Source organism: Pongo pygmaeus, chromosome 4 (genome assembly GCF_028885625.2).
Source record: "Pongo pygmaeus isolate AG05252 chromosome 4, NHGRI_mPonPyg2-v2.0_pri, whole genome shotgun sequence".
Taxonomy (NCBI): domain Eukaryota; kingdom Metazoa; phylum Chordata; class Mammalia; order Primates; family Hominidae; genus Pongo; species Pongo pygmaeus.
In genome coordinates, this window is record NC_072377.2 from 182,698,787 (window position 1) to 182,841,964 (window position 143,178).

At 46.6% G+C, this 143,178-nt stretch overlaps 2 protein-coding genes, 1 long non-coding RNA gene and 2 pseudogenes across 10 annotated transcripts; 3 read left to right on the forward strand and 2 right to left on the reverse strand.

Moving 5' to 3' along the window:
• Positions 1-896: 896 nt before the first annotated feature.
• Positions 897-2,184, forward strand: LOC129036448 (sin3 histone deacetylase corepressor complex component SDS3-like; annotated as a pseudogene).
• Positions 2,185-24,480: 22,296 nt separating this feature from the next.
• Positions 24,481-28,481, reverse strand: PROP1 (PROP paired-like homeobox 1). Of its 2 annotated transcripts, none has more exons than XM_054487603.1 (3): positions 28,059-28,481; positions 26,344-26,576; positions 24,481-25,287 (listed from the first exon to the last, which is right to left on the reverse strand). In XM_054487603.1, exons 1-3 carry the CDS (start codon positions 28,165-28,167, stop codon positions 24,949-24,951), a joined length of 681 nt encoding a protein of 226 aa, XP_054343578.1. In that variant the 5' UTR covers positions 28,168-28,481; the 3' UTR covers positions 24,481-24,948. The 2 variants fall into 2 exon arrangements, with proteins under 2 accessions (XP_054343578.1, XP_054343579.1); XM_054487604.1 differs by lacking the exon at positions 28,059-28,481 and adding an exon at positions 27,592-27,754 and having other exon boundaries at positions 24,586-25,287.
• A 9,569-nt stretch (positions 28,482-38,050) lies between these two features.
• FAM153A (family with sequence similarity 153 member A) lies at positions 38,051-86,322 on the forward strand. Its single transcript, XM_054487158.1, has 15 exons — positions 38,051-38,334; positions 38,479-39,273; positions 41,097-41,152; positions 48,458-48,488; positions 52,121-52,314; positions 70,181-70,239; positions 71,109-71,133; positions 73,914-73,984; positions 74,440-74,464; positions 77,563-77,633; positions 80,105-80,199; positions 80,631-80,661; positions 81,527-81,630; positions 82,062-82,091; positions 86,283-86,322. Exons 1-11 carry the CDS (start codon positions 38,051-38,053, stop codon positions 80,126-80,128), a joined length of 1,635 nt encoding a protein of 544 aa, XP_054343133.1. The 3' UTR covers positions 80,129-80,199; positions 80,631-80,661; positions 81,527-81,630; positions 82,062-82,091; positions 86,283-86,322.
• On the reverse strand, positions 58,958-59,163 carry LOC129036456 (zinc finger protein 679-like; annotated as a pseudogene).
• A 4,108-nt stretch (positions 86,323-90,430) lies between the features above and the next one.
• Positions 90,431-103,342, forward strand: LOC129036458 (uncharacterized). Of its 7 annotated transcripts, none has more exons than XR_008502561.1 (7): positions 90,431-90,577; positions 92,744-92,898; positions 93,014-93,169; positions 94,051-94,183; positions 94,880-94,949; positions 101,597-101,721; positions 102,599-103,342. It is a non-coding gene; the product is annotated as an uncharacterized LOC129036458 (long non-coding RNA). The 7 variants fall into 7 exon arrangements; XR_008502558.2 differs by lacking the exons at positions 101,597-101,721; positions 102,599-103,342 and adding exons at positions 96,453-96,689; positions 97,615-99,950; XR_008502559.1 differs by having other exon boundaries at positions 101,597-103,342.
• Positions 103,343-143,178: the final 39,836 nt, after the last annotated feature.

Consider the following 143,178-nt stretch of genomic DNA (forward strand, 5'->3'; position numbering starts at 1 on the left):
TAAAACACTTCTGCACAGCAAAGGAAACAATCAAAAACAGGCAACCCACAAACTGGGAAAAATATTTGCAAGTCACTAACTGATCAAGTGCTAATATCCAAAATCAATGAAGAACCCTTACAACTTAAGCAGACAAATAACCCTGTTAAAAAGCTAACAAGAGACCTGAACAGACATTTCTCCAAAGACGACAAAAACAATCAGCAGGAAGTGGGGAGATGAAGGCCAAAACACGCAAAGTAGCAGATGTCGGATGAACAAGGCCAGAGACCTAATGTATAACATGAGGACACTGTCTTGGGATTTTTGTTGAATAAGTAGATTTTCACTGCCCCGACACACAAAAAAGCACCTATGTGAGATGGTAGGTATGTGAACTTGCTGACTATAGTAACCGTTTGACTATTGACGTGTACCTTTAACATCATGCTGTCAACCTCAAATATACACAGTAACATTTAGTTTTAAAAAAGAAAAGTTTGGCCAGGTGCGGTGGCTCGTGCCTGTAATCCCAGCACGTTGGGAGGCTGAGGTGGGTGAATCAACCTGAGGTCAGGCGTTCGAGACCAGCCTGGCCAACATGGTGAAACCCCATCTCTACGGAAAATACAAAAATTAGCCGGGTGTGGTGGTGGATGCCTGTAATCGCAGTTATTCAGAAGGCTGAGGCAGGAGAATTGCTTGACCCCGGGAGGCAGAGGTTGCAGTGAGCTGAGATTGCGCCACTGCACTGTAGCCTGGGCAGCAGGAGTGAAACTCCACCTTGGAAAAAAAAAAGTTGGTGGGGGGCGGAGCTCGGCGGAGACGGGGAAGGAGTCCCCGTGGCTGCCGCTCCTCGAGTTGGGGCCTCCCTCGGACACTGCCAGGCAGACGGCGAGTACTGAGCGTGGGTGGCCGCGGTGTCCGTGGGCCACGCTCAGCTGCGGTCAGAGGCGACATGAGTGCCGCGGGGCTGCTGGCCCCGGCCCCGGCCCGGGCTGGAGCGGACCGAGTACTACCCCGAGGAGGACGAAGAGCTGGAGAGCGCCAAGGACGACGAGCGCAGCTGTCGGGCCGCGAGTTGGACGAAGACACTGAGGATGCTACTGAAACTGACCTGGCAAAGCATGATGAAGAAGACTATGTAGAAGTGAAGGAACAGATGTATCAGGACAAACTGGCTTCTCTCAAGAGGCAGTTGCAACAACTACAAGAAGGTACATTACAGGAATATCAGAAGAGAATGAAAAAACTAGATCAGCAGTACAAAGAGAGGACACGGAATGCTGAACTCTCCCTCCAGCTGGAAACTGAACAAGTGGAAGGAAATTACATAAAGAAGGCAGCAGTGAAAGAATTTGAAGACAAGAAGGTTGAGCTGAAAGAGAACCCGATTGCTGAGCTAGAAGAAGAGAAGAAAATGATTGAAAACGAAAAGCTGACAATGGAACTGAATGGAGATTCTATGCAGGTGAGACCTATCCTGACCAGCAAGTTGAGGAGGTGACCAAATGATCCCGTCCCCATCCCAGATGAGAGGAGAAAACCTGCTCCAGCCCAGCGAAACTGTGTGTTAACAGATGAACAGATCATGGAGGATCTGAGAACATTAAATAAGCTTAAGTCACCAAAGAGACCAGCATCTCCATCCTCTCCTGAGCACTTGCCTGGACACCCACCAAATCTCCAGCCCAGAGGTTTGAAGCTCAGATAGAAGATGGCAAACTGTACTATGACAAAAGATGGTACCACAAGAGCCAGGCCATCTATCTGGAGTCAAAGGACAACCAGAAACTGAGCTGCGTGATCAGTTCTGTAGGAGCTAGTGAGATCTGGGTGAGAAAGACAAGTGACAGCACCAAGGGGCCAGCTTCAGCGCGGGCTCTTCGTCATCCGCCGGCGCTCAGCTTCTTGACTTTCTACAGTGCTCTTCTCTTGACCCTTTTTCTGGAGTGGGTTTTATTTTTGTTTTGTTTTGTTTTCTTCTTAACAGAAAAATGTTAACTTACTGGGAGTAGCTACTCAGCCTTAGAAATGGAGAGCACTGTCGTGGATTCTTTAAGGCACTTTTGTGGCCATCCACTTCCAACTTTGTCAGTCTTTTCTGCCTCAACTTCTTCCAGACATCAGTCACCATGAGACTGTTTTACTTTCAGGAGTATTGGGGAGTTTGATTTACTTTCCTTTTATTTCTTTATTTTTTGCTTATACTTGTTTTTGAAAACCTCCTCTGAGTTTGAAGGGACAGCTATTTTTATTAATTATCTTTAAGTCTCTCTGTCATGGAGAAGAGCAGGAAGGGATACACTGTCCAGTGCATTTTCATTAGTGGATCACGTAGCTACTTTCCCTGTCAAGTCCAATTCACTATTTCCCCAGAAGCTTGGGGCAGAGGTCCTAGCAGAAGGCGATGAATTCTCCTGGCTCTCAGCCTTCTCGGAGAAATAAATGCTTTGTGTAACATCTGGCGCACACCATCCATTCCACTGGCTGAGCGATGGAAAAGCTTGCCTGGGAGACTCTGTGCACTGAAGTAAATGGGGTTGGGGGAGGGGACACTTCATATTTATAATGTACTGAAGGTACCATATTTTAAATATTTAATGCAGGTGATTTATTCAAACATTTGTTCTAGCTGAAGCTGGAATAAGCAGTGGTCATTTCAGAAGTTTTCATTTGTAATTCCTTCCTCTCCCTTGTTCCCAAGTAGGTAGTAGTAAGTATGTGCCACGGGCTGATTATCTGGGTAATCTCTTACGGGTGGGAGGTGAGATTGATAGTGCAGTAATCAGTGATCTATAGACCCTCATGCACGATTCCAGTTTCACTCTTGTGGCTGACGCCATCATTGCACATCAGCCATTCCAAACCTGCAGAGAACTTTGTTGTCAGGCCCTGAGCACTCAGAGCTTCATTTGGCCCAGGTTGAAGACAAGGAAAGCTCTGCCGTGGCTGCCTCTGGACTGACACCCTCCCTAATGAGTCCTGATGAAACAGCCTTTCCTACATCCTTCCCTCATTCCCATGATTGGAGAAATGATTCATTGGGTGATGAGTGTTGGGGTTTTCTATACTCATGTTGCCATCTTGAGATGTTTAAAAAATTTGGGGTTAGAGCAACTGTTAGCATCTCTATGGGCAATCAGTAGAACTTACACATTCTAGGAAATCTTTCTTTGTAAGTAATTCTTTTGGTCTCAAGTGATTCCCTTCATGTTGTCTCTTGACATACAAACCCCAAAGCAAGTTGAGGGGTTGTGATGACAATTAAATCACCTTCTCTGAAGTTCTGGCTCTACAGAGACCAGAACTTACTGACTTGTACAGACTTGTACAAGTAAAGACTTATACAGATAGGTTTTTGTTTTAACTTATAATCTGTTTTTTCCTCTTTTTTTTTTTTTTTTTTCTGGTGTTGGAGTCTTATTTAGAAAACAGGATAAATGACACTGTTATAAAAAAAAAAATTATCTCCAATCGAGAGAAAACCACTATTACCATGTTTTGTGTTCCTTTCCAAAATATTTTATGAATAAACAATTGTTCAGTCAAATTTATTTTTATTTTATTTTTTATATATATATTTTTATTATACTTTAAATTCTAGGGTACATGTGCACAACGCACAGGTTTGTTACATATGTATACATGTGTCATGTTGGTGTGCTGCACCCATTAACTCGTCATTTACATTAGGCATATCTCCTGAGGCGATCCCTCCCCCCTCCTCCCACCCCACAACAGGCCCCGGTGTGTGATGTTCCCCTTCCTGTGTCCAAGCGTTCTCATTGTTCAATTCCCACCTATGAGTGAGAACATGCAGTGTTTGGTTTTTCGTCCTTGCGATAGTTTGCTGAGAATGATGGTTTCCAGCTTCATCCATGTCCCTATAAAGGACATGAACTCATCATTTTTTATGGCTGCATAGTATTCCATGGTGTATATGTGCCACATTTTCTTAATCCAGTCTATCATTGTTGGACATTTGGGTTGGTTCCAAGTCTTTGCTATTGTGAGTAGTGCCTCAATGTGAGACCTTATACCGAAGCATGCATCACATTACCTATAAAAGTGTCTGATCTCCTCTTTTCCTATTTAAATGCCCTTTATTCATTTCTCTTGTCTGGTTGCTGTGGCCAGGATTTCTGATGTTGAAAAGGAGTGGTGAGAGAGGTGATCCTTATTTGTGCTGGTTTTCAAGGGGAATGCTTCCACCTTTTGTCCATTCAGTACGATGTTGGCTGTGGGTTTGTGACAGATGGCTCTTATTTATTTATTTATTTATTTTATTATTTATTTATTTTTTGAGATGGAGTTTCACTCTTCTTGCCCAAGCTTAGAGTGCAATGGCACGATCTTGGCTTACTGCAACCTCCACCTAATGGGTGCAAGTGATTCTCCTGGCTCAGCCTACCTAGTAGCTGTGATTACAGGCACACGCCACCACTCCTGGCTAATATTTTTTTGTATTTTTAGTAGAAATGGGGTTTTACCATGTTCGCCAGGCTGGTCTCAAACTCCTGACCTCAGGTGATCTGTCCGCTTTGGCCTCCCAAAGTGCTGGGATTACAGGCATGAGCCACCGTGCCCAGCCCATGGCTCTTGTTATTTTGAGGTGTGTTCCTGCAATACCTGGTTTATTGAGTTTTTAATATGAAGGGATGTTGAATTTTATCAAAAGCCTTTTCTGTATCTATTGATATGATTGTGTGGTTTTCGTCTTTAGTTCTGTTTATGCGATGAATCACATTTATTGATTTGCATATTTGAACCAGCCTTGCATCCTGAGGATGAAGCCTACTTGATCATGGTGGACAAGCTTTTTGATATGCTGCTGGATTTGGTGTGCTAGTATTTTGTTGAGGATTTTTGCATCGATGTTAATCAAGTATATTGGCCTGAAGTTTTCTTTTTTGTTGTGTCTCTGCAAGGTTTTGGTATTAGGATGCAGACAACATGATTCTATGTCTGGAAAGCCCCATATTCTCAGCCCCAAAGCTTCTTAAGCTGATAAACAACTTCAGCAAAGTTTCAGGATACAAAATCAACATACAAAAAAAATCACTAGCATTCTTATACACCAGCAACAGCCAAACCAGGAACCAAATCAAAACTCAATTCCATTCACAATCACCACACACACACACACACGTAGAAATACAGCTAACCAGGAAGGTGAAAGATCTCTACAAGGAGAATTATACAACACTGCTCAAAGAAATTAGAGATGAGACAAACAAATGGGAAAACATTTCATACTCATAGATAGAAAAATTGCCCAAAGCAATTTATAGATTCAATGCTATTCCTATCAAACCACTAATGATATTCTTCACAGAAATATAAAAAACTATTTCAAAGTTTATATAGAACCAAAAAAGGATCCCAAATGGCCAAGACAATTCTAAGCAAAAAGAACAAAGTTGGAAACATCACACTACCCAACTTCAAACTACACTACAGGGCGATAGTAACCAAAACAGCATGGTACTGGTATAAAAAAAAGACACATAGGCCAATGAAACAGAATAGAGAATCTAGAAATAAGGCCACATACCTATGATCATCTGATCTTCAACAAAGCTGACAAAAACAAGCAATGGAGAAAGGACTTCCTATTCAATAAATGGTGCTGAGATAACTGGCTAGCCATATGCAGAAGATTGAAACTGGATCTCTTCCTTACACCATATACAAAATCAACTCAGGATGGATTAAAGAATTAAATGAAAACCCAAAACTATAAAAGCTCTGGAAGACAACCTGGGTAATACCATTTTGAACATAGGAACTGGCAAAGATATCGTGATGAAGACGCCAAAAACAATTGCAACAAAAGCAAAAATTGACAAATGGGATCTAATTAAACCAAAAAGCTTCTGCATGGCAAATGAAACTATCAACAAGAGTAAACAGACTACAGAATAGGAGAAAATATTTGCAAACTATACACATGACAAAGGTCTACTATCAGGCATCTATAAGAAACTTAAGGCTGGGCGTGGTGGCTCACACTTGTAATCCCAGTTCTTTGGGAGGCCAAGGCAGGTGGATCACGAGGTCAGGTGATGGAGACCATCCTGGCTAACATGGTGAAACCCCATCTCTACTGAAAAAAAAAAATACAAAAAAATTAGCTGGGTGTGGTGGCGGGCGCCTGTAGTCCCAACTACTCGGGGGGCTGAGGCGGGAGAATGGCATGAACCCGGGAGGCGGAGCTTGCAGTGAGCTGAGGTCGCACCACTGCACTCCAGCCTGGGCGACTGAGCAAGACTCCATCTCAAAAAAAAAAAAAAAAAAAGAAAAAAACTTAACAAATTTCCAAGAAAAAAACCAAGCAACTTTATTTTGTTTGATTTTTTTTTTTTTTTTTGAGACGGAGTCTTGCTCTGTTGCCCAGGCTAGAGTGCTATGGCACACAGTCTTGGCTCACTGCAACCTCTCCTTCCTGGGGTCAAGGAATTCTCCTGTCTCAGTCTCCTGAGTAGCTGGGATTACAGGCACCCACCTGTAATCCACCACCACGCCAGGCCATTAATTTTTTGTATTTTTTTTAGTAGAAACGAGGTTTTGCCATGTTGGCCAGGCTGGTCTCGAACTTCTGACCTCAGGTGATCTGGCCTCAGGCTCCCAAAGTGCTGGGATTACAGGCCTGAGCCACCGCACCATAAAGCAACAATATTCCAAAGTGAGCAAAGGGCATGAGCAAACACTTTTCAAAAGAAGACAAACATGAGGCCAACCAGCATATGAAAAAAAGCTGGGCCAGGCACGGTGGCTCACACCTGTAATCCCAGCACTTTGGGAGGCCAAGGCAGGTGGATCACCTGAGGTCGGCAGTTCAAGACCAGCCTGGCGAACATGGTGAAACCCCACCCCAACCCGTCTCTACTAAAAATACAAAAATTAGCTGAGTGTGGTGATGCATGTCTGTAATCCCAGCTACTCGGGAGGGTGAGGCAGGAGAATCGCTTGAACCAGAAGGCGGGGATTGCAGTGAGCCAAGATGGCACCACTGCGCTCCAGCCTGGGTGAAACAGAGTGAGACTCTGTCTTAAAAAAAAAAAAAAAAAAAAGAAGAAGAAAAGAAAAGCTCAATATTACTGATCGTTAAAGAAATGCAAATCAAAACCACAATGAGATACCGTATCATATCAGTCAGAATGGCTATTATTGAAAGATAAAAAAATAACAGATGGTGGTGAGGTTTTGGAGAAAAAGGAATGCTTATACACCGTTGGCAGGAGTGTAAATTAGTTCAACCATTGTGGAAGTCAGTGTAGTGATTTCTCAAAGATATAAATACAGAAATACCATTCCACCCAGCAATCCCATTACTGGGTATATACCCAAAGGAATATAAATTGTTGTTATAAAGACACAGGCACACATGTTTATTGCAGCACTATTCACAATAGCAAAGAAAAAAAAAAGACTCCAGGAGGCGTCCCTGGGAGCCTTTCTCCAGCCTCATAGCCCACCTTGCGCCCAAGTGATAGCGTGTAGCTTTCCTTTTGTGACGGGAGCCCACAGGATTCACTCTCTTTTCCTACTTCCTCCGGGGTGAAGCCTCGTGTGTTGGGACAATGTGGGATCAGGGACTGTCTGGGTGACCCTGGCGAGCCTCTCCTCACGGAGTTCTAGCTGCCATCAGGGCAAGGGGAGCACACCCAGGGTGGCCGCCCCCAGGGGTGTTTGGATACAGGCCAGGAGCAGGCTGCTCTGTGATGGTGGGGGGGTGATGAGACTCCCCTGAGAGGCTCCCTTGGGCGCTGGAAAGATGGGACATGGGGAACCGCCTCCTGCCTGGACCAGTTGATGCCCAGAGCCACTCCCCTGGGTCCTCATCGCTCCTTCCAGGCAGTGGGGACGTGGGTTTCCAGAGGAATCCAGGCCTTTAGGAAGAGTGGGAATCTGACTTTGATCTTGCAGCTCCGCATTTTTCCTGCACATTTGCTGATTAGTTTATGCCTGTCAGGGACCTCAGGGCCAGTGCTAAGTCCCAGGGTCTTAGGGTAGGAAAGATGATTCCCCAGATTTCCTACAGGCATTTGAGCATAATGGAAGGATCAGTGGAGCCTTCAGTGAAACTTGGCAGATTGAGCACTTCATTTATTTTCACTCTCCCAGGATCCTTCCCAAATTATCATAAATAAACAGAGAATTCTGAAACCTACAAAGAAAAATACAGCAGAAGAACAATGAATCAGTTTCAAAGCCTAGGCAGAGAGGCCGTGGGATGACTGACAGCAACCCCCTGTGGGACTGGAGAGCAGACGGTTTGGTGGAAACAGCGCCCAGTTCCACAGAGGGAACTTGAGGAGAAGCAAAGTGACTGAGCCAGCAGAGCCAGGCCCCAGACCCCCACCCCAGCCTGTGGGAGCTGCAGGTATGAGCTGGGAACACACTGTTCTGTCCCGTCTATTTTTCTCATCATATAAGCTCTGGTTCTAGAAACAACTCACCTGCAGCCAGCTGTCTGGACCAGCACGTGGTAATGGGGCTGGACTATTTACAGGCCCATTGTGACTATTTACAGCCCTACTTACAGGCTGTACCATGGCCACCTCCCAGCACGGTGCTCGGCTATGACGTCAAAATAAGGTAGAGCCGGCCGGGTGAGGGGGACAGGGGAACGGGAGCTGTACACACAAGTGCTGGAGGCTCAGGAGCTCAGTACTGTCCAGGGCCAGGGCTGTAAACATGGCTGGGGTGGCCCCTGTGTCATGGGGAGGAAGCCCACAGAGAAAATGTCATTCTCATCACATCACATCACACCAAGGGTACCTGCTATTAACATGGCTTATCGCTTTTTTAAAAATTTTAGATTCAGTGGGTGCATGTGCAGGTTTGTTACATGGATAAACTGTGTGGTGCTGAGGTTTGGGCTTCTAGTGAACCTGTCACTCAAATAGTGAACACAATACCCAACAGGCAGTTTTTCAGCCCTTCTCCTGCTCCTGCTGTCCACACTTTTTGAGTCCTCAGTCCCTTTTTTTTTTTTTTTTTGAGATGGAGTCTCTGTCACCCAGGCTGGAGTGTAGTGGCATGATCTCTGTGCCCTGCAACCTCCGTCTCCCGGGTTCAAGTGAGTCTCCTGCCTCAGCCTCCTGAGTAGCTGAGACTATAGGCACACGCCACCACACTCAGCTAATTTTTGTATTTTTGTTTTATTTATTTATTTTTTGAGACGGAGTCTCACTCTGTCTCCCAGGCTGGAGTGCAGTTGCGCGAACTCGGCTCACTGCAAACTCTGCCTCCTGGGTTCATGCCATTCTCCTGCCTCAGCCTCCCAAGTAGCTGGGACTACAGGCGCCTGCCACCACGCCCGGCTAATTTTTTGTATTTTTTAGTAGACACGGGGTTTCACCGTGTTAGCCAGGATGGTCTCGATCTTCTGACCTCGTGATCTGCCCGCCTCCGCCTCCCAAAGTGCTGGGATTCCAGGCGTGAGCCACCACATCTGGCTCCTAGTGACTGCTTCCATCTTTATGTCCCTGTGAACCCAAGATTTAGCTCCTACTTACAAGTGAGAACATGTGGTATTTTATTTTCTGTTACTGTGTTAATTCACTTAGGATAATGACCTCCAGCTCCATCCATGTTGCTGCAAAGGACACAATTTTGTTCTTTTTTATGGCTATATAGTATTCCATGGTGTATATATGCCATATTTTCTTTTTTTTCCTTCTTTTTTTTTTTCCCTGAGACGGAGTCTCGCTCTGTTGCCCAGGCTGGAGTGCAGTGGTGCGATCTCTGCTCACTGCAAGCTCCACCTCCTGGGTTCATGCCATTCTCCTGCCTCAGCCTCCCAAGTAGCTGGGACTACAGGTGCCTACCACCATGCCCGGCTAATTTTTTTTTTGTATTTTTTTTAGTAGAGATGGGATTTCACCATGTTAGCCAGGATGGTCTCGATCTCCTGACCTCATGATCCGCCTGCCTCCGCCTCCCAAAGTGCTGGGATTACAGGCGTGAGCCACCATGCCCGGCCCCATATTTTCTTTATCCAATCCACCCTTGATGGGCACCTGGGTTCATTCATGTCTTTGCTACTGGGGATAGCGCTGGGCTTACCACTGTGGATGCTGACCTTGACCACCTGGCTGGGGTGGTGCTCATCAGGTGTCCCTGCTCTGCAGTGACTCCTCCCCACTTCCACACTGTACTCTTTGGAAGGAAGTCACTGACCACAGCTCCCACCTCAGAAGTGGGGAGTTACACGCTCCCTCTGTAAGGGTGGGGTAGGTACATAACTTGTTTGGAATATTCCTGCACAGAATATTTGTCCTTCTCCTTCATTAATTTCTTTATTCAGTCATTTATTTATATTCATATCAATATTGGCTCATGGATATTGATCATATACTCTGGGCCACAATCCGATACTACTTGATGTATTGTGTTGCTCAAATTGTTCCAGTTTTGGCCACTGGAAGCTCTTTCAGTTGACCCCCACATCTCTTTGACCGAGCCCTATCATAGGGGGTTGGTTGGGTTGTTTGTTTACTTGTTTTACCATTTTCTGACTTTCTGATGCTCCAGGCACATCCTGAGTATTTCCTGGCCCAGTGCTAGAAGCAACCATTCTCCAAGGATCTCTGGTTCCTTTCCCTGGAGAATGGTATTAGAAACCAAGATTTAGGTGCTGGTGTGCTCATTGCTACTGGGGCATTGTTGCTTCTAGGCCTTCTCAGTGGACAGAGCACAAAAATCTATGCGTGGATGCTCACCCATGTGTATATACACGTGAGGGTTAATTTTGCCATCTTGGCTAGGCTATGGTGCCAGGTTGTTTGGCCAAACATTAGTCTAGCTGTTGCTGTGATTGTACTTTTTGTATGTGATTAACATTTTAATCAGGATACTTTGAGTAAGGAGATTACTCTTCATAACATGTTGGGGAGGGAGGGCCTCATGCAATCAAAGAGCAAAAATTGAAGTTTCCTGAAGAAGCAGCAGTTTGCCTCAAGACTGCACCATAGGAACCCTGATGGTTTCCAGCCTACAAACTTCAGACTCAAGACTACAACTCGGCCTGGTGTGGTGGTTCACGCCTGTAATCCCAGCACTTTGGGAGGCTGAGGCGAGCAGATTATGAGGTCAGGAGATCAAGACTATCCTGGCTAACACAGTGAAACCCCATCTCTACTAAAAATATAAAAAAATTAGCCGGGCATGGTGGCAGGTGCCTGTAGTCCCAGCTACTAGGGAGGCTGAGGGGAGGCTGAGGCAGGAGAATGGTGTGAACCCGGGAGGCAGAGCTTGCAGTGAGCCGAGATCATGCCACTGCACTCCATCCTGGGTGACAGCATGACAATCTGTCTCAAAAAAAAAAAAAAAAAAAAAAAAAAGACTACAGCTCTCCTCTGAATTTCCAGCTTGCAGGCCTACTCTATATAATTCAGGTCTGCCAGCCCCCACAATCACATGATGTGATACACACACACACACACACACACACACAAAATCTATATGTCTGTGTCCATCTCCAAAGAAGATATACACAGTAAGCACACGAAAAGACGCTGAATATCATTAGTCATCACGGCAATGCGAATCCAAGTCATAATGAGATACCACTTCCCATTCACTAGGATGGCTGGAACCACACATTGGGGTAACAACAACGGGTCACAAGGATATGGTGAAATCCAAGCCCTCTCGCTGCTGGCGGGAATGGACGTTGGTGCAACTGCTTTGGAAAACAGCGTGGCAGTCCTTCAGACAGCCAGCAGAACTGCCATGCCGCCCAACAGTTCAACCTAACAGAAGTGAAATGCTTTCACACAGAAGTTGGTACATGGTCGTTCGTTAGCATCACCATTCACAGTCATCAAAAAGTGGAAAGTACCGAAACGTCCATCAACTGAGGGTGTTTATTTGGGAGGTGTTTTCAGGAGGCAGGAGGTGAGACAGGAGGCAAGGAAAGCGCAGGGCCTGGTGAGCACTCAGCAGCCGCTGGTAAGCGTGCCCGGCCCGGCCCTCCACCCCCGTGCTCCATGCCGCCATCAGCGGAGTGCCCGTGGAGATGTGAGATGAGACCTTGAGCAGCCCAGCACAGAGTCCGCACTCTGGAAAGGGCAGTCGCTGTGGTCGTCATCGAGTGCCTGTGAGGATTAAACAGGATAAGACAACTCCAAAGCCCCGGCCAGCTCTAAAGCATTTAGAGAGCGCACAGGGAGCCTGGGTTCTCTTTCCTTCCACTTCCCTCGCTGCTCTGGCTGCCCTTCCCTCCTGTCCACCTCGCCGGCTGCCCTGAGCCATTGTGAGTCTCGTGGCAGGTGTGTGTGTGTGTGTGTGTGTGTGTGTGTGTGAGAGAGAGAGACAGAGACACAGAGCACGTGGGAGCTCATTTCTCCCTGGCTCCAGATGGCGGACAAGGAAAAGCGAGATCACACAGGATCCAGGTTCTCTGAGCCCTAATGCCCATTGTCCCACCCTCAGCCTTGGCCTGTCCCCAGCTTACTGCTGCCCCAAACTACAGGCTTCCAAGCACTTACTGGAACCATTTTTTCTCACATAGCCCTCCAACTCTCAGTCAGGCCTTAGCCAGGCTCTGTCTGCCCCCATACAGTCAGTTTCCCCAGCCAGCGGGGAGTTTCTGGTTTGCCAAGACTCAGAGGCTGGTGGAAGCCAGACTGGGAAGGGGGTGGCTCTCCTGGCTGAGGAGGGGAGAGAGATGGGGCAGGCTCTCTTAGAGGAGGAGGCCAGATCCTCTGACGAGTACAGAGCCAGCCGTGCCAGGACTGGGCAGAGCGTGTTCACAGCACAGGTGGCTGCAAGTGCAGAGCCCTGAGGGTGAAAGGCAGGGCTGCGGTGGGGCTTAGAGAGGAGAACAAGGGGTTGAGATAAGTGGGGCAGGGTGGCTAGCGGCCCAATCGGACCGGGCCTCATGGACTCTGGTGGCCACTTCAGATTCTATTTTGGCTGCAGGTTTTAATCCCAACAGCAGTGCGACCTGGTCACACTTGAGAAACACGGGCAGCTGCCGTGGCAAGCACAAGTTGAAGCAGATGGATGTTAGTGGGCTTTGCTGTGCTGGGAGTGGGCATGATGATGGCATGGGCTGGGCATGGTGGGAAGGCTGGAGAGAAGCGGGAAGACTGGGTGGGTGAAGTGACCTCACCTGCCCACAGCTCGCTGAGGTCATAGCGGGTGCGTGAGGAGGAATGGAGTATAGGAACTCCTGGGTCTTGGCCTGTGCAGCGGGTAGCGGGGGTGTCGTGGTGACGGCCGTGGATAACGAGGGAGGGGCTCGGTGGATGCCTTGCTAGGTGGGGCCAGGCTCTGGCCCTCTTGTGCATCGCTTTTTGTACATCACGGTGTGGGCAGTGCTGTCCTGGGGCAATGTGGATCCATTATTCACTGGAGCACAGCACTACTGTTATCTTCTTGTTTATTTGCTTAGTTATTGTTTATCCCCCAAATAGAATGAATGGCTTGCTGAAGTATCCCTTGTGCCTAGAACAACACTGGCACAGGGCAGGGGCTCGATGGATATTTGCTGAATGGACGGATAAAAGGATGGATGGTGGACACATGGATGGTGGATGGATGGCCGAATGGATGGATGGCTGAATGGATGGATGGATGGATGGTGGATAGATGGCTCTGACAGGGGAATGGGAAGTTTGATATGTTGCTTCAGAGCCCAGAGAGGTTAGGGGGGTGGGGGTAGGAGCAGCGGCCCTGCCATCTTTCCCTCCCTGAACCACCTGACCCTCACAGCCCGTCTCAAATGAGCAAAGGGTTCAGGCATCCATGGAGACGCACAGCCACTGCCACACCAGGGCTCAGCAGTCTAGTCTGCCCACCACACCATCTCTCCTGCCTGCAACACCACTCTCCCTCCCACCCCCAGGGCATGGGACCTCCCCTAGGATCTGACCCCTCACCTCCAACGTGGTCCCCAGAGGGCAGGAAGGAGTGCATAGGACATTTTGCATAGCCTCCAAGGAAGCAGCAGCCAGGAGGCGCCACAGACCTGAGATTTTGCAGAAGCAGGACAGCTGCCAGCACCCAGGGCCCCGCCCTGGCGACGCAGAGGTTCTGGAGCCAAGAGGGTTCCCCTATGGGTTCACTGCTGCTGCCTGCCACCCGGATCTGGGACGGCAAGGCTGCTGGGGACACTTAGCTTAGCTGGGACAATGTCTCAGGAAGCAGGAAACCGTTGGATCTGCATAGTGGTGGCTGTGGAAAGTCAGAACACAAGGGAAGTCCCCTGCCCATCAGTGTGTAGAAGGAGGTCCTGTGTCCAGTCACGGCTTTCAGGACCAAGGGCAGGGGCCCCAGGCCAGGGCTGCTCTGACCCTTCCATTCCTTTCCCTCCAACCCCCTCTAATGTACAAAACGCAGCGCCTGCAGTGTACTCAGAACAGGAACTCCGCAGAGTGGAGCCAAGTCTCCGACATGGGAGAGAGGGAGAGGATCCCCTCTAGAAGCCTGGCCTGGGCTCACATGATCCTCTCCTGGTATGTCCCAGTGTCCAGTAGGAACTTCTTGGGTCCAAGACAAATCTCCAGCTTCTGGCTCCCTGCTGGGCACTAGGTAGGTGCCTGATAAATATTTGCAGGATTCTGTAAGAATCAGAATTCCAGTTGTGCTATCTGAGGAGTCTGACAGAAAAGCAGAAGAGGTTATACCAGTGGAGGGAAGGTGGTCTTGGGGTCTGAACAGTTCATCCACTGCTGCTCAGGTAGGTGGTTTCACCCAGGGTCAGTTTTGTCTTCTGGAGATAGGCAAGGTGACCTGACTTCCCTCACCCTGGGGCGCCTATCCCTTCTCTGCAACTGGAGAGCCGGTGTGGTCAGGAGCTGGCTGTCAGCACCCCGCCCCCCTTCGCCTTGCCAGCACTTAGGCCTCAGGCCCTGGTTCTTGGCGTGCCTTGTGTCCTCCTTTCCCTGGGGCGACATGGGCCCATCACACTGTAGAAAATGCTGGATTCTCCCGGAGGTAACCTGTCTACTAGACAAAATACAGTGACTACGTATGTCCCATTCAGAGGAACAAGGATGCCAGGGCTCAGGTGACTCAGGGTCCTGCAACCAAATTTGATTGGTCCCTAAGCCCCAAAGCCTTCGGCGATCTAGCTTCCTAGCCATATACAGATACTGATGACCCCCCCCCCCCAAACACACAGTCATTCTCTCCCCAACCTCCCCGACACCCACATACCTGGGCAATGGCCACTCTGTGCAGCGGACTCCTACCCCTCCTCCACCTTGGGCTGCTTGTAGGGTGCCATTACAGCAGTAAGGCGCTCCCTGGGCATCCAGATGCTGGTTGTGAGGGAGTGAATTGAGGGGCAGGCTGGAGGGAGGGGTGATGTTGGTGGGGGGGAACTTGGAAGACTTCCAGGCTAATTTTGCCCAAATTCAAAAGAGGAGTCTTAGAGAGCCTCTTTAGTTCAGCTTCTTCTTCCAGCTAATAGGAGAGGGTGTGCGTGCTCCAATTTCGGGGGAGAGGTTCAGATAATTTCAAGAAAACCTGGAAAAAAGGAGCCATTGTAATGCTCACCCAGCACAGTCTTAGAGCAGGCAGAGCCCCTGCTGTGAGGCCAGCCTTGGAGAGCAGTGGGCCTCCTGCAGTAGCGCCTCTCTGGGGAGCTGGGCGAGTAGTTCCGGGAGCAGAGTGGGTGGTTCTCAGGGTCCAGGGCCTGTGCCACCTGGAGTCGCAGCCCCTTCTCTCACTTCTAGCCCAGGGTCCCAGTACTGGGATTCCCTGACCGAATGGCACCCATCCTGCTCTTCCCGGAGTCCATCTTGCCAAGGGCAGGCCAAGCCTTAGGCCCCAGGGAGCCAAGTGGGGGCACCATTTGTGGAGGTGGGCGGTGTAGACCGCTCCAGGACTTGCAAGGGGCGTCCACTCTCCAGCTGGGAGAGGAGCCCTCTCCTGGTACCAGAGGGAGCCGAGCTGGGTAGAGACGCGGGACAGGCAGTGGGCCGGGCTTTTCACTTGTCCTCTCCGATCTTGGGAGCCAGGCGCCCGTTTCTAGAAGAAAACCAAAGCTGGACTGGGAAGGACTCTTGTGGAGACCCGGACCGTCAGGCGTGGCGCGTTGGGGAAGCAGCTCCCCAGGGACCCAGGAGCCGGGTTGGCTCCAACCCGAGAGAGCTGGTCCCACGAAGGAGCAGGTCCCTTTGCATCCCGCGGGGCTGCCAGGTGCAATTTTCGCTGGGCCGACGGCGCGGAGATGGGCCAGAGTCCGGCCATCCAGAAGTGCCTGGAGCACACAGCAAGGCCCTGCCCTCGGCTCCGTGAAGGTGAGGGGGTAAAGTCGGCCCGGAGTCCCCTGGGGTGCAGGAGGGGCCCCGCGGGTTCCAGCGGACCCTCGACGGAACGTTCCAGGCAGGCGAGATCTCGCACAGAATCTGCCCTTTTAAAGACTCGGCTTTGTCCTCGTTAAACTTGCGTCTGGCAACGCGACCGCTGCGGCTCCCGAGCAAGATTAGAGGGTTTCCGCTGGGGGGCGCGCCCGGGGACCGCGCCTCCCCGCCTGGTCTCGGCGCCCCGGCCCAGGGGTCTTCAGTGGTGAGGGGCGCCCAGATCGCTGCATCCCCTGGAGCTCTGCGCCCGGCCGAGCCACTCAGAGCTCCCGCCCCGCACACCCACTTCGAGCTCCAAGTCCTTCCTTTTCTATACTCCAAGTTGGATCCTGCTGGGAAGGAAGGGCCCTTCCTGAGAGAACAGGGATTGCGATTTCCCAGCACAAAGTCGAATTCATGACTTCACCTTCAACGGGGCTGCATTCTCCCCTTGGCAGGAATGGGATGGAGCGAGAGTGAAGCCGCTGGAAGGACACTCGTTTTATTTTTTTAATCGTAAACGGGGCAACTTCCAACTCTGCCAGTTTTAAGCTTTAAGAGTATCTCCTCGCCGGAACGCGGTGGCTCACGCCTGTAGTCCCAGCACTTTGGGAGGCCGAGGTGGGCGGATCACGAGGTCAGGAGATGGAGACCATCCTGGCTAACACGATGAAACCCGGTCTCTACTAAAAATACAAAAATTAGCCGGGCGTGGTGGCGGGCGCCTGTAGTCCCAGCTACTCGGGAGGCTGAGGCGGGAGAATGGTGTGGACCCGGGAGGCGGAGCTTGCAGTGAGCCGAGATCGCACCACTGCACTCCAGCCTGGGGGACAGAGCGAGACTCCGTCTCAAAACAAAAAAAAAAGAGCATCTCCCCTACCGAGAAGGGAAGACAGGGGAGTCCATCGGGTGCGCACTCCGCTGTTGCCCAGGCTGAGTTGCTGGGGCGCCAGTCTGCGGTGTTCAGCCCCAAAGCCTGCAGCCTGTTCAGTCCAGGGCACCGCAGGCGCCAGAACTCTGGCGGGCGGGCGGGCGGGCGGCGAGAAGGGCTGTCTAGGGCGCACGCCTTCCGCAGGGGGGTCAGAGGGTCGGGGCCGCAGGAAAGAGGTGAGCGAGGACTAGCGAATGTAGAAGGGAAGGGCGCAGAGAACTTGACTTCCCACCTTATGTGCTTTCCAGGCCAGCTCAGGGGCGAGTGTGGGCAGGGCGAGGGAGACCCTAGGTCTGCGCCACCGCCGGCGTGAGCCTGAAAAGCTGCTGGGAGAACCAGCTCCGAAACAGAGTTCTCGGAAGAGACTGTGACACCTATGGAAATTTAATGAATTGATAAAGGGATCGATTCGATTCAATGTGAGAATGTTAGTTTATTTAATAAATAGTGCTGTTATAGTTGTAGATCTAGAAGAAACTCAGTCCTCTGGTTTTTGGTATACACAAAATTGGTTCTGGATTTATTACAGGTTTTTTGTTTTGCTTTACTTTTAGTCAAATCGTTAAAGAAATATTAGGGAGCATTTTTCTAGGCTTTATTATTAACTATTATTATTCGATGAGACGACATCCTAAACTACATTTTTTGGCAAGCTAATCAGGCAGTATCTCTTACCATTTTAAATGCACATAACGTTTAACACAGCAGTCCTAACTTGGGACAGCTATCCCACAAAAACAAAAGCACCTGGGTAACAGGAAACTGTAGGGGAAACTGTTTTGATGGAAACTGGCATAAGGGCCGTCCTTTCCAGTTTTGATTCTATTGGGTCTCTGAGGCCTTCCAGGCCTTTGGGCTGTTTTACAGCATTGTAGCTGATTGCAATGCAAAAATAGCCCGGCCCCTAGACAGGTACATGAATTCTGTTCCCTGGAGATTCAGTTGACTAGCCTCCCCAACTGTGGAAGAGGCCAGTTTTGTGTCCATTTACACGTTCACTTTGCTATTCATCTATAAATGTGTCCGTTCTTTGGATTGTCCTTGGTTTAAGCATCTTCATTATTGCCTCAATAATGAATTAAGATATTTAGTACACAATTATTTTGCATCTCTGAGTCATGATTGTACCTTTAATTAAAAAAAAATCCTTTAGCAATACAACTGCAGAGGCACAAAACAAACACCAATGAACTGCCAGTTAGCTATGAAAACAATAAAATCTGTATGATCCACTCGCAAGATGTCCATAGGTTGTTAGTTTTAAAAGGACATTATAATATATATGGCAGGATCCCATTTTTATTTTTATATTTTAAGATGGAGTCTTGCTCTGTCATCAGGCTGGAGTTCAGCGGCGAGATCTCGGCTCACTGCAACCTCCACCTCCTGGGTTCAAGTGATTCTCCTGCCTCAGCCTCCCGAGTAGCTGGGACTACAGGTGTGCACCACCACGCCCAGTATTTTTAGTAGACACGGGGTTTCACCGTGTTGGCCAGGAGGGTCTCGATCTCCTGACCTCATGATCTGCCTGCCTCTGCCTCCCAAAGTGCTGGGATTACAGGCGTGAGCCACCCGCGCCTGGCAGGATCCCATTTTCAATTTTAAAAAGGAAAAAGCCATTAGCCTGGACTAGTATAACAAACACAAAGCCACCCAGATAGCACTGAGTACCCCTTGGTTCAGCTCCTGTGTTACACTGTGCTTTCCACTTCTAAGACGTGCTGTCATTTGTGTGCATGTCTTCCGAGTTTACTTCCTATGTATGCACTGGTGGAGGCTAAAGGAATTCCATCTCAGATGAGAGGCTAGTCATTCTATTTTGGATGCTAAGCCACCAAGTGGAATTCTGATTAACCCCGTTCTGGGAATGTCTCCAAGATTGTTCCTTGTGTAAGAGTAGGTAAGGAGGTATTCACCGTAAATCTGCACTTAGGACAAAGTTGTACCCATTCCTTCTGAAGCGTGGGTGCCCCTCCCCTCTAGTATAGAATCCCTGGGTCCTGAGGGTGTAGACACCATCTTCTCTGGCCACAGCCAGGGACATGGATGTGGCTTCTGCTCTCAGGCCCTGTTCAATGTTTTTTATTGTTTTGTTTTGTTTTGTTTTTTGAGATGGAGTCTCGCTCTGTCACCCAGGCTGGAGTACAGTGGTATGATCTCGGCTCACTGCAAACTCTGCCTCCCAGATTCAAGCGATTCTTCTGCCTCAGCCTCCTGAGTAGCTGGGATTACAGGTGTGCGCCAGCATGCCTGGCTAATTTTTGTATTTTTGGTAGAGATGGGGTTTCACTATGTTGCTCAGGCTGGTCTCAAACTCCTGACCTTGTAATCTGACCACCTCAGCCTCCCAAAGTGTTGGGATGACAGGTGTGAGCCACAGTGCCTGGCCTCAATGTTTCTTTTTAAGAAACTGAATTTGTCAGCCTTTGGCCTCTCAGCTTCCTTGGACTTTGGAGTGGGTTTGCACAGGCCTGCCCACTACAAAACAGCGCTCTAACATATACAATGCAAAAGGAAACATATAATCATTTTTAAACCTTTACATAATGTTTATTTTGCACATTTAAACACTTTATAAAAAGGGTATGATATATTGAAGTTGTTTTTTAAATAAAAATTCTGATCAGGCACAGTGGCTCATGCCTGTAATTGCAGCACTTTGGGAGGCTAAGGCAGGTAGATCATTTGAGGACAGGAGTTCGAGACTAGCCTGGCCAACATGGTGAAACCCATCTCTACTAAAAAAAATAAAATAAAAAAATACAAAAATTAGCCGGGTATGGTAGCATGTATATGTAGTCCCAGCTACTCTGGAGGCTGAGATAAGAGAATTGCTTGAACCTGGGAGTCGGAGGTTGCAGTGAGCCGAGATCTCACCATTGCACTCCAACCTGGGCAACAGACCAAGACTCGGTCTCAAAAAAATAAAATAAATTAGAATAAAATAAAATAAAATTGTTTTTTTAAATTCCTGAAGGACATAAGAGAAGTCTGGAAGAAATGACAAGACACACCTTGTGTTTGGATAAGAAAATTAAATATTTTAAAGGTATCGATAATTTTTACATTTCAATCATTAAAAGACTGTGGTGCTGGAACTGGAATAGAAAAACTGATTCATGAAAAAGAATAAGGAGTCCACAGCTGTCCCATATATATATATATATATACACAGATGTATATACATACAGATGTGTATATATATATATCTGTATATATATACATCTGTGTATATATATACATCTGTATATATACATCTGTATATATATATACATCTGTATATATACATCTGTATATATATATACATCTGTATATATACATCTGTATATATATATACATCTATATATACATCTGTATATATATACATCTGTATATATACATCTGTATATATATACACATCTGTATATATACACATCTGTATATATATACACATCTGTATATATAATCTGTATATATATACACATCTGTATATATATAATCTGCATATATAATCTGTATATATACATCTGTATATATATACACCTGTATATATACACATCTGTATATATATACACCTGTATATATATACACATCTGTATATATATACACCTGTATATATATACACACCTGTATATATATACACATCTGTATATATACACATCTGTATATATATACACATCTGTATATATATACACATCTGTATATATATACACATCTGTATATATACACATCTGTGTATATATACACACATCTGTGTATATATACATCTGTGTATATATACATCTGTATATCTATATACATCTGTATATCTATATATACATCTGTATATCTATATATATACATCTGTATATCTATATATACATCTGTATATCTATACACATCTGTATATCTATACACATCTGTATATATATACACATCTGTATATATATACATCTGTATATATATACATCTGTGTATATATATATCTGTATATATATATATACATCTGTATATAGATATGAGAACTCAGTATATGAAAAATTATGATTTTACAAATCAATAGGGTGAAGTTTGACGATTAAGTAAATAACAATGGAATAACTAATTAGCTGATTGAGGGAAATTGCATGACTATTTTGCTGCACATAGCAAAATAAATTTCAGGTGATTCAAGGTGTAACATTTTGATCCAAATAATAAAGAAAACATAGATCAAACCACTAAAAACAGATTTCTCACCTGGGGCTCTTCATCTGAACCACACAACACAGAAAATGAACTGAGTGACTAATTTCTAAAACATCTACCAGTTCTACAAAGCTGATGTCATTCTAGATGTTTAAGACAGAAGTTAATGACTTACACACAACAGGTGTAGGCAATTAGTGTTAATTCAGGAAAACTTCACTGAGAAAGGCTAAAAGGCAAATAACCAACTGTAAAAAATAGTTGCAACATGTGGCCAGGCGTGGTGGCTCATGCCTGTAGTCCCAGCACTTTGGGAGGCCGAGGCCAGTGGATTGCTTGAGCTCACAAGTTCCAGACCAGCCTGGCCCACGTAGTAAAACCCCATCTCTACTAAAAACACAAAAATTAGTCAGGCATGGCAGCATGCATCTGTAGCCCCAGCTACTTGGGAGACTGAGGCAGGAGAATCGCTTGAACCCGGAAGGCAGAGGTTGCAGTGAACCGAGATGGTGCCACTGGACTGCAGCCTGGATGACAAAGCGAGACTATGTCTCAAAAAAAAAAAAAAAATAGTTGCAACATGTATGAATAGGAATTCATATCCCTAATCCACAAAGCTCTCAGACGCTAATAAAAGATGACTTTTATTACAATATACAAATACACAACACAGAGGCAATGCAGAAAAGAAACATGTAAATTGCCAATAAACGTGAAACTGTTTTAACTCTCACTAGCAATTAATGAGCATTTTAAAATAAGCAAACAAGAAGACATCACTCTCAGTTAACAAATTGTCAAAAATGGTACAGGTTAACAAGGAGGTGCTGAAACCAATACTCAGGTTCTTTTGGTGGAATTCAGTGTAATTTTTCTAGAAGGCAGTCTGGCTCAAGGAGATAATTAGGTAGGAGTGCAAGTGTGTAAAACAGGAGTTGTGACTTCGGACTTTTTAATAATATATAAAAAAGCTACTCACAACTTGAGTATCCATCACTAAAGGCTTGTTTAAAGATTATTCCATGGGACAGGTGCGGCGGCTCATGCCTGTAATCCTATCACTTTGGGAGGCCGAGACAGGTGGATCACCTGAGATCAGGAGTACGAGACCAGCCTGGACAACATGGTGAAACCCCAGCTCTCCTAAAAATACAAAAATTAGGTGAGGCTGGGTGCGGTGGGTCACGCCTGTAATCCCAGCACTTTGGGAGGCCGAGGCAGGCGGATCACCTGAGGTCAGGAGTTCAAGACTGGCCTGATCAATATGGTAAAACCCCATCTCTACTGAAAATACAAAAATTAGCCGGCCTTGGTGGTGGATGCCTGTAGTCCCAGCTACTCGGGAGGCTGAGACAGGAGAATCACTTTGAACCCAGGAGGCAGAGGTTGCTGTGAGCCGAGATCACACCACTGCACTCCAGCCTGGGCAACAGAGGAAGACTCCATCTCAAAAAAAAAAAAAAAAAAAAAAAATTATGTGGGCGTGATGGTACATGCCTGTAATCCCAGCTACTCAGTTGGCTGGGGTAGGAGAATCGCTTGAACCCAGGAAGTGGAGGTTGCAGTGAGCTGAGATCACACCATTGCACTCCAGCCTGGGCGACAAGAGGGAGACTCAGTCTCAAGAAAAAAAAAAAAAATTCTTCTGTGAAGTGCTGTGAGCATGAGAATGCCAGCTGACAGCCACCACTGCTGCCATCACCATCCACCTCCCTCCAGGGGCTTCATTCTTCACTCCTTTGAGCTGCCTCCCCATCCCTTGTCCCCTACCCCTTGCCCTGCTTCTGCAGGAGGTAACCCTGCTGAGGGTCGGGGAGCAGGGCTGCAGGCACAGGGAAACTTCCTTCCCACTAAATAGGTAGCAGGGATGGGACAGGGAAGAGGAGTTGGAAGAGAGGAGAGGGATGAAAGAGGGAGGGGAAAAAAACCCAAGAATAAAAATCATATCTAGAGGCACATGAAAAAATAAAAATTAAAAATTAAAAAAATCAGGCCTGGCATGGTGGCTCACACCTGTAATCCCAGCAATTTGGGAGGCTGAGGCGAGTGGATCATTCGAGGTCAGGAGTTCAAGACCAGCCTGGCCAACATGGTGAAACCCCGTCTCTACTAAAAATACAAAAAATTAGCCGGGCATGGTGGCACACCCTGTAATCCCAGCTACTCGGGAGGCTTAGGCAGGAGAATTGTTTGAACGTGGGAGGCGGAGGTTGCAGTGAGCCGAGATCATTCCATTGCATTCCAGCTTGGGCAACAAGAGCAAAACTCCATCTCAAAAAAGAAAAAAATTTTAATTTAAAAAATAGTTTTCTATGAACCCGCCAATAAGAGAGGTAAGCATACATATAAATAAGTGAATTATGAGTAAAATAAGTGCATAATAAGCAATATCGTATAAAAATTGTACCACGAACTAGGCTCCATGCTGTTTCTTTTGAGAGGGTTCAGACCAAGGCGTTTCCCAGACAAGGCAGGTCCCTTCCTGGGAATGACCACTTATCAGCCTCAGATGCTTTGGTCTTAGAAAAGTTTGCCCTAAATCAAATGGTTTCTTCTCTATCAGAAACCACACATGTTAAAATGTGCCGCTGATTTAAAAGTTGAAGGCAGATGTTGAAGACTTCTACAGGCAAAACTAATCAAATCTGATTGATGTATTTTTTATAAGACATTGGAGAGCATTCCTTGATGTTCAGATTTGCACAGCTTTGTTGGAAGTGGATGGATTAAAGGGAACCTATGCAGACAATAAGTCAGAAAATACAGGGTCAGAAAAAGCCAAGTGTCTGCTGGAATGGAAAGGAGGGGACACTCTGAAGAGATATTTCGGCTGGGCGCAGTGGCTCACACCTGTAATCCCAGCACTTTGGGAGGCCAAGGCGGGCAGATCATGAGGTCAGGAGATCGAGACCATCCTGGCTAACATTGTGACACCCCGTCTCTACTAAAAATACAAAAACAAAATTAGCCGGGCATGGTGGCGGGCGCCTGTAGTCCCAGGCTGAGGCGGGAGAATTGCGTGAACCCAGGAGGCGGAGCTTGCAGTGAGCAGAGATCATGCCACTGGACTTCCAGCCTGGGCAACAGAGCAAGACTCTGTCTCAAAAAAAAAAAAACAAAACATATTTCTAGGACAGAATAAACAAAAGTCCGAGACTGAGATAGCAGGGTGGGCAATGGGGAAGGGATGTATAGGTAGACTCTTAAGTCAGAAGCCTTACTGAAATCAGCCAGAAACAGCTGGGATCTTCTTCAGTCATGATCTCAATTAATGAAGGTCCTCACCTCCCAGCCCTTCAATCATCTCCACTCACCAGCAACTGTCTCCATCAATATCACCCTTCAGCAGGCAGCGCCACAGAGACATCTTTCCCCGTCTCTTCCAGTAGCTCACCTCCCCAGACTTCCTCCACTAATCACCACAGTGAGAATTCACCATGGTCTCCCATTTTTAAATTTCTAGTCGCTGAGCTGACCCTCACCATACATCTGCTTCACCCATAGATGGAAAGGAAGCCACCCCATTTTCTTGTTTTTTTCACGAGGGCCACAGGCTGGGATCACCTTGGTGGTATTTGTTTGACCTCAGTTCCAGGACTTGGATGGCTCGAGGCTGAGGGGGAGCATGGGAGGGGGTGGGGAGCAGGGCAGATGGCCAGCAGGGGCTGGGTGCAAGGTAGGGTACCAGTCTTCAGACTGGTGTGGCAAAGCAAAGGCACCTCCTGTGGAGGGCTGGGAGGGGAGGGCGTGGCTGTAGGGGTGAGGGAAGCAGGTCACTGGTGGTGGTGGTGGTGCGTAGGAATAGGGGCAAGCAGCGGACTCTGGCAAGAAGCTGGAAAAGGTGGCAGGAGACAGATGGGCCAGAGGCTGAAGCAGTGAGCGCTCTTGCTTCCGTTGCTTAGCTCTGCGGTTCTGGAACCAGACCTGAGAAGGGGGAGGAAACACATCAGAGCCCACACTTGACATAGGTGGTGACACTCTACTCCAATGACAAGAGGTGCAGGGACAGGGAGCAGGCTTCTCCAGCATGGCCAGAGGGACTGAAGCCCTTCCACAAGGCTTGGCTGAGCCTGGTCTGCTGACAAAGGAACCCACAGACTTATCCCCAACCTGCGTCCACATATGCCCTTTTCTACCACTCGGGGCAAGTAAGAAATGTCAGTTTCCAACAAGGAGATAAATATGGTGACAATGACATTTCCCTTCCCCAGAGAATGGGAAATTTCCCCTAGGGTTAAGTTTAACGATTAAGACTGTAGATAAATGTAATTGCTATAGACAAGCTTGAATTTAGAGTAGGGTTTACACATAAGGCTAACCAACTCTGGGGTTAGGATTGAGGGAGCATCTGGCTCGTTGAGTTTCAAGGCTATGGTTAGGGACAAGGTTCCGTATGTACATGAACAGTTAGGATTGAACTTCTGTTGGAATTGGCATCACTATTTTTTTTTTGAGACAAAGTTTTGCTCTTGTTGCCCAGGCTGGAGTGCAGTGGCATGATCTTGGCTCACTGCAACCTCTGCCTCCCAGGTTCAAGTGATTCTCCTGCCTCAGCCTCCCGAGTAGCTGGGATTAATTATAGGCACCTGCCACTATGCCCGGCTAATTTTTTGTATTTTGAGCACAGATGGGGTTTCACCATGTTAACCAGGCTGGTCTCGAACTCTTAACCTCAGGTGGTCCATCCAGCTTGGCCTCCCAAAGTGCTGGGATTACAGGCGTGAGCTATTGCACCCAGCCGGAATTGGCATCACTATTAAATATTGAGGGTAGGTGTTGAAATTCAAGTTAGATTAGCTTATAGCTAGGGTTAAACTCAAGTGATATGATATTCTTAATGCAGATGCTCTGATGCTGGTGGTGAGATGAGGCCTGTGTCTGGTGACCATTTAGGTTAGGGTTATAATGCCTAACATTCTATGATAGCACCAAAGAAATCTGCATTTCTTCCCTGAGAGAGGAGGGATCCTGGAGCATCACCTGGATTCGGGCCTCGCTGAGGCCGGTGTCCCGGGCAAGACTCTCTCGGGCCCAGATGTCCGGGTACTGGTTCCTCCCAAAGGCTGACTCCAGCTGTTCCAACTGCACTGGGCTGAAGGTGGTGCGGTGGCGGCGCCGGGAGTGTGGGCGGTCCCTCTGTCCTCCTTGCAGGGAGAACCTTGATCTCCCCGCTCCTGCACCAGGGAGCCTCCTGCAGGGTGCAGCACTCGAGTCTGAGAAGGGAGAGAAGGGAGAGGCGGCTTCTGAGGAGGACGCGCCTCAGTGCTGGACCATATGTGCCTGTCCCGGGATTCCGCTCAGTGCTTCCTGTGCTGCTCCAATCTTTTTTTGAGACAGAGTCTTGCTCTGTCTCCCAGACTGGAGTGCAGTGGTGTGACCACAGCTCACTGCAGCCTCGAACCCCTGGGCTCCAGTGATCCTACTGCCTTAGCCTTCTGAGTAGCTGGGACTACAGGTGCACACCAACATACCCAGCTAATTTAAAAAAAAAAAATTAGAGATGGGGTCTTGCTATGTTGCCCAGGCTGGTCTCAAACTCCTGGCCTCAAGCAATCCTCCCATGTCAGCCTCTGAAAGTGCTGGGATTATAGGCCTGAGCCACCGCACCCAGCCCTGCCCCACCAGCAATCTTTTAGCTGCCATAGCCTGGTTTCTGCACCCTGCTCAGCGTCGGCCCCTGGTTGCCTCTGAGTCTCTGACACCAGGCTGTGCTGTTTATACAGGGCACACCCTCAGACTCATTCCTGGCCCTGGCACTCATGCACTGTCTACCTGGCAACTCTACTGTCTGCCCACTTCCTATTGCACCACCAGACACATACCCCTCCATGTACATTCACCCTCCTGGACACACACCACCACCTGGGGCTCACCCTGTGGGTCTGCTGTGTGCACCTGCACCCTAACAATCGTCTCAGCTGTCTACGGAAGACCCCAGTTCTTGTCCCCTGCTGGCGAGGCTCATGTTCAACCTGTGCCTTCTTCAGACTGCTGCCATCTCCTGCACACCTCACCTGGGAAGATGGGAACCCCCCTCTTCCGCTCAGACACACCCTCCCCTACTTACTTTTCATCTTCTCTCTACTCCTGCCCTGGCCCAGCCACCAGCCTGCAGGAACTTGAGCTCGTGGGAAAGGCCTGCCTTCCTCCCCACAGGCTCCCTAAGACCCCACACTAATTAGTCTGAGAGCTGCTGGGGAGGAGAGAACGGGGAGGGAAAGGACACACCTGGAAGGCGCACACCAAGAAAAGATGTCTGGAGCTGAGGCACCATCCCCGTGGGGCCCAAGGGCATGGACCCTCCTAGAGCTCACTGTCCACCATGGGGGACACACACACGGAGCCCGCTCTCCCTCCCTGGACCCAAAGCCCTGGCCCCTCCAGCTCCCTTCATCAGAGAAGGCAGTGCCTTGGGCTAACCAACTCTGAGGTCAGGAGTGAGGGGACAGAGGTAACTGTCTCACATCCCCACTGTGAAGTGAGCTGTTCAGCCGCCCCCTCCTGCCAAGGGCTCAGTTCCCCAGTCTGTAAAGCCAAGGGGTGCTCCACTCCCTTACTTTCAAAGGTTCCCACAGTTTTAACATGCTAGGATTCGGTTTTTAATTTCTCCTCCTAACCTTCTTCATGGAGCCTATGCTTGCAGCCTCACACTCGCTGCCTCCTCAGGGACCCACGCGCATGGGACGGTCACTCACCCACCATGGTGGTCAGGGTCCCAGCGGCTGGGTGTCTCTCCAGCAAGAGGCTGCTGCCGACTCGCCCCTTCTTTGGCTTCTCAGCCTGGCGCCTCCTTTCTGCTTCCATGGCTTGCCACGGGGACCAAAGTGTCCCTGAATCTCTGACTTGAGATTTCTCTGCTTCCGCAGCTCCTCTCCACACCTGTTCTCTCCCCTTCTCCCTCTGCGTATGCCGCCCTCTGGGTCTCTGTCTCCGAATGTGTGTGTGTAGGTGCAGGCAGCTGTCTCTGACTTTTTCACTGTCTTTACTTTTTTTCTAATTGTTTCCTAATTCCCTCTTCCTTGGCTTGAGTGTCAGCTCAATCTCCTGCCTCGGCCTCACCTGTCGCTCTGTTTCTGACTCTACTTTTCTCTGCCTGGCCCTTCTCTCCACCGGGATGCTGCTCCCTTCTGTCAGCTGCCTACTTTCCCATCCCACCCCTGAGTCTTGGAGGAGTGACCTCCTCCTCACCCCTGTGGGCCCATCCAATCACCACACGGTCACCAGAGCCCCCTTGCTCAGGGAGGATCACAAGCCGGATGAGGGAAGGTGTTCTGTTGGAGGGTCCAGGGACTGGGGCCAAGGGCTCATATTCCCAGAGGACCGAATTCTTTTGTCCTGTTAAATCCCCTCCTGGGAGCAGGCAGGGGGAGGAGGAGAAAATGCATTCCTCCCGAGACCCCCTCCTCACAACCCCACTGTGGGAGAGGAACAAAGAGCAGGGGAAAGGGACCCAGGAGTGGAGCCTGCCTGGCATCTCAGCATGGGGGTGACACTCAAGGATCTGTTTCCAGGAAACTAAAAAAGGAGAAGTCACAAGTGCATGCTGGCCCCTCTCAGATACCCTGATAGTTCAGAATACACCAGCCAGTGCTCAGGCCAACCTGAACCCACTCCGGAGAATGGGCCTCCAGGACACCTTAGCTCTCAAGTACTCTCTGATTTCCTCCCTCAAACACCAGCTCCTCATTCACCCAGAACCCCCAGGACACCATGAGCTTCCAAGGTCACCCAGACCCTCCAAAAACCCTGACCTGAACATCTGCATTCCAGGTGCATCCTGACCCCCAAACCCACCCCAGACTTCAGGACTCGGAAAGAGACTGAGATTCCCGTGACATACTACATTCTGATTCTTCAAGGAAATCCTGACACCAGGAATCTGTGAGCAGTCAGGACAGCCTGGTCCCACAGTACTCTGCCCCTTGAGGTTACTTAGACCTGGGAAGTACATTCTGACATGCCCAGGACACTCTGACAGTTTAAGGATGATGTGACAGCCCAGGACCTTAGGATCCCCCAGGCCACGCTGACACCCAGAGCACTTCACCTCTACTTCTCAGGATACACTGGCCCAGTGAGGACACATGGACCCCCCAGAACACACTGTACCCACAGGACAGTCTGATTCCCAAGGTCATGCCGTCATACAGGTCCTTTAAAAACACGCTGATGATTCAAGACAGGAAATCGTAATCCTTTAGGATCTCGATGCTCACCATGTGGTCCATGGATCAGCAGCAGCAGCAGCACCAGCAATGGGAGCATGTTGGAAATGCAGATCCCTGGGCCCCACCTCCATTCTACTGAGTCACAATCTGCCCCATATCAAGAGCTCCAGGAGAACCGAGTGCATGTGGGTCTTAGTCAGCTGGGGCTGCCATAACAAAATAGCATAGACTGTGTGCCTTAAACAATAGACTTCTGTTGCTCACAGTTCTGGAGGCTGGGAAGTCTAAGATCAAGGGGTCTGCCTATTTGGCTCTCCTGTGAGGGTTCTCTTCCTGGCTTGCAGCTGGCTGCCTTCTCAGGGTGCCTTCATATGGTGGAGAAAGAACCAGCTCTGGCTTCTCTTCCTCTGCTTGTAAGGACACTAATCCCATCATGGGGCCTCACCCTCATGAGCTCATCTAAACCTAAACACCTCCCCAAATCCCCACCTTCAAATACCATCATGTTGGGTGTTAGGACTTCAACATAGAAATTTTGGAGGGACACAAACGTTTAGTCCATAACAACAGTAAAGTTGGGAAACACTGCTCTAATATTAACCCTTCTTCCCTACCCTAGGACACACTTTGACCTCCTGGAGCACCCTGAACCCCATGGCAGTCCTAACCTAGCAAGACCCAGTGACACGCAGTCAGCTTGGACTCACAAGACAACACTGAATTACAATGCACCCTGCTGCCTGGGGTACCCATTCTGGCCCTGTCAGGTCCTTGAATCCCGAGGGCAATGAGGATGCATTCACTCTCTAGGACACACAGACCCTCCAAGAGGCTCTGACCTCTGCACCTTACACTCAGCACGACAGCTTGGGCTCACAATGACTCTGTGACCCTCTAAGTCACCCAGACCATGAGGACATGGTGAGATTTGGGAAATTCTAACCTTTTGAGGAATTCCTGACCCTACAGAATCTAGACAGTCAAGGGCATCTTGCCTTCCTGCCCATTCAGAGCCCCCAATTTGCTTGAATCTTGCAAAGTGCTGCTGACACTGAAAAACCACTCAACATGCCAACCCCAACCCAGGAAATACCCTGACCACACTAGCCTGATCCATAGGATATTTTGACGAAGTAAAGACATATCCTGGTCTCCCAAAGCACTCTGACCATCCAATGTGCCTTTGACACAGGGGATGTCTTAATGCCAGGACTCTCCAACCTTCCAGTGTACTCTGGCTGTCTCAGCCCTAGAGTTGTCAGTAGGCACCCTAGTCACTGTCACTCTCCCACTCTCCCAATACACAGACAGCCCAGCACAGCTTCAACACACTAGGACCCCCTGAATCCAAAAGGTGATTATTCTAACCCTCGAGATTCTGTCCTCTCAAGGGAACTATTCCCTGCAAGACACTCTGTAGAATACATCCCCAGAACTGCCAGAACATCTTCACTTCTGCCATACCCTCATCCCTGCCTAGCACACTGTGCTCATCCAGGACCCTCTGATTTCCTGAAAATGCTTTGATTGCACAAGAATACCTTGGCACTCTACTCCATGACAGGTCCATTCAAGTCTACCCAAACCTTCAAGGACCACCTGAGCTCCAGAAAACCTTGAACTCCCGCATTCAAATACCAAAAGGATATGCTGACCTACCTGAAAACCTTCACAGCTCTGGACTTCCAGAACATCCAGGAGTCTCTGAATCACGCAGCCAGACCAACCTCCAAAACATCTTAACTCCACGCAAGTGGTGTGATCTTCCAGGACAGTCTGACCTCGAAGCTGGTGATGTTGTAAGGATACTTCAAGTGTTCTGACATGATGAAAATGCCTGTAAGCCCAGAACACTTGCCTGCCCTGACGCCCTGTCTCTCCAATACCCCTGCCTTCCCAAGATGCTCCAAGTCTCCTAGACTCTCTGACTTTCACCATTAAGATCTCATCTGATCCTATGTGGTCTCTTTGGATCCTCTTAACACCCTGTTCCCCAGGGTCCTCTGACCTTTTAAAATCCTACAAGATGCCGTGCACGGTGGCTCACGCCTGTAATCCCAGCACTTTGGGGGGCTAAGACAGGCAGATAGCTTGAGGTCAGGAGTTCAAGACTAGCCTGGCCAACATGGTGAAACCCTGTCTCTACTAAAAATACAAAAAAAAAATAGCCAGGCACGGTGGCACGCGCCTGCAGTCCCAACTATTCAGGAGGCTGAGGCTGGAGAATCGCTTGAACCTGGGAGGCGGAGATTGCAGTGAGCCGAGATCATGCCACTCACTGCACTCCAGCCTGGGCAACAGAGCGAGACTGTCAAAAAAAAAAAAAAAAATCCTACAATACACTTGGAACCTACATGGGCATGCTTATCATCCAGAAACAAGGCAAACCCACAGGACACTACTCTGACCATACAAGGACCCCCGGAGTCTCCAGTGGATCAGATCTCTGTGAGGACACACTGATTCCCCTGAATACCATAAATCCTAGCTTACTTTGAGCATATGAACACCCTACCTTCTAGGTTATTTGACCCTAGAGGTTTATTTGTGTGTGTGTGTGTGTGTGTGTGTATGCACATACATATGTGTATACACCTTTTTTGAGACAAGGTCTTGCCCTGTCACCCGGGCTGGAGTGCAGTGGTGTCATCATAACACACTGCAGCCTCAAACTCCTGGACTCAAGTGATTCTTCCACCTCAGCCTCCTGAATGGCTGGGACTACAGGTGCGCACCACCATATCCAGCTAATTTTTGTATGTTTTTGTACAGGCACAGTCTCACTACAATGCCCAGAGGAATATCTTAGTGTACCAAGTTACTCTGATTCCTAGAGCATTTTAGCCATCCAAAGTTACTTAGACCTTCCAGTGCCTCTGACACCTTGGGAAACTCCACCCCCATCAGAACACCCTCCCTATCTAGTCCACTGTGACGCTGCAGAAAAGTTATTGAACAGTAAAGAAATTCTGTGGAAAGAGTGTCCCTTAAGGATACTCTGATCCTAGAAGAACATCCTGCAAGTCAGGTTGTCTGAATTCAAATTCTAGAACCAGCCCTTGCTTGCTGTGTGACCACGAACAAGTATTTTCATCACTTTAAGCCTTACCTTCCTCATTTGCAAAATGAGCACCATACTAGAACTTTCCTTCTGTGTTCGAGCAGGTATGAAGAATGCCCTATGAAGACTTTATCAAAGAAAGGAATTCAAGTTTTTGTTTAGCTCATCTGTTCAGAAAAGACAATGTAAAGATACTAGTATATTGAACAAAAGGAAATATATGAGATATACGAGTAGAATGATGTCCTAAAAGGCTAAGGTTAACACCTTAGCAAAAAGAAGAGAATAAGAAGAGGCTCATAGTAAATAATGCATCACATCAACCGATAAAAAACCATATGATTATCTAGCGTTTGATAAAACTCAACATTTATTTATTTATTTATTTATTTATTTATTTATTTTTGAGATAGCGTCTCAGTCTGTTGCCCAGCCTGGAGTGCAGTAGCATGATCTGGGCTCGCTGCAACTTCTGCCTCCTGGGTTCAAGTGATTCTCCTCCCTCAGCCTCCTGAGTAGCTGGGACTACAGGTGCCTGCCACCAGACCCAGCTAATTTTTGTGTTTTTTTGTAGAGACAGGGTTTCACCATGTTGGCCAGGCTAGTCTCAAACTCCTGACCTCAGGTGATCTGCCTGCCTCAGCCTCCCAGAGTGCTGGGATTACAGGCGTGAGCCACCGTGCCTGGCCTCAATTTTATTTATTTATTTATTTATTTAGTTAGTTAGTTAGTTAGTTAGTTAGTTAGTTAGTTAGTTTGAGACAAGAGTCTTGCTCTGTTGCCCAGCTGGAGTGCAGTGGCACAATCTTAGCTCACAGCAGCCTCCGCCTCCTGAGTTCAAGTGATTCTCTTGCCTCAGCCTCCCAAGTTGGGATTACAGGTGCATGCCACCAATCCTGGCTAATTTTTGTATTTTTAGTAGAGACAGGGTTTTGCCAAGTTGGCCAGGCTGGTCTCGAATCCTGGCCTTAAGTGATCCACCCACCTCAACCTCCCAAAGTGCTGGGATTATAGGCGTCAGCCACTATGCTCAGCCTTATTCAAATTTTTATATGATATAACTATTAGCAAAATATTTAATAAAGGCTATCCATTGAAACCTTCAAGATATTTTGATAAAAGTAATCTGTCAAAAACTTGTCATTCTTAAATGATAAAATGTAATTAGCATTCTCCTAAAATCAGAAGAAACACAGGGCTGGCTGCCTTTACTCCTGCTATGCAACATTGTCCTGGATGTCCCAGCCAATCCAACTAGACAAGAAAAAAATAAGAGGTATAAGGATTTGAAAGAAAAAAAAATTGTTTTCCTTCCTTTCTCTTTCTTTCTTTCTTTCTTTCTTTCTTTTTCTCTCTCTCTCTTTCTTTCCCTTCCTTCCTTCCTTCCTTCCTTCCTTCCTTCCTTCCTTCCTTCCTTCCTTCCTTCCTTCCCTCCCTCCCTCCCTCCCTCCCTCCCTCCCTCCCTCCCTCCCTCCTTCCTTCCTTCCTTCCTTCCCTCCCTCCCTCCTTCCTTCCTTCCTTCCTTCTTTCTTTTTTTTTCAACAGATTTTCTCTTGTTGCCCAGGCTGGAGTGCAATGGCGCGATCTCGGCTCACCACAACCTCCACCTCCCGGATTCAAGTGATTCTCCTGCCTAGCCTCCCGAGTAGCTGGGATTACAGGCATGCACCACCACGCCTGGCTAATTTTGTATTTTTAGTAGAGACGGGGTTTCTCCATGTTGGTCAGGCTGGTCTCCTATTCCTGACCTCAGGTGATCCGCCTGCCTCGGCCTCCCAAAGTGCTGGGATTACAGGTGTGAGCCACCGTGCCCAGCCTGTTTTCATTATTTATAGAGCATATCTTTGTCAGTATAAAGCATTCAAGAGCATGTACAGAAAATTGTTAGAACAAGACAGATCAACACATTTCTAAATGTAAGATTAAAAATAAAATCAATTACGTTTACATATACCACTATACCAGCAATAGCCAATTAAATAATGCAACAGAAAAAAAATTCATAATAGTACATAACTAGCAATATTGTTAAAGATTTTTAAGAAATTTAGAGGATAAAGAAGTTATAAAAATGAAACTAGGCCAGGCACGGTGGCTTACATCTGCAATCCCAGAACTTTGAGAGGCCAAGGAGAGTGGATCACCTTAGGTCAGAGGTTTGAGACCAGCCTGGCCAACATAGTGAAACTCCATCTCTACTAAAAATACAAATAATAATAATAATAATAATAATAATAATAATAACCGGGCATGGTGGTGCACACCTGTAATCCCAGCTACTCAGGAGGCTAAGGTAGGAGAATTGCTTGAACCCCAGAGGCGGAGGTTGCAGAGAGCCAAGATTATGCCACTGTACTCCAACCTGGGTGACAGAGCAAGACTCCATCTCAAAAACAAAACAAAACAAAAACCACAAAAAACAAAAAAAAAGATACTGAAGGACATGAAGGATAACTCAAATTAGAAGATAGTCCATTGACAGAATACTCAATATTGAAGGATGTCAATTCTCCCTCAAGTTAATCTATACATTTGATATAATTTTAGTCAAAATCTGAAAGATTTGTCATAGATTTTGAATGCCTGATTTTAAAATATGTATGGAAAAGTAAAGGTCAAAAAAGTAAAGATTATTTTTAAAAACAAACAAATAATCAGAGAAACAAAAACCAAGAGGAAGGAATTTGTCCTCCCCAAATATCAAAATGGTTTTAGAGGTTTTTTTTTGAGACAGAGTCTCACTCTGTTGCCAGGCTGGAGTGCAGTGGCGCGATCTTGGCTCACTGCAAGCTCTGCCTCCCAGCTTCAAGTGATTCTCCTGCCTCAGCCTCCCGAGTAGCTGGGATTATAGGCGCTCGCCACCACACCCAGCTATTTTTTTTTTAGAAATTTTTTAATTTCTACAAATTAATTTTGTAGAAATTTTTGTAAAATTTTTAGTAGAGACGGGGCTTCACCATGTTGGCCAGAATGGTCTCCATCTCCTGACTTCGTGATCCTCCCGCCTTGGCCTCCCAAAGTGCTGGGATTACAGGTGTGAGCCACCACACCCAGCCTTTTTTTTTTTCTTGAGACTGAGTCTTGCTCTGTCGCCCAGGCTAGAGTACAGTGATGCAATCTTGGCTCACTGCAACCTCCACCTCTTGGGTTCAAGTGATTCTCCTGCCTCAACCTCCTGAGTAGCTGGGATTACGGGCGTGTGCCACCACTCCTGGCTAATTTTTGTATTTTTAGTAGAGAAAGGGTTTTGCCATGCTGGTCAGGCTGGTCTCAAACTCCTGACCTCAGGTGATCCACCCGCCTTGTCCTCCCAAAGTGCTAGATTACAGGCGTGAATCACCATGTCCGGCCTAACATGATTTTTCATAGGTCACTGGACATCAAGGAGCCACTTGTGAACCAGGTGGAATGCATAGCACATGACCCACAGGATCTGCACTGTGGGTTGGATAGAGTAACGGAAGGGGTCTTTGGTCTTTCCTTTTTTTTTTTTTGAGATGGAGTCTCGCTCTGTCGCCCAGGCTGGAGTGCAGTGGCTTGATCTCGGCTCACTGCAAACTGCGCCTCCCGGGTTCACGCCATTTTCCTGCCTCAGCCTCCAGAGTAGCTGGGACTACAGGCGCCCGCCACTGCGCCCGGATTTTTTTGTATTTTTAGCAGAGACGGGGTTTCACCGTGTTGGCCAGGATGGTTTCGATCTCCTGACCTCGTGATCCACCCGCCTCGGCCTCCCAAAGTGCTGGGATTACAGGTGTGAGCCACCATGCCTGGCAAGGGACTTTGGTCTTTCTTGCTTGGGGCTGGGATGAGTGTGTCCTCTGTGAGAAGAAGGAGGCACAAGGCAGATTGGGTGGCCACAGCTGTAACCTGGGGGCACAAAGCAGGCTTCTGTTACATACTATTCTTCTTTTCTTCATTTTAATAGAACCATCCCTTGAGGTTTAGCTGGGCACCTGGCTGCCCAGCTACAGACTAGATTTTCCAGACTAATTTATATCGATTTTCTTTATTCCTTTAAAAGTTGTTTATTTATTGCACTTACATACTAAGATACCATTCTCAAAGGACCATGAAAGCAGAAATGGTTAATACATGAAGCTGTCTATAAGCATGATAGAATAAAAAGTTTAAAAATTATTTGGGTCAGGCTTAAATAACAGGTTTAAAAAAAAAGCGTTTGACAATATTCAACAAATAATTCTTCACCTAATTTCTTATTGAAGCAATCACCATAATATCCATTGGCCTTGGTAAATGTCAACACTGGTCATATTTATGTAAATAATGGTCGTGTGGCTTTCTTGGCATATCTAAATTTATGTTAGATCTGGCTTAACCTGTGCTTATATATGTATATATTACAGTTATGTACCTTAAATGTGTGTGTAAGAGCTGGAATTATTTGAAAGATAGCAAAATTTTAACTAGAAAAAATAAGTTAATATCCAATAATAGTTGACTTGTTGATTAAAATAAGTAGTTATTGTGAAAGAGAAAAAAGGTGATTTCAAATTGATTCAGAAGAACTGGCCCAGCAACTAAGATTGTATGCTGTCCTTTAAAAAAAAAAAAAAAGAACTGATATAATGTTATGTGACAATTAAATACAGAAATTACAAAACTAGTTAAATTGATGTTGCCATTAAAGCAACATTAAATAGTTTTGGGGGAGAAGAAAGAAGCCGAGAAGATGGTATCTGTGCAGTTAAGATGGTCATGTCATTTGATATATGTAAATAGAAAGTAGCCTGAGGCCCACACCTGCACGATGCTGAAAAAGCTGACCAGTGACTAGCGTTATATGTTCAGTTCTAGATGAAATGCTGCATTTATTTTTTAAACACTGGTATGCATTGTTTTAAAAATGTATAAAATAACAGTGAAAAGTTAAAGAATCGTAAGAATGTAGCTAAATGTAAAATTTTGCAAAGCCATAATTTTTATGATGAAACATATATTTTTTATCTTTTATGTATAACGTTTTAATGCTTTTTTAACCCAATGAAATGTGGAAGTGTTTTGTGATTTTTATCTTACCATAGCGATTGTTTTATAAACAAAGAAAAAATTAATTCAGGATTGCAGAGATGGCAAACTATTAAAATAGTTTGGGTATTAAATTATGAAATAATTGGGTATTAATTCAAAATCCAAGAGTTGCGATTGAACAAATCTGCAGGCATAGGTAAGTGCTGAGGTGAAAGTGCCAACCAAAGTCGTTAGATTGAACATTTATGCCTGGAGGGAATCAGTAGAGGAACTGGCTATGGACCTTCACCTCTGCATCCCCTTTGCTTTCTGCTGTAGCTGGGTATCACAAAAACAACAACAACAAAAGCCACTTATTTCTTAGAGAAAGGATAGTTCCTTCCATTTAGGCATTCCTAAATTGCCTCCCCGGTGGCCCCTGCGCTCTTGGAGGAGGTCAAGGCAGAGCAGACCCTCAGGTGGGTGAGCGATGCACTTGACCCTGAGGACATCAGGTACCAGGCCCGCCAGCCCCCGCAGGCGCGGAGTTGCGGCTGCAGCCACCAGCCTAGACGTGGCGCGCCCGCAGCAAGTGGCTGGACACCGCAGACCAGGCCCACGTCCCCAGCAGCGCGGATCCCGGGGCCAGCCGCCCAGGCAGCAAAGTCAGGCGGTCGGCTTCGCCAGCAGCCGATCAGTCTCATCCTGTGGATTGCCCAGCGCCGGGGATCAGGATCCGGAGAGGTGTCCAGGAGGAGCAGACCCTCAGACCAGGTAGGCTGTGCACTCGGTGACCCTGACGCCATCCAAGGGAAGCTCCGCCATCCCGCGCCAGTGCCAGAGCTGCAACTGCAAACTGCGCGTCCTGGCACGAGCGGCGGTGGGGGCGGGTGGGGGAAGGAGCGAGTGACTCTCCAGGCGTCTTCCGCTACCTGACACCAGCCAGGCAGCCCCCAGGGCCAGAGCGTCAGCGCCGAAGCCAGGCTCATCCGGGAAGCCACTCCGGTGGCCGCGGGGTGCCCATGCCAGCACCAGATCTCTCTTCGGAAGGAGGAGCGGGGCGGGCCGCACGGCCAGACAGGCCGTCCCCCTCAGGCGGGGTGGGCCGCGCGCCTGCGACTTTCCGCCTGTGGTCCTGGGGCAGCCCGGGCCCGCCCAGGAGAACCCGCGAGCCCAGCGGCGCCTGCACCTGCGGCTTCCGGGAGCCGGGCGCCCCTCGCGGTGCAGGCGCGCGCCTAACGGCTTTGCCAGGCTCACTAGGTCCCAGAGGTCGGAGGCTGCCAGTGTCGCTGCTGAAGGGTGGACCAGGCGGGATCGCGGATTCTGGGCTAGAACGCAGACTGGGAATCGCGGATTGGGATTTGGATCGGGGATTTGGAGTTGGATCACGGATTGGGGGTTGGATTGCGGATTGGGGGTTGGATCGCGGATTGGGGGTTGGATAGGGGATTTGGAGTTGGATTGGGGATTTGGGGCTGGGTGTGGGGCGGGGGGCGGTGAAAAGGTGACAGGGAGCTGCCGTGGCTCAGGAGCTCACCACCTTGAAGAAGAAGTTCTTCGGCTTTGGGAGCTGCAGGGGCCGGCGGTCCTGGACTCCCTAGGCCACGTCTACAGGGGTTCGGGTTACCGAATCGGAAGATCCACAGGGCGCTGTCAAGGGCGAAGCCTGGCGTGCAGGAGCAGAGACCTGGAAGCCCGGGACAGGCAGCACAGGTAGTGGGGTGGGGGCTCAGCCCAGGGTGGGAGGGGGTCCCCAGGCCCGGCTCCCCCGCAGCCCCTGGGATGGGGCCTCGGAGGGCACCCTCAGAGCGGGGTTGCCAAACGGAGCCTCAGCTGCTCTGCATCCCTCATAATTCCCCGGCTGGAGCGCTTGGTGGAGAATGTGAGTGATTTAACTCACAAAGCTAAGCATATACAGTGTTATTTTTAACCTACACGTTTAAAACATGGTGTTATATACGTTATGGGAGGTGCCTAATAAGAGAACTCATTCCTCTATCAAAAAATACCGTGAGTCGGCCGGGCGTGGTGGCTCACGCCTGTCATCCCAGCACTTTGGGAGGCCGAGGCGGACGGATCACGAGGTCAGGAGATCGAGACCATCCTGGCTAACATGGTGAAACCCCGTCTCTACTGAAAAAAAAAAAAAAAAAAAAAAAAAATTAGCCGGGCGTGGTGGCGGGCGCCTGCAGTCCCAGCTATCCGGAGGCTGAGGCAGGAGAATGGCGTGAACCCGGGGGGCGGAGGTTGCAGTGAGCCGAGATCGCGCCATCGCACTGCAGCCTGGGCGACACAGCGAGACTCCGTCTCAAAAAAAAAAACAAAAAAAAAACCGTGAGTCATTTTCAGTAGCGAAAAACTCTCACCTAAAACTGTCCGTTTTACATCCGTATCCACCTGTGTAGATCGGTTCTTTATTGAAGGTTCTTAGAGGGAAACTTGGAAGTGGGAGGTGGGTTCTGTGTTCCTGAATGGGAAGACACATTTTTCTCAAAATGTGAGCTCTTTCTGTGATTGTCAATTTTACATAAGCCGAATGAAAAAATCAAGGTTTTAACATTTTTGCGTGACACCTACTGTCTTTTACTATTGTAATGACATTTTAAAAAATTTTAGGGCTGGGCGCGGTGGCTCATGCCTGTAATCCCAGCATTTTGGGAGGCCGAGGTGGGCAGATCACGAGGTCAGGAGATTGAGATTGAGACCATCCTGGCTAACACGGTGAAACCCTGTCTCTACTAAAAATACCAAAAAAATAAAAAAATAAAAAAATAAAAATAGCCGGGCATGGTGGGGGGCGCCCATAGTCCTAGCTACTCCGGAGGCTGAGGCAGGAGAATGGTGTGAACCCGGGAGGGGGAGCTTGCAGTGAGCCGCCATCCCAACGTGCTGGGATTACAGGTGTGAGCCACCGCGCCCGGCCTGAAAAAGTGCATCTTCATTTTACAGGGAATTCTTTCCAATCAAATAATCACCTAAAAGGGGGCAAAGTACTTTTTTGCAGATCTACAAGTTTCTTATGTACATAGGGAAAAAAGCCTTTGCATTTCTGGTATAAGAATTTAAATTAAAAGAGGAAAGAAACTGTTTTCTATCCACAATATGTGTGAGGATGTTTTTTATACTGCTGCCTGAAGTTTAAGTTGCTGATTACTTTTTAAATAGATAATTTGGTGGTAAGTACTACATTTTAAAAATGTGTATGCCCGTTACCCTTCAATTCCGCTTTACTAAAATACCCTTGGGAAATAGAGATACATGCACTTTGTTTTTCACAGCACTTATTTTAAAAAGAACCCATAGAATGGGTCTTATAAGTAAATTTCAGTTGCATCCATAGGATGGAATAATATGTGACCATTGAAGGTGACAATAGATATAGAAGTATGTTGATGTGCGAAGATGTATTTTGTTATAGCCAGCGAGGAAAAAATAATCAGTTTGATTATACATTTACCAAACATTAAGAATTTAATATGGTAGCTTTTATTTCAGTATTAAAATAGCAATTTTATTTATTACTTTTTTATATATAGAATTCGACACCAAATTTTGGAACTTAAAAAGAAGATTCTTAAAACTTACAATCCAGGTAAGACTTCCGATAGTGAATTTCTCATTTCTTGTGGTGGTCCTACTCTTGGTTTGAAAAAATTAAGATGTAAGATTAAGGTAGTTTTGAAGGAAAAGAAAAGTTTAAAAATATGTGTAAATTGCATGTATATATACATATATACATATATGTAAATTAGTTTCTTAAATTTAACTTCTTTAGTTTGGAATTAAGAGTTATTTAAGAAGGTAGTTGTAGCTAATTTATAATCTCAAACAGTATTATCTGAAAAAAAATCGTTTACTTAATTATGATCCCAAAAATCCTATATAATATTTATGTTTTCTCTATAGTCACATTGTAACAAATTAGACTTGTTATACATATGGATCTTCTAGTTCATTTTTATAATGTTGTTTATTTTTATAATAAATTGTTTATATTTAGTAAATACATAATTACAGTTGACCCATGAATAATGTGGGGGTTAGGGACTCTGATTCCAGTGCAGCTGAAAATCTAAGTATAACTTTTGATTTTCCCAACTTAGCTACTAATAGCCCACCATTGACTGGAAGCCTTCCTGATAACAGAAACGGTCGATTAACACCTATTTTGTTTGTGCTGCATTATTATATACTGTGTTCTTACAATAAGCTAGAGAAGTGAAGCTGTTAGAAAGAAAATCTGCAGGAAAAATATATTGACTTTTCATAAAGCGTAAATGGATCCTCACAAAGGTCTTCATCTTCATCATCTTCAGGTTGATTAGGCTGAGAAGAAAGAAAGGTTGGTCTTGCTGTCTCTGGGTTGCAGAGGCAGAAGAAAATCTGCATATAAATGAACTCCTGCAGTTCAAACCCTTGCTGTTCAAGGGTGAACTGTATTACCTGTTAATTTGTGTCACTAAGAAAGTATCTTTAGAACCGGGAACTCAACAATCCCTTTCTCGTAGAATAAATAAATGGCAATAAAACCTAAAGTATAATAATAATAATAATAATAATAATAAAAGAAAAAAAAGAATAATATTTGATGTTATAAAAAAAAAAAAAGAACTGTAAAAGTGAACCAGTGTGCACCCATACGAATAGGAGATTATTTTTTGAAGATACCTACTGAGTGCAGAAGACAGAAAAGCAATTCCTTTGTGAGAAGCACAAGTTATGTTACCTATTCTTACATAAGCAAAATGGTTTTATCTGTCATAGTTTACACACACACATACACACATGCATATACACACACATGTGCATTTGGGTGTGCGCACACGCACACGCACACGAAGTTAAAAGTCCTGCTGATTCTTAATGACCAAATCCACTGTTTGCAGGGAGCAGTGGATAACACATCCTACAGTTTGGATGCAATTCTTTTGGCTTTTTGACTTGTTCTGTGATGAACTGCCTTTAATGGGTCAACCATGTTTTAGTTTTATAAGAAATGAAAAGATTAGAAGCAAGTAAAAGGAGCTCTATGATCAGTAGTAGACTATTATACTATATTCAATGGTTATGTTTTTTTTCCAGTTATAGAAGTTACTTGAATGATGCACAATTAATTTACTATCATTATTATAAGAGATGGGCTCTCTCTATGTTGCCCAGGCTAGAATATGGTGTCTATTCAGTGGTACAGTCATAGCTCACTGTAGCCTGGAACTTCTGGGCTCAAGCAGTCCTCCTACCTCATCCTCCTGAGTAGCTGGGATTATAGCCATGTGTAGTTACATCTAGCTGGATATACAATCATTTATCTATTTATTCATTTTTATTATTTTTTTTTTTGAGACAGGTCTCCCTCTGTTGCCAGTACTGGAGTGCAGTGGTGTGATCTATCTTGGCTCCCTGCAACTTCTGCTTTCTGGCCTTAAATGATTCTTTCACCTGAGCCTTCCAAGTAGCTGGGACTACAGGCGTGCACCACCACACTTGGCTAATTTTCCTTTTAAGGTTTTTTTTTTCCTCACTATATTGCCCAGGCTGGTCTGGAAGTCTGGAACTTCTGGGCTCAAGTGATCCTCCGCTTCGGCCTCCCAAAATGCTAGGATTTTATGGATGTGAGCCACCACACCTGGCCTGCACAATTATTATAAAAAGGAATTAAGCCCAGTTGAGTTGCAGAAAATTGACCACCTTTTCATTTTTTTTTTCTAGAAACATTCATATTATAGAACATACTGTCAAATCATCAAGATTCCCTATTTTTTATTCTGGTAAAACTAGGATTGCTGCTTATTTCCCATTATTTTCTAACAATTGTTTCACTTATTTCTTTTATTGCTTTAATCAGTTGAATATAGAAATACAAGAACCTCCAACTCAAATATCAAGGAAAGAAAAGAAAAACAGATTAGGGAAAGTTATTCTGTGAAATAACCATCTGATTATAGTCACGTATATCATGTCAACTTAATAAAAACCTTATATAATGCATTTGTGACAAGGGTTCCCAAGACCATCCCCAGGTTTGGTGATTCACTAGAAGGACTCACAGGATTCAGCAAATAATCATATTCAGATCTTTAATGATTACAATGAAAGGGTACAAGCAAAATGAGAGGGAAAAGGTGCATGTGGTGGTCAAGTCTGGAGGAAACCAGGCACAAGCTTCCAGAAGTTCTCTCCTGCGGAGTTCCCAGGATCTGCTTAATTCTCCCAGCCTCACATTTTGACAACCCATGTGCAGTGATGTCTACCAGTACCAGAATCTCATTAGAGACTCAGTACCCAAGTGTTTTTTATGGAGGTTACTCTCCCTCACATGTACCCACATTCCAGACTCTCAGAAGGAAAGCAGCTGTTGAGAGTAACCACATTGTTTCTATAAACACTTTAGACACAGTGAGCCAGTCTTAGGGCATGGTGGGAACCCTCCCAATTCCAATTTCCTAAACAACAGCCAAGGGCCAGCCTTGCATGCGGGTCTTTCTAAGGACGGCAGTCTCTCGCCTGCTGTATGAAATCTTTTCTGCACAACAGTTTTAGCCCCAACTTAATTTTTGGTGCTGTTTTAAAATTTCACTTTAACAGCAAATAGTATTATAAGATAAGGTAACCTGGTACTAGTTTCTGTTGTATGATCCATCCTGTGTTGCATGCTGGCTACTTTTTTGACTTCTGGTGACTCACAGGTATTTGAATGAAAGTTACCATGGCAATATTAGGCAATTATAATCTGTCCTTCTTATCTCTTTAACCTTTCAGTGAAAGTGTTAAGTTGAATAAGCATAATAGTTTCTGAGTTAAAATTAGAATAAAAATGGTCTTTTATTTTGATTATGTGAATCTAGTTTTCATATCTTGCTAAATCCCTGTTTAGAGTTATGAAATAAGATATTCAATCATTTTATCAATATTTTCTTGCCTAAGCTTGCAATTGAATTTATTTGTTTTATGTATTTTCTGTACTGCGATTTGAGAAATCATGCCCACATGCTGTTACTTTGGTCTTTAATGATCTCCAATTTTTAGGGTTACCACTGTGTCCTGCTTAAATATATCATAATAACAGATTCAGTGAATATCTTTTATTTTTTATTTTTGTTCTGAAAATCCTGGGATGCATAGACAGTGAATATGTTTTTTAAATCAATAACTTTATTTCTTATAGCAGTTTTAGGTTCACAGCAAAATCGGAGGAAGGTACAGAGATTTCTCTTATGTTCCATGCCTCCCACACATGCACGGCCTCCCCCATGATGAGTATTTTCCACCAGAGTGGTACATTTGTTACAACTCATGATCCTACATTGACACATTATAATCACTCAAAGTTCGTAGTTGACATCAGGCTCCATTCTTAATACTGTACATTCTGTGAATTTGGACAATGTATAATGACATGTATCTATTTATTATAGACAGAACAGTTGCACTGCCCTAAAAATGCTCTATTCTATGCCTGTTCATCTCTCCCTTTCTCCTTAGCAACTGCTGGAAACCACTGATCTTTTATCTGTCTTCATAGTTTTACTTTTTTCAGGAGAGTCGTATAGTTGAAATAATACAGTGGATATCTTTTTGAATAGTTAAAAAAGTAAAGTTCCATGGTAATTGAATGTAGTCATTTAAGATGTTCCTTGTCCTTTTGTTTTTCTTTAGCTTCTTTGTCATTGTAAGGTCTGATGACATACGCTTTACATACTTAGGAAACATGATTTGTATAGACCTTTGCCACATAATGGAAATGGTTGAGGAAAATGACACCACGGAATACCACACAGCACAAACTGGGGCATCTTGCTCTGTGAGGTGGGTCCAGATAGACTCCCTAGCAATGGAAGGGGAGAAGCTCAAGAGGTTGTACTTTAAAAGACTGGAATCACAAAGTCTTTCATACTTACCTTGGGTTGGAAATAAGACCAGGCAGTGAATGTTACAGGTAAATACATATGTTCCTCACTGATCCTCTTTCTTTGAGGGATGAGTTTGAAAACAGTCTGTGTTATGATGACACGACTCACCTGCAACTAGATTCTCTGTCATGAGGGACGGCAGTTTTGCTTTTATGTGAGGTGAAAAAGAATTTTTTTCTCCTACTAGGGAAAGGGGCAAGCATTGGCACATTCTGGCAGCAAGAGGGCATTGATAGTTTTCTTTCTATATATTTTTCACATCATATAGTACTGCCTGGCTGCCTGGCACACCTCGCTAAGTGTTTCTTAAGCTTCTCTCTGAATGTGAGGTGTGGTTCAGAGTGGATAAGCTCTTAAAGGAGTGATCTTTCCAGTGGTTCTTTCTGTGGGAGGTAAAATGGCAGGTGAATTTGGGCCTTGTTATACATAGGGCAGAGTATATAGCTACAACTAAGGAAACCACCCAGCACCTTCCCCAGAAGAGTAGTATCCAGAGTAACACATTGATCTCTCTTGAGCTCTTCTCCACTGGCAGCTGGAAAGTTTTTGCAAGGATCCCTGTTGCTGGTCTGATTCCTATGTTCTGCTGGCTTCTGGTGATAGGGTGTTTTATTCTAAACTGAAAAGTTTTAACTGAAGAGCTAGAGAGGCTGTGTTGTGTTACAACAAAATAAGTGCAGTAGTTCCCCGTTAACTATGTGAGATAACATTCTAAGACACCCCCAGTGAATGCCTGAGACCACAAATAGTACTGAATCACACACTGGTTTTTCCTACGCATACATAACCGTGATAACATTTAATGTATAAATTAGGCACGGTAAGAAATGAACATTAAAATAAAAAATTATAATATACTGTAATAAAAGTTACTTGAATGTGGTCTCTTGAAATATATTGTACGGTTCTCATCCTTTTTTTTTTTTTTTTTTTTTTTTTTTTGAGACGGAGTCTCGCTCTGTCACCCAGGCTGGAGTGCAATGGTGTGATCTCAGCTCACTGCAATCTCTGCCTCCTGGGTTCACACCATTCTCCTGCCTCAGCCTCTGGAGTAGCTGGCACTACAGGCGCCTGCCACAACGCCCGGCTAATTTTTTTTTTTTTTTGGATTTTTTAGTAGAGATGGGGTTTCACTGTGTTAGCCAGGGTGGTCTTGATCTCCTGACCTCGTGATCCGCCCGCCTCGGCCTCCCAAAGTGCTGGGATTACAGATGTGAGCCACTACGCCCGGCTGGTGCTAACCCTTTTTCTTGTGATGATGTGAAGTGATACAATGCCTGTGTAATGAGATGAACTGAGGTGAATGATGTGATCCTAGATCGTCAGGCCTTGATGCTGGTGGCTGGGTACAGGAGGAGACCGTGTTGATGACTAACGGGTGGACAGCATGTGCAGTGTGGATGCACTGCAGGACGATTCACATCCTGGGCTGGATAGAGGGGGCTGATGGTTTCACTGTGCTTCTCGGAATGGCACACTAAAACTTATGACCTCTTTATTTCTGGAGTTTTCCATGTATATTTTTGGAATACAGTTGACTATTAGTAACCGTAACCACAGAAATCAAAACTGCAGATGTAAAATCTCTGGATCTTAACTCACTTCTTGGGTAAAATTCTTAAAGTCCTTAGGATTTCCAAAGTGATGTTTTTTTGTATGCTAATGATCGATGGCTGGAAGCCCCTAGGTAGCTTCAGGATGGGAACTGGTCACCATCCTGAAGACATGATTGATTAGAGTGTTGAGATCTTCTGTCTCACTCTGGAGACTCTGGGGAGGAGAGAAGAGCTGAAGGTTGTCAGTCACCAAAGGCCAGTGATTATGATGCCAATATAATGAAGCTTTCATCAAGACCCAAAGTGACTGGGCTTGGAGAGCTTCCAGATGGCTGAATGCATGGAGGTTTCTACAGGGTGGTGTGTCCTGGGAGGGCATGGCATCTCTGTGCCACTTCCCCCATACTTTGCACTATGCAGCTCTTCATCTGTATCTTTTTTAATGTCATTCATAGAAAACTGGTAAATGTGTTTCTCTGAGTACTTTGAGCCACTCCAGCAATTCAATTTAACCCAAAGAGGGAGTCCTGGGGACCCCAATTTGAAGACAGTTGGTCAGAAGTTCTGGAGTTTCAGACCTACGACTGATGTAGGGAGGCAGTTTCATGGGACTGAGCCCTTTACCTGTGCAATCTGATGCTATCTGCAGATAGAGTGTGAGAATTGACTTAGAGGATGCCCAGTTTGTGTCATCTGCAGAAATGATTGCTTGCTTGTTGGTGGGGAAAAACCCTCCATATGTTTGGTCACAGGAGCCTTCTTTGTTGATGATTGTTGCTGTGACATGAGAGCAGAGAAAAACAGGTCAAATGTGTCTTTTCCACACATATAGTGGATAAGGGGTACTATGTACACTCTGTTTGAACTGCCCGTCATGTTTTGGTCCTGAAATCATGCTCTTTGACACTGTTCATTCATCACATCTGTTCTGCTAACAATACCATTTTTAGTCAATCTCATAGGGTTTGGCTAGGATAACTTGTATACTGCGGTTCACTTGTAGATATCAAATTTTATAAATTTATTCTTCTTTGCATTTAATAAATACAAAGTAAGGGAAGTAAGAGTTCTTACTGCATTAATTATCTACTAATAGGTATAATTAATATTAATTCTAATAAGGTCCTGGTTATACTCCCAAAGGAATGCTTTATAACAAAGCATCAGTCCTATGCTTTAAAAAAAAAAAAAAAAAGAAAGAAAAAAACATGGTCTGAAGTCTGCGCACAAGTGTGCATAACTTTTTTGTGAAGGTAGAGTCTTGCTGTTTCCCAAGCTGGCTTCAAACTTCTGGGTTCCTCAAATGATCCTCCTGCCTCAGCCTCCCAAGTAGTTGGGAATACAGGCATGCATTACTGTGCCTTCTTATGCTTTTAATATTCTATATAATTATTATTGATTTATAATGCAGTATACCTTTTTCTTTAATAGATTCTGGGAGTTCTGATGAATCTGCAGTCAGGTAGGATTTTACAGATTTAAAAAATTATGTTAACTGAGGAAATATAGATGAAAGAGATTAATATCTGTTGAGTGTTGTATTCTGGGCTAAACCCCTATTGCGTGCGATGCATTTATCATCCCATAAAGCCATCGCAACATCTGTGTTCTTATAACCTGCTGTTTATTACATAGGCAACTGTGGTTTAGAGGTTGATTAATTGGCTCATGATCCCATAGTTAACAAAGTAGCTGACCCACAGTTAAACCATCAGCCTGTCTGGCTTCCAGATCCCTTATCTTGCTCCTCAGCATAGATTGATAGAGATCTGTGCAGCACTTGGATCAAGGTATACGTCTGAATCAGATTAATTTAGACAGTCAAATCTAGTTATATGTTAACTGTCATTTAAGGTTATTGTTAGAAATGTGGTTCGTCCAAGAGTTTCTCCTAATAAATTTGACAGTTTCAGTGGTAGGCAATATCTTATTTTACCATCAAAGGCTTTAGGGCAAAGTAAAGGTTTGGCCATTGGATTATAATTTTACAAAAGCAAGATTAGACAAGTCTTAGAAATTATTTGACTTCCCAGTTTGGTTTTCCCTTTAGGCTAGTATTTCTGCTTACTTCCATAATACTTTTTTTTAGACTTTTTTCTTTTTCCATGACATTTCTATAATCCTGTCTTGATGTTTTAAAACTTTCTTCTTGGCTTTTCTTGGTGTTTCTTTTGTTATATTATTTTTTCAAAATCTGATAACTATGTATTCCCAATTTTCTTATAGACAGAATCAAAAGCACATAGAATTATAGAATTTTAAGGAATCATAGGACCAATTAAAATAACCTCTAGTACTTCAACCTGTGTTAAACATTCTGGTCAAGTGTTTCTCTAGATAGAGAACATGAGACACAAAGAGATTAGGATAGTTTTTTTAGACATAGGAAGTGGCAGAAAGGAGATTTCAACTCATTTTAAAGCTCAATACTTGTCTTTTTTTTTTTTATCCTATTGGCATGTTTTTCTGTTATTTTTTTTTTTGTTTGTTTGTTTTTTTGAGACGATCTTGCTCTGCTGCCCAGGCTGGAGTGCAGTGGCACAATCTTGGCTCAATGCAACCTCTGCCGCCCAAGTTCAAACGATTCTCCTGCCTCAGCCTCCTGAGTAGCTGGGATTACATGCACTTGCCACTACACCTGGGTAATATTTGTATTTTAAGTAGAGGTGGGGTTTCAGCATCTTGGCCACACTGGCCTTGAACTTCAGACCTCGATCCACTCATTTCCACTGCCCAAAGTGCTGGGATCACAGGCATGAGCCACGATGCCCGGTTTGGCAAGTGTTTTAATAACACAAAGTAGGGCGGGGCACAGTGGCTCACAACTGTGGGTCCTCATTTGCATGAGCTAAGTTTTTCATAGCAATCAAAAGCGAGCCCAGGTGTTCGCCATTCTCCTTAATGGCATCAAGCCCAGGGTTTGAGAGCCATTTTCATTGGCCCCAGACGACCTGTTCATACCTGTCTTCATTGTGCCCAGCTCAGGGCTTCAAAGCTGGCTTCATCCAGGCCTGCAAAGGTGTTCACAGTGGTCCTCATCTAAGCCAGCCAAGGTGTTCTCTTACCATCCACAAGACAGCCAGCCCAGATGTCCATAGCCGTCCTCATCGAGGCCAGCCAGTTTGTTCACACTTGTGCTTATTGGGGCCAGGCACCTTCATAGAGGCCAGCTCAGGTATTTACAGCCATCCTCACTGGGGCCAGCCCATGTGTCCACAGCTGTCCTCAGTGGGCATAGCCTGCGTGTTCATAGTTTTCCTCGCTGGACTTAATCCAGGTGTTCCGAGCAATTCACATTGTCCCAGGCCAGGTGTTGACAGGTGTCCTCAATGGGCACAGCCCAGATGTTCATCGTTGTCTAATTAGGCCAAGTGCAAATGCCCATAGCTGCCTCACAGGGCTCAGCCAAAATGAACAAGGCTGTTCTCCTGAGCCCACACCAGGTATTTATAGCTTTCCACATTGGGGTCAGCCCAGGTGTTGGTAGCCATGCGTTCTGGGCCAATCTGTTATTCCAAGCTGTTTCCTTGGGCCCAGCCCAGGTGTCCACAGCCATCATCACTGGTCCAGCACAGGTGTTCAGAGCTATCCTCCTTGGCCCCAGGCCAGATGTTGACACTCGATCTGACTGGGCCCAGACCAGGTATGCAAAGCTGTCTTAACTGGGAGCAGCCCATGCTTTCACAGCGGTCTTCACTGGTGTCAGCCAGGTTTCTCAGAACTGTCACTTGGCCAAACCTTGGTGTATGTTGCCATCCCCATGGAGCACAGCTCAGGTATCCATAGCCGTCCTCACTGGGGACAGCTGAGGTGTTCCCAGACATCATCATTTGTCTCAGTGCAGGGGTTCACAGCTGTCCTCATTGGTTGAGCCTAGTTGTTCCTCACAGTCATTACTTGAGCAAGACCAGGTGTTCGTGGCTGTTCTAATTGGGGGCAAGCCCAGGAGTTAATAGTGCTCCTCATCTGGGCCAGCCCAGGCATTCACAGCCATCCTCATCATGATCAGTTTCAGTGTTCAAAGCTGTCCTCCTGAGGCCAGCCTGGTTGTTCACTGCTGCTTTTACTGTGCCCAGCCCAGGTTTTCCCAGCTTCCCTCACTGGGGCTAGCGCAGGTGTTCACAGCTTTCCTCATTGGGCCCAGGCCATGGGTTCGTAGCCATCTTCATCAGAGAAAGCCAAGGTGTTCACAGCCATTTTTTCCGGGTCCAGCTGAAGTCGCCCTCACGTGGGCCCAGCCCAGGTGTTAATAGTCATCATCAGTGGGATTTCCAGTTGTTCACAGCGTCTTTCTCGGGCTGAGTTTAGGTGTCGAGAGCCATTCATCTTGGGCCCCGCCAGCTGTTTGTAGGCATCCTCATGGGGGCAGGCCCAGGCACTCACAGTGGCTCTCACTGAAACCAGGGCAGGTGTTTTTGGCTGTCTTCATTGGGCCCAGCCTAGACATTCACAGCTATGCTCAAGGCGACCAGCCACGGTGTTTACAGCTGTCTTCAGGGCAATCGTCCCTGGTGCCACAGCTGTCCTTATTGGCTTAGCCCAAGTGTTCTCAGCTGTTCTCGTTGGACCCAGGCCAGGTGCTCACAGCTGTCCTCACTGGCCCAGCCCAGGTTTCCATAGCCACACTCAGTGGGCCCAGCTCAGGGCTTGACAGCTGTCTACTCTGGGCCGAGCCTAAACACTCCAAGCTGTCCTTAGAGGGCCCAGCCAAGGCGTTCACAGCTGTCCTCATTCGTAGCTAGCCCAGGTGTTAGTCCTTGTCCTCAGTGGGCCAGACCAGTGTTCACAGACATCCTTATTGGGCCAGCCCAGGAGTTCCATGCTGACCTCGCTGGGCCCTGCCTAGCCCTTCATAGCTGTCCTCACTGGGCCCAGGCCAGGTGTTCGCAGCCATCCCCATCAAGGTCAGCCCAGGGGTTCACAGCCTTCCACGTTTGTATGAACTCAGTTTATTATAGCAACAGTTTTTGATGGCTGTCAATATCAAGGCAAGCCCAGGAGTTCACGCTACCCTCAATAACATCAAGCCCAGGGTTAAGAGCCATTTTCATTGACCCCAGGCCACCTGTTCATAGCTGTCTTCATTGTTTCCAGCCCAGGGCTTCCCAGCTGTCTTCATCCAGGCCTGCACCGGTGTTCACAGTGGTCCTCATCTAAGCCAGCCAAGAAGGTCTCTGTCATCCATGTGACAGCCAGCCCAGATGTCCCTAGCCGTCCTCATCGAGGTCTGCCGGTTTGCTTACATGTGTGCTACTTGGAGCCAGCCACTCTCATACAGGCCATCCCAGGTACTGACAGCCATCCACACTGGGCCCAGCCCAGGTGTCCCCACCTGTCCCCATTGAGCTTAGCCCTGGTGTTCGTGGCTTTCATCACAGGACTTCTCCCAGTTGTTTCCAGCAGTTTCCATGGTCCCAGGCCAGGGTTTCACAGACATCCTCAATGGGGACAGCCCATCTCTTCACTGTTGTCTTAATTAGGCCCAGTGCAGATGTTCACAGCTGTCCTCCTTTGGCTCAGCCAAAATGAACAGAACTCCTGAGCGCATACCAGCAGTTTCTAGCTGTCCACATTGGGGTCAGCCCAGGTGTTCGTAGCCCTATGTTCTGGGCCCATCCCAGTTATTCCAAGCTGTCCTCTTGGGCCTAGCCCAGCTGTCCACAGCCATCCTCCTTGGTCCCGGCACAGGTGTTCACGGCTGTCCTCCTTGGCCCCAGGCCACATGTTCACATGCCATCTCACTGGGCCCAGAGCAGCTATGGAAATTTTTGCTCTTGAAGTTGAGGTCTGTTTTAATTGAGGTTTCTGAGGTTGCATAGCAGTGTGCAGATGCAGGTGACTTGTGCCCCAGCACTGGGCTGCCTGGCTGTGCCCTGGGCTTGTGTGACCTTCAGTCTGTGCTGGGCTGGAATCTGCTCTAGAGGTTTCCAGATTTCTTTTTACCTCCACCCCAACAGACCCTCAGGCCTTTTTGTGCTCACTTCCCAAGCTCCCCTTGGACTCTGCTTCAGAGTCCATGTAAGCCCCGCGTGGGTCCTTGACTGCCATTTCACCCGCATTGCTCCTCTCAGCCTGTGAGGACGATATATTCAGACCCCTTTCTGCCTCAGAGCTGCAGTGGGTCTCAGAGGAGCCCAGCTTTACCCCACTGTCTACCCTGGGAAGGTGGAGACACATCTGATACTGTCACTACAGGGGTTGCCCCTTGTGGCAGCTGCTCCACTGGGGTTGCCCTGACCCATCCCAAGCTGTAAGTTCCATGTCACTGGTGTGCACAGGCACTCACCTCTTTAACTTTGTCACATCCACATTCTTAAGTGTTTGGTGGCACCAGGACCCGGCAGGGCTGAGGGAAGGGACCCTCGAAGCTCAGTTAGTTCTCTATGTCCAGCAAGGATGAGTGTGAGGCCCCGAGCATCGAGCATCGGGAACACCACATCAGGTGTTCCTCCCGAGCAGGTGCCCATTGCAGCGCCTGCCCCTGCCGGAGGGCACTGCCTGAGCTAAATCCCCCATCTCACCTTCCCAGACCTTCACCTGGTTTCAGGGCTCCTCAGCCACCCGCATATCGCTGAAATGTCAAAGAGCTTGTGAGGAAGCTTCTGGGGCACCTGCCTTCTACAGGAGGCTGAGGGCAGCTGTGGATGGTGATTTATGGGGATGTTTTTGGCCTGGGCCGCGAGCAGGTGGGTAAGTGGCACAGGGATGGCAGCTTAAGGTGCCCCGGCTTCTCTGCATGCCTGTCACTGAGCGGAGAAGTCCAGGCCTGCCACCAGGTTCCAACCTAGCTTATTCTCTGTGTGTCCTCAGTTGGGGTACCTACCCTGTCTCTGCCTCAGTTTCCTCCTCTGTGAGACAGAGATCCTCACAGGCCTTACCTCTAACAGTGGTTTTGACGAAGTACGCGATGTGGGTGAAGCACCTGGAGCCGACCCACTCGCGAAGAACGCACCACGGACTCTCAAGGTTAATGTTGAAAAGGGGCCGGGGTGGGGCAAAACTGGGCAGGCCATTTCAGCTCCAGGTGTCTGGGCTGACAGATTGGATTAAATTAGCATGTGCCTTGCTGAGTGCACAGGGGACAGTTGCCCAGGCCAGAAGCACCAGGGTCAAAGCTGGTGATGCCTTGGCCTCATCACCCCAGACAGACTAGGGCCAGTGCATGATGTAGTCGGCCAGGGGAGGGCTCTGGAGCCCTGCAGCCAAGGGGGCCTGGTGACCCTCACAAGATCATTCACAGGCCACTAGGATGGCCCGCCCTTTTCCTGCCAGCCTCACTCTAGGAAAAAAAAAATTGATCGTAACCTCATTGGCAGTTTCCTTTGCATAGAGATGAGAAGTCGCTGCTAGCGAGGCTGGTGATGAACTCCTCAAAAGCTGGGAAATCTCGTTTGAGCAGGAGCGCCCATTATCTTGGCCAAGCTGCTGCAGCTGGGCTGAGTGGGTGTGGAAGTGTGGGTGGTGGTCGTGTAAGTTCTCCATCCAAGGCCAAGTTCGTCTGCAGACCTGTGCATGACGGCATATCCAGATGATTCCAACCTCCTGCTGTGGATTCAGTCCCGCTCCATAAGACTTCTCTGTAGTCCCCAGACGTCAACAAGGACCAATAAGCTATCTTTTCTGTGTCTTGCCTGAATTCTTGTCCCTGTGAAGCATTAGCAAATTGAAATGTTTGTTTTCTACCAGCATTTGGGGGTATTAGTTTTTTTTATTTAAAAATAATCACAGTAAAGACATCAGGAATAACACACTTGTAGGCATTCACGAGGTACAGAAGAATGCACACCGAAATCTGGACTTGTCTTTTCCTCTTCTGTAGCCTGCCAGCTTCTGCCTCTGGAAGTAACAACTGTTAAGTTTCTGCACATCTTTCCAGATTTATTAATTGAACAATCGTATAGCACTGACACCATGACAAAGCATTGTCAAAGGACTTTGGCTACCAGTGTAAAAGACTCATTTATTTTCATTTACTGTGAACACTTAGGTGGCACCAGGAAGGAAAGCCTTACGCTCATTCCTTTTTATTCTTCCTAACATATTCTGTTTTTAAAAATGTCTTTTCCAGGGGCTGGGCGCAGTGGCTCATGCCTGTAATACCAACACTTTGGGAGGCCGAGGCAGGTGGATCACTTGGTCAGGAGATTGAGACCATCCTGGCTAACATGGTGAAACCCTGTCTCTACTAAAAATACAAAAAATTATCTGGGCGCGGTGGCGGGTGCCTGTAGTCCCAGCTACTCGGGAGGCTGAGGCAGGAGAATGGCGTGAACCTGGGAGGCAGAGGTTGCAGTGAGCCGAGATCGTGCCACTGCACTCCAGCCTGGGCGACAGAGCAAGACTTCGTCTCAAAAAAAAAAAAAAAAAAAAAAATAGTCTTTCCCAATTTGGCATTAAGAGACATAAATCTGTGGTCTAGTATTTTTTAATTGAATTTTCTCACTCTTATATATGTGTATATTTATATGTGCACACCTGCCCAATTTTCTATTCAGTTGTTGACAATTAAAATTCTCCATTTACACAGGTAATATGTGTTCCTTCCCAAATTCTGTTAACCACCCATTCAATTAGATAATTCCTGAAAAAAATTGCAACATCTATATTAATGCAATTTTTTTATTTTTTATTTTTTGTTTATTATACTTTAAGTTTTAGGGTACACGTGCACAACGTGCCGGTTTGTTACATAGGTATACATGTGCCATGTTGGTGTGCTGCACCCATTAACTTGTCATTTAACATTAGGTATATCTCCTAATGCTATCCCTCCCCCCTCCCCCCACCCCACAACAGGCCCTGGTGTGTGATGCTCCCCTTCCTGTGTGCATGTGTTCTCATTGTTCAATTACCACCTATGAGTGAGAACATGTGGTATTTGGTTTTTTGTCCTTGTTATAGTTTGCTGAGAATGATGGTTTCCAGTTTCATCCATGTCCCTACAAAGGACATGAACTCATCCTTTTTTATGGCTGCATAGTATTCCATGGTGTATATGTGCCACATTTTCTTTTTTTTTTTTTTTTTTTTTTTTTTTTGCCTTTCTACAAGTCATTTCAGATTTAATGGCAGAAAAAACAAACAAACAAACCTGAGAGCGGCAAAATAGAAGTAGATGTTCCATGCAAATATTAACAAAATGGTAGAACAGGTCAAAATAACATACAAGCTATATCTTAAGTCAAAAACTATCATATTTTATAAAATTTACTTGAAGTCCAAACTCCAAAGATATGAAGAAAGATATTAAGTAATAATAGATTCATTCACTGGGAACCTGTGGCAAATTTTTATGTACATTTGTGTGTGTGTGTATCTCACATTAAGGTTCGAAGTATATAAAGCAACTATTGAAAAAACTAAAGAATCACAGAGCATATATTAGTAGGATACTTCAATACCCCACATTCTATAATAAAAATGAAACAAGACATGATATTAGTAAAGAAACAGAGGACTTGAAGGCAGTATAAAACAATTATTCCTAACAGAGGTATAGAGAACACTCCTCAAGAGCATCAGGATACACTCATCTCAATACCTCATACAACATTCTCCTTGACAGACCATTTCTTAGGCCAAAAAAGAAGTCTTAACAAAATTTTTAAAACTGATTTTAAAAAATTACTATCATCAAAATAGAATGAGTATAAAACCATAAAAAGCTGAAAAATTCAGAAATACATAGAAATTAAACAACAAACTCTTCAACATGCTGTTGTTGAAAGGCTGAAATATTAACATTATGAAGATGTCCATATTGCTCAATGTAACTGACAAATTTAACGCAATGCTTTTGGAATTACACATGGCATTCCTGAAGTAATGCAAATTTCTGTCACCAAAATCATTCAGTAGATATAACTTGAAAATACTGGAATATCATTCAGTTTTCAAACACCAGAAAATATTCTAACTATAAAGATAAATTTTAATGATATTATGCAAAAAGAAATGAGCCAGCCACAAAAAGACAGAGATTGTATAAAATACACAAAGTAGCCACACTCTCAGAAACAGAAAACAGAGTGGTGTTTGAAAAGTGCCAAGAAATGAGAAAAATTCATGTTGTGTAATGTGTATTGAGATTTGGCTTTGCAAGATAAAAACATTCCAGCAATATGTAGCATAATAATATCATGCAATTAACATGATCAAAATGAATATTTAATAATATTGTATTATAAATTTTGTTTTGTGTTTCTGAAAAGTAAAAATGAACAATACCTAGAACAGATTCAGATATGTGATAGTTTTAAAATTATCTTCAAATCTAAGATTTTCTCCCGGTCAGGAGCAGAGGCTCACACCTATAATTCCAGCACATTGAGAGGCCAAGGTGGGTGGATCACGAGGTCAGGAGATCAAGACCATCCTGGCCAACATGGTGAAACACCATCTCTACTAAAATACAAAGAATTAGCTGGGCGTGGTGGTGCACGCCTATAGTTCCAGCTACTCTGGAGGCTGAGGCAGTGGAATCACTTGAACCCAGGAGGCAGAGGTTACAGCGAGCCGAGATTGCACCACTGCACTCCAGCCTGGTGACGGAGCAAGAGTCCGTCTCAAAAAAGAAAAAAAATATAGATTTTCTCCCACACAAAATACAGATTCACAGATAGGTGTTGAAATTAAAAGAAGTTTTATGACTACTCACTTAGGGTTAAATAGTCATCCACAACAAACCTACACAACAAATACACTAGTCATAAAAAAGTAGAGGGATAGTATTTATCCAGGCAAAAAAAACAGAGATAATAATATTGGTAACAGACATATGGCTGATACATATTTGATTCTGCTCCATACTGTCTTAAATTATAAAGAGTTAAACATTGTCATACACAATTATAAACTAATCAAACCACAATTAACTGGTGTGAGGTGGCATACCCTAAAATATATAACACAAAAATATCACTGTCAAACAAAATTATAAATGCAATGTAAAACTGATTGGACACCATCAAGTGGATCAATATATTCACAAAATGAATCTTAGAAGACTATAGGGAAAAAGTAATACGGAGGTTACTTGGAGATAAAAATGTCAAACAACCCAAATTTTGATGTAATAAAAAAAATTATTAGCACTAATTCTTGATTCTAAATTATTTTACTTCAAAAAGAAGATACAAGTAAATACTTTCCAAAATAAAAGGTAAGGGTACCATAGTCCTACAAAATACGCTACATTGTGGACAGGCACAGTGGCTCATGCCTGTAATCCTACAGCTTTAGGTGACAACGGCAGTGAGATCACTTGAGACCAGGAGTTCAAGATCAGCCTTAGCAACACAGTGAAACTGAAAGTGGATCATTTATAAAGAAAAAAGGTTTATTTGGCTGCCAAGTAAGCAGACTGTACAAGAAGTGTGTGGCAGCATCGGCTTCTGGTGAGATTCTCAGGAAGCTTACAATCATGCTGGCAGGCCATGAATAAAGTTCCACATGGCTGGAAAGGCCTCAGAATCATGGCAGGAGACAAAAGGTACTTCTTACATGGTGGTGGCAAGAGAAAATGAGGAAGATGCAAAAGCAGAAACTCCTGTTTCAGACATGATGCTAAAAGAGAATATAAATAGTTTCACATAGAGGTTTCTCAAAATTATGCAGATATTTGTGTGTCCCCCAAAACAATGGAAAAGCAGTCACATTTTGCAGTCTCTTATACTTCATGAAGAGGACTTTGGCTCTCATTGTAAACTTGAAGAAAGATCACCAAAGAGAAAGTCGAATCTTTAGAAAATTTGAAAACATAAGACAGAAGGTGTCCCTGTGTAACAGTAAAATAAAAAAATCCTGAGGCATCCCAGAAACTCTTTCCTTTGGAACACAGCTTCCCGAATCACATTTTAAGGACTGACTTTCTCTTTGACCTTTGGACCTCTCTTCTGTTGCATTCATTCTCACATACCTAGGGCTACAGTCTCATGTCTCTTCATATTCCAAGGCTCTTTTCCTTGCTCCAGATAGGTGATCAGGTCTGGCTTTGAGAAAGCAATACCGAGAAAGACCAGGTTTCTGTCGTTCTCTAACATCACATCTCTATATAAATTCTGTTGTGCAGTGTCCAGGCATTGCCACTCTTTCAGAGAAAATTCTATGACCACATCCATAAATGTCAATAGTCCCATTTCTAGGTTTCCTAGTGGGTCCTGACGTCTTAGCTGTGGATCTCCCAATACTTGCAGGTCATAGGGCCACACAGACTGGGTCTCCAGAAGCGGAGGACACAGAGTAGTGAAGACGAGACCAGGAGCTCCGGCTGCAGGAAAAGACAAATGATCCGCCAAATCCCGGAACTATGTGCCACATTTTCTTAATCCAGTCTATCATTGTTGGACATTTGGGTTGGTTCCAAGTCTTTGCTATTGTGAATAGTGCTGCAATAAACATACATGTGCATGTCTTTATAGCAGCATGATTTATAATCCTTTGGGTATATACCCAGTAATGGGATGGCTGGGTCAAATGGTATTTCTAGTTCTAGATCCCTGAGGAATCGCCACACTGACTTCCACAATGGTTGAACTAGTTTACAGTCCCACCAACAGTGTAAAAGTGTTCCTGTTTCTCGACATCCTCTCCAGCACCCGTCATTTCCTGACTTTTTCATGATCGCCATTCTAACTGGTGTGAGATGGTATCTCATTGTGGTTTTGATTTGCATTTCTCTCATGGCCAGTGATGATGAGCATTTTTTCATTTGTATGTGTCTGTTGGCTGCATAAATGTCTTCTTTTGAGAAGTGTCTGTTCATATCCTTCACCCACTTGTTAATGGGGTTGTTTGTTTTTTTCTTGTAAATTTGTTTGAGTTCTTTGTAGATTCTGGATATTAGCCCTTTATCAGATGAGTAGATTGAAAAAATTTTTCTCCCATTCTGTAGGTTGCCTGTTCACTCTGATGGTAGTTTCTTTTGCTGTGCAGAAGCTCTTTAGTTTAATTAGATCCCATTTGTTAATTTTAGCTTTCGTTGCCATTGCTTTTGGTGTTTTAGACATGAAGTCTTTGCCTATGCCTATGTTCTGAATGGCATTGCCTAGGTTTTCTTCTAGGGTTTTTATGGTTTAAGTCTAACATTTAAGTCTTTAATCCATCTTGAATTAATTTTTGTATAAGGTGTAAGGAAGGGATCCAGTTTCAGCTTTCTATATATGGCTAGCCAGTTTTCCCAGCACCATTTATTAAACAGGGAATCCTTTCCCCATTTCTTGTTTTTGTCAGATTTGTCAAAGATCAGATAGTTGTAGATATGTGGCATTATTTCTGAGGGCTCTGTTCTGTTCCATTGGTCTATATCTCTGTTTTGGTACCAGTACCATGCTGTTTTGGTTACTGTAGCCTTGCAGTATAGTTTGAAGTCAGGTAGTGTGATGCCTCCAGCTTTGTTCTTTTGGCTTAGGATTGACTTGGCAATGCAGGCTCTTTTTTGGTTCCATATGAACTTTAAAGTAGTTTTTTCTAATTCTGTGAAGAAAGTCATTGGTAGCTTGATGGCGATGGCATTGAATCTATAAATTACCTTGGGCAGTATGGCCATTTTCACAATATTGATTTTTTCTACCCATGAGCATGGAATGTTCTTCCATTTGTTTGTATCCTCTTTTATTTCATTGAGCAGTGGTTTGTAGTTCTCCTTGAAGAGGTCCTTCACATCCCTTGTAAGTTGGATTCCTAGGTATTTTATTCCCTTTGAAGCAATTGTGAATGGGAGTTCACTCATGATTTGGCTCTCTGTTTGTTATTGGAGTATAAGAATGCTTGTGATTTTTGTACATTGATTTTGTATCCTGAGACTTTGCTGAAGTTGCTTACCAGCTTAAGGAGATTTTGGGCTGAGACGATGGGGTTTTCTAGATATACAATCATGTCATCTGCAAACAGGGACAATTTGACTTCATCTTTTCCTAATTGAATACCCTTTATTTCCTTCTCCTGCCTGATTGCCCTGGCCAGAACTTCCAACACTATGTTGAACAGGAGTGGTGAGAGAGGGCATCCCTGTCTTGTGCCAGTTTTCAAAGGGAATACTTCCAGTTTTTGCCCATTCAGTATGATATTGGCTGTGGGTTTGTCATAGATAGCTCTTATTATTTTGAGATATGTCCAATCAATACCTAATTTATTGAGAGTTTTTAGCATGAAGGGCTGTTGAATTTTGTCAAAGGCCTTTTCTGCATCTATTGAGAAAATCATGTGGTTTTTGTCTTTGGTTCTGTTTATACACTGGATTACGTTTATTGATTTGCATACATTGAACCAGTCTTGCATCCCAGGGATGAAGCCCACTTGATCATGGTGGATAAGCTTTTTAATGTGCTGCTGGATTCGGTTTGCCAGTATTTTATTGAGGATTTTTGCATCGATGTTCATCAGGGATATGGGTCTAAAATTCTCTTTTTTTGTTGTGTCTCTGCCAGGCTTTGGTATCAGGATGATGCTGGCCTCATAAAATGAGTTAGGGAGGATTCCCTCTTTTTCTATTGACTGGAATAGTTTCAGAAGGAATGGTACCAGCTCCTCCTTGTACCTCTGGTAGAATTCGGCTGTGAATCCGTCTGGTCCTGGAGTTTTTTTGGTTGGTAAGCTATTAATTATTGCCTCAATTTCAGAGCCTGTTATTGGTCTATTCAGAGATTCAACTTCCTCCTGGTTTAGTCTTGGGAGGGTGTATGTGTCAAGGAATTTATCCATTTCCTCTAGTTTTTCTAGTTTATTTGTGTAGAGTATTTATAGTATTCTCTGATGGTAGTTTGTATTTCTGTGGGATCGGTGGTCATCTCCCCTTTATCATTTTTTATTGCGTCTATTTGATTCTTCTCTCTTTTCTTCTTTATTAGTCTTGCTAGTGGTCTATCAATTTTGTTGATCTTTTCAAAAAACCAGCTCCTGGATTCATTGATTTTTTGAAGGGCTTTTTGTGTCTCTATTTCCTTCAGTTCTGCTCTGATCTTAGTTATTTCTTGCCTTCTGCTAGCTAGTTTTTGAATGTGTTTGCTCTTGCTTCTCTAGTTCTTTTAACTGTGATGTTAGGGTGTCAATTTTAGATCTTTCCTGCTTTCTCTTGTGGGCATTTAGTGCTATAAATTTCCCTCTACACACTGCTTTAAATGTGTCCCAGAGATTCTGGTATGTTGTGTCTTTGTTCTCATTGGTTTCAAAGAACATCTTTACTTCTGCCTTCATTTTGTTATGTACCCAGTAGTCATTCTGGAGCAGGTTGTTCAGTTTCCATGTAGTTGAGTGGTTTTGAGTGAGTTTCTTAATCCTGAGTTCTAGTTTGATTGCACTGTGGTCTGAGAAACAGTTTGTTATAATTTCTGTTCTTTTACATTTGCTGAGGAGTGCTTTACTTCCAACTATGTGGTCAATTTTGGAATAGGTGTGGTGTGGTGCTGAAAAGAATGTATATTCTGTTGATTTGGGGTGGAGAGTTCTGTAGATATGTATTAGGTCTGCTTGGTGCAGAGCTGAGTTCAATTCCTGGATATCCTTGTTAACTTTCTGTCTCATGGATCTGTCTAATGTTGACAGTGGGGTGTTAAAGTCTTCCATTATTATTGTGTGGGAGTCTAAGTCTCTTTGTAGGTCTCTAAGGACTTGCTTTATGAATCTGGGGGCTCCTGTATTGGGTGCATATATATTTAGGTTAGTTAGCTTTTCTTGTTGAATTGATCCCTTTATATCCCTTTACCATTATGTAATGGCCTTCTTTGTCTCTTTTTATCTCTGTTGGTTTAAAGTCTGTTTTATCAGAGACTAGGATTGCAACCCCTGCCTTTTTTTGTTTTCCATTTGCTTGGTAGATCTTCCTCCATCCCTTTATTCTGAGCCTATGTGTGTCTCTGCATGTGAGATGGGTTTCCTGAATATAGCACACTGATGGGTCTTGACTCTTTATCCAACTTGCCAGTCTGTGTCTTTTAACTGAAGCATTTAGCCCATTTACATTTAAGGTTAATATTGTTATGTGTGAATTAGATCCTGTCATTATGATGTTAGCTGGTTATTTTGCTCATTAGTTGATGCAGTTTCTTCCTAGCCTCGATGGTCTTTACAATATGGCATGGTTTTGCAGTGGCTGGTACTGGTTGTTCCTTTCTATGTTTAGTGCTTCCTTCAGGAGCTCTTTTAGGGCAGGCCTGGTGGTGACAAAATCTCTCAGCATTTGCTTGTCTGTAAAGGATTTTATTTCTCCTTCACTTATGAAGCTTAGTTTGGCTGGATATGAAATTCTGGGTTGAAAATTCTTTTCTTTAAGAATGTTGAATATGGCCCCCACGCTCTTCTGGCTTGTGGAGTTTCTGCCGAGAGATCAGCTGTTAGTCTGACGGGCTCCCCTTTGTGAGTAACCCGACCTTTCTCTCTGGCCGCCCTTAACATTTTTTCCTTCATTTCAACTTTGGTGAATCTGACAATTATGTGTCTTGGAGTTGGTCTTCTCAAGGAGTATCTTTGTGGCATTCTCTGTATTTCCTGAATTTGAATGTTGGCCTGCCTTGCTAGATTGGGGAAGTTCTCCTGGATAATACCCTGCAGAGTGTTTTCCAACTTGGTTCCATTTTCCCCGTCACTTTCAGGTACACCAATCAGACATAGATTTGGTCTTTTCACATAGTCCCATATTTCTTGGAGGCTTTGTTTGTTTCTTTTTATGCTTTTTTCTCTAAACTTCTCTTCTCGCTTCATTTCATTCATTTGATCTTCCATCACTGATACCCTTTCTTCCAGTTGATTGAATCGGCTACTCAGGCTTGTGCATTTGTCACGTAGTTCCTATGCCATGGTTTTCAGCTCCATCAGGTCCTTTAAGGACTTCTCTGCATTGGTTATTCTAGTTAGTCATTCATTTAATCTTTTCTCAAGGTTTTTGACTTCTTTGCCATTGGTTCGAACTTCCTCCTTTAGCTCGGAGAAGTTTGATTGTCTGAAGCCTTCTTCTCTCAACTCGTCAAAGTCATCCTCCATCCAGCTTTGTCCCATTGCTGGTGAGGAGCTGCGTTCCTTTGGAGGAGGAGAGGCGCTCTGATTTTTAGAATTTTGAGTTTTTCTGTTCTGTTCTTTCCCCATCTTTGTGGTTTTATCTACCTTTGGTCTTTGATGATGGTGATGTATATATGGGGTTTTGGTGTGGATGTCCTTTCTCTGCTTGTTAGTTATCCTTCTAACAGTCAGGACCCTCAGTTGTAGGTCTGTTGGAGTTTGCTGGAGGTCCACTCCAGACCTTGTTTGCCTGGGTATCAGGAGCGGAGGCTGCAGAACAGCAAATATTGCTGAACAGCAAATGATGCTGCCTGATTGTTCCTCTGGAAGTTTTGTCTCAGAGGAGTACCTGGCCATGTGAGGTGTCAGTCTGCCCCTACTGGGGGGTGCCTCCCAGTAGGCTACTCAGGGGTCAGGGACCCACTTGAGGAGGCAGTCTGTCCATTCTCAGATCTCAAACTGCGTGCTGGGAGAACCACTACTCTCTTCAAAGCTGTCAGACAGGGACAATTAAGTCTGCAGAGGTTTCTGCTGCCTTTTGTTTGGCTATGCCCTGCCCCCAGAGGTGGAGTCTACAGAGGCAGGCAGGCCTCCTTGAGCTGTGGTGGGGTCCACCCAGTTCGAGCTTCCCGGTCACTTTGTTTACCTACTCAAGCCTCGGCAAAGGCGGGCGCCCCTCCCCCAGCCATGCTGCCCCCTTGCAGTTTGATCTCAGACTGCTGTGCTAGCAATGAGCGAGGCTCCATGGGCGTAGGATCCTCCGAGCCAGGCACAGGATATAATCTCCTGGTGTGCCGTTTGCTAAGACTGTTGGAAAAGTGCAGTATTAGGGTGGGAGTGACCTGATTTTCCAGGTGCCGTCTGTCACTCCTTTCCTTGGCTAGGGGAGGGAATTCCCTGACCCTTTGCACTTCCTGAGTGAGGCGATGCCTCGCCCTGCTTTGGCTCACATTTGGTGCACTGCACCCACTGTCCTGCACCCACTGTCTGACAATCTCCAGTGAGATGAACACAGTACCTCAGTTGGAAATGCAGAAATCATTCGTATTCTGCTTCGCTCACGCTGGGAGCTGCAGACTGGAGCTGTTCCTATTCGGCCATCTTGGCTCCACCCTTATTAATGCAGGTTTTATGCCTCATTAATGACCCATTGGATTTAATAGTTCTTAAAACTTGTGATGAATCAACAGTGATGGAAAGTTGTACTGAATCATTTCATATCTTTTTTTATTACTATGAATTATATTGTTAGAGATTGGCTTTAAAATTGAAGTTACACTAATGCATTTTAAATGTAATTTGGAACTAGTTTAGAATTGTTGAAGCTAGGACTCTCTGGTGACTCAGGAATAGTAGAAATTGGTGGGAAAGGCATTTCACATTGAGCCTGGAATCTCCCTTTATTCTCAATTTATTAGCTTTTCTTATCTTTACCCTGAAATTTTCACTATCAAATATATTTGAGAGGCAAATCTTTTTCCTCCTTTAATGTTTGTTTCATACACACAGAATAATACTGTGTGTCTGAGATTTAGTTTTTGAAATGAAACATGGAGTCTAAGTGACCCCTTGTTGATGTGACAATGGACTGCTCTAGATCACAGCAGTTGGGCCCCATATTGTGACATGTATGCTTGTGAAAATTCTACTGTGACCTGTCGCTGAGGTGATCTGATGATGTAGGTCTTGCCTTTCATTTTAACTGCCATTCTGGCAACTGAACATTGGCAGTAAATGCAGCTTAGCTGTCCCAGAGGACTCACAATGGGAAGTGTTTGTTGTGGTTGTTGCCTCAGAGCTATGTATGTTCATTTCTATCTTCTAATTGCAATTTCTTCAGATGGGCCAGTTTTCCTGTGCGTTAAAGTTCATTCTGATTTTTTTTTATTTCCCCAGCTCCTATTTGTCTACAGATTTATAAATATGTTTTAGAGTTTTATTACTCAATTTGTATTTTTTATTCTTCTATCAAGATTTTTGCCTCAAATACTGTTTCCAATGCCAATTTTTTTTTTTTTTTTTTTTTTTTTTTTTTTTTTTTTTTTTTTTGGACAGAGTCTTGCTCTGTTGCCTAGGCTAGAATGCAGTGGTGTGATAATGGCTCACAGCAACCTCTGCCTCCCAGATTTAAACAATTCTCCTGCCTCCGCCTCCTGAGTAGCTGGGATTACAGGCGTGCACCACCACGCCTGGCTAATTTTTGTATGTTTAGTAGATGCAGGGTTTTAGCATGTTGGCAAGGGAGGTCTTGAACTCCTGACCTCCTGATCCACCTTCCTTGGCCTCCCAAAGTGATGGGATTACAGGCATGAGCCACAGTGCCTGGACTTTTCTTTCTTTCTTTTTTTTTTTTTTTTTGGCAGAATCTCGTTCTGTCACCCAGGCTGGAGTGTAGTGGCACAATCTCAGCTCTCTGCAACCTCTGCATACCAGGTTGAAGAGATTCTCCTGCCTCAGCCTCCCAAGTAGCTGGGACTACGGGTGCCTGCCACCATGCCTGGCTAATTTTTGTATTTTTAGTAGAGACAGGGTTTCACCATACTGACCAGGCTGGTCTCGAACTCCTGACTTTGTGATCTGCCCACCTTGGCCTCCCAAAGTGCTGGGATACAGGTGTGAGCCACCACACCTGGCCTGCCCCCAACACACACACTCTTTCATAGACTAGATACAGAATAAACCGCTGAAAAATCAACTGGGGTGCCACATTTTCAGTTAATTCCCATTAATTGCTTATTCAGGATGGTTCAGTTGAAGGGAAGTTTATTCTTGGCACAGCCATCAAGTGGTAGTTAGTTTGGAATGTCCTAAGTTCCGAACTACCTTGGAGGCCAAGTAGAACTTGGTCCCTTGGTGTGGTCAGTTGGTCATGGAGGGGTGCTCACTGCCAGACAGCTGACAATACAGGGCAATGGGTAGGATGACCAGACATTTGAATTTGTTCCTCAGAGAGGCTTCCTTTGCAGGAAAGCGCCATATTTTAGCCCAGGAGTTAAAACCTAGAGACAGGAGTTTTGTTTTGTTAAATGATTTGAGCTTTTTTCTGGACTCACCACCTCTTCCAATACATCAACCTTCCTGAAGAGCCCTTGGTGTAGGAAGATTGAGAAAGGGAGTGGAAAGAGCTCCAGGTTCAGGGTCCAGGCCATGATTTAGAGGCCTCAGGTGTTCAGGGATCTCTGTCCCCAGAAAACCAACCAAATTCTTGTCCCAGATCTATCATTCGTCAGTGTTGTGACTCTAGGCAGGTCGCTTCAAATCTCTTCATTTCACTTCCCTGAACCGTCAACTCTGAGTGGCAGCCCCTGCTCTGCCCATCTCTCTGGGCCCATGTCGGCATCACAGGAAATTCGAACAAAAACTCTTCATGAGTTCTAAAGCATGAGACCCACGTCAAGAATGAAGAGAATTTTACCCTCCACTGCCCTGGAGTCCCCCAGGTGGCTTCTCTATTAACCTCTACCAAGGGCCTGGCTTATTCTTCCAGACATGAAATAATTGAACACTTTATGGCATTTAACTATTTTTACCCTTTTAACATAACGTAGGCCATTAGGAGGAACAGAGGGACCTATAGAACTTCCTCAGGTTCTAGCAGCTTCTCAGAAGTCCCTGAGCTCAGATCCTATGCGCCAGACCCTATGCTCTTGGTCACTCCAATCTACTACCTTTCTGTAATGTCTCATCTCAATACAGGCATTTGCCTGCACAGTTATACATGCAACCCACAGTGCAAGTCTTTCTGAAGCCCAACTCAGATTCAGGGGGCTTTGCTCTGCAGATGATGAACAATGGAATCAAACATGTAAGCTGTGAATAATTAGTCATTTGTCTAATCTTTTGCAGCAAGATACCAAAACCTGTCTTTATTTTAATTCATTTCCTAGCGTGTTCTGTTGAGGATGAAGTAGTGGTACCCTAGAGTTGCATCAACGGAAGGTGTTGTGGAAATTCAGTCATTCAGTTCATTCATGACATGATTTCTAGATTCTTCAGTGTCTCATATTTCAGACAATTATAAAATTGCGATGCTATATTCTTTATTTCATGTGTGCATATTTAAATGTGTTAAGTCAATCACTAGTGCTACAACCAGAGGAGTAAAGGTGTATTTCCATTCCAGGTTTGGGTTTACTTTTAATAGTAAATAACATCTCAGTGCAAATTGTAGACATTTTGCTGATTGTTAAAACATTAATTAAGAAGGATCTTTTTCTGAGACAGTGTTGCCAGGTTTGTAAAGTAATGGACATCACTTCAAACTGTTTGGAAGTAACCAAAAAATGGAGGAAGTGGCAACAAAAATTTCCATATACCCACCTTCCTCAGTGTTTTTTGGTGATCCCATCTTTGTGAGGGTGATAACGCTTGTAACAATGACTGAGCCAATAATGATACATTCTTATGAACAGAAGTCTAGGGTTAGCATCAGTGACTGAGCCAATAGTGATACATTCTTATGAACAGAAGTCCAAGGTTAGCATCAAGGTTCACTCTGTGTTGTCCAGTCTATGGGTTTTGACAAACTGACAATGTCTTTTGTCACCCTGATGGAATAATTTCACATCCTAAACATGACCTGAGCTGCATCTACTAATTCCTCTCCTTTTCTGAGGATTCCTGACAACCATGGATGATTTTACTTTCTCTATAGGTTTCCTTTTCCAGAATTTTATAGAGTTGGAATCATAGAGTATGTAGCTACGTATAACTAACTTATTTTACTTAGCAATATACATGTAAGATCTTTTGTATCGCTTTGAAGCTTAACAGCTTAATAATTCTTATCAGTGAACAGTAGTCCATTGGTTTCATCAAACAGTGTTAGTTGGTTCACTCACCGCCTGAAGACCATCTCAGCTGCTTCCAATTTGGGTAATTATGAATAAAGCTGCCCACATTCTTGTGCAGATTTTAAGATGAACATAATTTTCTAATTTAGCTGGGTAAATATGTAGAATTTTGATCACTTGCTGGTAAGACTATGTTTTCCGTTGTGTTAGGCAGAATTCAGCAGTACAATTATGTGGGCCTTTTTTTTAAAGTTATTACTTCCTGATTAAATTCTATAATGATAGAGGCCTACTCAGATTATCTGTCCCTCCTTTGGGTGGTTATGGTAGTTTCTCCCTTTGAAGGCATTTGTCCATTTCATCTAAGCTAGGAAATTTGTGGGTATAGACATTTGAATCTGACAAGTTGCCTGCTTGGTTCTCATCAAAGGCTACTGTGCTTCCTGTCATTCCTACTCTCAAACTTTTCAATAGACTTTCACTCCCGCACTTAAAAAATTGCAGGCATAGATTTGTTGAAAGTATTCTGTTATTATTTTCTTAATGATCATGGGATCAGCAAGGATAATTCCTCTTCTATTCATATTGTTTGTACATCGTGTCTTCTGTATTTTCTTTGTGATTAGCCTGGCTGGAGGTTTACCAATTCTATTGATCTTTTCTAAGAAGCAGCTTTTGGTTTTGTTGAGTTTCTTTGTTTATTTTATTATTTCTATTACATTGATTTCTGCAAATATTGTTATATTTTGGGGGAGGAGGGTTGCCTGGTTTACATTACACTATACTTTTTTCTCTAGTTTCCTAAGGTGGAAAGTAAGACATCTGGATTTGGATTATGTTTAGTTTACTGCACAGAAATGTGAATGGCACTGATGCCCCTGAAGTGTAATAAATATGATGTATTTTGGCCACAATACTGATTTTAAAGCCAATTAAGTGGATGATAAGTACAGGAGGAGCCTTTGTAGATCAAGGAAAGATAAATGACATTATAACATTTCAACAACAAAAAAAGGAAATTTACCAGGCCTCAAAATGCACAAGGGGGTGATGGGACACTGTCATGAAATCAGCAGTGCATCTGTGTGCCACCCTGTGTGAACTCTGCCTTTTTCAAAGTGGTGAGGGGGGCTTAGCCAGAGAACCAGGCCCTGACTTCTGTGGCTTTCCTGATGGTCTCATTTGCCTTCCCTCATCACCCAGGAGGGTGTCCCAGTGGCAGCCAAGTTTCTACCCTTAACCCACCTCCTTTACACACGCCAGCCCCCTGTCCTCAGCACCCAAGGTTGCCTAAGGGATTCCTTCAGTGGAACCAATATGCAGTGGAACCAATATGTTCCTTCAGTGGAACAATATGTTCTGTGTTTCCTAGATCACGATGAGGACCTGGTGCAGGAAACTTCATCTGAAGATGTCCCAGGCGTTCACATGGTAAGTTCTTCTTTATGTTTCTGAGATGGAAATTTTGTTGCTCTTGGTTCTTTTTTATTTTATTTGAATTGAGATATGAAAATCTTACCATGTACATTATAGAGGACTTACAGAATATTTTGGTGGGAAAACGTGAGGGTTCGTTACCAGGTAAGAAATGATCTCAGATGGCATTCTTAGATGACACCTTCAGTTATGAATTGTATGGCAGAAAGAATTTTTTTAGGGGAAAAGCTTTCTTCTTACAACATTGTGACTGTACAACCAAAACAATCTGAAAGTCTTGCGTAAAAATCTTGTGCCTTTCCAGAAGTGTCTTCGAGGCTTTATTTTAGGACCATTGCCTCAACCACTGTCTCCCATCTGCTTTTCTAATGTCACCAAGTAAAGAAAAGACTTGTATGGTGAAACCCCATCTCTACTAAAAATACAAAAATTAGCTGGGCATGCTGACCGGCTACTGTAATCTCAGCTACTGGGGAGGCTAAGGGAGCAGGATCGCTTGAGGCCAGGAGATGGATGTTGCAGTGAGCCGTGATCATGATACTGTACTCCAGCCTGGGTGACAGAGCAAGATTCCAGCAAAGAAAGAGAGAGAGGGAGGGAGAGAGGGAGGGGGGGAGAGAGAGAGAGAGAGAGGAAGGAAGGAAGGAAGGAAGGAAGGAGAAGGGAAGGGAAGAAGGAAGAGAAAAAAGGAAGGGAAAGAAGGAAGGAAGGAAAGAGAAAGAAAAAGAGAGAAAGAAAGAAAAGAAAGAAAAAGAAAGAAAGAGAAAGGAAGGATGGGAGGGAGGGAGGGAAAAGGAAAACCTGTGCACACAGGACACAGCATGGTCTGACCCTTGTAATGTTTTGTTTTTCTCTAAATGCAGGTGGACAAAGACACAGAGAGAGACAGTATGTATTATGGAATCACCCCTATGCTGAGGAAAAATTCTTGTGTTGACAAAGGTGACACTTTCTTGCCTCATTTTTTCTGGGGAGCCACTCTGGTTTGAACTTCCTGCCAGAAATGCGGTTCAAGCACTTTTGTCTTGACAAGTGAAGAACCTGGTCAAGAAATGTGACTGTTGACTCTGGTGCCTGGAAGGAACAGTGTCATTTGGATAGAAGAGGGTGTTGTGCATCAGGGTTGGGATGTATGGAGGAATGAGTCAATGTGGAGTGATTGTGAATGTCTCTGCGAGTTTGTGTGCTTTTCCCCAGAAAATACATTCCCATATGCAAAGCACAACACAAAATTGATATTCTAGAAACAAAATTTGATCACCACTGCATTTTTCCAAAAAAACAACCCATTCATTCCTCACCACAGTTGTAGCTGAAGGTAAGTTTAATATCCCAAGTCCTCACATGGAGATGATGTAGAGATGAATTTTTCAGGCTTTTGGTCTCCTAAATGGAAATGGCATAGATGAACTTGGGAATGGGTGGAAGGGTGATGCTGTGGGCTACTAGTCTGAAGTTATAACATGGCCTGGTGTAACTTGTCACCATGTCAAAGAGTCCTTAGCATCTATATGTATATGTGGAAGTATGCTGGCCTATAAAGATCTCCAGCACTGTATACCACAATAGAATGGTCTCAATGGTCAGCTGACCCAGAGTTTGAGTAGGTTCATTGTACAGTGAAGTTTGGTGCGGTCATTAATATGAAACATACAGAGGGAGCTGCCAGGCCTTTGGTCTTAAGTGATGGGGTATTCCTCAGTTCCTGGTCAAGGGCAGAGAACATTCAGAGATATATTCTATTGTATTTAATGAGATCATCACCACAAACACTAGAAATGCTCCAATTCAGTAGCACACATACCCAAGACACAGCACCCAACAAGATCTCAAGGAGCCAATTGGCTGTTAGCCTGGTGCCCATCTCCTCTGCTGGAATCTTCTGCACATCTGGGTAACAGAGGGTCAGCGCCCCCACCTGCTGCCACCCATGAAGGGCTGTCCCATTCCTGGAGCCAGTGTGAGTATGAGCAGCAGCGGGCCCCATGACACACACACACTGTGTTAAAAGAAAGAGCAGAAGGACAAATATCACAGGCCAAGTACAGGTCATCTTTAAATGGTACGATAATTGAGTATTTTCAAATCTTGGTTTAGTCTTCTTTGAAACAACAGGTTAGTGAATATGTAGAATATTTTGGCTACAATTAAATCACCTCTTTGAAGAAAGGTTGCTTTTTATCTCGTACAAAATGTTCTGGCTGGAGACGGTGGCTCATGCCTGTAATCCCAGCACTTCGGGAGGCCAGGGAGAGCGGATCACCTAAGGTCAGGAGTTCAAGACCAGCCTGATCAACGTGGAGAAAGCCCATCTCTATTAAAAATACAAAATTAGCTGGGCATGGGAGCACATGTCTCTAATACCAGCTACTCAGGGAGCACATGTCTATAATACCAGCTACTCAGCTACCCATTCATCGTCCACCATGGCTGTACCTGAAGATAAGTTTAATATCCCCAGTCCTCAGGTGGACATACTGCAGAGTTGAATTTCCCAAGCTCTTGGTCTTTTAAATGGAAGAGGCACATGTGAACTCGGGGATGAGTAGAAGGTTAATGCCATGGGCTACTACACTGAATTTGTCACAAAGCCCTGATATGATTTCTTGCTAGGCCAAGTTATTCCAGCACTTCTGTGTGCATGTGGGAGAATGAAAAGCTATTCAGATCCCAGACACTATCATTATTGGATGGTCTCAATGGTCAGCTAACCCAGGGTTTGTTTGAGTAGGTACATCGCACAGTGGGCTTTAGTGTGATCATTAATGTAAAACACACAGAGTCCTCAGGCTTTTGGTCTACAGCGTTGAGGTCATTCCTCAGCTCCTGTTCAAAAGCAGACAATAATCAGTGACATACTCTATTGTATTTAAGGAGATAATCACCACAAGTCTTAGAAATTCAGTGGAACCCAATCCCAAGACATAGCATCCAATAAAAAAATCTCAAGGCTCAACTTGGGTGTTAGCCGGGCACCCATTTTCCCTGCTGGAATCTCCTGCACAGCTGGGTTGGAGAAGGTCAGTGCCCGCCGCCCGCCCCCGCTCCCCTCACTGCCCCCCATGACAGGCTGTCCCAGTGCTGGAGTCCGTGTGAGCATGAGCAGCAGTGAACTCCACGGTGCACACACATGGTGTTGAAAAGGGAGAGTGGAAGAACAAATACCACATGCTAAGTAGGGGTCATCTTTAAGTGGTAGGACAATTATTTTCAAATCTTGGTTTATTTGCCTTGTAACAGAAAGTTAGTAATAAAATCTTTTGGCTAGAATTAAATCTCCTATTTTAAGAAAGTTTGCTTCTTATTCAGTACAAAATCTTCTAGAAGGGATGATAAACAGATCAGCAGCACACGTGGATTCTGAGGAGGAAATGACTTTGGCAGGGATCTATAAGAGGGCAAGTTAGCTCAGGTCAGATTAGGAAGGAGGAGCCCTAAGAGGCTGCCAGGGACACACAGCCTACACTGCGTGGTGTGCGCTGTTTGAGATTGGCTATTTCACGTTTACGAGGTGGCCTGGAGCTAGGAAGCCAAAGGCCGTGATTCCCTTTCTTCCTGCCTCTCTCCTGTGCCTGCAACCGTCCTCCCACACCCACCTCAAGCAATGTTACTGAATTGTTCATGAGCACCACCACCAAGGTGCTCACGGTCACTCTGTATCCTCCTAGTTCTGATGAGGGATGTACTTCAGGAGCTGTCCAGTTACAATGGCGAGGAGGAGGACCCAGAGGAGGTGAAGGTCAGGCCACCTGGATTTGTCTGAGAAAAAACTGTTGTTTTCTTCGCTTTATCATACTTGGATTAAATTAAGATATGAGAATTGGACAATATGTATCTTAGTTACACAGTGTCCTTGGGGGGAATTGTAAGTGAGAGTCTGTCCTCACTGAGGCTTGATTTAAGACAGTGGGAGAAAATGACAGCATCGGTCACCCGTTGTGAGCCTTACCAATTTTGTTCTGTCTTTGGAGCAAAATCAGCTACTTGCCAGCCAACATGGACTTGAGAGGAAACATCCTCTGAGAAAAATTTGTGTCTTTAGTATGAGTCGATTTGTTCACTTCTTCTTTTGGGTTCCTTTGAACACTGGTTTTTCCATCTTGTTTTCTAATGTCACTAAGTGAAGAAAAGTCCTGTGCTCACAGGACACAGCATGGTCTGATGCTCATAGCAATTTATTTTCTGTCATTACAGACATCCTTGGGAGTTCCACAACGTGGTACATATTGGGGAACCCCTCTCGTACTGATGAGTAATCCAGATGTTGAGGAATGTGACCCTGTCCCACTGGCTTTCCTATAGACAGGCAGCCTGAGCTGAGCTTCATGTTGTGAATGAGGACCTGGACTGTGATGGGAGAAATGGTTTTTCTAGATAAGGAACAGTGGCCACATTCTGCAGTCCCCGGGAGCAACTGTGTTCTCTGAAGGTGGGGTGGGATCCTGTGCAAGAGGCCTGCTCATGTCTTTTGTGAATTCATGTGGTGCCATGGTCAGTGTGTCTGGGGGTGTGTGTGTGGGTTTCCGTACTACATATCCCCGGATTTTCTAGTGTCCACATTCTCAACAGAGATTTCCGTCACCGTTGCAGTCCTGTTACAGGCACATAAAAAATTAACATGTGAGCTTCCAAAGTGTACAGTTTATTTCAAGCACAGGACATTTTAATTAACCTAAAAGACATCCTGTCGACACCCAGGCAAATTCTCACTGTGCACCCATAGAACAGGACTGTGTCAGGATCTCTGCTGATTTTATTTTTTCATTGAGAATTCCCTGTTATACTTTATTTTCTAATAAACCTCACCTCTTCACAGGCCTTTCTATTTCCTCTGCCACTGGAGTGGCATGACACCTCACTCTAGCCCCTTCCCTCGTTTACAAGCCTTTTCTACCAAAGCCCTCAGAAGTGACCCTCCACCACCCATCTTGAGCAGGGAGAGTGGGGCAGGGCTTCTTCCTGTGCATTTAGACCCTGGTGCAGCCTCATGCTACAGCGAGTTCTGCTGGGAAACTGAGAAGAGAGGAGCCTGCAGGCGGGGTTAGGGGGAAATCACCCCAACTTTCTCCATTGAGGCCTCATATTGACCATAAGATAATGGGGCCCGGAATGGATAATTCCAGGGTCTTGTAGAGTTTCAGCCTTCTATCCCTCAGCCTAGTCATGGTTTCTGTGTGCTCAGCTCAGAAAGAGCAACATGAAAAGAGAACCAAGGGGTTTGCCCTAGGGTGTGAGAGGCAGGGTGAGCACGTGCCTTCCTAACATGATGGAGGGTGGCTCATGCATTCTGAGAGGCAGGGTGAGCACTTGCCTTCCTAGCATGATGGAGGGTGGCTTATGCGCTGCAGGTGGAAAAACAAACTCGGCTGTGGTACTGCAGAGGCTCCATGATGTCCCCATTCAACCGACTGTTGGCAAAGGTGCTTGTTTGTTTCTGAAGGCTGTTGCAAAAAAAAAAAAAAAAAAAGGACGCAGAAGGTTTCGGTGAATAGGAATATAAACTCAGCCACATTTAGCTTGAGTTTTTTCTTGGAGTATGCATTTGGTGGAAACTTATTGTGTATAAATCAAATTTGATTGCTGTGTAGGTGTCATTACTTATCCCACATTGCAAAACAATCAGGCCGGTGTGATTTTAAAATGTCCCTCACTAACCTCAGAAACTGCCTCCTCATAATCCAATTCCCCTAGTCATCTTTCATCTCTAGAGTATAGTTTTTTGTGGTATCAGGGGGCTTTCTGCTGTGAGTGATTAAAGGTACAAATCAGTGTTACCAACATTGGGGCTCTAAAAATCATAGACAGCTGCCCGTTGGGCTCTACGCGAGAGAGAGCAGGCTACAGCCTTGGCCTGGGGCTGCAGAGGAACATGATTCGGAGGAGCAGAAGGAAGGCATGGGGGCAGCAAAGCCACGAGGGAAGCCAAGGTGCAACATCACGAGAGTCAGTTCTCCGTCACCTGGGCGCGGCCGGAATGTTCAAGCCTCATCTGAAGGAGGAGTTGAGCTCCGACTTCATGGCTGGCCTGAACATCGGCCATCTTCCTAAAAGCCTGGACAGAGGAGCTACTTTCTTGTTTCTTGTCTTCTCCGTCTCCCTGTGTGTTGATGGCAGTGGCACCACCAGAAATTAGTGAGAGACAGAGAACAGGAGTGAGTTCCTGAATGTTCAACTTAGCCCAGAGAGGACATGATCATCAGGGATGGACTTCAGGGTCAGGCCAGACACAGAGTAGTTGCCAGGCTTGATCACCCTGTGGCTGGGACAAAGATCAGCTTCTGGGAGTCGCTGGACAGGTGGTCCTTGTGTAGCTACTATTGGCCAAGAGTGTCCTGGCCCGGAGTTCCGTTTTACTGGAGGGAGCCTCAGCTCCCAGGCAGGGCAGCTGCCCAATGCTAGTGTCAGAGGAGGTGAGGAGGGGACCTTGCTCTAAGGCAGGCTGAACTCAACAAAGGGAGAGGGGCTGCCCTGGAGTCCAGGTGGTCCTTGCAACCTTCCCATGTGACCCATAAGAGATCAGTTTCTCTGAGACGGCCTTGCAATCATCAGTCCCAAAGTCTGTGGTCTCCTACTCACAGGTGGAGGAATCCTGGCCATGGCTGGTCACTGGGAGGGCAGGGACTGTGTCCTCCTCCTTCTTTCTCATCCCAGAGCTCAGCTTTGGGCAGCCCATCTTGGGCCCCAGTGATGTTCCAATGCCTGCATTCCTGTTCTGAGATCTAGCACAAGTGTGTAAAAACTTTCTGCTCATTTTCTGTAGTCTCTGGGTTCCCACACTTACCCAGGTACCTGCGTGGGTTGTAATCCAGGGTCGGGGAGAAGAGGGTGGGCTCCTCAAACAGTGAGGTTTTCTCTTCTCTGCCCCTGCGGTGCTGGTCTGTCTGTTCCTGAAGTGTGCACTGAATGATGACGATAATAAATTTTGTATGTGTTTTACCACAACAATGTCTGAAGTTCAATAAAATGAATGGAAAGTGCAAGAGAGGTATATGTAGACCCAGGAAAGATAAATGACATAGTCACATTTCAACAGGAAAGTGGAAATTTCCCAGGCCTCAAAATGCACAGGGGAGTGATGAGACACTGCCATGGCATCAGCAGTGCATGTCTGTGCTACCAAGGCTCTGTCTTCCATGGCTTTCCTGGTGGTCTCATTGACCTTTCTTCATCACCAAGGAGGATGTTCTGGCAGGAGGTCCGTTTTTGCAGTTAACCTCCCTTGTCTACATGTGCCAGCCCCGTGTTTTAGCACGCGAGTCTGCCTGACGGACTCCTTCAGTGCACCCAACGTGCTGACAATTACTCTGTGTTTCCTAGAGGGCGACGAAAGCTTCTTGTGCAAGCATCCACTCAAGACACTCTCTGAGAGATCGTCAGGCCCTGCCAAGGTAAAGTCTTTTTTGTTTATCTGAGGTGGGAATTTTATTTCTCTTGGTTTCTATAGAAATTGAGATAAGAGATGATAATCTTACCATGTACATTATAGATGACTTACAGAATGTCTTGGTGGGCAGCTGTAAAGTCAGAGTCAATTACCAGAAAGAATGAATTCAAGATGACAGTTTCACTTAAAAACTCTAGGGCAGTAAGCATTTTCCATAGGAGAAGTGCTTTCTTCTTGAAAATAATGGTGAACATGCAATGAAAATAAACTTGGAAATCATACACAGAAAACTTGTGCCTTTCCACATGCCCTCTAGGCTTTAATTTGGGGCCCTTGTGTTGACTATTTTCACTATTTCCATTGGGTTTTCTATAATGTCATCAATGCAGAAAAGACCTGTGCACACAGACAGCATGATCTTACCCTCATGGTGTTTTTCTTTCTCTGAACGCATGTAGGGCCATTCACAGAAACAAATGGTACATATTCTGGGATCACCTTTTTGCTAAGGAAAAATCTTAGTGTTGAGAAAGGTGACACGTTCTTGCCTGCATTTTCTGGAGAACCACTCTCATTGGATCTTCCTATTGGAAACTGAGGTTTGGGAAGAAATTTCTAAGAGTGTACTGACGAGTGGTGACCATCCTACATACTCTCTGTTAGCTGCAGTGTCATTTTATGAAATCGAATGAGGTGCATCAAGGTGGGGAGCAGGTATAAGGAGAGAGTCTGTGTATAGTGATTATGAATGTCTTTGGGAGGATGTGTACATTTCTCCAGATAGCGTGCTTCCATGTGCACAGCTCAACACAAAGATGAGTGTTGTAAATAAACATTCCATTACCACTGCACACCTTAACGTCAATCAGCCCATTTATCCTCCACCACAGCTGTAGCTGAAGGCCAGTTTAATATCTCCAGTATGCAGATGGAGACAGTGCAGAGATGAATTTTCCAAGCGCTTTATCTCCTCAGTGGAAGAGACAGAGGTGAACTCAGGAGTGGGTGGAAGGTTGATGCCATGGGCTACTACTCTGAAGTAATCACATGGTTCTGGTATAATTTGTTGTTATGCCAGAGAGTTTTAGCACCTATGTGTGCACATGGAAGTTGGATGGCCGTCAGAAATCCCAAACACTGTCTCTCATATAGGATTGTCTCAATGATCACATAACTCAGTGTAGGAATAAGTACATTTTACAGTGGGCTTTGGTGTGGTGACAAATGGGAAACAGACATTGAGAGGTCAGACTTTTGGCTGCAGTGCTGTGTGATTTTCTCATCTCCTGATCAAAAGCAGAAAATAGTCAGACATGTTATATTGTATTTAATGGCATAATCTCCACAAGCCTTACATATGCTGCAGTTCAGCACACACACCCAAGACACAGCACCAAATAAGAACCGAAGGAAAAACTTGGGTGTTATCCTGGTACTCACCTTACCTGCTGGAATCTTCTACACAGCTGGGTTGGAGAGGGTCAGCACCCCCACCTGCTGCCCCCCATGATGGGCTTTTCTAGTGCTGGAGCCAGTGTGAGCATGGGCTGCAGCAGGTCCCATGGCGTGCACACACTGTGTTAAAAGGAAGAGCGGAAGGACAAACATCACGGGCCACGTAGAGGTCATCTTTAAAGGGTGGGATAATTGAGTATTTTCAAATCTTGGTTTAGTCTTCTTTAAAAAAAAAGGTTAGTGAATACATAGGATATTTTAGTTAGAATTAAGTCTCCCCTTTGAGGAAGGGTTGCTTTTTATCTAGTACAAAAGTTGTGACATGGTGGCTTACACCTGTAATCCCAGCACCTTGGGAGGCCAAGATGGGCAGATTACCTGAGGTCAAGAGTTCGAGACCAGACTGACCAACACGGAGAAAACCCGTCTCTCCTAAAAATACAGAATTAGCCAGGCATGAGATGCATGCCTGTAATCCTAGCTACTCAGGAGGCTGAGGCTGGAGAATCACTTGAACCTGGGTGGCACAGGTTGTGGTGGGTCGAGATTCCACCATTATACTCCAGCCTGGGCAAGAAGAGCGAAAGTACAGCTCAAAAAAAAAAAAAAAAAAAAAAGGTCTAGGAGGGACAAAAAACACAGCAGCAGGACATGTGGATCCTGGGGAGGAAATGACCTCGAGGGGATAAAGAAGGGAGGACAAGTTAGCTCAGGTCAGATTAGGAAGGAGGAGCCCTGGATGCTGCGGTGAAGCACTGTGTGGTGTGCCGTTTGAGTTGGGTTCTTTCATGTCAAAGACGTTGGCGTAGCTAGAGGACCAAGGCTCTGTCTTCTGAGGCCTTCCTGGTGCCTTCCTTCACCATTTGCCTTCCCTCCACCATGGAGGATGGACCGGCAGCAGCTGAGTCTGTGCTGTGAACACACCTTTCCACACACACCAGCCCCATGTCCACAGCTCCAAGACCACCTGAGGGATTCACTCAGTGGAGCCCATGTGCTTATAGTGACTCCGTTTCCTAGGTGACCTGGTACTGGAAGACCTAGAAGACCTAGAAGACCTGGAGGAGCATATGCCAGGGAAGACAATCTCTGAGGAAGCCACAGGGGTTCACATGGTAAAGTCGTCTTCTTTCCTCTGAAAAGGAAATTTTATTTCTCTCGGTTTCTCTGTTTCAATTGAATTAAGATATATACATCTCACCACGTACACTATAGGGGACTGACAGAATTTCTTGGTGGGCAAATGCCAGAGTTCATTGTCAACTAAAAAATGGTTTCAGATGGCATCCACACTTACAAACTGTGTGTCAGCAGGCATTTTCCTTAAGAGAAATGCCTTCTTCTTGAGAAGAATTTGGAATTGTCAAACAAAAACAATTGAAAATGTTGCACAGAAATCCTGTGCCTTTCCGCGAATGTCTTCTAGATACTGGGGCCATTTTCTCAACCACTATTTACCATCTGGCTTTTTAACGTCAACAAGTGAAGACCTGTGCACACAGGAGACAGCATGGTCTGACCCTCATAGTGTTTTCTTTTTCTCTAGATGCAGGTGGACCCAGCCACACCGGCAAAGAGTACGTATTCTGGGATCATCTCTTTGTTTAGGTTTGAAATCTTAGTGTTGTAAAGGTGGTGCTGTTTCACCTGCTTTTGCTCAAGGGCCACTCTGGTTTGAGCTTTCTGCCAGAAATGACATTTGGGAAGTTTGGTTTTAAAAATATCAAGAGTCAGACCGGGCACAGTGGCTCACGCCTGTAATCCCAGCACTTTGGGAGGCCAAGACGGGCAGATTACCTGAGGTCGAGAGTTCGAGACCAGACTGACCAACACGGAGAAAACCCGTCTCTCCTAAAAATACAGAATTAGCCAGGCATGGTGATGCATGCCTGTAATCCTAGCTACTCAGGAGGCTGAGGCTGGAGAATCACTTGAACCTGGGTGGCACAGGTTGTGGTGGGTCGAGATTCCACCATTATACTCCAGCCTGGGCAAGAAGAGCGAAAGTACAGCTCAAAAAAAAAAAAAAAAAAAAAAGGTCTAGGAGGGACAAAAAACACAGCAGCAGGACATATGGATCCTGGGGAGGAAATGACCTCGAGGGGATAAAGAAGGGAGGACAAGTTAGCTCAGGTCAGATTAGGAAGGAGGAGCCCTGGATGCTGCAGTGAAGCACTGTGTGGTGTGCCCTGTTTGAGTTGGGTTCTCTCATGTCAAAGACGTTGTCGTAGCTAGAGGACAAAGGCTCTGTCTTCTGAGGCCTTCCTGGTGCCTTCCTTCACCATTTGCCTTCCCTCCACCATGGAGGATGGACTGGCAGCAGCTGAGTCTGTTCTGTGAACACACCTTTCCACACACGCCAGCCCCGTGTCCACAGCTCCAAGACCACCTGAGGGATTCACTCAGTGGAGCGCATGTGCTTATAGTGACTCCGTTTCCTAGGTGACCTGGTACTGGAAGACCTAGAAGACCTAGAAGACCTAGAAGACCTGGAGGAGCGTATGCCAGGGAAGACAATCTCTGAGGAAGCCACAGGGGTTCACATGGTAAAGTCGTCTTCTTTCCTCTGAAAAGGAAATTTTATTTCTCTCGGTTTCTCTGTTTCAATTGAATTAAGATATACACATCTCACCACGTACACTATAGGGGACTGACAGAATTTCTTGGTGGGCAAATGCCAGAGTTCATTATCAACTAAAAAATGGTTTCAGATGGCATCCACACTTACAAACTGTGTGTCAGCAGGCATTTTCCTGAAGAGAAATGCCTTCTTCTTGAGAAGAATTTGGAATTGTCTAACAAAAACAATTGAAAATGTTGCACAGAAATCCTGTGCCTTTCCACGAATGTCTTCTAGATACCGGGGCCATTTTCTCAACCACTATTTACCATCTGGCTTTTTAACGTCAACAAGTGAAGACCTGTGCACACAGGAGACAGCATGGTCTGACCCTCACAGTGTTTTCTTTTTCTCTAGATGCAGGTGGACCCAGCCACACCGGCAAAAGTACGTATTCTGGGATCATCTCTTTGTTTAGGTTTGAAATCTTAGTGTTGTAAAGGTGGCGCTGTTCACCTGCTTTTGCTCAAGGGCCACTCTGGTTTGAGCTTTCTGCCAGAAATGACATTTGGGAAGTTTGGTTTAAAAAATACCAAGAGTCAGACAGGGCACAGTGGCTCACGCCTGTAATCCCAGCACTTTTAGAGGTGGAGATGGGCAGATCAGCAGAAGTCGGGAGTTGGAGACCAGCCTGACTAACGTTGAGAAACCCCATCTCTCCTAATAATACAGAATTCGCCACGCATGGTGTCACATGCCTGTAATCCCGGCTACTCAGGAGGCTGAGGCAGGAGAATCGCTTGAACCCAGGTGGTAGAGGTTGTGGTGAGCCAAGATTGTGCCATTGCACTCCAGCCTGGGCAACGAGTGAAACTCCACCTCAAAAATAAAAAAAAATAATAAACCAAGAAACTAAGAGTCCAGTACTCTAACCATGCTACTGTCATCCCTGGAAGCAGCAGTGTCATGTAAGGTGGGGTGGTACATCAGAGTTGGGAGGGACAGAGGAGAGAATCTATATGGAATGATTGTGGATGTCTTTGGGTGTGTGTGTGCATTTCCCCAGAAAACATACTGCCATGTTCAAAGCACAACACGAGGATCAATGTCCAAGAAAAGTTCCATCACAACTGCACACTTTGCATAAATCAACCCATTCATCCTCCACCACGGCTGTACCTGAAGATAAGTTTAATATCCCCAGTCCTCAGAAGGACATGCTGCAGAGTTGAATTTCCCAAGCTCTTGGTCTTTTAAATGGAAGAGGCATATGTGAACTCGAGGATGAGTGGAAGGTTAATGCCATGGGCTTCTACACTGAATTTGTCACAAAGCCCTGGTATGATTTCTTGCTAGGCCAAGTTATTCCAGCACTTCTGTGTGAATGTGGAAGAACGAAAAGCTATTCAGATCCCAGACACTATCGTTATCGGATGGTCTCAATGGTCAGCTAACCCAGGGTTTGTTTGAGTAGGTACATTGCACAGTGGGCTTTAGTGTGATTTTTCATGTAAAACACACAGAGTCCTCAGGCTTTTGGTCTAGAACGGTGAGGTCATTCCCAGCTCCTTTTCAAAACCTGACAGTAATCAGTGGTGTATTCTATTGTATTTAATGAAATAATCATCAGGCAGGATAGCTGCCCCACGCTAGTTGCAGGGGAGGTGAGAAGGGACCCTGCTGCAGTGCAACGTGAACTCAGCAAAGGGAGAGGGGCTGCTCCAGAGTCCAGGTGGTCCTTGCAAATCTCCTGTGTGACCTGTAAGACATCACTTTGCCTTTTTATCTGAGATAGTCTTGGAATTGTTAGTCCCATACTCCGTTTTGTTTTACTCATGTGTGGATGAATCCTGGCTATGGCTGGTCACTGGGAGGGGAAGGACTATGTCCTCCTCATTCCTTCTCATCCCAGAGCTTAGCCCTGGGCAGCCCATCTTGGGCCCCAGTAATGTTCCAATGCTTCCAACCCCTTTGCTGAGATCCAGTGCCAGTGTGAAAAGGCTTCCTGCTCATCTTCTTCAATCCTTGTCTCTCATGGTAATTTAGAAACCTGAGTGGATTCTGATCCAAGGTCCCAGGAGAATAGGGTGGGCTCCTGAAGTCAATGAAGTGTCCCCCTCATCTCTACCCTGGCCACTTTGGTTCAGCTTTTCTCTTTGCACAAGATGCTCTTTTTCTGTTTACAAGTCCTCCCTTGCTGGACAAGGCTTTTTTATTTTTGTTGTGGCATCCCTGTACTTCACAGGGGGCCTGGAGCTTGTTCCTGTGCCCCCTGAAGTACCCATCCATGAATGATCAGATCATAGCAGCAAACCACTCTGCCAGGAATCACCGGGGGGAGAGTCACATCTTCCTCATCTTTGGGTTTAGACCTGTGCATTCCAGTGTGGTCCTCAGTGGCATATGTGCCCATTCACGTTTAAATAAATGAAAATATTCATAACCTCCTCACAAGAGCCATGCTAGAAGTTCCCAGTTGCCAAAAGTCTACTCTTAAGAGAGCATCTCCTTTCTCCCAGAATCACCTGGGAAGCGGCTGCTGTGAGTCTGGCCCAGGTTCTGTTCTCTTCGCCCACCTAACTCAGTGCATTTGCATCAAGGCTGGAATCTCAGGTTCTCAGATTGGAGGTAAGAGATGCTATGAGCCAGTGTTGGTGAACAGTTGAAAGGGATTATTTCAGGTCCTCTGTCTTACCTGAAGGCTCACAACTGTGAGCAGTGCCTTCATAAAGGCCCCTGAGTTCACAGAGCCCAGGGAGAATCACAGTGGACAGAGCAGTAGTGCTGATGTTTGTGTCTCTGTACATGGGCTCATGGGCACCACCTCTGGATCCATCCAGGAGGAAATAGACTGGTCAGGTAGGGACCAACACTCCAGGGTTGACCAGTGAGACAGGGTTCTTGGGAATTGGGTTATTCTTGTTTTGGAGCCTAGGATGGGATCAGTGAAGTGACTAAATATGAAAGGAAACAGGTGTAGAAGTCTGACTTGGGATTTTTTTGTATCTTAATGAGAAAGTCCTAAGAGTTTTGTTCTCATGGGCTTTGTGCGAGTTGTGTTTGTCACCATCATTTCTTGCTCTGGTATTTAAAGATTACATTTTGCAGAAGACCAGATCATTCCTGCCTTTGCCACAGCAAGCACCAGAGCCCTGGGTTTTGATGAGGTAGCATTTTTTTGTGAATAGAGATGACAAGATGAGTACGCAGGTGTAAAGTTGAGTGGAGTGGGACACAGCCCCGCACAGGCGCTACGTGATCCTGAAGACAAAGTCCTTCATACATGTGCCGGAGGTGAAAGGAGCCCACTGTCTTTCTCTACACTCTCGGGACCTGCAACAGCACCTTCCTGTCCTGTCCTCACTGTCTGCTCATGCTCTAAGGGTGCTCCCTGGGTTGGATGACATAGGGAATCCTTCCTCTGGGATTCCTACGTGTGCCCCAGCATCCTGGAGTCCTGAGGGCAGAACACATGATTGAGCACAGTTTTGGCCTCCACCCCTCGCCCAATCCCATCCAATCCCAAATCCTTGTGCTTTGAATGAAGCCTAAATTGGCTTTCACTGGAGAGGCCCAAGTCCAGCTGTTGCTCAGGGCCCTTTGTGGCTGGCAGGAATCCTAAGGGATATGTGTGGAGGGGCTGCTGCGTTGCTGTAGGCAGTGGCTCTCACCCTCCCTGTAGCCTGGTCCCTGGAATCCACTGGGCCCAGGGCAGAGCCTCTGGGCAGCTGGCACAGTGGTCACTTGTCTTGTCACACCCTCCTCTCTGGCGCAGTAGCCTTGTCCTGCTCCTCACACTCCAGTTAGGCCCAGCTTGTTCTCTGTGTCAGGCCTGCCAGGTGCCTTTCCTCCTAGTCTTCCCACAGCTCAGGCAAACCCTGGGAGGGGCCCCCTCATTTTTGTGCTGGCAACTGCTGGCCTTACCTGCAGATTAAGGCAACTGGGACAAGGGGCTTTACCTCGAATTCTGTTCCATCGTTTCCAAATATTCAGAAGCTAGTGGGATTCTTTTGAGGACTGAATATTTTCCAAGTCTCTAAGGTTATTTCAGACATAGAAGAGTCACTGTATCAGTGACATCGGCCATCACGGCCTCCCACAGGCCCCAGCACAACCCCAGGCCTGTGGGAGGTGCTGCCGACCCAGGGTGCGATCCACGGGTTGATTGGAGGCCCTGGCAGTGCAGCCTTGCCCTTCTTTCCAATGTTCTTATATTGGAGAACAGTAGGACTGGTGGAGGTCCACAGGGAGAAAGGAAATGGGATTCATGAGGGAACAGAAACAGGCCCTACAGGAGGAGGAGGGAGGCAATTCCACGTCATGCACAACGTTGTGAAGAGGGCGGCCGCCTCTTGGAGGAACAGAATGACACGGCCTCCCCTCCCTTGGCTCAGTTATGGAATGTGAGGGCTGGGAAAGTATGTGGGAAGTCAGAGGTCCCTCCCTCATAGCACAGAGGAAATGATACAGGCTGTGGAGAAGGCTCCAGAAACGAGCACATCAGAGGCTCTGGGGTGGGCTCCACAGCCCCAGGACAGCGGGGTCTGAGTGGTTCTCTCGACTCTAACTCTCCCCTTTCCTTCTTATGGCCACCCCATCACTGCTGCTCCTCCGGACACTCTGATGCTTGCTTCACAGAATTGGAAGACTCCACCATTACAGGCAGCCACCGGCAGATAATTGATCTCCTCTTATATGCTGTCTGTCTTTTATCCTCTTTCTGACTCATGAGCTCCTTTTTTAGCTCTAGCCCTTTTCCTCTTTCCCTCTCTTGTGATTGTTCCCCTGAAGGACCTGGTCTCATCCCACAGTTGAGGTCCTCGGATCTTCAGTGTCGATAAAATCCCTCTCCAGCCCTCCTGCCCACTGCCTTGGCATTGCCCTGTTCACTGGCCCCCAGGTTTCAGCTTTGAATCTTGCTGAATAACCCTACAGGGTCCAGGGGAGGGGGCTGGGCTGGGGTCAGAAGAGCTGGACCCCACCCTGCTGGAGGGACCCTCAGTGACATCTGGATCTGCTCTGGGCACCCCCTTCACAGATAGGACTTTTCCTGCACTGGCGTCTCTGGACATGCACAATTGTTCTCTTCCTCACAGATGTCAGCAAGTCCTTCCTCTGCACCTGCAGAAGAGGCAACAGAAAAGACCAAAGTGGAAGAGGAAGTGTGAGTGTGCGGCGGGCAGAATGATGAGGGAAGCAGACACGTGCCCTTGTTCTTCTTGGCTATGCTCACTTTCTTGTTGTCCCATCAGGAAAACCAGAAAGCCCAAGAAAACCAGGAAACCCAGGAAGAAAACCCGGTGGAATGTCCTGAACTGTTGGGACATTTTTAATATATTTTAGAGACCTCTGAAGGTAAGTGAAGGATGCCCTGAGAACATGCTCCAGGAAACAGACACCCACTCCATAGCAGCCCCTGAGCCTGTTTGGCTGAGCCCTCCACAGGCTGCTTAGTGAGGGAGACACTGAGGTGCTGGTCGCACCCCCATGTGCAGGACTCCAAGGGCTGTGCACTGTGTTATTTGTCTGCAGTGACACTTCAGCTCACCAACATCTCATTTGGGGGGACCTAGCTCTGTCCTCTCAGCCCCTTGAGGACAACAGGGAGCATCACTAGTTCATCCTGAGGAGACACTAGGGTTGACATGAATCCCCCTGGTTCAGGCCTCCTGAGAAAGATGTGAGAGGGATGGAGGCACCCCCAGGCTCCTCGTCACACAAGCAAGCAGCCCACCCGACCCAGTATTGCAGGCCAGCTGGCACTCAGTAGGTCCTGGTGTCAAGCAGGGGACACGGCAGGATCCAAGAAGCACTGAAATGTGCCCAGTCCCAGGAGTCCTTCAGCCTCTGTGGGGGTCTGGGGGCCTCCAGTCCCAGGGGTCCTTCAGCCTCTGTGGGGGCCTGGGGTGGCCTCATGGCTCCATTTTTCAAGATTAGGTTGGAGGCTTCTGTATGTAGAGAGCACTGGCTTGGGCCAAATGCCAACAAAACAAACCCCTGAAGACATTTCAGGGCCATGCTCACTTGGGAGGGTTTGACGGCATGATTTAGGGAGCCTCTGTTTTTTTAATATATTTTCCAATCTTGAAATAAGGTACACATATGAATGTGTGTGTGTGTGTACATATACACTGTTTTTCACTCGTTCAAATGTATGTCCTCTGTAACCCTTTTATGCTAGAATATACGAACATGAGAAATTTATGTCTTACCAAAGCATAATTTTAAAAATTACTAAGCAAAGACAGGTCCGGTGGGGATGCTAGAAAGACCAGGTCTTATTAGGCAATAACAATGACATGCTCCAGGAAGCTATGCATATTCAACGTGCTCAGCTCTTCTGTCTGGATGGCACAGAGGATCTGGGTGGCAAGGCAGGGTCACCACCTCCACCCTGTGTCATGAGACCTCCTGCTTCTCTTAGGGCCCAGGGACATGGGACTCTGCCTGTTGATCCTGGTATCCTCGAAATTCCCCCGTTTCTCTGTGTCTATTTTACCCTCCGGGGAACCAGCCTCTGAAGGTGCCCGTGTGAGCGCCCAGGTTGAGTTCTTCCTCCATGATACTCACAGACACTCTCTGTGGACAGATAACCCCTCAGCAGAGAGCAGCACACAGGGCTCAGTGCCTTGACATCTAAGTAGACCTGATTATGAGGAGCTCAGGGGCCCAAGGTCACCTTCTAGGGCCCAAGGACCTCTCTGAGACCTGCACACCCATCCCAGGGAGCCCCTTCCCCCTCCACCTCTGTGCCTCCCCAGTGACCCTTGCACCTCTGTCTGTGTTGCAGATTCCTCGAACACAGGAAGGGCCCCAATGTGGGGACATCAACATGGCTCAGACTTGATGTGGATCATGATCATGTCGGGAACTGTGCTACTCCAAAAACTTTTTTTTTTTTTGAGACAGAGTCTTGCTCTGTCGCCCAGGCTGGAGTGCAGTGGCGCTATCTCGGTTCACTGCAAGCTCCGCCTCCTGGGTTCACGCCCTTCTCCTGCCTCAGCCTCCCGGGTAGCTGGGATTACAGGCGCCCGCCACCACACCCAGCTAATTTTTTGTATTTTTAGTAGAGACGGGGTTTCACCGTGTTAGCCAGGATGGTCTCGATCTCCTGACCTCGTGATCCGCCCGCCTTGGCCTCCCAAAGTGCTGGGATTACAGGCGTGAGCCACTGCACCCAGCCAAAACTTTTACAATCTTTGCTTAATTTGTTTTTAAATATTTTCCTGGCTGGGTGTGGTGGCTTATGCCTGTAATCCCAGCACTTTGGGAGTCTGAGGCAGGTGGATCACCTAAGGTCAGGAGTTCGAGACCAGCCTGGCCAACAAGGTGAAACCCTGTCTCTACTAAAAATACAAAAATTAGCTAGGCGTGGTGGCACACTCTTGCAGTCCCAGCTATTTGGGAGGCTGAGGCAGGAGAATCACTTGAACCCGGGAGGTGGAGGCTGCAGTGAGCCAAGATCATGCCACTGCAATCCAGTGCCTGGCAACAAAGTTGAGACTTCGTCTCAAAAAAAAAAAAAAAAAAAAAAATCTGACTTTAACCTCTGTTTTTCAGAGGGCACAAATTGTTCTTGTATAGTTTCCATTTTACATTTTTATCCGAAGTTATTTTCCAATTGTTTTCATTCTTTCCGAAGTTTTATTTACTCAGTTTTAAGTTTTTGTAATTTTGATAGACTTCTTTCGTGCTTTCATTTTCTTAATGACTTTTACCTCATTTTTAAAACAAATCCATAGTACAGTAAGTTACATCAAGATGGAGTATTTTTATGTTTTGTGGTGATTTATATTCTGTATGTATTTTACATATATAAGTGTTAATGGCCTGGTGCAGTGGCTACCGCCTGTAATCTCAGCAGTTTGGAAGACCAAAGCAGGAGGATTGCTTGATCCCAGGAGTTTAAGACCAGCCTGGGCAACGTAGTGAGACCTGATCCCCACAAAAAAAAAAAAAAATTCTTCAATTAGCTGGGCACGGTAGAATCCATCTGTAGCCCCAGCTACTTGGGAGGCTGAGGCAAGAGGATTGGTTGAGCCTAGGAGGTTGAGGCTCCAGTAAGCCATGAATGCACCACTGCACTCCAGCCTGGGTGACAGAGCAAGACCCTGTCTTACAAAAGAAAAAATATTAATATTAATATCAGTTAGAAATCGAGTTGTTCACTGCAAAACTAAACAGTTTATAGCAGAAATAAGCACTTGGAGGGAAATGTTACATTTTCACTGCAGGCCTTGAATCCTTAGCCACTAGCTCTGTGTCCTTCAGGGTTCTGTGGTTCCTGGTTCCAGAGAGATCACTTGCTCCAATGTAACGAGTGAAGAGTTCTTTAGGTGATGGCTGCTGGGCCCAGCTTTGCTGTTGTCTTTGCTGTCTTGTAAGCCTCATGTTGCTCAAGTTCAGTTGTGTATGAGTGTACTAACTACTGTGAGCCTCTCCAAGCGTGTGCAAGCAATTTGAGAGGAGCCTAATATTTGCAAGGAATTTGAGAGGAGCCTAATATTTGCAAGGAATTTGAGAGGAGCCTAATATTTGCAAGGAATTTGAGAGGAGCCTTTTAAGGATGTTTTATTGGGGGGGTCAGGTGAGGGAGATAACACGGGGACAAGAAGGAAAGTTATTAATTCATGGGAAACTACCAGCCCTTCATCACCTAACTTGTGATTTACAGACACTGAGCGCATTGCAGGTTGAGAAGGTGCTTGGTCCTTTTTGTAGCCTTATGCTGTGCTCTTCAGAGCCGTGAGTGTGCTGCTTTTTCTCACCATTTTGTTTCTTGTAGATTGTTGTCCTTGATGCTGGAAAATATTTTGAAGACAAGACTCTAAACAGTAACCTATGCCACACTAGTTTATTGGAAAATGAGAAACTTACATTTTACTGACAAGCTTGGAAGTTTCTTCTGTCCTGCAGTGACCTGTGTTTCCCTGGTATTTACCTTACCACTCTGCTTGATTCGCCTTTTCTGTGGCAGTAGTTAGGATGCCAACTTTTGGGGTTCTTTGTCCTCCTCTTTTCTTCCTACCTGCCAGCATTCAAATGGCCACTTCTATTAAGTGATGGAATTCAAGAATTTATTTATTTATTAATCCTGATATGGTTTCACTCATCCCTCAGTTTAACATTTAGGGTGCAAAGTAGTCACCTAGAGGTGCCACTCAGTATACAGCACTGTGTTTAGAAACTGAGGGAGCCATGAAGTATTTAGTCTCTGCTCTCTGAGACCTCAGCCGGGTGCAAAGAAGAGATGCAGAACCGCATTGCAGATTGTGTTATGTACACCCAGCAGCACCAAAATGTGCCTGGGAATCATGGGGCTCAGAAATTTACCTCTGAGGCAGGTATGGCGGAAGCTTTATGAAAAGAGATGGGGCCTGTGCCAGGCCTTAGACATGGGAGAAGGAGGGCGTGTCAGGAAGCAGAAACAGTATCAGCAAAGGTGCTGCTGTGAGGCATGTGGGCAGTGTTTGGGGTACAGCCAGGGGCTTTCTGTGTCAGGTTTACAGCATCTGTGGGAGGCTGCATTGGTAAATAAGCCCAGAGAAGTAGGCTGGGGCTACTTACATTAAAAGTATGCATGGCTTTGAAGGCCAGCTGAGTGGTATAAATAGAAACTATAAATAGTATCACATTTATTGAGGACAGCTTTTGCTGCCAAAAGAGTTTTTAAAATTTTTTTGGATTGTGTAATTGGTGGATAAAGAATTATTGACCTAAATGTATCTGATCTTAGAGTGTTTTAGTATACTAGATTATCGGAGGTGAAATGGCTAAGTCAAAAGTGATGAGTGTTTTTGAGACTCTTAATGTTAATTGCAAAATTAACCTCTAAAAAGGTAGGCCAGGCGCTCTGGCTCACGCCTGTAATCCCAGCACTTTGGGAGGCCGAGGCGGGTGGATCACGAGGTCAGGAGATCGAGACCATCCTGGCTAACACGGTGAAACCCCATCTCTACTAAAAGTACAAAAAATTAGCCGGATGTGGTGGCAGGCGCCTGTGGTCCCAGCTACTCAGGAGGCTGAGGCAGGAGAATGGTGTGAACCCAGGAGGTGGAGCTTGCAGTGAGCCGAGATCACGCCACTGCACTCCAGCCTGGGCGACAGAGCGAGACTCCATCTTGAAAAAAAAAAAAAAAAAAGCCAGTGTCAGCTTAGACCATGACTGAGAACTCTTGGTTTTGCTGAGCTGGGTGTTACAACATTGAAACCTTCTGCAGTGTCCTCCCTCCCTCTTTCTTTCTCTCTCTCTCCTCCCTTTCTTCCTTTTACTTCTCTTAGGATAGGCTCGTCTGTACTTTTTTGATAGAGGTAACCATTTGCCACACCATTTTCTGAAGGGCCTGCTCTCTTCCCCATTCATTTGTGATGTGGCACATTTATCCTACCCTAAGCTTTGATAACGTGTCAGGATCTTTCTGTCCTGTCCTCTCAAAGAGGTTAAATATTTTTTATACTGACTTATAATTGACTGAAGTTATAACAGTTTTCTCATGTCAAGTATAAAAACAGGCCAGGCGAGGTGGCTCACGTCTGTAATCCCAGCACTTTGGTAGGCCAAGGTGGGTGGAACGCTTGAGTCCAGGAGTTTGAGACCAGCCTGGACAACATGGGACAACCCCATTTCTACAAAAAAAAAAAAAAATACAGAAATTATCCAGGCGAGGTGGTGCACGCGTGTAGTCCCAGTTACTCGGGAGGCTGAGGTGGGAGGATGGCTTGAACCTGGGAGGTGAAGATTACAGTGAGCTGAGATCACACCACTGCATTCAGTCTGGGCAATAGAACGAGACTCTATCTCAAAAAAAAAAAAATTGTATACTCTATTGACTCATTTATGTCTGATGGGTATTTTTGATTACAAATTGTTTAGTCACTACTTTAAAGCCTGCTTTATTTTTTTCTTAATTTTATTGACTCATTTATGTCTTAGTCTTTTTTATTACAAATAATTTATCGTTTAGTCACTACCTTAGAGGCTGTTTTATTTTTTCTTAATTTTATTGACTCATTTATATCTCAGCCCTTTTTATTACAAATTATTTATTGTTTAGTCACTGCCTTAAAGCCTGTTTTATTTTTTCTTAATTTTATTAAAGGATGATATTGATGATGAAGTGTCTTACGATGATCATTTAGAGGTTTATTTTGAAAAACTGGCAATTCCAGGAATGATGGAATAAAACATATGAAGTAGAAGGACTGGAACCTGCAGAAAAAGTACTTTCAGTTACCTGCAGGTGATCCTAGTCAGGTATGTTACAGTCTTAATGGCTTTTCAGAAATTTGACAGAAAATCACTATTGATCTCACTGGATGTTTACATGAATTTTAAGCCTTTGGTTTTCTTTTAACTCTGTTTTTTACAGGTATGAATTGATAAGAAATGCCTGCACCTTCCCTCCTTCCTATCTTTCCCTTGCCTACAGAAAATTAAAAGGCAAAACAATGGACATCTACATATTCTTCATTCAGATCGACCAGTGGCTAGCATTTGCCACCTTTTGCAGTTTCTTTCTCTTTCTGTAAGTACTTTCTTCTCTGAATCATTTGAAAGTAAGTTGCAGAGAGCACGATGTTTTACCCCAACACTTCAGCATTTATCTCTTGTGAATAATGACATATTTCTGCGTAATTACAGTTCTACCATCTAACTATAATACAGTAATTTGATGTACAGCCCATATTCAGATTTACCTAATTGTCTCCAAAATGTTCTTTATTTTTGTTTTAGATCTACAGTTTAATCAAAGATTAACCTTGCCTTTGGTTGTCACGTCTCTCTATTCTTTTACTTTGGAGTAGTTCTTTCAATACATGAAACATTTTGAAAAATCTAGGCTCTTTGTTTTGTAGAGTGACCCATAATCTAGATATATCTGGTTGCTTTTTTCTTCTCCTGACTAGAATAGATTGAGCATTTTGGCAAGAATACAGATTAAACAGTGTTCTCATGAGTGATCCAGATTAAACAGGGAATAATGCCTAATTCAGATTAGGCAGTGTTGCATACTTACCCCCTCACACCAGGAGATGTTTGCGTCTGTTTGTCCCATGATTGCTGATGCTATGTTTAATAATTTTGGCTGAGGTAGTGTCAACTGGACATCTCCTTGTGAAGGTAGCTTTTCCCTTTTGTTATTAGTCATCTGTGGGATGAGACATCAAAGCACTGTGAACATCTTATTCCCCGACAACCTTCACGAGCTGGTTTCAGCGTCATTGCTGAAGCCTCTTGGAAACATTGATTACACCCGTGGTTCCAATGGTGATTTTTCTCATTCCTTTTACATTGATTACCTGCCTCCTTGAGTAAGGTAGATGTTGTCTGCTCCCCATGTTTTCCCCTTCAAAATGTTTAATTTTAATTTAAATGATTAATACAGCTAAGTTATTCTTTCAACAGGCAAATGAAAACAGTATCCTGAAGTGTCAGTTTCAACCAGAAAATAACAGCTCTGATTTCTCATGGCTCACACTCTTCTGAAACGACTAGGAAGAGGCTCAGGAAGGTCATGTTGTTTGTCTACCTGGGACTAGTAAGTATAGAAATAGAAGTCCTTTGTTCTTAAATTCTACCTTTGACTTTACTTTTAAAATATAAATTCTTTGGTATGATTTAGCTCATGCCTGTAATCCTAGCATTTTGGGAGGCCAAAGAGGGAGAATTGCTTGAGCCCAGGAGTTTGAGACCAGACTCTACACACACACACACACACACACACACACACACACACGCACACTAACCAGGAATGGTGGCATGCGACTATGGCCTCAGCTACCTGGAGGCTGAGGTTGGAGGATCATTTGGACCCAGGAGGTGGAGGCTGCAGTGAACCATGATTGCACCACTGCACTCCAGCCTGGGTGACAGAGCAAGACCCTGTCTCACAAAAGAAAAAGAAGAGATCATCTACTAGTCTTCTTGATTTTTGTTAAATTTTGGGCTAAGGACTTGTTCTATTATAGCACAGTAATCATTTTACTAAATAGTGACTATTTGTCATTAAAAACAATATATTTAGTTTTAATACAGTCGGGTACTCACAAATTTCTGGGGGAACTTGGTCAGGACATTTCAACTGAGAATTATCAGGCACCTTCTCACTGATAGGCATGCTGCTCGGTGGTGCAGCTCATAAGCAGACAACCCCCTTCATGTAATTTAGTAGGAAAATGACAGAAATACTTGTATAACTATAAAGTAAAGCAGAATTCTGGTTATTGAATCACAGCACCTACTGAAAGAAGTTCTCAAGTTCTGATTGAGTTCTAAAATTTTTTGAAGATTGGAATTCTTCATATGTAAGTAAAAACAATTTCTGATGACCCATTTCTAGTCCATCTTCTAAAGAAGTATTTAATCTGGGCCATGCATGGTGGCTCATGCCTGTAATCCCAGCACTTTGGGAGGTGGAGGCAGGTGGATCACGAGGTTAGGAGATCAAGACCGTCCTGGCTAACATGGTGAAACCCTGTTTCTATTAAAAATACAAAAAAGGCTGAGCACGGTGGCTCACACCTGTAATCCCAGCACTTTGGGAGGCTGAGGCAAGTGGATCACGAGGTCAGGAGATCGAGACCACAGTGAAACCCCGTCTCTACTAAAAATACAAAGAATTAGCCAGGCGCGGTTGTGGGTGCCTGTAGTCCCAGGTACTTGGGAGGCTGAGGCAGGAGAATGGCATGAACCTGGGAGGCGGAGCTTGCAGTGAGCTGAGATTGCACCACTGCACTCCAGCCTGGGTGACAGAGCAAGACTGTGTCTCAGAAAAAAAAGGCCTCAGTGCACCTTTGCAGTAATTATATGAAGGGGTGCCCTGCCCCTCCATACCTGTGGGTATATCTCATCAGGTGGGATGAGAGACTGCGAAAAGAAATAAGACACAGAGACAAAGTATAGAGAAAGAAAAGCGGGCCCAGGAGACCAGCACTCAGCATACGGACCTGCACCGGCACCGGTCTCTGAGTTCCCTCAGTTTATTGATTACCATTTTCACTGTCTCAGCAAGAGGAATGCGGTAGGACAGCAGGGTGATAGTGGGGAGAAGGTCAGCAAGAAAACATGTGAGCAAAGGAATCTGTGTCACAAATAAGTTCAAGGGAAGGTATTATGCCTGGATGTGCACGTAAGCCAGATTTATGTTTCTCTCCGCCCAAACGTCTCAGTGGAGTAAAGAATAATAAAGCAGCATTGCTGCCAACATGTCTCGCCTCCCACCACAGGGCGGTTTTTCTCCTATCTCAAAACTGAACAAATGTACAATTGGATTTTATATCAAGACATTCCGTTCCCAGGGTCAGGCAGGAGACAGTGGCCTTCCTCTATCTCAACTGCAAGAGGCCTTCCTCTTTTACTAATCCACCTCAGCACAGACCCTTCACGGGTGTCGGGCTGGGGGACGGTCAGGTCTTTCCCATCCCACGAGGCCATATTTCAGACTGTCACATGGGGAGAAAACTTGGACAATACCCGGCTTTTCAGGGCAGAGATCCCTGTGGCTTTCCGCAGTGCATTGTGCCCCTGATTTATTGAGAATGGAGAATGGCGATAACTCTTACCAAGCATACTGCTTGTAAACATGTTGTTAACAAGGCACATCCTGCACAGCCCTAGATCCCTTTAACCTTGATTCCATACAACACATGTTTCTGTGAGCTCAAGGTTGGGGCAAAGTTACAGATTAACAGCATCTCAGGGCAAAGCAATTGTTCAGGGTACAGGTCACCATGGAGTTTCTTATGTCTTCCCTTTCCACACAGACACAGTAACAGTCTGATCTCTCTTTCTTTTCCCTACAATTATAGTCCATTGTGTACATGAAAACAAGGCTTTCTGAGAACATGTATTATTGATCAGAGGCAGCAGCAGTGAGAAGCCAGTGTGTCATATTGTCCAACACACACTTCCTGCACAGCCCTGCCATGCTCACTCATGACTTTCTGACAAACTGCCTTGTCGCTAGGAAGCCCTTAATTTTCCTCTGCACTCTCCAAGAGAAAGAGGGCCTCCCCATGAGTTAACAGCTGGAGGAAAATGAAAAAGTAAGCTTTTCCTTGCGTTGGAAAACCTTTTTTTTTAACTTTTATTTTAGGTTCAGGGGTGCGTGTACAGGTTTATCATACAGGTAAACTCGTGTCATGAGGGTTTGTTATACAGATTATTTCATCACCCAGGTACTCAGCCTAGCACCCAATAGTTATTTCTTCTGCTCCTCTCCCTCCTCCCACCCTCCACCCTAAAGTAAGCCCCAGTCTGTTGTTCCTTTCTTTGTGTCCATGTGTTCTTGTCATTTAGCTCCCACTTATATGTGAGAATGTGCAGTATTTGCTTTTCTGTTCCTGAGTTAGTTCACTTAGGATACCGGTCTCCAGGTCTGTCCATGTTTCTGCAAAAGACATGATCTCCTTCTTTTTTATGGCTGCATAGTATTCCATGGAGCATATAAACTACATTTTCTTGATCCAGTCAGTTATTATGGGCATTTAAGTTGATTCCCCACTCCTGCAGAAGCCAGCCTTCTGTGTATCACCGCATGGCCCTGTGACACAGGAAAATGCATGTCTCTGGGATAGGATGACTGTTTCTCATCCCGCATGGTAAGGAGTTTCCAAAGTTAGCAAGTGCTTATTCAGCACCTGCTGTGGGCTATGCCAATGGTGCCACAGGACATGTGGTGGGGGACACAGCCTGCAGTAACAGAGAACACCCTTCCCACAAGAGCCTGCATTCTGCTTGTGGGAGACAGACAATGAGCCAAGTCCTGGAGCTGCCTGCATGGGGAGTGAGCGAGGAGGAATTGCAGTGAGGGGCAGGCAGCCGGGGAGAGCTTCACGCCCACCGCCCCACTGGGTCCACACTCTTGTGCTGCCCTCCCTTGGAGGGTCTAATTAGGGCCATGTAAACTTCCTGGGTAGTTCAGATCTAGTTGGGATTCTGGCTTAACAAGACCTTTTCCTGTTTCTCAAGGGGCCCTGGATTATTCAATTGGGAAGGGAAGCTGTAAGAATCATCTAGTCCAGGTGATTCAAAGCGTACCTGTGGAGTCTCTTCTGGGGCCATGAAGCGGGGCTGGGGGAAGCCCAGGGTTCTGGGGATTCTACCTTAACTCACCTGTTAACTGGTGAAAGACACCTTCTGACCAAAGATCACAAGATGAAAACCTGGAAAAGCCTCAAGAGAGTCTGCATTACCTGGAAGGACTCTGAGGCCTAGAGAGAAAGAACTTGCAAACTGATGCCTGCTGACTCGCCCTCCAGGGCTCAGCCCGCTGCCGTGAGCTTTCTCTCGTGGCTTTTGTATCTCCGATGTCAAGTGGCCCAGGGAAAACAGGCACCTGCTCTGTGGATGAGAGGTGTGGCCTGGTGACGTTGCCAGAGAGGGGCATATCTGTTTCCTGGGGGTGGAATAAAATGAATTCTCCCAGGTCTTACACCTGCTATAAGATGCTTCTGGTCAATGGGTATTTGGAATACTGCCATGTTAGTTAGCGGGGAGGTATCTGGGATCTTTGATTCTGTGCCACAAAGCAGTTCCCTTTACTATGTCAGAACCCTCCTTACACTTTGAGCTCACCTGGCCCTGCCACCTGGTATTCCACGACCTTCTCTCCAAGGCAACAGAAAGACCACAAGACACCGTAGACAATCCATTGGTGTGATTAAATATTTTGGAGATCTCTTGGCATTTGCTTCCTGGTAACTGTGGGGTAACATTCTCTACACCAAACATCTCAAACTCAACTGTCTACAAGAGCCAAGTAAGTGCCCTAATGAGTGAAGTCGGCCAGGCAGGAACTGAGAATTACAGAAGGGAGGCATCCACCTTCACCCTTGCTTGGAATGCAGCCCTCCAAGACCTGGTCTTCTTTTTTTTTTTTTTGAGATGGAATCTTGCCCTGTCACCCAGGCTGGAGTGCAGTGGCGTGATCTCGGCTCACTGCAACCTCTGCCTCCCAGGCGCAAGCAATTCTGCCTCAGCCTCCTGAGTAGCTGGGATTACAGGTGCACACCACCACTCCCGGTTAACCTTATATCTTTAGTAGAGACAGGGTTTCACCATGTTGGCCAGGCTGGTCTTTAACTCCTGACCTCATGATCCACCTGCCTTGGCCTCCCAAAGTGTTGGGATTAAAGGCGTGAACCACCACGCCTGACCAGGAGAACATCTTGAACCTGAGAGGCAGAGGTTGCAGCGAGCCAAGATCGCGCCACTGCACTCCAGCCTGGGCAGCAGAGCAAGACTCTGTCTCTAAATAAATAAATAAATAAACATATCAAAGAAGCAATCAAAAGTAGGAATAAGAAGAGACTATCAAATATGAGAAGCAACCAGGTAGATTTCCTTCATCCTCCCATTGGACTGCCAGCTGGGGCTTCCACTTTAGAACATTAACCAAAATGCGCATGGACCTGTTGAACCTGCTTTTTTGGGGGGGGGATGGAGTCTTGCTCTGTTGCCCAGGCTGGAGTGCAATGGTGTGACCTTGGCTCACTGCAACCTCCGCCTCCCAGGTTCAAGCAATTCTCCTGCCTAAGCCTCCTAAGTAGCTGGGATTACAGGCACCCGCCACCAGGCCCAGCTAATTTTTGTATTTTCAGTAGAGACAGGGTTTCGCCATGTTGGCCAGCCTGGTCTGGAACTCCTGACCTTAGAACCTGCTTTATTTTTATCATTCTATTTGGATTTCCTTTTGAATGCTTCCTTAACTCCCTTACCATTTGCTAAAATTGGGTAGGTGCTTATGGTGATGTCCCAACATAATTTTAAGTCTCTTATTGCTTGAACCCCGGACACGGAGGTTGCAGTAAGCCAAGATCGTGCCACTACAGCCTGGATGACAGAGTAAAACTCCATCTCAAAAAAAAAAAAAAGGTCTCTTAAAAGGATAAAGGACATGATACCTGGTAGCAGTAAACTTAGAAATACTGTCCTCTCTAAATGCTCGTGTTGTTTAAAGAATTAAAATATTTGGCTTAGCAGCTTGGGTTTCTTAAAATGACTTCTAAAAATATTGCATTTACTAAATCTTCTTTCCTGGCCACTCATTGACTTAATTTCTGTCCTTACGTGCTATGTCTAGGACATTTAGATATAGGAGGTAAATTCTAGCACATTTTGGGAACACCGTGAATAGAGGAGCTGATAAACAGATGGAGTGAAACGGGCCAAGAATTGCTGTGAATATTAAAGATAAATAAAGGCCAGTAACAGGAAAAAGAAAGGGACACACAATTCATTGATCAGATTCATAGTTATAAAAAAATGCTCCCACTTAAAGATTATCCCATTTCTGGGAAAATGGTTCTTGCTGTGTCTGTGCTCTATTTTCTACATTATCATTGCGTAAAATGAATTTTTAGGGGATGTTTACAGTTCAATGCATCTAACAAGTGTATAGATTCATGCAACCACCACCACAAACAGGACACAGCACAGGTCCATCACCCCAAAATCTCCCTCATGCTGCCCTCCACAGTCACCCCCCACCCACCCCCACCTCCTAGCAACCACTGATCTGTTCTCCATCACTATAGTTTTGTCTTTTCAAGAATGTCATATAAATGGAATCACACAGAGTTTGTAACATTTTGATATTTGGCATCTTTCTCTCTTTTTTTTTTTTTTTTTTTTTTTTTTGACAGAGTTTTCACTATTGTTGCCCAGGCTGGAGTGCAATGGCGTGATCTCAGTTCACAGCAACATCCGCCTCCCTGGTTCAAGTGATTCTCCTGCCTCAGACTCCCAAGTATCTGGGATTACAGGCATGTGCCACCATGCCCGGCTAATTTTTGTATTTTTAGTAGAGACAGGGTTTCTCCATGTTGGTCAGGCTGGTCTCAAACTCCTGACCTCAGATGATCTGCCTGCCTCGGCCTCCCAAAGTGCTGGGATTACAGGCATGAGCCACCGCGCCCGGCCTATCTTCCTTATCTCTCAGGGCAATGCCTGATGTCATACACAAGCCAGCTCCTTCAGCTCCTTCTTACTACCTAGATCGCCATCCATCTTTAGCATGATTACAGAGCATGTCTGATTGCAGTGGCAAGGGTTAGGACTCACTCAGAGCCTTGTGGCTTTTCCTTTTTTTTAAGACAGTCTCGCTCTGTCAGCCAAGCTGGAGTGCAGTGGTGCGATCTTGGCTCACTGCGACCTCCATCTCCTGGACTCAAGCAATTCTCATGCCTCAGCCTCCTGAGTAGCTGGGATTACAGGTGTGTGCCACCACACCCCGCTAATTTTTGTATTTTTAGTAGAGACGGAGACTCACCATGTTAGCCAGGCTGGTCTCGAACTCCTGACCTCAGGTAATCCTCCCACCTCGGCCTCCCAAAGTGCTGGGATTACAGACGTGAGCCACCGTGCCCGGCCACCTTGTGGCTTTTCTTCTCCATGTTTAGACGCCGTGTATCGGCCTTGACAGTGAGATTGGTGGTGGCCTGGGGAAAAGTGGAGATGTGGATAACGTGTGGTTCAGTCTGAAGCTCCTCAGCTAATGTCCCAACTGCTTCAAGTGGTGATCAGGACAGCCTAAACTTTTAAATATTTATTTATTTATTTATTTATTATTATTTGAGACAGGGTCTTGTTCTGTCAGCCAGGCTGGAGTGCAGTGGCACAATCTCAGCTCACTGCAACCTCTGCCTCCTAGGTTCAAGCGATTCTCGCACTTCAGCCTCCTGAGTAGCTGGGATTACAGGTGCCTGCTACCACCACACCCGGCTAATTTTTGCATTTTTGGTAGAGATGGAGTTTCACCATGTTGGCCAGGCTGGTCTCAAACTCCTGACCTCAGGTGATTTACCCACCTTGGCCTCCCAAAGTGCTGGGATTCCAGGCGTGAGCCACCGCGCCTGGCCTAAATATTTATTTATTTATAACGCTTGTTTGAATTCTCCTTTTTGTACTTAACGCTGGCTCCATCATGTGTGACACTGCCATCTGCCATTAGGATTTGTGTCTGAGAACCTGGGCCCACAGTCTCGCTGCAGATGCAGAGCTGGCAGAAAAGCCTACTGCACTTCCCCTGTGTGGTTAAACGACAGTGAACAAGTCCAAGGTGGAAAGAATAACCAAGTATGTGCCTTAAGATCCTTTCTTGGAGGTCCCCAGGTGAAATACTAATCAGATCCTTCAGCATTTCCTCCTGTCCAAAAGGATCCTGCTATATCCTGTTTCTTTGTCATCAAGCAATCATGGCTTTTCAATGATGCATTATCTCATTTCGACAAAATATCTGAGAGTTGGCTGGGGCACGGTGGCTCATGCCTGTAACGCCATCTCTTTGGGAGGCCGTAGAGGGAGGGTTGCTGGAGACCCAGAGTTCAAGACCAGCCTGGGCAACAAAAGCGAGACCCCGTCTCTACAAAAAATATAAAAATTAGGAGGTCAAGGCAGGTGGATCACTTGAAGTCAAGAATTCAAGATCAGCCTGGCCTACATGAAGAAACCCTGTCTCTACTAAAAATACGAAAATTAGCTGGGCATGGTGGCACACGCCTGTAATTCCAGCTACTTGGGAGCCTGAGGCATGAGAATCACTTGAACCTGGGAGGTGGAGGTTGCAGTGAGCTGTGGTCATGCCACTGCACTCCAACCTGGGTGACAGAGGCCCTGTTAAGAAAGAAGAAACAAGAAAGAGAGAGAGAGAGAGAAAGAAAGAAAGAGAAAGGAAGGAAAGAGAAGGAGAGAGATAAAGAGAATAAGGAACAGAAGTAGAAGGAAGGAAGACACAGATAAGAGCAGCAAAATAAGAGGAGAAAAAGAAGCAGTAGAGAATCAAAAGAGCCAAAAATTGTTTCTTTGAAAAGACTAATAAAATTGACACATTTTTTAGCAACACTAATCAAAGGGGGAAGAAAGAGAAGGCAATGTAAAGCTAAGATGAAAAGGGAGTACATTTCTGATTTGAACATGGCAACTTAAAGATAGAATTTCCCTCTTTTGTTTATAGGAAACAATCATAAAAAGAATAAGAAGCAAGCTGGGTGCGGTGGCTCATGCCTGTAATTCCAGCACTTTGGGAGGCCGAGCTGGGAGGATCACTTGAGCCCAGGAGTTTGAGACCAACCTGGGCAACATGATGAGACCTTACAAAAAAAAATTAAATTAAATTTCAAAAACATAATTAGATACCAGTTTATCCCCAGCAGATTGACACAAATTAAAAGTCAACAGTATCCTGTGTTGGTAAAGACATACAGCAACTGGAAGTCTCCTGTGCATGTTAGCCACGTTTATACCCTTCATTTCAGCAGTTTCACTCTTAACCATATATGCTAGAGAAACTCTTACTCATGTGCTCCACGGACAGGTAGGAAGGCCCAAGGTAACCTTGTTTTTAATTAAGAAAAAATAAAAACAGAAAACAAGCCAAGTGTCCATTGGGATAATGGATTAGTAAATTGCGATACACAATGAAACTGCATATGTGCGCACATCAACTTGAATGAACCCTCCAAACATAATGTTGAGGGAAAAAACAAGCAAATCATGGAATACGAAAAATATATAATACCTTTGTATAAAGTTCAAAAACAAGCAAAACTAACCAATATATTCTTCAACAACATGTGCATACATACATAAATGTGGTAAACATGAAGAAAAGCAAGGAAACGATAAAAGCCCGGAGCAGATTACTAGGGGGATAAGGAGGGAGAGGATGCATTTGGGAGGGGCTAACAGTGGCTTCAAAGATATCCTTAGCATTCTATTTCTTCTTTTTTTTTTTTTTTTTTTTTTTTTTAACTAGAGAAGGTGTTGCTCCATTGCCCAGGTTGTGATCATAGCTCATTGCAGCCTTGACCTCCTGGGCTCAAGCAATCCTCCCACCTCAGCCTCCCGAGTAGCTGGGACCACAGGCGCGCACCAACATACCCAGGTAATTTTTTTTTTTTTTTTTTTTTTTTGAGATGGAGTCTTGCTCAGTCGCCCAGGCTGGAGTGCAGTGGCATGATCTCGGCTCACTGCAACCTCCGCCTCCCGGGTTCACGCCGTTCTCCTGCCTCAGCCTCCCGAGTAGCTAGGGACTGCAGACGCCCGCCATGACACCCGGCTAATTTTTTTTTTTTTTGTATTTTTAGTAGAGACGGGTTTTCACTATGTTAGCCAGGATGGTCTCAATCTCCTGACCTCATGATCCACCCACCTCGGCCTCCCAAAGTGCTGGGATTACAGGTGAGCCACCACGCCCGGCCTAATTTTTAAATTTTTTGTAGAGACAAGATCTCACTATGTTGCCCAGGCTGGTCTCATATCCCTGGGCTCGAGCGATTCTCCTGCCTGGCCTCCCAAAGTGCTGGGATTCCAGGAGTGAGCCACTGTGCCCAGCCAGCATTCTATTTCTTAAGCAGCCTGTTGGGTGCATAAGGGCTCATTTCATTATGTTTCACACCTTATACATGCATGTATAAATATATGTGCTTATTATATATGGAAAATAAAATCTCATGAGAAAAAATCTAAACCAAAAGAGGACTGTGTGTATCTACAGCAGTTATGAAAAATGAAAATGCTTTCTCACTGATGCTCCAGGAGAGCTGGGGAGCACACGAGTCATTAGTGCCTGTCGTCTGCATATCATCATACGTAGCCCCCTTTGGATCTCAGAAGTTCCCCAGAGGGGACCCACCAGCAAGAGGGCCCTGTGTTGTTGGAGGTGGCAGCTACCTCTGTGGCTTGTCCCAGGGTCACCAGAAATTCTGGAGAGAAATAGATGAGGTCCGTGAGATGAAATAAGTGAAACCTTCACTTCTGCTTATTTGGAAAGCCTCCCTCAGACTTAGTTTCTTTGTCTGAAAAATGGGTGTGATTACTACCTGATGGGGTTATTGTGAGAATCACATGAGCTAATCTATGCTCAGGATGCAAAGCATGGAACTCCTCTTGCCTTCTGAAATTACGTGAGAAGAGCTCCAGCACCACTCCTTCATCCCGAGACTCTCCCAGCCTTGCACAGTCCAGAGAAGGTCACTGCAGATTAAAATAGACCTAAGAGACACATCTACCAAATGCAGCGTGTGGACTTCAGGTGGATTCTGATTGAAATCCACCAATCCCGCTTGATCCATGATTTCACTTTCCACCGTTTCAGTTGTCTGTGGTACAATTCAATAAGATATTCTTAGGGAGAGAGACCACATTCACATAACTTCTATTACAGTATATTACCAGTTATTGTTGTTAAACTCTTACTGTGCCTCATTTATAATTACACTTTATTATAGGTGTGTATGTATAGGAAAAAATATAGTATACAAGGGCTCAGCATTATCTGTGGTTTCACAGCATCCACAGGATCTTGGAACATACACCCTGCGGATAAGGGGGGACAGCTGTATAAAAATGTATTCTTGAGAAAATCAGGAAAAAGCAAATAAGGACTGGGCATTAAAAGATGCCAAAGTGGCCGGGCGCAGTGGCTCAAGCCTGTAATCCCAGCACTTTGGGAGGCCGAGGCAGGTGGATCACCTGAGGTCAGGAGTTCAAAACCAGCCAGGCCAACATGGTGAAACCCCATCTCTACTAAAAATGCAGAAATTAGCCGGGCATGGTTGCGAGTGCCTGTAATCCCAGCTACTAGGGAGGCTGAGGCAGGAGAATCACTTGAGCCCAGGAGACGGAGGTTGCAGTGAGCCGAGATCATGCCACTGCACTCCAGCTTGACTGACAGAGCGAGACTCTGTCTCAAAAAAAAAAAAAAAAAAAGAAGATGCCAAAGATGCCGAAGTGTGATACTGCAATTGGGTTTTTAAAAAATTCTTATCCTCATGGTAACATGTGCCTGTAGTCCCAGCTGACGTGGGAAGACTGCTGGAGGCCAGGAGTTCAAGACCAGCCTGGACAACATAGCAAGACCATATATACACAAAAAAAATTAGCCAGGCATGCTGGTGTGTGCCTGTTGTCTTAGCTACTTGGCAGGCTGAATCAGGGAGATCACTTGAGCCCAGGAGTCTGAGGCTGCAGTGAGCCAAGATCACACTACTGCACTCCAGCCTGGGCAACAGAGTGAGACCTCATCTCTTAAGAAGAAAATTTTATCCTTTAGAGATACAGCCTAAAGTATTTATGGATAAAATACTATAATGTCTGAGGTTTGCTTTTAAATAATCTGATCGTGTGAGTGGATGTGAGTGGATAAAGATGAAACAAGAGGCCAGGTGCAGTGACTCATACCTGTAATGCCAGCACTTTGGGAGGCTAAGGCGGGCAGATTGCTTGAGCCCAGAAGTTCGAGACCAGCCTGAGAAACATAGTGAGACCTCGTCTCTACAACTAAAAAAAGAACTTAAAAGAAAAAAAAAAAAAGATGAAACAGGCCGGGTGCAGTGGCTCATGCCTATAATCCCAGCACTTTGGGAGGCCAAGGTGGGTGTATCACTTGAGGTCAGGAGTTCGAGACCAGCCTGGTCAACATGGTGAAACCCCATCTCTACTAAGAATGCAAAAAATTAGCCGAGCGTGGTGGCGGGTGCCTGTAATCCCAGCTACTCGGGAGACTGAGGCACGAGAATCTCTTGAACCAGGTAGGTGGAGGTTGCAGTGAGCCGAGATCGCGCCACTGCATTCCAGCCTGTGCGACAGAGCGAGACTCCGTCTCAAAAAAAAAAAAAAAAAAAAAAAAAAAGTGAAACAAGTGGTCCTGAGATGCTCACTGTAGGTAGCTGATAGCTGCCTGATAGGTACAAGAGAGTTTATTGCTCTCTTCATTCTTCTTTGAGGTATGTGTGAAATGTTTTGTGGAAGGAGGGAAGGAGGATGGGAGAGAAGCAGGGAGGAAAGAAAGTACTCTGAACATTTCCTGTTGTGTAAGTAAGAACTCCAGCGCATCTCAGACCACCAGAGCTCGGGCCACCAAGCTCTGCTACTGAGGACTGCCCTCCTGTTTGCAGTGACACCACTAGCAGCGTAAGCTTCCAGAAGAGGATGGTTCCACACACAGTGCCAGCTTCACTGGTCCTTCTGGGCACAAACACACCCAAGGGACTCCTGCAGTGAGAATGCGGGGTCTGAGTGGGCTCCAGCATCTGTCCTTGTGGATTCCATGGCCCTTGTCCTCTCCAGGCCCAGGAAATCCAGCACAAGACGTAGGGCCTCTTTCCTTTTTCACCCTCCTGAAATACCAGAGCAGCTCCCCTTCAAATCATTCCACCCCTTCAGAAGGGGCTCAGATCTGGGAGGAAAAGGGCTCCCAGTGTGGGGCACTGTCACCCTCCACAGGCCACAGAGGACCCTCCTGGGATGGGGAAACAGATGGGTGGGCTGGGTGGCGAGACTGGTTTCTGGTCACACCTGTTGCTCCCCATTCTACCTCCCCACTTGAATACAGATAAGGAGACCTCTTGCTAGAAAAGTGACATCATGGCAGGGCATGCTGGGTCACACTTGTAATCCCAGCACTTTGGGAGGCCAAGGCGGGCAGATCATTTGAGGTCAGGAGTTCAAGACCAGCCTGGCCAACATGGCGAAACCCCATCTCCACTAAAAATACAAAAATTAGACTGGCGTGGTGGCATGCACCTGTAATCCCAGCTAGTCGGGAGGCTGAGGCATGAGAATCGCTTGAACCCGGGAGGCGAAGGTTGCAGTGAGCTGAGATTGTGCCACTGCACTCCAGCTTGGCTGACAGAGCGAGACTCTGTCTCAAAAAAAAAAAAAAGTGACTGTGAAAGTTACATGCCCGTAAATCTCCATGTTACAAGCCAGGGAAACAGCAAGAGGCCGGGTGCAGATGGGAGTGGCCCCTTCCCACTCCCGAGATCAAGCGCTCCTCATGCATCCCCCAGCTTGTAGTCACTTGCTTCCTCTCACAGACATTCCTGAAAGGAGATTTCCCACCAGCCTGACATATTGTCGGGGAGAAAGTCACTTCCCAACCTTGCTTTAGGCCAGTCTTTACTGAGAGACAGGCATGTGCCTCAGAAGTGAGAAAACTTCCTCCCAAAGCATGTTAATACATAAGTATCTTCCAGCCAATTTCTTTCCTTTGAAAAAACCTTACTGGCCAAAATTTTCAAAATAAAAAAACTGGGGAGAGGAAGATTCTAAGACAGTGGAGTAGCAAGTTCCAGAAATCTGTCTCTTCACCTAGACAACAATTGTGCGGCAGAATCTGTCTGAGGTAACTATTTTGGCACTCTGGAGTCTATTGAAGGCTTCCAATTGTGGCTAATTTGGGTCAATTTCAGCTCTCAGCAGGCAGCAGCCACCCATCTCCCATCCCATGCCCCTGGCAGGCAGCTGTGCACATGTTCCTGGAGCAGCTTGCAGACAGCTGGTGGGTGGGAGCCGGGTGAACAAAAAGGACCCTGTCCTCCAAATATGGGAGGTCTGTGCTCTGCTCACTGATTGCTGCTTCTGATCACTGAGGTGCAAAGAGGTGGTGGTTATTGTGGTTGCACCTGCCCCCAATGTTGCAAGCCCTTCCCCCTCTGACTGAAGTGACTTCCAGAGGATTTAAGGACTGTGGGCCTGCCCCCACCTGGTTCACATTTCTCTTTTTCCCCTCTTGGGAGGCAGACATTGAAGACCAGGACATTCAAAAGCAACTGCATATATGGGGGAAATTAGAGAGTCACCATGTGTGCCCCAGGGAAGGCGCAGATTCAGAGAAGACTTGAGAAAACCTTAAGTTTATAGCTCTGGCTGATCATTGGCACAGAGACAGACTACAAAGATTAATTTAAAAAAAAAAAAAAAAGTCTGGCCGGGTGTGGTGGCTCACGCCTGTAATCCCAGCACTTTGGGGGGCCAAGATGGGTCGATCAACTGAGGTCAGGAGTTTGAGACCAGCCTGGCCAATATGGTGAAACCCTGTCCTCTACTGAAAGTACAAAACTTGGCTGTGCATGGCGGTTCATGCCTGTAATCCCAGCACTTTGGGAGGCTGAGGCAGGTGGATCACCTGAGGCCAGGAGTTCAAGACCACCCTGGCTAACATGGCGAAACTCCGTCTCTACTAAAATTTAAAAAATTAGCTGGACATGATTGCACGTACCTGTAATCCCAGCTACTTGGGAAGCTGAGACAGGAAAATTGCTTGAACCCAGGAGGCAGAGGTTGCAGTAAGCTGAGATCACGCCACTGCACTCTAGCCTGAGCGACAGAGGAAGACTCCATCTCAAAAAAAAAAAAAAAAAAAAAATTATCCCGGCATGGTGGTGAACACCTATAGTCCCAGCTACTCCGGGAGCTGAGGCACAAGAATTGCTTGAACCTGGGAGGTGGAGGTTACAGTGAGCCAAGATCCAGCCACTGAACTCCAGCCTGGGTGACAGGGTGAGACTCTGTCTCCAAAAAAGAAAGAAAGAAAGAAAAAAGATCGAAGAGGCCAGTGGCTCATGCCTGTAATCCCAACACTTTGGGAGGCTGAGGTGGGTGGATCAGTTGAGGTGAGGAGTTTGAGACCAGCCTGGCCAACATGGTGAAACCCAGTATCTACTAAAAACACACAAAAAATTAGCCAGGTGTGGTGGTGTGTGCCTGTAGTCCCAGCTACTCTGGAGGCTGAGGCAGGAGATGGAGGTTGCAGTGAGCTGAGATCTTGCCACTACACTCCAGTCTGTGTGACAGAGGGAGGCTCCCTCTCAAAAAAAATAAAAATAAAAAAAATTGAAGAAAACTGAACAGAGTCTACAGGACCTGCAAGACACCATCAAGCGGACCAACATACACATTGTGGGGGCCCCAGAAGTGCACACGTGTCTGTAAGTAGCGTTTTCCCAGCATGACTTGGAGGAAACCCTGCCTTTCTGGCTTAGGCTCGGCCATAGCCATCTATGCGAGACCAACCCAGAAACACTGGCGCCTTGGGGACAGAGGTGAGCCTGGTGGAGGGACACTCCGGTTGGGAACTGGACAGCCCCAGTTCTGCAAATAACTGCATGTGCTTGTGAGACCGACTCACCCCACAAATCCTCTTTTCCTCATCTCTGAAAGAGGGAGAACACCAGCACCCCACTCTGGCAGTGTGAAGGTTTCAGTAGATACATTGTGGAGGATGGCTGGGATTTGCTCACACCACTACTTAGATGTGCAGAGAAGATGTTTTCAAGTGAATCTTCTTCCCAAGGCATGGGTGCTTGCGGGGGTGGGGGGTGCCAAGACTTTAACTTAGCATCTCAGTCTCTTCTGAGTTTCTTTTAAAGTCCAACTTTGAACCTAGAGATGTGTAAGCAGTATCTTGTGAAGGATGATGTCTTTCAGATGAATGTTCTATCATTTGGATGGAAATGATATTGAATCCCCTCCTTGTGCAAATGAGCCCTGTGTATGTGTATCTGTATGTGGGTGTGTGTATGTGTATGTGTGTGTGTATGTGTGTGTGTATATGTATGTGTATGTATGTATGTATGTGAGGGTGGGGGGTACTTAGGTGACATGTGCAAGGAGAGAAGGCCCAGGGATGCCCTGAGGTTCATGCCATCCTCCACAGTGGAGGGTCTGGTTTGGTCTGGCCTTGGACAAGTGACTGCCATGGGGTGACTGGTCCCATTTGGTCTGTGGGCCACTGCTGGAGTCTCTGGTTCCAGCCATTTGCCTGTGATCATGGAGGCCACACATCTTGGAGCCCATGTGTCCTCACCCCAGGCCTCCACTGGCCCCTCAGCGCTCCATGTCCTCCCATGGGGCCTGTAGGAACTTCTGCAGGCCTCAGCCAGGCCATGGGCTGCTGGGAGCCCTGCCTCGGGCTCATCTGTCCACTGCTTCCTTCTGCTCTACCTACTGTCACTCCTGCACCATGCTGTGAAAGGCTTCTCCACATGTACCTGCAGACCCTGGGGGCCCTGGGGTTCCCTGAATCTATCTGGATCTATCAGGCATTCCCCCATTGTAGTTTCAACTTGCAAATGAAGCCAACAGTACATGCACCCTGGCCCTTGCTGCTCTCTTTGCCCCTCTTCTTCTTCCCTCATTTTGTGGGCAGGAGAAAGGGGCCTGCTGGACCACATCCCCCTCTTCCCAGGAGACTTAGTGGGATTTCTCTACACCATGGAAAAAAGCTTTATGATTCGGTCCAGTGGTCTTTAAACGTTGTGCTCACCGTGGTAGCTCACGGAGGCTGCTCATCACCTATTCCCCCCTCACCTTCCAGTACCACGGGAGAGGATTACTCCCTGCCCTCTTGTGCTTGGGTGGGCCATGTAGCAGGAGCAAGAGCAAAACCTCCCTCACAACTCAGCGCCACCACCAACCCACTATAGAAGGGAGTGTGACCAAGAAATAGATCTCTGTTTTTACACCCACTAAGACTTCGAGATTGTTTGTAATTGCAGCATATCCTGGATGATCCTGACTGATGTAGCTCCTGAAAGAAGTTTTTAAAAAAACTATGTGTATTCTCTGGCTGGGCCCGGCGGCTCACACCTGTAATCCCAGCATTTTGGGAGGCTGAGGTGGTTGGATCACTTGAGGTCAGGAGTTCAAGATCAGCCTGGCCAATATGGTGAAAACCCATCTCTACTAAAAATACAAAAATTAGCTGGTGCCTGTAATCTCAGCTACTTGGGAGGCTGAGGCACAAAAATTGCATGAACCCAGGAGGCAGAGGTTACAGGGAGCCTAGATCGTACCACTGTACTGCAGCCTGGGCAACAGAGTGAGACTCCATCTCAAAAAAAATGAATTTAAAAACTTTTTAAAACTATGTGTATTCTCTTGCATATTTTTAAGATGATATATGAAATTTTCACTATACATTTAAATTGTTGAAAGAGATGTAATTTCCCAACTATTGTAATGATTGCCATTTAAAATAAAAACTGTTTCATTCATCTTTTAAATGGACCCAATGAAATCTAAGTATTGAAACATTTTCTTACTACCACCAGATTTTTTTTTTTTTTTTTTTGAGACAGAGTCTCACTTTGTTGGCCAGGCTGGTGTGCAGTGGTGAGATCTCGGCTCACTGCAACCTCCATCTCAAGCAATTCTCCTGCCTCAGCTCCCGAGTAGCTGGGATTACAGGTGCCCACCACCACCATGCCTGGCTAATTTTTGTATTTTTAGTAGAGACGGGGTTTCACCATGTTGGCCAGACTGGTCTTGAACTGCTGACCTCAGATGATCTGCCCTACTCGGCCTCTCAAAGTGCTGGGATTACAGGTGTGAGCCACCATGCCCAGCCTCTTTTTATAACAGAAATAGAAAAGAAAATATTAAACATTTTATAGCCAGGGCAACTTCCCACCTCCCCTTTTGTCTAGAAATGCATTCCTCTTGAGGGAATCCCCTAGGAGCAAAGTAAAAAAGGCTGTGGCTTATGTCTGTAATCCCAGCACTTTGGGAGGCCAAGGCGGGAGGATCACTGGAGCCCAGGAGTTTGAGCACCAGACTGGGAAACATAATGAGACCTCCTCTCTACAAAAAAAATAAAAAAATAAAACTCAGGTGTGGTGGCAAGTGCCTATAGTCCCAGCTACTCAAGAGGTTGAGTAGAGGGGATACTTTGAGCCCAGGAGTTCGAGGTTACAACAAGCTATGATTACACCACTGCACTCCAGTCCAGGTGACCGTATCTCAAAAAATAAATATATAAAAATTTTAATTGTTTTTAATTTAAAGAAAATATTAAACATTTTAAAGATGAAATAAAAGGAAAATATATATATTCCATTATATGATTTGACGAAAGAGTTTGGCTTCATTCTTGAATAACTCACAGCATCTGAAATAAATCTCACAAAAATATCATCTGTGAGTTCCAGCCAACATGTCTGAAAACGCTGCTATTCCCAGAGAACAGGCCAGCTCCACACAAGACTCAGCACCACCACCCTCTGCTGCTCCCGATGCTCTGAGGCTTGTCCTGCTAAGGACGCGTCCCAAGATGAGTGCTGAGAACAGGGACAGAAGCGCTTCCAAAGGGGTCAGTATTTTCTATCTGTGCTCTCTTGGCTTTGCTCTTAGGGGATTCCCTCCAGAAAGATGCATTTCTAGACAAATGGGGAGGTGGGAAATGCAAAGTAGTGAACTAAATTTAAATTGCCATCTTAGCCGGGCATGGTGATTCACGGCTGTAGTCCCAGCTACTTGGTAGGCTGAGGCAGGAGAATCGCTTGAGCCTAGGAGTTCAAGACCAGCCTGGGCAACATAGCAAGGTCCTGTCTCTACAAAAATAAACATAAAAATTAAAAAATTAGCTGGGCATGGTGGTGCATGCCTGGAGTCCCAATTACTAGGGAGGCTAAAGTGGGACGATTGCTTCAGCCTGGGAGTCTGAGGCTGCAGTGAGCCATGATTGCTATTGTGCTGTATTCAGCCTGGGCAAGAGAGTGAGACACTGTCTCAAAAAAAAAAAAAAAAAAAAATTTTTGCCTTGAATTCCCTAACCTCATTCCCACCCCCTGCCTTCAGAACTTCATCAAAGAGGGACAACCCAACACAGTGACATCTGGGGCAGGCATCATGGAGAAGAGAGACTGTCGCCTCAGATGCTGTTCCAGCCTGGCCAACTTTAGGCAAGAAGACATATGGAAGTTGAGTCCTGGAAACTGATTCCCTAAAGCTATGCCTGTCACTGGAATGTAAACATACCAACCCAGTATCACTGCAATATTTTCTGGCACTACCCCAATTTTCCAGATACATCAGCTAAGAATCATAGATAAATCTTTTACAAAAATGTTTTAGGCCAGGCGCAGTGGCTTTCCCCGTAATCCCAACACTTTGGGAGGCTGAGGCGGGCGGATCACCTGAGGTCAGGAGTTCGAGACCAGCCTGGCCAACATGGCGAAACCCCGTCTCTACTCAAAATACAAAAATTAGCCAGGTGTTAAATTAGCTGGGCATGGTGGTGCATGCCTGTAGTTCCAGCTACTTGGGAGGCTGAGGCATAAGAATCGCTTGAACCTGGAAGGCAGAGGTTGCAGTGAGCCGAGATCACGCCACTGCACTCCAACCTGTGTGACAGAGTGAGACCCCGCCTCAAAAAAAAAATTTTTTTTTTAATTCCGTATACTAGTGATACAGAAGGCAAGTGCTGGGAAGGGAAGAGTGTGGTCCCTTTAAATGATACAGAAGAGGGGAAAGGAAGGTCTGGGTAGAGGAGGGCATGGTCCCTGGCTAGGGTTCCACCCCCAGCCTGTGCCCACGGACACAGGTAAGGACAGGCATTTTTGTTTTTCTGCCCAAATGTTGCATTTCCCAAGACCACCCTGGCCTGCCACACCCCTATCTTGTGCCTGGAAAAACCCCCAAGACTGGAGCCGGAAGACACATGGGAGGCTGGATGTGGAGAGGGACACACCGACAGGCACGCTGGCAGGCCATCGACCGGCAGAATGACGTAGAGTTTGGCTGGGGCAGTTGGAGATCTCGGGCCACCGAGTGGCCCGACTCCAGGAGAAAACCATCTCCCTTCTGGCTCCCCCATCTGAGAGCTACTTCTACTCAATAAAACCTTGCACTCATTCGCCAAGACCATGTGTGATCTGACTCTTCCGGTACACCAAAGCAAGGACCACAGGACACAGAAAGCCCTTTGTTCTTGTGATAAGGCAGGGGTCTAATTGAGCTGACTAACACAAACTGTCTATGGACGGCTAAACTAAAAGAGCACATGTACACACGCCCACTGGGGCTTCAGGAGCTGTGAACATTCACCCCTACAAAGTGCTGTGGGGTCGGAGCTCCACAGCCTGCCTGTCTGTATGCCCCCGTAGAGGTTTGAGCAGAGGTGGCACTGAAGAAGCAAGCCACACCGCACCATGCTGCGTTTCACTAGTCAATAAAGTAGCAAAACCTGTTTTTCTTCCCTCCCAGAAAGACTTTGTGCACCCAGAAACCTGTGTACCCCCAGTTTGAAGACCTCCGAGCTTTTCTACCTGACCTGGAAGCTAAAGACATTGAGGAAATCCTTTTCCATTTCAACCTGGTTGCCTCTCACCGCTCATCTGAAGTAGAAGCTTTGCATTCCAGCACTAGCACTAAGGCAAAAGTTGTATTTGGTCGGAGGCTGCATATGAGGGACTGCAGCAGAAAAGAAGAATCACAATGATAGAACTTAAAGCTCTTGTCCCCATTCTGCCTGTACAGCACAGTGACAACAAGTGATGAGCACCAAGACCAGGGCTGTCAGAACAGCCGCGCTTCGGAAGCATGAGCTGGGCTCATCCAGCTGGGCTCCAGGCTGTGATGCTGTGGCAGGGGCCAAGTGACTTGGTGCAGAGGGGCTGCTGCCGAGCTAAGGCTCTGAACCAGAGCTTGCCATGGCCCAGAAGTGAAATGTGAACCCCATGCAAGCCCTGGGCTGGCCCCAGGACCCACTCTAACTGCTTAAGGATCCTCCTGTGGGCTTTAGGCCCTGTGAGATGGAGGTGGAGGGTCCACAGGACCTCCCATGAGGTTGGGTGGGTGGGGAGGCTGCCTGTCATCCTGGGTGGCCACTCAAGTTCTCCACTCCCAGGCAGGAAGCTGTCATCTGGTGAAAAAATGGCAGAGAAAGGCTCAGAGTAGAGGATGCAGCTGGGCAGGTTCTACCCTCCCTTCTGCCCAGTGCAACAGAAAGCCCTTGGAGAGTGGGACCTCTATTTGCAAACCCCTGAAGGTCCCACAGGGGAAAGAACACAAGATTTGGAGTCAGGTAGACCTGGGCATGCACCACGGCCCTGCCCGACTCACTGAGAGACCGTGGCCTTCTGCATTCCACAACGCGAGGCTTATCACAGCCATGAACCCAGGCCCCTGTGAAAAATCTGCCCTACTCAGCCTGGTGGCCTCTGATGCGGTCCCCTCCTCGGCTTCCATGCCCCCTCCCTTGGGTTTATAACCCAACTCACATTGGGACAGCCTCTTCGCCTATCTGATCTCATCCCACCACCGTCCCGAGAGCTACCTTCTCGTTATCGCCACGTGGTGGAGTCCGGACTCCGCCTGGTTGAGACGTCTGTAAGCAACACCAGGACCCAATCCTCGTTCTGTCGGACTGTGGAAACGGCCGTTTCCACTGGCCCATCACTGAGTCACAGAAAAGGCACAGGCCCTACGAATGCCGACATCGCCTCCCATAAAACCTGACAGGGGAAGAGGAGGATCTAATTTTTGGTGTTAGAAAAATTGTAAATTGTAATGAACATGCTAGACAAGATGTTCTGGGGACAGGCACTTGGCAAGTGTTGTCCTGCAGGGGGTGCTATCCACTCAGCGACCCGTAACAGCCTTGAGGCTGAGAGGTGGGGGCTGTTTCCAGCCCAGCTGAGTCCCACATGCTGGGGGGTCATTTGCCAAGTACCTACTTGTTAAAATACTTGCTTTGCTATGAGCCATCCCAGCGAGCTCAGACAAATAACACTGTTCTTCAAAATCACAAAAATATATGTAGCCTGCAAAACACAATCATTTCAGAAATACACCACCATGCTGGGCGCAGCGGCTCACGCCGGTAATCCCAGCACTTTGGGAGGCCGAGACAGGCGGTTCACTTGAGCCCAGGAGTTCAAGACCAGCCTGGACAAAAAAGCAAGACCCTGTCTCTACAAAAATTTTTAAAGATTAGCCAGGCATGGTGGTGCACACCTGGGTTAGTCCCAGCTACTCTGAAGGCTGAGGCACAAGGATCACTTGAGCCCAGGAAGTCAAGGCTGCAGTGAGTCAAGATTGTGCCACTGCACTCCAGCCTGGGCAACAGAGTGAGCCCTTGTCAAAATAAAGAAAGAGGCTGGGCGTGGTGGCTCATGACTGTAATCCCACCACGTTGGGAGGCTGAGGTCGGAGGATCACTTGAGCCCAGGAGTTCCAGATTGGGAGGCTGAGGTTGGAGGATCACTTGAGCCCAGGAGTTCCAGATTGGGAGGCTGAGGTGGGAGGATCACTTGAGCCCGGGAGTTCCAGATTAGACAAGATCTCGCTCTTTTGCCCAGGCTGGAGTGCAGTGGTGCGATTTCAGCTCATTGCAGCCTTGACCTCCCAGGCTCAGGCAATTCTCCCACCTCAGCCTCCCGAGTAGCTGGGACTACATGTGTATGCCACTACGCCTGGCTAACTTTTTATTTTTATTTTTTGGTAGAGATGGGGGTCTTGCTTTGTTGCCCAGGCTGGTCTTGAATGGCTGGCCTCAAGCAATCTTCCTGCTTTGGCCTTGCTGAGATTATAGGCATGAGCCACCATACCTAGTATCATTTTCTTTTCTATTTGTATTTTTTTTTTTTTTTTTTTTTTGAGACAGGGTCTTGGTCTGTCACCCAGGCTGGAGTGCAGTGGCACAATCTTGGCTCACTCCAACCTCTGCCTCCCAGGTTGGATCAATTCTTGTCCCTCAGTCTCCCTAGTAGCTAGGATTACAGATTGTGCCACCATGCCTGGCTAATTCTTGTATTTTTAATAGAGATGAGGTTTCACCATGATGGCCAGGCTGGTTTTGAACTCCCGGCCTCAAGTGATCTGCCCGCCTCAGCCTCCCAAAATGCTGGGACTCCAGGTGTGAGTCACCTCTCCTGGCTTCTTTTCTATTTGTATTCTCTTTCAGGGTTGTTGTTTTTTTCTTTTTTGATTTAACTGCACTTTTTGAGTATGTAAGATAATGTTCATGATTCGAAAGTCAAAACCATATCAAAAGGTGAGCTCCGAGCATCTCCCTTTCCCATGGCAGACGTGCATTTGCAGGAGCTGCCTCCAGGCCTCCCAACTCCACTGCTCCGGCCTCCAGCCTGGCCCTCTTGGACACAGAGCTTGGACACCCATGTTCCTGTCAGGACTGAAGTGGCCCAGAGCTGGCAGGGCCCCAGAGGTCATCCAACATGTTTCTCCCTCCAGCAGACAGAAAGTGGATGTCAGACTTCTGGCCATCAGGGCAGGAGCAGAACTCAGGCATGGCACTTCACAGTTCCAGAACCCTAGGGTGTCTCAGGCTGGAGTGGGGGTGGGGCACTCACCTTTATCCAGCTGCCTCTGCTAGTCAAGCAAAAGCATCGAGCAGGCTGTTTTCATCTAAATCCTCCTGACAACACTGGGAGGTGCTCCAAGGAGGACACAGACATGTGGAAAGCTTCAAAGACCTGACTGGTCTGACCCAAACTCGTTGCCTTTCTGACACTGTATCACAAAAAATGTCTTCTCCTGCCACTCCCACCAATCAATTTCATCCTAACTTCTTCGCTTCCACCAGCAGCAGCATCTTCCAGGCTTCCAGGCCAACAGTGGAGGAGTCATTTTTAGCTCTTCCTTCTCCTTCACCCTGGCATCCCATTTGTGGGCACAGAGCCCATCCCTAGAGGGCTGGGAGAAACCGCAAAGGGCATCCAGTTCAGCTGCCCACGTAACACTTGGATTTTCTGTAAACATTTGTGGTGAAGCTGCTGCCCAGTCTCAGCCCAAACACGGCCCCCACCTCTGTGCCAGGGAGCTCGCCACTTCCTGACGTGACCTGTTGCATCTTGAAACGGTTATGATGTTCAAAAGTCTGCCTCAGTTTGAGATTAAATCTGCCTCCCTGTTGCCTCCCTCCTCACTCCCCGCACGCACGTCCACTGGTTCTAGTTTTTTGCGGGGGTGGCATAGAACAGATCTGACCCCTTCTCTATCTTAGCCCTTTGAATGAGAAAGCGCTGATCAAGCCCCCAGAGGGTAAATATCCCCCGTTGCTCCAGCTGGTACTCATATGACATAGTTTCAAATCACTAGACAGTCTAGTCCCTTCTCCAAACATGCTGGAGTTCATCTAAACTGGGTGTCGCAAACTCAGTGCCTAAGGTAGCCAAGCAAGTGGCATCAGTGAGTGAGATGAGTGGAGCGTAACAATACGGAGTAGTGGGGACTGCGGCCAAGAGGTGTTTCAGCCAATTGCTGCCATGCAGAAGTGAGGCCCTGCATTCCCAGATCTTCTCATTTTCCAATAGGAATCAGTATAATTTGGGTTTGGATTTGAAGTGTTCTGATTTTTTGAGTTGGTTATTAATTTTTCTTTTTTCTTTTTTTTTTTTTTTTTTTTTTTTTTGAGACAGAGTCTCACTCTGTCACCCAGGCGCTGGAGTGCAGTGGCGCGATCTCGGCTCACTGCAACCTCCACCTCCCAGGTTCAAGCGATTCTCCTGCCTCAGCCTCCCATGTAGCTGGGATTACAGGCACGTGCCACCACGCTCAGCTAATTTTTTGTATTTTTAGTAGAGACGGGGTTTCACCATGTTAGCCAGGATGGTCTCGATGAATTTTTCAAAAACAACACACTATATGAACCAACACTGTGAAACAAACAAAAACCTATGGGCACCATCCCAGAACTTTGGGAGGCCGAGGCGGGCAGATCACGAGGTCAGGAGATCGAGACCATCCTAGCTAACACGGTGAAACCCCGTCTCTACTCAAAATACAAAAAATTAGCCGGGCATGGTGGCGGATTCCTGTAGTCCCAGCTACTCGGGAGGCTGAGGCGGGAGAATGGATGAACCCAGGAGGCGGAGCCTGCAGTGAGCCAAAATCGTGTCACTGCACTCCAGCCTAGGCGACAGAGCGAGACTCCGTCTCAAAAACAAACAACAAAACAAAACAAAACAAACCTATGGGCACCAGTGTGCAACCTCTGGTTTACTGGCATCTTAAAATGTGCTACATAAAATTTGCTGGGTGCTGGCCATGCACAGTGGCTCACACCTGTCATCCCAACACTTTGGGAGGCCGAGGCAGGCAGATTGCTTGAGTCCAGGAGCTTGAGACCAGCTCAGGCAACATGGCAAAACCCCATCTCTATTAAAAATACAAAAATTAGCCGGGTGTGGTAGCACTTGTCTGTAGTCCCAGCTACTTGGGAGGCTGAGGTGGGAGAATCACCTAAGCCAGGGAGGTTGAGGCTGCAGTGAGCAGAGATCACACCACTGCACACCTGCCTGGGCAACCAGAGTGAGACCCTGTCTCAAAAAGATAAATAAATAAAATTTGCTGGGTGCGGTCGCGTTGCCTGTGGTCACAGCTACTTGGGAGGCTGGGGTGGGAGGATAGCTTGAGCACAGGACTTCCAAACCAACCCGCAGTGCCCTGACCAGCCAGCTGTCTCCCTCTCCCACCCCTCTTCCTCACCGAAGCCCAGGGCACCCTCATCACCCTGTTGTCAGCCCCTGCCCTAGGGACTTACTGTGGCCAGACCTCAATGCCAGGCCTGGCCCCTCCTGGAGAGCACGCAGGCCAGGGCCTAGTCTCATGCACCCATTGGCTTCTCCCCTCCTTTCTCGCCCACTCCTCCACGCTTTTGCTCAAGCCAAGCCTGCCTCAAGGTGCCTTCTTCCTCCCCTGCCCGCATCTTACGTCCTCTCTGAGGCCTTCCCTGGCGGCTAAGCCCACAGTGGTGTCCCTCACGTGCTTGGCCGGTACTACGTGTAAAATGGGGAGAATGACAGACCAAACTCAAAGAGTGAGGAATGAATGAGGGGACGGACTCGGGTCAAGTGCTTGGAGTAGAAGCTGGCACACAGCAGTGCTTGATGAACATTAGCACCATGCATTATTATTAATATCACTCTTAATATCCCATTTCATGCGGAATCCACAGGCTGCCTGGTGCTCTCTTTCACATTTGCTAATCACATCTCTCCAATTGAGTGAGGAAGCAGAAACGACCCTGGAGGCAGAGACTGGTGGACCTGGATGTGAATTCCATGTTTCCCATGTGTTACCCCAGGGAAGTCACATAAACTCTCTTGGCCTCTGTTTTCGAGTCTGTAAAATGGAGCTAATGAGTCCCCCTCCTCAGGGCTGTGATAAGGATCTGATGAGGCAATGTCTGCGAAAGCTCTAAGTAAACTGGGAAGAAATGCTGTGAGAACAACTGTTGCCGGGGAGAAAATTCCAAGCCAGCCATCGTGTTGCTGGAGTCAAGAGCCAGGTGGTTCTGCCTTTGATCAGATCGAGAATGTCCACAAATGGCTAGTCTGTGCCAGACTTTTGAAGTATGAGGTACACTGTAAAGTCACCTCTAAACCTCTCCACTTGTCTCCTCCAGTCTGTCCCCGGCTGCTCTCTGCACCAACTGGCCCTTTTCATTCTCTCCTGGTATCCCAGCCTCCTGACCTCCCTTCCCAGACTCTGCCCACTTAAGTCAATCCTTGCACTGTGGCCAGCATGATCTATCTTCCTGCAACCCATTCACTCATTCGCTCACTCATACATTACACAATTGTTTTTTCAGTTATTACCAGGTGTTCTGGAAATAAAACAGACCAAAATCCCTGCCCTGATGGGTTTTACATTCTAGCAAAATACAGACTTATTATGTAACCTCTTTGCTTTAAAAACTCCACCGGTTTTCCAATTATGCTGGAGTCAACAAAAGTCTTGGCTGGGCGCGGTGGCTCACGTCTGTAATCCCAGCACTTTGGGAGGCCAAGGTGGACAGATCACGTGGTCAGGAGATCGAGACCATCCTGGCCAACATGGTGAAACCCCGTCTCCACTAAAAATACGAAAATTAGCTGGGCATGGTGGCGCATGCCTGTAATCCCAGCTACTCTGGAGACTGAGGCAGGAGAATTGCTTGAACCAGGGTGTCGGAGGTTGCAGTGTGCTGAGATTGCCACACTGCACTCCAGCCTGGTGACAAAGCCAGACTCAGTCTCAAAAAAAAAAAAAAAAGTCTTGAGCGTAGCCTCCAGGACAGTTTGTGGTCAGCCTCTGCTCCCTTTCAGCTTCCTCCCCGCTTTCCCAGAAAGGAAGGCTGCCTTGGGCTCCAGGTGGGCCACGCCCCTTTTGTTTTCGCAGTCTGGAAAGTCCTCTTTTAAATTACAGGTTGCTGAATGTTTTCTCTGTAGAGGAGCTTATTCTCAGTCTGGCCTGGTAGCCCAGGTCAGGGGTTTGTCCTCCCTTGAGGTCTGCAGACAGACAAGTCACCTGGAGGCTCTTGACAAGGACTCTGCTCAGGCCCCTGAGGCTTCTCCTAGACCCATCTGTGTACTTCCTTATACAATCCAGTTTAGCAAGAACCCTGCTAGCTCACTGTGGCAGAAACCCCCAACCCTCAATATCTGATCACCCTTGATATCTGGTCAGGCTCCTCATCCCCATCACCCCTCTGGTGATGTCTGGTCACCCTAGCCTGTCTTCAGCTAGAATCATGTTAGGTGAGTTTAGCTAGAATCCCCGACCCCTGATGTTGCTGTTAGTAACAGCTGGCCCCCACCCTGCTCCTTGGCTATCACCCCCCACTCACCTGTGCTGTATTCGGAGTTGAGCCCAGTCTCTCCCCCCGACTGCAAGAGCCCGCTCTAGCAGTGCCTGTGTCTATCTCCATGGTCCTGAATCAAGTCGGCCTTACCGCGCTTTTTTTTTTTTTTTTTTGAGATGGAGTCTCACTGTGTCACCTAGGCTGGAGTGCAGTGGCGCAATCTTGGCTCACTGCAGCCTCCGCCTCCCAGGTTCAAGTGATTCTCTGCCTCAGCCTCCTGAGTAGCTGGGATTACAGGCACGTGCCACCACACCCAGCTAATTTTATTACTAATATTATTATTATTATTATTATTGAGACAGAATCTCACTCTGTCACCCAGGCCGGAGTGCAGTGGCACAATCTTGGCTCACTGCAACCTCCGCCTCCCAGGTTCAAACAATTCTCCTGCCTCAGCCTTCCAAGTAGCTGCGACTACAGGTAGCTGCGACTACAGGTGCCTGCCACCATGCCCGGCTAATTTTTGTATTTTTAGTAGAGACGAAGTTTCACCATATTGGCCAGGCTGGTCTTGAACTCCTGACCTTGTCCACTCGCCTTGGCCTCCCAAAGTGCTGGGATTACAGGCATGAGCCACTGTGTCCGGCCTTGACCAGCTAATTTTTGTATTTTTGGTAGAGATGGGATTTTACCATGTTGGCCAGGCTGGTCTCAAACTCCTGTCCTCAGGTGATCCGCCCACCTCGGCCTCCCAAAGGGCTGGGATTACAGGTGTGAGCCCTACCTTTACGTTGTGTGCACCCAACCTTTACTGTGCTTTAACAAGTATTATTGAATGACTTTTTTTTGTTTTGTTTTGCTACAGGCACCAACACAGCTCACTGCAGCCTTGACCTCCCGGGCTCAGACGATAGTCCCACTTCAGCCTCCAGAGTAGCTGAGACTACAGGCATGCGCTGCCACACCTGGCTAATTTTTTGTAGAGACCAGGTCCTGCCATGTTGGCCAGGCTGGTCTTGAACTCCTGGGCTCAAGTGATCCTCATGCCTTGGCCTCCCAAAGTGCTGGGATTACAGACATGAGCCACCTTGCCCAGCCTCACTTTTTTCTTTAACACTCCCAAAGTTCATTTCCCTAGTCGCTTCCCCAGCATCTACACAGTGGATGCTTAGCCGTGTGTGTGTGTGTGTGTGTGTGTGTATTTGTGTGTGTGTAAAAGGGGCTGGTAAGGAATGTGTGTGTATGCGCGTGTGTATGTGTGTGGGCATGTATGCGTGCGTGCATGTGTGTGCGCATGTGTGTGCATGTGTGCATGTGTATGTAGAAAAGGGCTGGTAAGGGATAGCAATGGCTTTGTGGGTGGCCAGAGGAGGGAAGCAGGGAGCACTTTCCAACAGGGAGACAAGCCAGGGTCTCTGGAGGACGTGCATGTGGTCAGGGCCTGGATGAATGAGTTGGATGTAACCACAGGAAGAACTGCCTGTTGGGCGACGGGGCCTGCAGGTGCCGAGATGGAGGCCGGTGGCATGGGACATATGACGGAGTCATCCAGTGTTCCCCGGGCCAGGAGAAGAGGTGAAGAAAGGAAAGGAATAGGGAGGGAAAGCGGCAGAGAGGCAAAGTTGCCTGAGTGGGAAAGGCCTTGAGGGTCAAGCTGGGGAACTGGACCGCAGCCTGGGAAGTGGGGTCAAGCAAAAGCTCCCACAGGACAAGAACAGGTTATAGGGGTGGCCAAGGAGAAGCAGAGACTACCAACTTTCTAAAAAGGAGAGGAACTCAGCTTTTGGTGATGAGGCCAAGTAGAAAACCGGGCGTGGGGCTGCCACAGCTTCAAGAAGCCAGAAATCCAGTCTTTATAGTCAAAATTCCTGAATGAAAATGTCACCATCAAATAAAACAGGTTTTTTGGGTCTCCGGTTATACTCCCTCGGGCAGAGTTTTAGATGATGCAGAACAAAATTAAGGCCGTTGGGGCAGACATGACTTGATAGAGGTTTATTGGAAGCCAAATGTGAGGATCAACGCAGGAAGACACACTAACAAAGTCACTCCAAGAAAGCTGGGTGTGTTCCAGAGTCCGCTACAAGGTGGAAGGCATGGAAAGCTTTTCTAAGAAGGTTTAGGGAAGGGGGTGGACTCCTTGTACCAGAGTTGTCCTTTTGCATTAGAGGTGCAATACTGCAGATGACAACATGCAGGCTACATTTTTTTTTTCTTTGAGACAGAGTCTCATTCTGTTGCCCAGGCTGGAGTTCAGTGCAATCTCAATCTCACTCACTGCAACCTCTGCCTCCCATGTTCAAACGATCCTCCCACCTCAGCTTCCTGAGTAGCTGGGACTACAGGTGCGCTCCGCCATGCCCACCTAATTTTTGTATTTTTTTGGTAGAGACGGGGTTTCACCATTTGGCCAGGCTGGTCTCGAACTCCTGACCTCAAGCGATCCAACTGCCTCAGCCTTCAGAAGTGCTGGGTATGCGCCTCCGCGTGCCCAGCCTAAAACATTCATGCAGGACAATCAGCAAAGCTTCGGGATTCAGAAACAGATCAGTGTCATTTTCAGCGTCAGTAGGTTACGTATTAATCAGTATGTTAACAGTTTGAGGAACTCACAGAGGAGCTCACAGAAGATTCTTTACTCTTCCTGTGACAGGATATAAGCCCTGAATCCTAAGACCTTCACCTTCCCTGGTGGTTAATTTGAAAGCCTGCCAAATGTATCCTGAAGGTTATCAATGGCAAGATCAAAGATGAGCATGGGCCTGATGATAACGCTGGTGACTGGCATGGAGGTGGCATCAACCTAGGGAGGGCCTCAGCCAGCAAGCTGGAGCAGCTGGCCCACAGGGAGTGGGCTGCATTGTTCAGGTGGGCCTGAGAGGAAGAGGAGGGGAACTGGAAGAGAAGTAAGGTTGCCAGACAAAATGCAGAACACCCAGTTAAATGTGAATTTCAGATAACATTTTTTTTTTTTTTGAAACAGAGTCTCACTCTGTCGCCTAGGCTGGAGTGCAGTGACGCGATCTCGGCTCACTGCAACCTCCATCTCCCAGGTTCAAGTGATTCTCCTGCCTCAGCCTCCCGAGTAGCTGGGATTACAGGCACCCGCCTCTACAGCCCAGCTAATTTTTCTATTTTTAGTAGAGATGGGGTTTCACCTCATTTCTGCTAGCATGTTGGCAAGGCTGGTCTTGAACTCCTGACCTCAAGTGATCCACCCACCTCTGCCTCCCAAAGTGCTGGGATTACAGCCGTGACCCATCACGCCCAGCCGGATAACAAATTTTTAAGTGTAAAAAATGGTATAAAAAATAACTGATTGTTGCCAGGTGCAGTGACTCACCTATAATATTACCCAGCACTTTGGGAAGCAGAGGTGGGAGAATTGCTTGAGGCCAGGAGTTCGAGACCAGCCTGGGTAACATGGGGAAAACTTTGCTCTACAAAAATATAAAAATTAGCCGGGCAGAGGCTGAGGCGGGAGCATCGCTTGAACTCAGAAAGTTGAGGATGCAGTGAGCCCTGATGGCGCCACTGCAATCCACTCCAGCCTGGGCGACAGAGCAAGACCCTGTCTCAAAAAGCAAACAAAGCCTGACGTGGTGGCTCACGCCTGTAATCCCACCACTTTGGGAGGCCGAGGCTGGTGGATCACAAGGTCAGGAGTTCAAGACCAGCCTGGCCAAGATGGTGAAACCCCGTCTCTACTAAAAATACAAAAATTAGCCAGGCATGGTGGTGGGTGCCTGTAATCCCAGCTACGCGGGAGGCTGAGGCAGAGAATTGCTTGAATCTGGGAGGCGGAGCTTGCAGTGAGCCGAGGTAGCGCCACTGCACTCCAGCCTCGGCGATGGAGTGAGACTCTGTCTCAAAAAAAAAAAGAAGAAGAAAAAGAAGAAAGAAGAAGGAGGAGGAGGAGGAGGAGAAAGAAGAAGAAGAAGAAGAGGAGGAGGAGGAGGAGGAGGAGGAGGAGGAGGAGGAGGAGGAGGAGGAGGAGGAGGAAGAAGAAGAAGAAGAAGGAAGAAGAAGAAGGAAGAAGAAGAAGAAGAAGGAGAAGGAAGAAGAAGGAGAAGGAAGAAGAAGGAGAAGGAAGAAGAAGGAGAAGGAAGAAGGAAGAAGAAGAAGAAGAAGAAGAAGAAGCAGAGGAAGCAGAGGAAGCAGAGGAAGAAGCAGAAGCAGAAGCAGAAGTAGAAGCAGACGAAGAAGAAAGAAAGCCTGAAAGCCTGGTTCAATTTACCTGAGTGTTCTGTATTTTTATTTCCTAAATCAGCAGACTCGACAAGGCACAGTGAACAAGTGGACAGTGAGCCGGGGTGGAACATGGTAGGGCCAACAGTGTCTCCAGAGGGCACCTGGCCCCAGAAACCCAGACTGGCGGTCATCCTGCACAAAAGAGGCGGTTGAATCACCTGCAGCGCCTGGAGATGAGGAGGTAGGCGGGCGCCCGTCATTTCCCCGGGCCTCTCTTCCCCAGCACGGGCAAGCACTCGCCGCCCGCGTCTTCTGCGTCCCTGCCCTGAAGGCAGCCGGCTCCGCGCTCCTCAGCGGCATCCCCGGGCCAGGATGGGGTGGACGGGGCGGGGCCCGGGCCTGGTTTCCTTCTCTCCGTCTGATGGCTCCCTCCAAGGGTCTTGCCGGTCCCCCTCCTCCTTTACCTGCACCCAGGCAGCCCCTCCAGCCTTGACCTTGAGCCCTGTTCTCTGTTTTCTCCAGACCATCTCGTCCCGTCCCGGGGTCCAATATGCGGAGGACTTCAGCAGGGCATTTCTAAACCCTATTTCGACCTGTTTTACTGCGCATCCTCTCATGCTCGCCCCACTCTCCCCCATCTCCCTCCCCTCCCTTTCTCCTTTTCTCTCTTGCTTTTTTTTTTTTTTTTTTTTTTTTTTTGGGACGGAGTCTGTGTCGCAATCACAATCTCGGCTCACTGCAAGCTCCGTCTCCTGGGTTCAAGTGATTCTCCTGCCTCAGCCTCTCGAGTAGCTGGGACTACAGGCACCCGCCACCACCCCTGGCTAATTTTTGTATTTTTAGTAGAGACGAGTTTTCACCGTGTTGGCCAGGATGGTCTCCATCTCTTGACCTCGTGATCCACCCGCCTCAGCCTCCCAAAGTGCTGGGATTACAGGTGTGAGCCACTGCGCCCGACCCCTCCTCTCTCTCTTGTTCACAAAACTGCTCAAAAATTTTTCTTGGATTCCCTAAGAAATGCATAGGAATGATCACTCTTCCACCCAACACCACAAAATAAAATTGACCACTGCTAAACCTGCACTGGGTAAAATTTATGATTAACTTTAAAATGACAGAAAAGCCAAATCTTCTTTAAATAACTTAGATCTGCAAAATCCTATCCAAGAGACTGGGGCTTGGTAGAAACAATGGCTGCAAAAGGAAATGCAAACAGATGATGAAGAAATCAATTTTGTTTAAAAATTTAATCAGGCCGGGTGCGGTGGCTCACGCCTATAATCCCAGCACTTTGGGAGGCCGAGGTGGGTGGATCACCTGAGGTCAGGAGTTCAAGACTAGCCTGGCCAACATGGAGAAACCCCATCTCTACTGAGAATACAAAAATTAGCCAGGAATGGCGGCAGGTGCCTGTAATCCCAGCTACTTGGGAGGCTGAAGCAGGAGAATTGCTTGAACCTGGGAGGCCGAGGTTGCCGTGAACTGAGATCATGCCACTGCACACCAGCCTGGGCAACACAGTGAAACTCGTCTCAAAAAAAAAAAAAAAAATGAATCAAATTAAATTAAATTCAAATTAAAAATTGAATTAAATTAAATTGATACTGGTGAAAATAATTTCCACAAAATAAAATTTTTATGCAAAAAATAAGTGGTTTGACTGTGCCGTATTTACTTTTTTTTTTTTTTTTTTTTTTTGAGACGGAGTCTGGCTCCGTTACCCAGGCTGGAGTGCAGTGGCACGATTTCAGCTCACTGCAAGCTCCGCCTCCTGGGTTCACGCCATTCTCCTGCCTCAGCCTCCCAAGTAGCTGGGACTACAGGCGCCCGCCACCACGCCTGGCTAATTTTTTTTTTCTATTTTTAGTAGAGACGAGGTTTCACTGTGTTAGCCAGGCTGATCTCGATCTCCTGACCTCATGATCCGCCCGCCTCAGCCTCCCAAAGTGCTGAGATTACAGGCGTGAGCCACCGTGTCCGGCCTTTTTTTTTTTTTTTTTTTGAGATGGAGTTTCGCTCTTGTTGCCCAGGCTGGAGTGCAATGGAGCAATCTTGGCTCACCGCAACCTCCGCCTTCCGGGTTCAAGCGATTCTCCTGCCTCAGCCTCCCGAGTAGCGGGGATTACAGACATGCGCCACCACACCCAATTAATTTCGTATTTTTAGTAGAGATAGGGTTTCTCCATGTTGGTCAGGCTGGTTTTGAACCCTCAACCTCAGGTGATCTGCCCACCTCAACCTCCCAAAGTGCTGGGATTACAGGCATGAGCCACTGCGCCCGGCCCCATATTTACATTTTATCAATCAATTAATTTACTTTAATGCATCTTGTTCCAAGAATGCTTTATTGACAAAACAATCAGTGTTGGCAAATATTCTAATTAAAATATTCCTTTCTTTCCTTTCCTTTCTTTTTTTGTCAGAGACAGGGTCTTGCTCTGTCACCCATGCTGGAGCACAGTGGTGTGATCATAACTGACTGCAGCCTTGATTTCCTGGGCTCAAGCTGTTCTTCTGCCTCAGCCTCCCGGGTAGCTGGAATGATAGGCATAGGCATACACAACCATGCCCAGCTATTTTAAAAAACTTTTGTAGAGACAGGGTTTCACTATGTTGCTCAGGCTATAATTAAAATAATTCGACTCAAGATAAGCACCAATCAAAGCAGGTTGAAAATGCCCCCATCTGTTGAAAACCCCCAATTTTATACATCACTACCTGAATTCCAGACTCAAATGATCAACTGCCCATGGGACATTCTCACTTGGAAGTCCCAAAACCTCATCAAACATATATGCCCAAAGGCAAACGGCTGACCTTTTTTTTTTTTTTTTTTTTTTTTGCGACAGAGTCTCACTCTGTCACCCAGGCTGGAGCACAGTGGCACAATCTGGGCCCACGGCAACCTCTGCCTCTCAGGTTCAAGAAATTCTTGTGCCTCAGCTGCCTAAGTAGCTAAGACTACAGGCAAGTGCCTAATTTTTGTATTTTTAGTAGAGACAGGGTTTCACCATGTTGGCCAAGCTGGTCTTGAACTCCTGACCTCAAATGATCCTCCTGCTTTGGCCTCCCAAAGTGCTGGGATTACAGGCGTGAGCCACTGCGCCTGGCCTGCTGACCCTTCTTTCATCAACTTGTCCTCCTTTTCAGACACCCTGTCTTCGACTGGGACCGTCCAGTTACTCATGCCAAAAACTCAGGGCACCCGCCACCCTCACCTCTCTCACCCCCCAAACACAGCCTAATGCCAAGTCCTATCAACTCAACAGCCAGGGTATCTCTCAAATCTGTTCTCTTTCCAGCTCTACTTCCAATGCCCTCATCCAAGCTCATGGCATCTTCTTCTTGCTCTCCATACAACTAGTCTCCTCGAAACCACTGTTGTACCCTCTGATCCATCACCCACACTCATTGTTTAATAGTTTTAAAAAGTCAGTGGGCGTGGAAGCTCACATCTGTAATCCTAGCGCTTTGGGAGGCCGAGGTAGGAGAACTGCTTGAGGCCAGGAGTTTGAGACCAGCCTAAGCAACATAGTGAAACCCCATCTCTAAAAATTAAAAAAAAAAAAAAAACTAAATTAAAATAAAAATAGTTTAAAAAGTAAACCAGGACCTCCCTTTTCAGTAAAGGCAGACTAGGTACTTTGGACAAAACCTCCTGGTAAAAACAGCTACAAAAGCGTTTTAAAAATTTACACACACACACACATTTTTTTTTTTTTTTTAAGAGACAGGGTCTTGCTCTGCCACCTAGGCTGGACTGCAGTCTCCTGATCATAGCTCACTGTAACCTCAAACTCCTGGGCTCATGGGATCCTCCTTCCTCAGCTAGGATTACAGGCACACATCTCCATCCCCAGCTAATTTTTTATATTTTTTCTAGAGATGGGGTCTCGCCATATTGCCCAAGCTGGCCTTGAACTCCTGACCTCAAGCCATCCTCCAGGTCAGCCTCCCAAAGTGCTGGGATTACAGGAATGAGCCACCATGTCCAGTTGACACACACAATCTTAAAAGCATCAAAGAGGCCGGGCGTGGTGGCTCATGCCTGTAATCTCTCAGCACTTTGGGAAGCGAAGGTGGGCAGGAGTTTGAGACCAGTCTGGCCAACATGGTGAAACCCTGTCTCTATTAAAAATACAAAAAAAATTAGTTGGGCATGGTGGCAAGCACTGGTAATCCCAGCTATTCTGGGGGTGCTGAGGCAGGAGAATAGCTTGAACCCAGGAGGCAGAGGTTGCAGTGAGCCAAGATCATTGCACTTCAGCCTGGGCGATAGAGTGAGACTCTGCCTCCAAAAAAAAAAAAAAAAAAATCCGGGTGTGGTGTGGTGGCTCATGCCTGTAATCCCAGCACTTTGGGAGGCCAAGGTGGGTGGATCACCTGAGATCAGGGGTTTGAGACCAGGCTGTCCAACATTGTGAAACCCGTCTCTACTAAAAATACAAAAACTAGCCAGGCATGGTGGTGGGCGCCTGTAATTCCAGCTATTCAGGAGGCTGAGGCAGGAGAATCACTTGAACCCAGGAGGCAGAGGTTGCAGTGAGCTGAGATTATACCATTGCACTCCAGCCTAGGTAACAAAAGCAAAACTCCATCTCAAAAAAAAAGCATCAAAGAACTAACAAAATAGTGAAGAATCGCCATGCTGAATCTGAGAGAGAACAGGATTCCCAAGAGGTGACCCAGAAACTTAAGGCTGCAGTTGCCCTGGAAGCTTTTGCCAATTGAAAAGAGGGGCTGAGAGGCTAAGCTCACTTTCAGTGGCATTGCATGGCTGGAGATAAATATTTAAGTCTGGGGCCTGCCAAGACTGTGGGTGATAAGCCGCCTCCCACACGCGAGTCAGCCCCCAAAGGACTGCATTTCAGAAGTAAAGGTGAACTGAAAGTAAAGCCATCCTTACCTAAATGATAGTCCAGATTTGAGTCACCCAGGTTCCCGAGAAAACACCATGCCCTAAGTATGAACTCCAGTGATCTCAGTTTGCTGATCCCTCCAGGCACCTGGCAAAAGCAATAGAAAATTCTCTTTGGCCAGGCACAGTGGCTCACGCCTGTAATCCCAGCACTTTGGGAGGCCAAGTTCGGAGGATCACTTCAGGTCAGGAATTTGAGACCAGCCTGGCCAACATGATGAAACCCCATCTCTACTAAAAATACAAACATTAGCTTGGTGTGATGGTGGTCACCTGTAATCCCAGCTACTCAGGAGGCTGAGGCAGGAGACTCACTTGAACCTGGGAATGGAAGGTTGCAGTGAACCGAGATTGTACCACTGCACTCCAGCCTGGGTGACAGAGTGAGACTCCATCCAACAAAAAAAAAAAAAAAAAAAAAAAGAAAGAACGAGAGGGAGAAAGAAAGAAAGAAGGGAAGGAAGGAAGGAAAGACTCTTTGGTGAATGAGAAAATCACTCCATTTCAAAATAGTTCTACAAATAATTTCAGAAACACAATGTTTAACATACAAAAATAAACAGACACAGGAGGAAGCAAGATTCCTTGAGCTAAAACCATCAGAAATAACAGTCAATAGAAAGAGAGCCAGAGGAACTCCAGACTAAAAAACAAATTAGTATTATTATGTTCAAGAAATTAAATGCCAAAATTGAAAATTTTAGCAAGGAACTGGAAGCTCTATAAATTATATAGCATATGTGAAAAAGAAATAAATAGAAAGTCAGCCAGGTGCAGTGGCTTGCACCTGTAACCCCAGCACTTTGGGAGGCCAAGGCAAGGGGATTACTTGAGGCCAGGAGTTTGAGACCAGCCTGGCCAACATGACAAAACCTCGTCTCTACTAAAAATATAAAAATTAGCTGGGCGTGGTGGTGTGCACCTGTAATCCCAGCTACTTGGGAGGCTGTGGCAGGAGAATTACTTGAACCCAGGAGGCCAAGGTTGCAATGAGCAGAGATCGTGCCACTGCACTCCAGCCTGGGTGACAGAGCAAGACTCAGTCTCAAAAAAAAAAAAAAGTCTATGACTAAAAAATTCAAACTAAAGGTGAGGCGCAGTGGCTCACGTCTGTAATCCCAGCATTTTGAGAGGCCAAGGCGGGTGGATCATGAGGTCAAGAGATCAAGATCATCCTGGCCAACATGGTGAAACCCTGTCTCTATGAAAAAAAAAAAAACAAAAAATTAGCCGGGCGTGGTGGCGGACGCCTGTAGTCCCAGCTACTCGGGAGGCTGAGGCAGGAGAATGGAGTGAACCTGGGAGGCGGAGCTTGCAGTGAGTTGAGATCGCGCCACTGCACTCCAGCCTGGGGGACAGAGCGAGACTCCATCTCAAAAAAAAGAAAAAGAAATTCACACTTGACCCATCATGGTGAAAATGTAGGAAATCAAAGACAACAAGAAAATCATAAAAACATAGATAATAGTGCTGGTTATTTACCTGGTTTCTGGTCTATGCTTACCCTTCTATAATCTGCTCTGAGATGCTGGGGCTAGGGTCTGCAAGCCACATTTTCCAGCCCCCTTGCCAGTTGACTTCCTGTTAGCTTCTGCCAATGAGAGGCACTAAAGGGAGCTTAGCAGGTGGGAGAGGGGATTCCTTCCTGTCTCAGACAAAAATAGACTCAGTAAAAAAAAAAAAAAAAATACTAAAGGCAAAGCACATCACTATATAATAATAAAGGTTTAATTTCCCAGGATGCCATAGTATTTCTAACTTTCAGTCACCTGTTAACGTGGCCTCAAAATACACAAATGAAGTAAAATGTTTTTTCTTTTTTTTTTTTTTTTGAGATGGAATCTTGCTCTGTTGCCCAGGCTGGAGTTCAGTGGCTCAATCTCGGCTCATGGCAACCTCCACCTCCCACGTTCAAGTGATTCTCCTGCCTCAGCCTCCTGAGTAGCTGGGATTACAGATGTGTGCCACCACAGCCAGCTAATTTTTGTATTTTTCATAGAGACAGGGTTTTACCATGTTGGCCAGTCTGGTTTCGAACTCCCAACCTCAGGTGATCTCTCTGCCTCAGCCTCCCAAAGTGTTGGGATTACAGGTGTGAACCACTGTGCCCAGCCTCAAATGAAGTAAAATTTCTGAATGTCCCGATGTTAAAATGGTTGGGAAGGCCGGGTGCAGTGGCTCACGCCTGTAATCCCAGCACTTTGGGAGGCCGAGGTGGGCTGATCACCTGAGGTCAGGAGTTCGAGACCAGCCTCAACATGGAGAAACCCCGTCCCTACTAAAAATACAAAATTAGCCGGGCATGGTGGTGCATGCCTGTAATCCCAGCTACTCGGGAGGCTGAGGCAAGAGAATTGCTTGAACCTGGGAGGCGGAGGTTGTGGGGAGCCGAGATTGCTCCGTTGCACTCCAACCTGGGCAACAAGAGTGAAACTCCGTCTCAAAAAAAAAAAAAAAAAAAAGGCTGGGAAGTGCTGACTTACAGTATGTCCCATGAGGCCTGTGCTCTAGAGAAAAATTACCCTAGGTAAGGACAATAGGGACGCAGCAAGTGTAAAGGCCCTGCAGTGGGCCAGTGTGACTGGAGCTTGAATAATGGGACGGTGGGAGAAGATGAGGTCAGAGTCAGGCTGGAGCCATGGCAGCTATGACCTGATAGGACATGGTAAAGAGGGGGCTGTGGGAAGCCACTGAAAGAATGAAGCAGAGAAGGAACATGACCAGATTCAAGGCTTAGAAAGCCACTTTGGCTGCTGTGTAGAGAATGGACTAGGTGGAGTAAGACAGGAAGCAAGGAGGCAAGCTGGGTGGTTCCTGCAGTAAGCCAGGTGGGAGGGGCAGGCGCTTGCACTGAGGGCTGCAGAGACGAAAGAGGTGGAGGGATGTGAGACATATCTGGAGAGGGAGTCTATAGAGTTTGCTCATGAATGGGATGGGAGGGGTGTGATACGAGGCAAGGGAAGAAATTGAGGCTACTAGCGGGTTTGGGCTTCCGCTATGGAGTGGATGGTCGTAGCACAGACTGCAGTGAGGAAGACAGATTTGAGGGGGGAAATCAAGCATCTTGTTCAGGACATATGAAGTTGCGGAGCCCAGCCGACGTCCAAGTGGGGACAGCCCGTAGGTGGTATTTGTTGACTGCGTAAGTGAGCTCAGTTCTTCCAGTGGGGAACACAGTCTGTAGTAAGGCGTAGTATTGAGTTTTAGACAACTCTGCCGAAACCCCTTAGGTGGAGAAGACTTCGGCTGCCTTGGGCCTTGCACCCGCTGGTTCTGGATGTGTCGTCTCCCAGGCTCACACGCTGGAGTCACGTCGATCCCCTCCTCCGTGGCCACTCTTCAGATGGATTCACATCGGTCCCCTCCCCCATGGCCACTCTTCAGATGGATTCACGTCGGTCCCCTCCCCCGCGGCCACTCTTCAGAGACTGGGTCTCTTACTCCTTTCCTCACAGGGCATTTCTAGGCCCCTCACTATCCTATTCAGATCCTTATTTTCGGAGCCTCTTTGAGTTTGAAGACGGCATTCTGTGTTCTGCCACTGCCAGCTCCCGTGCAAACACCATTTCCTTGATTCTTCATAACCCTTCGAGACAGAGCCTACCACCCCCATTTTAGAGAGTGTAAGCTGAGGCTGAGGGTCACATGCTATATACAAATTCCACAGGTGGGATTCGAGCCCAGAACAAACGGACTTAAGAGCCCCCCACTCCCTCTCACTCTGTATTCTCACTCCATCCCTTTGGTTTTCACATTTACCTGCATTTTCTTTCAGGACTTTTGAATCACCTCTCAAAGCTGAGAAGACAAGGGGCTGAATGAAATCTTCCCCTCAGATGCGGGGGAGTCTCTAAGCTGCTCAGGTACACGTGAGCTCCGGTTACATTTCTGGAAGGACATGGGCAGGAAACCGAGAGAGATGGGAAAGTGGCTCGGAGAGGACCAGCACTGCTCACACCAAGGAGTGGCTGAGCGTGCAATTTCAGAGGCAGCGCCTACAACAAACCAGTCTGGCCCAGTGCAGTGGCTCACGCCTGTAATCCCAACACTTTGGGAGGCCAACGCAGGATGATTACTTGAGCTCAGGAGTTCAAGACCAGCCTGGGCAACATAGTAAAACCCCATTTCTACTATTTTTTTTTTAATTAGCTGGGTCTAGAGTGGTGCACACCTGTGGTAATTAGCTGGGTTTGGGGTGGTGCGCACCTGTGGTCCCAGCTACCTGGGAGGCTGAGATGGGAAGATCGCTTGGGCCCAGGAGCTTGAGGCTGCAGGGAGCCATGATCGCGCCACTGCACTCCAGCCTGGGTAACAGAGTGAGACCCTGTCTCAAAAAACAAAACAACAAAAATAAATAAATGAAAGGAACCACCCTGGACAGAAAGGGCAGGCTTAACCTCCAGGGCCCCAGGTTTCCACAGGTGACCTCTCTCGGGTTCCTGGCAGGGCAGCAGGTGGACCCAACAGGCCAGTATGGGGCAGAAACACTGCTCTCCCCAAGCACATTCTCCTGCAGGGCCCCTCTCCTCTCGGGGGTTATTAAAGTAACATGTTGCAATGATACCTGTCAAGGCATGAGGAAGGGGGGCCAAACAGCAGGAAGTAATGAGAGAGGACGGCTGTCACCACTCAGAGGCCGACCTGCCCTGGGCTCCCGCTCCCAGGGTCAGAATCCCTCACTCGGAGGCAGCCACTCTCAGCCTTGTTGGAGGGGCCTCAGGAACATCCCAGCGTGGACGAGATGGGAACCAGTCCTCTCTCCCCACACTTCCCTCCTCTGACTACTAAAGGGCATGATTTTGTTGTTTTAATTTGAATTTTTATTGAGTTTTTAAAACCTTTTCATTGAAGTATAACATACACACAGAAAATCTCCCAAAGCTGGCTGGGCACAGAGGCTCACACCTGTAATCCCAGCACTTTGGGAGGCCATGGTGGGTGGATCACTTGAGGTCAGGAGTTCGAGACCAGCCTGGCCAACATAGGTGAAACCCCATCTCTACTAAAAATACAAAAATTATCCAAGCGTGGTGGCACATGCCTATAATCCCAGCTCTGGGGAGGCTGAGGCATGAGATTCACTTGAACCCAGGAGGCGGAGGTTGCAGCGAGCCAAGATCACACCACTGCACTGCAGTCTGGTTGACAGAGCAAGACTCTGTCTCAAAAAACAAAGAAAGAAAGAAAGAAGGCTGGGCGCGGTGGCTCACGTCTGTAATCCCAGCACTTTGGGAGGCCAAGGCAGGCGGATCGCGAGGTCAGGAGATTGAGACCATCCTGGCTAACACGGTGAAACCCCATCTCTGCTAAAAATACAAAAAATTAGCCGGGCATGGTGGCGGGCGCCTGTGGTCCTAGCTACTCGGGAGGCTGAGGCAGGAGAATGGCGTGAACCTGGCAGGCAGAGCTTGCAGTGAGCCGAGATCACGCCACTGCACTCCAGCCTGGGGGACAGACCGAGACTCCGTCTCAAAAAAAAAAAAAAAAGAAAGCAAGAAAGAAAAGAGAAAAAGAAAAGAAAAGTGCCCAAAGCATATATGTATATATTTTTAAATTTAATTTAATTAATTAATTTATTTACTTATTGAGACAGAGTCTGAATCTATCACCCAGGCTGGAGTGCAGTGGCAAGATCACAGCTCACTGCAGCCTCGACCTCCCAGGCTCAAGCAGTCCTCCCACTTCAGTCTTCCAAGTAGCTGGGACTACAGGTGCATACCACCATGGGTGGCTCATTTTTGTATTTTTTGTAGAGACAGAGTTTCCTTATGTTGCCTAGGCTGGTCTTGAACTCTTGGGCTCAGGCAGTCCGCCCACCTTGGCCTCTCAAGTTGCTGGGATTAAAGGCGTGAGCTACTGTGCCCGGCCTCACATGTATACATAAGTATAGTGCTCAATGAATTATCACAAACTGAACACACCCTTGTAAGCAGCCCCTAGCACAAACTCCCCTTCACCCTGCTGTCAGGCATGGCTGCTGCGATGGAAATTGGTGCCACCTCTGTGGAGGTTTGATAGCAATTCCTATCCAAATTCCAAATCCACGTAGCTTCTGACTCAACTGCATTCTCACATATGTGTGAGATGATGTGTGTACACAGTTTTCCTTTGCAGTATTGTTTATTAAAACCCAAGACTGGCCGGGAACCGTGACTCACACCTGTAATACCAGCACTTTGGGAGGCCTAGGCGGGCGGATCACTTGAGGTCAGCAGTTCGAGACCAGCCCGACCAACAGGAAGAAGCCCCATCTCTCCTAAAAATACAAAATTAGCCAGGCGTGGTGGCACATGCCTGTAATCCCAGCTACAAGGGAGGCTGAGACAGGAGAATCGCTTGAACCTAGGAGGCAGAGGTTGTGGTGAGACGAGATCGTGCCATTGCCCTCCAGCCTGGGCAACAAAAGCAAAACTCCGTCTCAAAAAAAAAAAAACCACCAAGACTGGTAATGATTTACATTCCCATCAGTAGGAGACTGGGTAAATAAATGATGTTAGTTGAGTCCACATACTGGGATGTCACATAGCGAACCTAAAAAAAAAAAAGAGAACTCTTTAGGGACCGATATTAACAATCTCCAAGATATTCTAATAAGTAACAGAAAACAAGCGACAAATCCCTGCCTATGCTATGCTGCTCTCTGTTTACAAAAGCAAGCAGGTGGAAAGCAGATATACCTATTTTCAGTGTACATGGAGGATGTCGCTAGAAGGACGTGCAAGAAGCTAGTAACATCGGTTCCTCCAGAAAGGGGAACGGGGGACTGGGAAATGACATTTCCCCACGCACTCTTTGTTTTTAGAGACAGGGTCGCATTCTGTCACCCAGGTCGGAGTGCAATGGCGCCAGCATAGCTCACTGTAGACTCCAGCTCCTGGGCTGAAGTGCTCCTCTAGCCTCAGCCTCCAGGGTAGCTGGGGCTACTGGTGTGAGGTACCATGCCTAGCTATTTCACCAAAATCTTTTGGATTTTATTTTATTTATTTATTTTTGAGACAGGGTCTCCTTCCATCACCCAGGATGGAATGCACTGGTGCAATCAGCTCACTGCAACCTCTACCTCCCATGCTTAAGCATTCCTCCCACCTCACCGTTCCAAGGAACTGGGACTATAGGTGCATGTCACCACATCTGGCTAATTGTTGCATTTTTTGGTAAAGATGAGGTTTTGCCATGTTGCCCAGACTGGTCTCGAACTTCTGGGCTCAAGTGATCCACCCACCTTGGCCTCCCAAAGTGCTGTGATTACGGGTGTGAGCCACCACGTTCAGCCCTATCTTTTGGATTTTATTTCATTTTAATTTAATTTTTTGAGATGGAGTTTTGCTCTCGTCACCCAGGCTGGAGTGCAATGGCGAGATCTCGGGTCACTGCAACCTCCACCTCTGGGGTCCAAGAGATTCTCCTGCCTCAGCCTTCCGAGTAGCTGGGATTACAGGTATGTGCCACCACACCAGGCTAATTTTTGTATTTTTAGTAGAGACGGGGTTTCACCCCGTTGGCTAGGCTGGTCACGAACTCCTGACCTCAGGTGATCTGCCCGCCTTGGCCTCCCAAAGTGCTGGGATTACAGGCGTGAGCCACCGTGCCTGGCAAGAATTCTCTTTTAAAAATCAGCCAGGTGCAGTGGGTTACGCCTGTAACCCCAACACTGTGGGAGGCTGAGGCAGGTGGATCACTTCAAGTCAGGAGTTTGAGACCAGCCTGGCCAACAAGGTGAAATCCCGTCTTTACTTAACATACAATGTTTAGTGGCATGGTGGTGCATGCCTGTAGTCCCAGCTACTCAGGAGGTTGAGGAAGGGGAATTGCTTGAATCCTGTGAGACAGATTGCGGTGAGTGGAGATGAAGCCTCTGCACTCCAGCCTGGGAGACAGAGCAAGACTTTGTCTCAAAAATAAATAGTGAGACTCCATCTCAAAAAAAAAAAAAAAAAAAAAAAAAGAAAACAGAAAAATCACCCAGAGTTCTTTATCAAAACTGGGGTGGGTGCTGGATGTGGTGGCTCATGCCTATAATCCCAACACTTTGGGAGCCCGAGGTGGGTGGATCCCTTGAGACTAGCCTGGGCAACATGGTGAAACCCTGTCTCTACAAAAGTACACAAAAATTCGCAGGGCCTGGTGGTGTGCGCCTATAGTCCCAGCTACTGGGGGCGCTGAAAACAGGAGGATTGCTTGAGGCCAGGAGATCGAGATTTCAGTGAGCTGAGAATGTGCCACTGCACTCCAGGCTGGGTGACACAGAGAGACCCTGTCTCAAAAAAAAACAGGCCAGGCCCAGTGGCTCATGCCTGTATTCCCATCACTTTGGGAGGTCGAGGCAGGTAGATCACTTGAGGTCAGGAGGTGCGAGAATCGCTGAAACCAATCAGAGGTTGAAGTGAGCCAAGATAGCACCACTGCACTTCAGCCTGGGTGACAGAGTGAGACTCCATCTCAAAAAAACAAAAACAAAAAGCAAACAAAAAAACAAACCAGCCAGGCATGGTGGCTCATGCCTGTAATCCCAGCACTTTGGGAGGCCGAGGCAAGTGGATCACCTGAGGTTGGGAGTTCGAGACCAGCCTGACCAACATGGAGAAATCCCATCTCTATGAAAAATACAAAATTAGCCGGGCATGGTGGCACATGCCTGTAATCCCAGCTACTCAGGAAGGCTAAGGCAGAAGAATCGCTTGAACCCGGGAGGCCGAGGTTGCGGTGAGCCGAGATCGCGCCATTGTGCTCCAGTCTGGGCAACAAGAGCAAAACTCCATCTCAAAACAAACAAACAAACAAACAAAAACAGAGTAAATTTAAATTTAAAAGTAATATTAGTACTGGATTATGACCCATGGAATAAAATAAACACCCATGAGTCCACACTGATATAAGCAAGTGACTGAACAAATAAGTAAATGAGGGGAGAGAGACAGCCCTTTCACACAGAAGAATTCTAATTATTAAATGTAGAAGGACTAAGACAAATGGAAAAATCACCATCACAGTGGCGGAGTAAAACTTGCCGCAGGCAAGATCCACCAACTGACGTAAGAGAGTCAGAGAAAGATATCTGCACACTCTCAAAGCACCCTCCCTTCCCCCACCAAGATATGTATTAGTTAAAAGAGGAAAATAGCAATTTTATTTTTATTTTTATTTTTTAATTCTTTTATTTTTGAGACAGAGTCTCGATCTGTCGCCCAGGCTGGAGTGCAGTAGTGTGATCGCGGCTCACTGCACCCTCCACCTCCCGGGTTCAAGTGATTCTCCTGCCTCAGCCTCCCAAGTAGCTGGGATTACAGGCACCCGCCATCATGCCCAGCTAATTTTTGTATTTTTGTAGAGACGGGGTTTCACCATGTTAGCCAGGCTGGTCTTGAACTCCTGACCTCAGGTGATCTGCCCGCCTTGGCCTCCCAAAGTGGAAAATAGCAATTTTATAGTGGAGAAACCTGGCAGACACCACCCAACGAAGGGACGAAGGTGGCCATCACCAATAAGTTCCATGATCTATTGATAACGTTTAGTCTGGATATGCACTGAGGGTACACCTCGGTGTCACCCTTCCCCATACCACAGAGCCTCCTCCAGCATGAGCTGAGGGGTACTCTACAAAGCCTCTGACCAGCCCTCCTCAAAAAGTGAGTCTCGGAAGATGAGAAAAAACTGAGGAACCCTCTGGGACTGGAGGACACTAAGGAGCCATGACAGCTCAATGCAATGCCAGGTTGGATCCCAGACCAGAAAATGGACATTAATGAAAAAACTGGTTAAATCCATGTAAAGCTTAGCTGGGCCTGGTCGCTGGTGCCTGTAGTCCCAGCTACTCAGAAGGCTGAGGTGGGAAGATAGCTTGTGGCCAGGAGTTCTAGACCACCTGGGCAACATGGTGCGACCCCGTTTCTAAATAAATTTAAAAAAATGTTTTTGGCCGGGCGCGGTGGCTCACGCCTGTAATCCCAGCACTTTGGGAAGCCAAGGCGGGTGGATCACCTGAGGTCAGGAGTTCAAGACCAGTCTGTCCAGCATGGCGAAACCCTGTCTCTTCTAAAAATACAAAAATTAGCCAGGCATGCTGGCGGGCACCTGTAGTTCCAGCTACTCAGGAGGCTGAGGCACAAGAATCACTTGAACCCATGAGGCGGAGGTTGTAGTGAGCCGAGATCATGCCACTGCACTCCAGCCTGGGCGATAGAGCAAGACACTGTCTCAAAAAAAAATTTTTTTTTTCTTTGAGATAGGGTCTCACCTCTGTTATCCAAGCTGGAGTGCAGTGGCACAATCTCAGCTCGCTCAGTCTCGACCTCCGGGGCTCAAGCCATCCGCCCACCTTGGCCTCTCAAGTAGCTGGGACTACAGGTGCGGCCAACATGCCCGGCTAATTTTTGCAGTTTTTGTAGATGAAGGGTTTCACCATGTTGCTCAGGCTGGTCTCATATCCCTGGGCTCAAGCGATCCTCCTGCCTCGGTCTCCCAAAGTGTTGGGATTACAGGTGTGAGCCACAGTGCCCGGCCAAAAAAAAAATTTTTTTTTTTTTAAACGGAGTCTCGCTCTGTCGCCCAGGCTGAAGTGCAGTGGTGCAATCTTGGCTCACTGCAAGCTCCGCCTCCTGGGTTCATCCCATTCTCCCGCCTCAGCCTCCCGAGTAGCTGGGACTACAGGCGCCCACCACCACGCCCGGCTAATTTTTTGTATTTTTAGTAGACATGGGGTTTCACCATGTTAGCCAGGATGGTCTTGATCTCCTGACCTTGTGATCTGACTGCCTTGGCTTCCCAAAGTGCTGGGATTACAGGGGTGAGCCACCACGCCCAGCCAAAAAAAAAATTTTTTTTTAATTAGCTGGGTGACGTGGCACTTACCTGCAGTTCCGGCTACTCTAGAGGCTGAGGTGGAAGGATGGATTTAGCCTGAGAGGTCGAGGCTACAGTGAACTGCGATGGTGTCACTGCATTCCAGCCTGGACAGAGGGAGACCCTGTCTCTGAAAAAACTATAAAGATTGGAGTTTATAGTATTGTACCGATGTTAATTTCCTCATTTTGATCTTTGTGCTATGATTACATAAGATGTTAACACTGGGCGAGGGTGAGTGAAGGACATAAGGTGTGAAAAGAAACTAAGGCTAGCCGGCGCGGCAGCTCATGCCTGTAATCCCAGCACTTGGCAGGCCGAGGCAGGCGGATCGCTTGGGCCCAAGAGTTTGAGAAGAGACTGGCAACATGGAGAGACCTCGTCTCTACAAAAAACACAAAAATTAGCTGGGCGTGGTGGTGCGTGCCTGTACTCCCAGCTACTCGGGAGGCTGAGGTGGGAGGATCGCCTGAGCTTGGGAAATTGAGGCTGTGGTGAGCTGTGATTGTGCCACTGCACTGCAGCCTGGGTGACAGAGGCGAGACCCTGTCTCCAAAAAAAAAAAAAAATTCACACTAAGGCTATTACCCTGCCTGCTCCTCTTGCAACATGTGGATTCCCACATTACGACACCCTCCCTCTTTCCCTCCAGCCTACTTTTACCCTTTAAAAGTGAAGCCCTCAAAATCATCTTTGGAGAGACGCACAGACCTCTCTCCTGGGCATGCCCTTAACATTGGCAAAATAAAAATTCTATATTGATTGAGACCTGTCTCACACATTTTGGTTTACAAAAGGAACTCTACACTATTTTTGCAACTTTTCTCTGTATCTTAAAACTATTTCAAAATAAAATTTAAAACAGGCTGGGCGCAGTGGCTCACGCCTGTAATCCCAGCACTTTGCGAGGCCGAGAGGGGCAGATCACGAGATCAGGAGTTTGAGACCAGCCTGGACAACACCGTGAAACCCTGTCTCTACTAAAAAGAAATACAAAAATTAGCTGGGTGTGGTGGCGTGCGCCTGTAGTCCCAGCTACTTCGGGAGGCTGAGGCAGGAGAATCGCTTGAACCTGGAAGGCGGAGGTTGCAGCGAGTTGAGACCACGCCATTACACTCCAGCCTGGGTGACAGAGTGAGACCCTGTCTCAAAAAAAAACCACAAACTTAAAACAAAAAAATCAGCCAGGCGCGGTGGCTCACGTCTGTAATCCCAGCACTTTGGGAGGCCAAGGCGGGCAGATCACGAGGTCAGGAGATCGAGACCATCCTGGCTAACACAGTGAAACCCTGTCTCTACTAAAAATACAAAAAATACAAAAAATTAGCCGGGTGTGGTGGCAGGCGCCTGTAGTCCCAGCTACTAGGGAGGCTGAGGCAGGAGAATGGCGTGAACCTGGGAGGCGGAGCTTGCAGTGGCTGGAGATTGCAACTCTGCTCTCCAGCCTGGGCAATAAGTGCGAAACTCCATCTCAAAAAAAAAAAAAAAAAATCACCCA

Bases quoted from the DNA above. Each gene is read 5' to 3' on its own strand.
- PROP1 (XM_054487603.1), bottom strand. From the start codon at position 28,167: ATGGAAGCAGAAAGGAGGCGCCAGGCTGAGAAGCCAAAGAAGGGGCGA. The intron at 26,577-28,058 runs GTGAGTGACCGT...CTCCCTTCTCAG, and splicing joins GACCCTGACCACCATGGTGG to ACTCGAGTGCTGCACCCTGC. The intron at 25,288-26,343 runs GTGATGCTCCAG...CCCCCTTCTCAG, and splicing joins TCAGCGAGGCCCGAATCCAG to GTCTGGTTCCAGAACCGCAG.
- FAM153A (XM_054487158.1), top strand. From the start codon at position 38,051: ATGCACTTGACCCTGAGGACATCAGGTACCAGGCCCGCCAGCCCCCGC. The intron at 39,274-41,096 runs GTAGTGGGGTGG...TTTTATATATAG, and splicing joins GCCCGGGACAGGCAGCACAG to AATTCGACACCAAATTTTGG. The intron at 73,985-74,439 runs GTCAGGCCACCT...CTGTCATTACAG, and splicing joins AGGACCCAGAGGAGGTGAAG to ACATCCTTGGGAGTTCCACA.